The 144,179-nt window shown below is 37.8% G+C and overlaps 1 protein-coding gene, 1 long non-coding RNA gene and 1 pseudogene across 5 annotated transcripts; 1 reads left to right on the top strand and 2 right to left on the bottom strand.

Annotated features, from left to right (window-relative positions):
* Positions 1–8,706: 8,706 nt before the first annotated feature.
* Positions 8,707–8,865, bottom strand: LOC113919140 (annotated as a pseudogene).
* Positions 8,866–33,621: 24,756 nt separating this feature from the next.
* Positions 33,622–87,990, bottom strand: TSC22D2 (TSC22 domain family member 2). 4 transcript variants are annotated; one of them, XR_003518083.2, is made up of 4 exons: positions 85,481–87,990; positions 61,649–61,807; positions 42,204–42,255; positions 33,622–41,030 (listed from the first exon to the last, which is right to left on the bottom strand). XR_003518083.2 is itself a non-coding variant. In XM_027584353.2 (4 exons), the coding sequence occupies exons 1-4, from the start codon at positions 87,439–87,441 to the stop codon at positions 40,770–40,772; spliced, it is 2,346 nt and encodes a 781-aa protein (XP_027440154.1). In that variant the 5' UTR covers positions 87,442–87,990; the 3' UTR covers positions 33,622–40,769. The 4 variants fall into 4 exon arrangements, 3 of the variants coding, with proteins under 3 accessions (XP_027440154.1, XP_027440155.1, XP_027440156.1); XM_027584353.2 differs by lacking the exon at positions 61,649–61,807 and adding an exon at positions 74,054–74,125; XM_027584354.2 differs by lacking the exon at positions 61,649–61,807.
* Positions 87,991–88,735: 745 nt separating this feature from the next.
* Positions 88,736–127,626, top strand: LOC113916989. Its single transcript, XR_003518084.2, has 4 exons — positions 88,736–88,847; positions 117,704–117,867; positions 118,555–118,627; positions 127,126–127,626. It is a non-coding gene; the product is annotated as an uncharacterized LOC113916989 (long non-coding RNA).
* Positions 127,627–144,179: the final 16,553 nt, after the last annotated feature.

Raw genomic sequence — 144,179 nt, 5'->3', positions numbered from 1 at the left:
GGTCCACTTTCATTCTTCTGCATGTGGCTGTCCAGTTTCCCAACACCATTTGTTGAAGAGACTTTTTCCCATCATATATTCTTTCCTCCTTTGTTGAAGATTAATTGACCATACAATTGTGCGTTTATTTCTGGGATTTATTTATTTTTTATAATTTTATTTATTTTTTTATTTTAAAGATTTTATTTATTTATTTGACAGAGAGAGACACAATGAGAGAGGGAACACAAGCAGCGGGAGTGGGAGAGGGAGAAGCAGGCTTCCTGCTGAGCAGGGAGCCCGATGCGGGGCTCCATCCCAGGACCCTGGGATCATGACCTGAGCCAAAGGCAGACGCTTAACTGACTGAGCCACCCAGGCACCCCATTAGGTGTATTTTAGTTTGGGAATATCTTTTTTTTTTTTAAAGATTTTATTTATTTATTTGAGAGAGAGAATGAGAGATAGAGAGCATGAGAGGGAAGAGGGTCAGAGGGAGAGGCAGACTCCCTGCCGAGCAGGGAGCCTGATGCGGGACTTGATCCCCGGACTCCAGGACCATGACCTGAGCCGAAGGCAGTCGCTTAACCAACTGAGCCACCCAGGCGCCCCTTGGGAATATCTTTTTTGATAGTTGTTTTTCATTATGTAGTATCCATCCTAATAATGCTTCTTGACTTAGTGCATTATATTTTATTTTATATATTCACCTTTTTTTTGGATGTTGTTTCTGTGGTATCTTTTTCTATCCCTTTAAGTTCAATCTTTCTATGGCATTTATGTTTCGTGTCTAGTTTTAAATAGCATATGCTTGGATTTTGATTATGTTTTAACTTTTGTTATCACCACCATCGTTGTCTTATTTTGCTTACTTTCAACGTCCGCTCCTACCTTCTGTTGGATTGATTGGGACTTCAGATTTCTGGGGCTTTTTAAGGGTAAAATATACCTTAGCAGCATGACGTTTTCTTTATTATAATTTTTACCTGTGACTTTTTTATTTTTGAAATTGGAGACCATTAAGCTTTCCATTAAGCTCTAGTTCCTTCTTCCTCCTCCAGCTTAGGGAAATTTGAGAAAAACTTACTTTGTAGAAGTTAATTTGAAATTATTTTCCTTTCCAAGTCATAATTTAAGTGTACATAAAGCACACAAACCTACATCTTACAGTGTATGAGGCTTTTGGAAAAAAATAACATTTTTATTTTAGTCTTTTATACTCTATAAATATTCTATAACTACCATCAAAACAGACTCTTTTGAGTATTCCTGTTATAGGAAATACACACCAAAATACTTATGGGTAAGATTCAGGACATATGTAACATATCTGCAAATGGTTCAAGAAAATAACTACACATACATAGATTTATTAGAAAGAAAGGGAGAGAGGGAATGATAAAAGTGAATGGTATACAAGAAACAACAAATGTTGGCGAGAATGTGGAGAGAAAGGAACCCTCTTGTACTGTTCGTGGGAATGCAAAACTTGTGCAGCCACTGTGGAAAACAGTATGGAGGTTCCTCAAAAAGTTAAAAATAGAACTAACTACCTTACAATCCACAATGTGGAGAGAAAGGAACCCTCTTGTACTGTTGGTGGGAATGCAAAACTTGTGCAGCCACTGTGGAAAACAGTATGGAGGTTCCTCAAAAAGTTAAAAATAGAACTACCTACCTTACAATCCAGAACTAACTACCTTACAATGTACAATACAATTTGCACTACTACATATTTCCCTAAAGAATACAAAAATACTAATTCAAAGGGATACATGCACCCCGATGTTGTTAGCAGCATTATCTACAATAGCCAAATTATGGAAGCAGCCCGTGTCCATTGATAGATGAATGGATAAAGAAAATGTGGTATATAGATACAATGAAATATTATTCAGTCATAAAAAAGAATGAAATATCCCCATTTGCAACAACACAGATAGAGCTAGAAAGTATAATGCTAAGCAAAATAAGTCAGTCAGTGAAAGACAAATACCATAGGATGTCATTCATATGTAGAATTTAAGAAACAAAACAAATAAGCAAAGGGAAAAAGAGAGAGGCAAACCAAGAACCAGACTCTTAACTATCCAGAACAAACTGATGGTTGCCAGAGGTGAGGTGGGAGGGGGGGATGGGTGAAATAGGGGTGGAGTTTAAAGAGTACACTCAGCATGATGAGCATCGGGTAATGTATAGAATTGTTGAATCACTATATTGTACACCTGAAACTAATATAACACTGTATGTTAACTATACTGGAATTAAAATAATAATGATTTTTTTAATTTAAAAAAATTTTAAAGTGTTACTTTAAAAAGAAACAAAAGGGAATGGTATAAAATGCTAACAATAGGTAAATCAGGGTAAAGGATGTATGTATGTTTTGGGTACTATTTTTATTTTTGCAATATTTTATAGCTTTGACATTATTTCTAAATGAGGAGTTTTAAAACTTCATATTTAATAAAAGGTTAAAAAGGTAGTTCCTTTTGTGAAATTTTTCATTCATAACAAGTAAAAAAAACAAACAAAACTAATACATTAACACTTTTGATGATTGGGTGCCACCCAGTGTTCAATTTCTGCAACTACAAAACTAACAAATTGAAACCCAATTTCTTAAAACTGTTTTTGGAAATAGCTTTTGTTGATTTCTTTACGATGGCACCATAAGATTATGCAAAGAATTTGTGTGATATCAAAATTACTAGAAAAAAGAAAAAGCTCAAAGTACTAAACTATGAAGGAAAGAGCCATGGATTGTGATATCAAATGCAGATTTCTGCCTCCTTTAAATTTTAACCAAGTCTCAAGAAGACATCAAAGTAAATATTCAGAAGGACTCTGATCAGTGCACAGACTAGTCAAAACTAGAGGTTTACACATAATCCATGATAATTACATGGCATAGAATTTCTTCAAAACATCCATATACTCGAGGTGAAGTGGCCACAGCAGGGAAACTGGTAATATATGTTCTCTTCTTTTTCTAAATGACAGATGTTGTGGGGTTTTGGCCCAAGTAAATTCCATTATAATAAAAGAACAAAGTAGGTTTCACGTTCGATTGAAGTTAATTTAGTATCAATTTTTAAAGACACAGAATACTTCAAAACAAACATCGAAAATCAATCTGTTGAACAAACTTCACTCACGCTAGCAATGTTTTAGGCTTCCTCATGGATTGTGGCTATGATCCAAATTCTGACTCTCAGAAAGACCAGAATGTAAAATGTTGAGTTCAATTTGCATATGCTCAGTGTCTTCATCATCATCCCGGTTGGATCTTGACACCATCTCCAGGAACAAATGTAACATGCTTTGATTGTAGCTTGTCCTGGAAGTTCATCTCTCCAGCTTTATTAGCAATATAATGTAACATATGTAACTTTGCTGTCTAGGAATCTTGTAAACTCCCCAATAACATGTCTGAAGTTCTTTTTTTTTTAAAGATTTTATTTATTTATTTTACAGGGCGAGACACAGTGAGAGAGGGAACACAAGCAGGGGAGTGGGAGAGGGAGAAGCAGGCTCCCCACCGAGCAGGGAGCCCGATGCGGGGCTTGATCCCAGGACCCTGGGATCATGACCTGAGCCGAAGGCAGACGCTCAACAACTGAGCCACCCAGGCGCCCCAACATGTCTGAAGTTCTTATCCTAACCTTTCTTTCTCAATTTCTTCTCACTGTCAAAACGTATTGCTTCCAATTGCCCATTTCCCAACATTTAGGTCACGTGGGCCTACTGGTCCACTATCCTTAAACACTAGTTATCTTATTTCAGGTTCATTCTCATCCTTACCGCTGCACTTCTTTGTACCTTTATTCTTGGGCATGGTTGCAATGGAGGTCTGGATCTCTGTCTCTCTCCCTGGTGCATGAGGAACCCTCATGTGGGAGAGCATCTGATTAGGGGTTCCTATTTCCCTTTTGCGCCACTCCACGTTTCTCAGAATTAAACATTCCTTTTCTATTGTCTAAGCGAACCCTTTAAAAACCTAACTGGTATATTTGATGAAGTCTAAAATTCATCTTTAATTCATCTTCCTTCTTGAAGGAAGACCTTAGAATGCTTTGATTTCAATCATCTCCCTCTTCCATATTGTATGCTAATGTTGTATAGTGGATTTTTTTTCCCCCAAATTAGCCATTATTGTTTTTTTATGAGCATGTTTTTACATTGCTCCATGTTTATCAATTTCTTTGCTCACCGTTCTTTCTCGTATCTCATTCCTTCTGAGTTCCATTTCCTTCTTCCTGAAGTACATCCCTCAGTAATTCTTTCAGCAAATAATGGTGAGTGATAAATTCTCTTTTTGTTTATATGAAAATGTTTTTAATTTTTTCTTCTCTCTTGAATGAGTTGGGTATTGATTGTCCACAGTGGCAATCAGAGGACAGTATTCTGTCATCTCCTGGCCATTCTAGTATTGCTGTTGTAAAGACAGCTATCAGTTTATTGCTTTTTCTTTGTGAGTTACAGGTATTTTCTCTCAGGGATCTTAAGTCTCAAAAGACTTTCTTTGTGTGTTTGGTGTTTTTCAGTTTCACTAAGATGTTTGCGACAGTGGGTCTATTTTTATTTTTCCCGATTTCCACATCATAGTGATCCTTGAATCTGGATTCATGTCTTTTACCAAAGCTAGACATTTTTCTGCCATCTATTTCTTCACATTTCTCTCTCTTCATTCTTTCTTCCTAGAATTCCTATCCCAACTATGTTTAGACTTCTCACACTGTCTTCTATGTCTCCTCATTTTTTGGTCATAATCTCTTCTCTTTATCTCTCTGTATTTATCTTTATCTCTCTGTAGTATTTTGGATCATTTCTTCCACATCTGTCTTTTAGCTTGATAATTATCTGTTTAGTTTTGTTTAATGGTTTTTTTCACTTATCAGTTGTGTGAATTATTTTAATTTCAATAACTCTTTTTCACTTCTAAAATTTCTATTTAATTCTTTCTCAAATTTTCTCAATCTCCCTGTTTTTTAAAAATAGGGTCTTGTTTTATTTAGTTTTGGACTACTTAATAATATTTTAAATAATTTCGAAGATAATTATTTTCCTCTGCTTCAGTTTGTCTTTTTAGTTATTTCAACTTCTGGTACTTGCATTCACTGACTGTCACTTATGGTGGAATGATTTCTCATGCTTTAACAATTTTTTACATTAAACTCATCTTTAGCTGGGATTGCATTTTCTGAGTCCAGAACAGAGACAAACTTCCTTGACATCTTCCTGACTTGGCGGACACATTTCATTCTGATCCACTCTTTAACTGAGGGTGTAGACCTTTAAAGGGCTCAATTTACTTACCTCCACCTCCTTAACCCGTGTGGGACCAGGTCCCTTTTGGCTGTGAATTTATTCTCTTGAGGGGATTATTTTTATATTTTATTTAGCAATTCTTTGAATGGAAGTGTAGATTTTTCTAGTCCTCTTAATTGTAATTGGGAGGCTTGACCTTGTTACAGGGTGATTTTTTTTTTAACAAGGTTAAAATCAGAACTTTCATGCTGATATAATATGAATGTGTATTAAAGATTTATTCAACTCATTGTTAATAAAAGAGTCGGTAGGATGTTAACTAGTTCAAAGGAGAAGTCAAAGGAGCACAAATTTATACGGAATAAAGAAATGCTGAAATGAATTTACAAATGAACAGGAAAACTGGCTTTTTCCATGGGCGGGAAGTCAATCGCAAACATCCACCAACAGAATACATTTGCACATCTATAGACAAGACACACTTTGGTTATCACTCCTCCACAAATTTACAGAATTGTAACATAGCTGACAGGCAGTGAAAGGCTGGAATCAGAGTACCTGCAAAAGTGGGCTCTAAATAGGGCTAGTTTTGCCTTGAAGAATCCCAAGAATCTTTTCTGCTATTTCCAAATAGTCTTAAAACTGCCAGTCTCTCTTTGACCAAGCTTTAATCAGCCTCCTCTCAAGTCTCTCGTTGTGGGCTAAATGTTGTGTCCGCTGCAATTCATATGTTGAAATTCCACCCCCCAGGGTGATGATATTAGGAGGTGGGTCCTTTGGGAGGTGATTAGGGAAAAGAGGGTAGAGCTCTTGTGAATGGGATTAGTGCCCTTATAAAAGAGGCCCCAGAGAGTCCCCTCACCTCTTCCACCATGTGAGGCCATCTATGAACCAGAAAACGAGCTCTCATCAGACACCAAATACGTTGGCACCTTTATCTTGGACTTTCCAGACTCCAGAACCTAGTCTGTGATACTGATGAAGGATAACTGGAAGACAAGTAGGCAGGGACAAGGGGCCCCCACCCTAAGAGGAAACCACCGCTAAAAGGATTTTACATGGTGCTGGAAGGAGTCCTCCACCCTTTCCCCTGCAGTAGATAGATGACAAGAACCTGATGGGATGACAGGCGCAGGGAGGGTTAATCAGATTAAAAACAACCTGTCAACAAGCCCATAAAACTCCCTAGATTTAGAAACTCCGGGGGCAAGCCTCTCGAGTCCCCTCCCTCACTTTGCTGTCGCTCAATAAACCTTGCTTTGCTGTTTATCACTTTGCTGGTCTACCTCTTCATTCTTCTAAGTTGACTGACCAAGAACCTCAGGCACCAACAGAGAAAACATCCTGTAACAATATTTTTGTTGTAGCAGCTCAGACTAAGGCATCTCTTTTCAACTAGGACCTGACTTTTGCGCTTCTTTGGGCTTCTATGTTTGCCTTTTCATTGTTCAATTTTAGCAAGAATCCTGCTGAGTTAGTTTGGCCAGAGTCCCCTGTTCTTTTTTTTTTTTTTTTTAAGATTTTATTTATTTATTTGAGAGAGAGAATGAGATAGAGAGCATGAGAGGGGGGAGGGTCAGAGGGAGAAGCAGACTCCCCGCTGAGCAGGGAGCCTGATGCGGGATTCGATCCCGGGACTCCAGGATCATGACCTGAGCCGAAGGCAGTCGCTTAACCAACTGAGCCACCCAGGCGCCCAGAGAGTCCCCTGTTCTTGATGTGGGGTTGGGTTCCTCAGCTTCCATCATCCCCTAGGTAATGTCTGATTCCCCTGCCAGTCAAGTCATTTTAGCCAGAGTCCCCCTGACCGCTGATGTTTCCTCTTAGTAATTTTCCATTCACTGACTCCCCCCTCCCCCCGCCCCATCCTTGGCTATAAATTCCCACTTTTCCTTATTGTATTTGGAATTGAGCCTGATCTCTCTCCCCCACTGCAAAACCCCATTTCAGTGGTCCCTACATCTATAGATATGGTCCTGAATGAAGTGTGCCTTATTGTTCTTTAACGAGTGTCATGAATACATTTTGTAAACACAACCTTGGATTTTAAAGTAATTTTGCAGAGAAGACCCTGCCTTCACAATGATTTCTTTATCTTCATAATAAAAAACCCAGCATTTTCTCTTCAATCTCTTGCTCAGTTGATGGAGCCTAACTTGGGGGTGGGAGTCAGGAAGAAAGAAAGAAAAGAAATTAATATTTCCTCCATGTTCTCTCCTGAAGTTTCAGAGCAGATATAAGGGGCCATAAATAAACACTGGATTGTAGTCACCCTTGGGACCTTAATGTATCGAGTTCTTTATTTATAGAAGAGTGGGTGATAGGTAGCAGGGGGGCAGTTGTTGATTTATAGAATATGCACAGGGTACAAATACTTTAGGATTACAAGCCATTCTCCATCTACCTACTACTCTAAACCATTCCTTGTGGAGCATATTTTGAAAACCACAACAAGAGTTTGAGAGATGAAATCACATTCAGGATTTTCCTTTGGATTCCAGGGCTGGCTTCTGGTTTCTGGTTTCTGTTTCTAGGAAAGAAGATTAAGCAGATTTGGCTCATGGATGATTATCAGAGGGCTGAGAGCACTTTGGGGGCAACCCTTCCTGCCCAGCGCTGGGAACGCTAAAAGAGTTGGAGGGATTAAAAGTCTTTGTGGGCTGGGATAAAAGTTGGGAAAGATGACCTCTTCCTCCAGCAATGGCAGGCAACTGGTACTGCTTTGCTCTGACTTTATGCCTTTGTCCGTGAGGCAAGAGCCATGTCCTGCACAGAGAGGCGCTTGGCAGAGGCAGTTGGGGTTTCAGGTAGAAGAGATTAAGGGGATGGGGGGAAAGGCGGAAGCAGCCTGTTTTCTTAAATGTGGGGAGCGATGGAAAACTTACAAGGAAGGGAAGACCGTTACGTTTGCTTTGAACACTTGTGTGAAGTAGAATTCCGAGGAACGGAATTAAGAGGTTGAAGGATCTGTGTAGAATTTCATCAGTTTCACGCAGACCATATAAATGTAACAACATTTATATGGTAACATGGAAATCGTAAGTGCGAAGAGCAGGTTGTAAAATAACACGTGGACTGATATATCCATACTAAAATGGGAAAGAAATATGGATACTATTTATTCATTTGAGAGAGAGAGAAAGTGCGCATGACTGATGGGGAAGGGGCAGAGGGAGAAGCAGGTTCCCCGAGGAACAGCGAACCTGATGCGGGGCTCCATCCCAGGACCCTGGGATCGTGACCTGAGCCGAAAGCAGACGCTTAACCGACTGAGCCACCCATGTACCCCCTTGTTTGTTTGTTTTTTTAACCAGAATAGGGTCATTTGTGTATTTTAAAAAATTGTTTATATTTTGATCAATGTGACCATAATAATAACTGGATAATATTTTTAAAAAGCAAAGGTAAAGCATGAGAAAAAAATATGCATTTGCTTATTGTTATTGTAATTAGGACTTAGAGTGCAATCTTTCACATTTTGCCCTTATAATGAATAATAAATATCAGGTTATTCAAGGGAGAGTGAGCAATACCTATGGCAAGATAACTTACGGAATTTTAAACTGATAAGAACAGATACTACACTTGATCTTAGCCAAAAGGCCGAGAAACGATTACTTACGGAATTTTAAAGTTGTGTTTGTTCTCTCTAAATTTTGGGTCTTTAGGGCTTTGAGGCTTCAGGGACCTCTTCAGGATAATGCAGAAGCAACCAGAAGTCGAACGTTCTTCTGTTCTTTTGTAAAAGCCTAGAGAAGCAATAGAGCCAGGGGTTAAGGAGGGTGGGAGAGGCCAGAGGCACAGCTCTCTGGGTTCCCTGGGGCTGGAAGGGACCCTCTGGAGGAGATTGCCCAACGCCTTGCAAGGGGTGGAGGCTGAGACTGCCCCCCCACCCCACCCAGGCCCACTGAGAGTGACAGTCTGAGAGTCTGTGTCCAGTGTTTTCGAGCTGAAACCAGATGTTTGAAATGTTGGATCATCTATAAAGGCCTTGCCTACACAAAGAGGTAACTGGGTACAGCAGTGGTTTTAACTGACATTTCCCTGATGGCTAATAATATTGAGCATCATTTCATGTGCTGGTTTGTCATTACTGTATCTTCCTTGGAGAAGTGTCTATTCAGAGCCTTTGCCTATTTAAAAAAATTAGTGGTTTGCCTTTTTATCACAGAGCTGTAATAGTTTCTTGTATGTTCTGCATAGAAGTCTCTTATCAGGTGATTTGGTGATTTGCCAAAATTCTGTCCCACTCTGTGGTTTTTCTTTTCACTTTCTTGATAATATCCTTTGAAGCACAAAAGTTTTTCATTTTAATGGTGTCCACCTTGTTTATTTTTTCCCTTTGCTACTTATGCTTTTGGGGTCATGTCTAAGAAACCAGCCAGAAAGATTTATGCCTATGTTTCATTTGAGGCGTTTTACAGTTTCAGCTCTTACATTTAGATCTTTGATCCATTTTTGAGTTAAGTTTTGTTGATGTTGTGTGGTAGTGGGTGAGACTTCACTCTTTTGTATGTGGGTACCAACATGCCCTGGCATCATTTACTGAAGATTATCCTTTTCCTACTTAGACTTTTTGGCACCCTTGTCCAACGCCAATTGACTATGACCGTGAGGGTTTATTTCTGGACTCCAACTCTGTTCCATTGATCCAACATGTCTCATTTATGCCAGGACCCCGCTGTCTTGATTACTGTCGCTTCATTGTAAGGTTTGAAATCTAGAAGTTTGACTTGTCCAACTTTGTTCTTTTTTAAGATTGCTTTGGCTATTGTTGGTCCCTTGCAATTCCATATGAATTTTTAAATATTTGAAAAGAAGTCACTTAATATTTTGAATTTTTTGCATTGAATCTGTAGATCAATTTGGAGAACACTGCCATTTTAACAATATTAAGTCTTCTGATCCATGAAAACATGACGTCTTTAGGTAGGTTTAATGAGGTTTTCTTTCATTTCTTTCTATAGTGTTTTGCAGCTTTCAGAGTATAAGTCTTGCATTTTTGTTAAATTTATTCATAAGCATTTTATTCTTTTTGATGCTATTGTAAATAAAATTGTTCATTTTCTGTTGGCTCATTGCAGCTGTATGGAAATATAATTACTTTTTGTATATTGATTTTTGTATCTTGTACCTTATTGAACTCATTTATTAATTCTTACAGTTTAGTAGAGTCCCTAGGATTTTCCACATACAAGATGATGTCATCTGCAAATAGAGATAATTCTACTGCTTTCCAACCTGTATCCCTTTTATTTCATTTTCTTGCTTAACTGCTCTGGCTAGAGTGGTCCAGTCAATAAAGCATTGAATGGAAGTGTTGAGAGTGGACATCCTTGTCCTCTTCTTGGTCTTAGGAGAAAAGCATTCAGTTTTTCACCTTAAGAATACAGTTGTGAATTTTCTGTAGATGTCCTTAATCAGGTAGAGGAAGTTGCCTTCCATTCCTAGAGCGAGTGTTTCTATCATGAAGAGCTGTTGAAATTATGAACATTCTTGCACATTACTTGTGCTGAACCTGGGTACACATTAAGCGCTCACTTCTGTGGTGTACACACCAAGAAGTGGAAATGCTGAGTCATAGGGTATGCATAAGCTTAGCTTTCATAGACACTGTCAAACAGTTTTTGAAAGTGCTTCTATTAATAAACACTCCCACCAACATTATATGAGGATTCCAACTGCTCTGTGGGATGGTGCTTCATTAAACCACTGGCTGAGAGAACCACTTCTTCACTTTTGCCATCAAAACCCGTTGCTTACTGGTCTCCCTGCATGCCCATCCGTGGGCAATGGCGGTGGGCAATGGTAACCAGTGACAAATGCAGGAATTGCCGATTCACCACTCCCATGTCGGCTTTGGTGGGAATTCAATTCATAGGATGGAAGAAAAGGATTTAATATCTGCCAACACAAGGTGTGAAAAATGTTATCATAATTTTCTGGTTTTTACTAGTACTAATGTTAAGACAAGTTTTCATAGTTTTGTCATTTGTATTGTGTGATTTTTCTGTTCAGTTCCTTTTACTTTTTAATTTTTTTCAAACAAAAATTTGGTTTTTAAATTCGTTTTAAGCCCTCTTTTTTCATAAAGACATTGTCCCATTATCTGTTTTTAAATAATATTTTTCCAGAATCACCTTCTATCTTGGTAGCTTTTCATTTTTACGAGAATAGATGTGTCAGTCATTTCCTTATGACTTTTGACATTGGTGCCATGTTAAAAAAGGCCTTTCTCATCCACAGTTACACAAATATTACAATAGTTTCCCCAGTGTTCTTTACTTGTGTTTTTAAACATTTGTTCTATAATGTAACTGAAATTTATTTTCATGCATGGTGTGAAGTAGAGATTTAGTTTTATGTTTCTTTAATATGGTGTCGAAACTTTGACAATGGAAAGAATCCACAACAGTCCATGACTTTTCATCACCTTTGACAGGGGCCAGATGACTCTCTGCTCACTTATTAATTATAAGAGAGCATTGCTGCAGATCAGGAAGGAGGTCTTTTTTCCTGAGCAGAGTGATCATTTGGAATCAGGGATGTACCTAAAACCTAAGTCAAAATGGGGAAATTACACTCACCTTTACTCTGGCCTCATCTCAGGCCTGGCTCCACTCCTGTGTGTCACACACATACACACTGCAGTTGTGTTCCGTCACCCTGATTTCAACTCTTCTTCCCTGGTCTCAGGCGGATTGGTAACTGCAGTGGCTCCTGCTGACCTCAGCTTAAGTCCCTGAGGATGCGAATCATCTTAGTTAACAGAAGAATTAAGGAGTTAAAATTTGAGACTTGATGAGAACTTTTTCCCTTTTGACCTGGCAGAGGATTGCACGAACACTGCAGAAAATCTCTGTTCCAGAGAATTCCACCACCTCCCTCCAGAACCCTTCACTGGTTAATTCTGGAGACAGAAGTTTCTTGCAAACACTCACCCCAAAGCTGTCCATGAAATTCAAGCTCACCCCTTCTAGTTCCTGTCTCAGATCAAACAGGCAGCGGCTGCTCACCACCCCCCCAGGGTATTCGGGCACACACGTCCAGACATTAGCTGTACTCAGGGTCAGAGGCACAGTCATCCCCTCTCGGCAGGGCAGCAGTGGCTTCCCCAGACTGACAAGGAGTTTTGTTCTTTTTAAACTTATCTCTTTTTCCGTTGCAAGAGCGTTGGTTAGTTCAGCATTTGTGAAAGCAGATGCTGAGGCAGACCACCTAGGTTATATTTTGTGGGGCCTCCAGTCAGGTTAACCATTCTTTCTCGGCTTCAGTTTTTTTCTCATTATTTCATTAAAAGCCACTGTCAAATAGGACTCTCTTGGGATCCAGGTATAAAGAAAAAGTACAGGGTTCTTATGTGGCACTTTGGCCTTTGGGATTATTTCTATTTTTTCCTTCTGTTTTTATTTTTAATTGTGGTAAAATACACATAGTTTACCATTTTAGCCATTTTACAAGGGAAGCCTGATTTTCTTTTTATTGTAGTAAAGAACACATGACATAAATTCACCATCTGAGCCACTTCTGAGTGTACGGTTTAGTAGTGTTGAGGACATTCTCATTGCTGTGAAACAGATCTCCAGAATTTTTTCATCTTGCAAAACGGAAACTCTATATTAAGCAATAACTCCCCATCTTCCCCTCCTCTCAGACCTTGGCAACCACCATTCTACTTTGTTTCTATGAATTAGACAATTTTAGATTCCTCACATAAGTGGAATCATACAGTATTTGTCTTTTTGTGACTGGCTTATTTTATTTAGCATATGTCCTCCAGGTCCATCCCTGCTGTAAGCATGTGTCAGAATCTCCTTCCTTTTTAAGGCTGAATAATATTCCATTGTATGTCTATACCACATTCTGTTTACCCATTTATCCACTGATTGGCACTTGAGGCACTTCCACCTTTTGACTTTTGGGATTTATTTTTGCCATAAAGAATATTTTTGTGTTTGGGGACAAGATATATTTGAAGAAAAAGTGAGCAGAAAAGGGATAATAGGCCACTACAGTTATTTATGTATTTATTCTAAGCAGCTCCACAGTCTTAGAAGGTCTTTCCGTACGAGTACACTGGGTTAGACTTTGTGGCCCTCTGATCATTTGTGTTACCAACCTTGTATAGTCCCCAGTTCTTCTGTGCTTACTGTTTAACTAAACATGAGTCACCTGGCTAATTTGGGACAGTTCAGCGGAGAACTGAATAAAGCGTTACCCAGCAGCATCAGATATGGACACTTATTAGAGGTACTATTTTTTTCTAGTTGAGATTTTATGTAATACCACATGGTTGCAAAGTGTTGTGGGGTCAATTTGGCCAGGCAAGCATCTTAAAAATCCTCTGAGGATGTACATTTTAATCAGTTCAATGCCCTGCCAAGGACAGTGAAATTGCTAGATCTAACAAGAGATGAAGAGATAGGGTTATTCCTGGCCTGGCAGCACAGCGGGGGAGGGACGGAAGAGAGAATAGGTTGGAGAGGGACTTCTTGATGCCCGTTTATGAAATTCACATGCTACAAAGCAACATTTTCTCCAAGGCTGCAAAAAAATGAAAAAGCCGCATTTGGACATGTGACTTCGCGTCTCTAATCAATCCCTCCGCTAAAGTTCAGTAAACAATACTTTGCTACTTTAAAGCGCTTCCAGCGACCACCATTCATCATCGCCAAGGGGAGCAAATAAAAATCACAGGCATCAACAGAATGGCAGCCAATGCCCAAGCAACCATGGTCAAATAACCAAGGAAACGAAGTACAAATTTCCAGGAAGGAATTCACCCCCAGGGCCCAGAAGGTAACAAGCATAGCGGCCTTAGTACTTAGCCACAGACCTCGCTCATCAAGATCTTGATCCTCCGTAACCTAGATGTTAAAGGCACCTGTCCCCAAAGAATAAACAAAATTCGCCGTTGGGCTCAGTGTCTCACTGGGAGCTAGGGAAGTGTGGTATTACGCAATTTAGCTGCTTTGACATCTCGGGCCATTTTGTCCTCCCTCTGGCTCCCTTTGCCTTCTTACCTGGGCACTCACTGCAGCAGCGGCCCTCTCATCACACGTTATTATTACAATCCTACTGTCCAGTCTCTCCTTAGCTGTGCTTTAAGTAATTCGGGGACTTTGGCCTTCCTGTTGACTTGGCTTCTCTTCTTCATGCAGCCTGATCTTGACCACACTCTGCTTTTCAATCCCTTGCTCGTTCTAACTGAAGTGCCGTGTTTGTATCCAGCTTTCAGAGTAGTACATTGGCTCGGTGTCTCCGCTGGCTCTTTCCATCATGCTGAATAGCGTAAGAGCAGGAAGCTGAAGAGTTAAGGAACCTGACCTTCAGATCACCACTCCCAAAGGGCTAGTCCCCTAGGGCAGCCGTTCTCAAACTGTAGTCTGCATCAAACCACCGAAGGGCTTGTTGAAGCAAAGGAATGCCAGGCCCCACTCCCAGAGCTTCTGATTGAGTAGGTCTGGGTTGGACTCAGAATTTGCATGTCTAACAAATTCCCGGGGGATGCTGATGCTGCTAGTCTAGGGACCATACACTGAGAACTAATGCTCAAGGCTAAAAGTATTCATATCAGAAAGAACCACATCTCATAGTTATTGGCCACTTATTATATACAAGACACCATTCTAAGTGCTTCGCTCATTTGTCTTTACAACAGCTTTCTATTTTTTCTGTTTTCCGGTGACGGAACTGAATCACAGAGAGCTTAACTAGCTTTCCCAAAGTCACACAGTGAGTGCTAGTCCTGGGCTATGAACCTTGGTAGTCAGTTTAAATTAACCTCCGTGATATCAAGTAAAGTATCTGAGGGCTTGAAATGAATATATTTGTATACATTTTGTATTTACTTATGTATGAACCTGTAAACACTCAGAAATGATTAAGAAAAGCAATCATTGTTAATATTAAGTCCTCCAATTCTGTTCATTTTACTTACCACCCCCCCATTGTGAACCAGAATGAAGAATGAAAGAGGAATATTGTAAAATTTCCTAATTGTAAATTTTAAATGATTCCCCTCTCAAAATGAAGAGTGTTTGTGCATATTTCTTCTCCCTTTCTTTCAAATCCCCCATCAATCTTTAGGCCTGGAAGCATTTCTTGCATGGACTTCGATCATTTGTGAAGATGTGCCTTATTACTCTGCTTCTTCCCGGAGAAGGGCCCTTTGTCTCCTTCTCTCTCTCTGTCTCTGTTCCACTGATGCTCTAATCTGGGCTTTTCCAGGAGGTGAAACTGAAAAACATTATTGATTTGAGAGTTTGCTGCTTGAGTGACTGTAAATTGTGACAAATGAGAACCTCTTGGGTCTCCTCACCAGTGACCATGATAATTTAGAGCAAAAGTAAGGTCTCGAACCAATACCACTGTATCCCCTCAAATTGAAGATGCCACTGATTGTAGGAAGGACCCTTATTTTGTGAATCACTAAACAGAAAAGAATGCTGCCAATTAAACTGAGGCACAGCTGCAGTCCTTCTGCAATAATTGGGCACACAAACCTCTCATTACTCTGACAGTTCTTTCATCTAGCCTGAGGGACTTGGCAAGATCTCCAAATTCATTCAGGTGCGTATGTTGGCATGTGATATGCCAGTGCTTCTCAAACTTGACCCGGCACATGAATCACCTGGGAGTCTTGTTAAAAAGAGATTCTGATTCAGTAGTTCTGGGACGGAGCTGAAATGTTGTATTTCTAATAAGCTCCCAGATGCCGCTGGTTGTACACCAATTTTTGGGTAACAAGGTGACAAGCTTGACACAGACTTCCTTAACAGAATGTCACTCCTCTTCATCTGCTCATGGATATCTTCCTCTCTTAGGCCTCCTAAAGCACTTGCTTGTTGCTTTGCAAGAAAATATAGAGCCACAGTAACTCCTCCAACAACAGATATTTGCTTTACAAATATCAGACTTAAGTCCCACACCTTCACCACGGGGCCTTCCTTTGTATACAGTGACTTTTTGTTTCAGTGTAGGATCGTAGTGTAAACATGTTCAAGACCTTTTAAAAGGCAATAAAGCTTAACAGGTTCAAGAGGACAATGCACCCTACTGAACAGAAGTGAAGAAAACATGGACAGCCACGGCCAAGTTCATTAATGCCCAGGCAATGACAATTATGGGAAAACAGTGAACACAGGATGCCATCAATTTGTATGACTCATTCTGATTTCTCTGTATAAAAAAATAGGAAAAAAGAAGTATATATGAAAGTATAATGATAGTATACTAAAAGAACAAGAACAATAGGAGGGCAAGGAAAGATATTGGGAATGAACTATATAGCATAGCTTGCACTTATCTATTTGTTCATGATATATTTGTTAAGTATTTATTACAGGTAAGGCACTGCTTTGAGAAATTGCAGTGAACAGGCGGATCCACAGTTCCTGTCCTCCTGTAGCTTACAATTCAGCAGGGAGGATGACGTTAGAAAAAATACGGTCAATCCTCAGAAATCTAATCAGTCCTCAGAAAAAGTCAGTCCTTGTGGATTCTGTATTTGCAAATTTGCCTATGTATGGCCTGCTAGGGCCGGAACAAAGTACGACAGACGGGGGGTTTAAATAGAAATTTATTTTCTCAGAGTTCTGGAGGCTACAAGTCCAAAATCGAAGTGCTGGAAAATTCCATTTCTGGCAAAGCCTCTCTTCCTTGCTTGCCGATGACCAATTTCTCATTATGTCTTCACATGACCTTTTCGCTATGCACCTGCAAATATAGAGAGAGGGTGTCTCTTCCTCTTCTAATAAGGACACCAGTCCTATTGAGTTAAGACCCAACCCTTATGATCTCATTTAATCTGAATTACCTCCTTAAAGGCCCTATCTGTAAATATAGTCACATTGGGAATTTGGGCTTCAACAGATCAATTTTGGGAAGTCTCAATTTAGTCCATAACAGCCTACTTCCTAAAATCTATTTGTAGCCCCCAAATCAATACTTGCCATGCTTTCGTGGTCATTGACAGACATATGCAGAGCATCACAAAATTCGCGTTGCGTGACACATATGTTCCCAGTTGCAGTCGAACAAGGTGACTGCTGCCTTCTTGGTTCAGTTCTCACACTCTAAACAATGTCTTCTTCATGGTCTATAGGACTTTCAATGCTGTGTGTTCTTCAGTTACAAATTTTGAATCTCCATTAAAAACTCTCAATGCATCCAGGGACACTTTTAGATGAACATAGGTGGTTTGGGAGAATATCAGACTCTGGTAGAAAGTCATCCCAGAAGTTGGAAAATTAAGAAGCCTTCTCCATTCTTGGTTCCTATAAAGAAGCAAATTAAAGAAAGAAAGGTATAGAACAGTCTTTCTTAATTTTCATAATTACTTTTTTTCCAGTTTGAAAACATTTTCTTATTAGAGAATTTGATCTCAATACTTAAAAGAGGAATTGAAACGACTTTTTTCCAGTTCCATTAATGACTTGTGTTCTGATTTCCAACCACCAGGTGGAGACCAAACAAAACTAATTAAAGTATCCCCAGTGTCTTCTGGTTTATCCGGGAATGAGAGCGATTCCGTAATCTAAATTAGGGGCACGAAGAATTTTCTCCTCTTGTGAGTGAGCCACTGATCTCTTAGGGAATAAAACCTCACAGATCAAAGACCACATGCAAATTCAAAACAAAGTTTTTCGAGGAGAACCATCAGGTGTTCAATCAATGACTTTCAAAATTAAAATTGGGAAATATGTAGAGTTTAAATCAGTTTAACAAAAGTAAACATATTTACATTTCTGTGCTACATTATGGCCAGTTGGAGGACGGGTCAGATGAAGTAGAAAAAAAAAACAGCAGAAGAAAAAGAGAAAGAAGACACAGACAGGCCACACAGAATGCAACACAGAGAGGTTGAAGGCTGAGTTGAAACACGAATGGGAACCCGACCGTGTCCGACTGTCTGTCTTGGGGCCATCATCCTTTGGATCCTTCTCCTTGCCCCGGTGCACGGAGGTTCTCCAGGTCAGCAGTCCCACAGAGCTCTTTCAAAGGCTGATGCACCTTTAAGCATCCCCTTTCTGAACTGGGAATCGGGTCTGCTTTTATTTGCAGACTTGAAGGTTTAACTTTAAAGTGAAGATTTCCTCCCCCCCAACACTGAACTTGTAAGATCTTCCCACCTCATGTAAAGAAATCACTTCAGTTTTTAACTTCCTCTTTGTAACTTTAGAAGTCTCTTTAGGGGCGAGGTATTTACTATCCATAAGCAGCCAGGGAGATTTTGGTCTTTTTTTTTTTTTTTAAAGTTATGGGTGTCTCATTCCATCATATTTGAAAGTTATAATTCATTCTAGTGGCCACATAATTATTTTGAACCTTATTGCCAATCACATCAATGGTCTGCACATGTGTGTCAGAGCCATAGTGGGTCACATGCATGCTACCTAATTAGAGCCTTGTGAAGATGTTCTATGACAGGAACAAAGATAAAATTTCTCTTCTGGGAACATAGGGTAACAGCAGATCCTGCGTCCTGCTTTTTGAGGGATCCAAAAGTTTCAGTCGCTACAGCTCACCACAGTGAGGGGGAAATGGCCCAGTGTCTGTAGCTTACTTCTCCTTGTTTACCAGGAACTGGACACAATAAAATTAGGAGCCAGAGCCCAGCTATGGGCAGAACTTCTTCGTGAGGGTCTCATTGTTCAGATGAAATGTAGCAAACTGTCTGGTACAGTTGTCATTGTAACACGAGAAAGTAGTGGGGATATTGGACCCAGTCTCATTGTTTTAGAAAAGCCCATCTCCTAGGTACTGTGAATCACCACCATTTATCATATTTGATGCTTCTGTGAAGTTACATCATATGGAAGTTGGTAGCCTTTTCAAAAAAAATGTGATGGTATTCATATTTCTTCCTATACCCCTTGGAGATTTTATTTTTTTTAAAGATTTATTTATTTATTTATTTATTTGAAAGAGAGAGAGAGCGCGCACGAGGGGGGGGAGGGTCAGAGGGAGAAGCAGACTCCCCGCCGAGCAGGGAGCCCGATCCAGGGACTCCAGGATAATGACCTGAGCCGAAGGCAGTCGCTCAACCAATTGAGCCACCCAGGTGCCCCCCCTTGGAGATTTTAAAAAAACGAAGCAAAAAAAAAAAAAAAGCCAACACTGTCTTGTTATCTAACCAGCCTCTACTTACTTTTTAAGCGCTTTAAACAAAAACAAATCTTTAAAAAAGATTTTATTTATTTATTTGTCAGAGAAAGAGAGAGCACAAGAAGGGGGAGCAGCGGAAGGAGAAGCAGGCTTCCCGCAGAGCAGGGAGCCTGAGGCGGGGCTCGATCCCAGGACCCTGGGATCATGACCTGAGCCGAAGGAAACGCTTAACTGACCTAGCCACCCAGTGTCCCTAAACAAAAGCAAAATTGCCTCACTGGAAGCCAGCTGTGTGGCCTTGGAAGTTTCTGGGCGTCTGAGTCTCCAAGGTGGAGCAGTGTGCAAAGATGATATACTCAGGAGCCCGAAGAAGTGTTAGAACCTTTATTTACATTTTTTCCTATCTGAAATGTAAAGAAATATATTAAGCTCTACTAATAGTTTATATACAGATCACAAGAGTACAAGTATATAATTTATAAATGTACAAATTTGGGAAGTGCATGCTCAAAAATGTTTTACTTTTAATGCACATGATCAAAAAAAGTGTGATTACTGATCTAGACATTTCAAAGATGGGGTTAGATTTAGTTTGTTTGTTTGTTTGTTTTTCAAATTGCTGATTGCAACCTATTGCTGGGATGTGCAATTATTTAGTGGATTTTTAAAGAGTGAAATAAAATAGAAAATACCAGAGTGTATTGCTCATAGCAGGAATAGCAAGAATTGAGTATTGTTCTGTGAAACTTTTCAGATGAACCCGTGTGAGCATGGGATCCAATGTAAAATGTTTCTTCTGTTGTGGCTTGTGGTTAAAAAAGGTAGGAAGCAACTGGACCTGAGTGGTTCTTAAAGCGTCATCCCCAGGACCAGCAGCAGCATCATATGGGAACTTATTAGAAAGGCAAATTCTTCAATCCCACCTCAGATTGTATCAGAAAGTGGGAATGGAACCCAGCAATTGTGGTTTAACGAATGCTCCGGGTGATTCTGAGGTTCTAAGGTTCAGAGTCACCGGCCTGGAGCATCTCTAGGACACATCTGGTTACAAAAGTTTAAGACTCAGATATTCATTTAACTAAGGCAACGTTTTTCTCATGCTAAGCCGGTCTGGGATGGGGCCTTGGAATCTTATTTTTAACAAATGTCTCTGGGGATGCTTGTGATCAGATGAGTTTGGGTGACACTTTACCAAGAAATGTGGAGAAGAGAGAGTCTGCAGAACCTATTATCCAGAGCAGAAGCAGCGTTTTAGAGAAGTCAAGTCTAAAGTGGGAAATAAGCCATTCAAACCAGAATCCTAATAGCTAAGAATTATCTAAACATTTCCAAACTGAATGAAATGACTTTTTTTTTCATGTTGAGTGAGCAGAAACGGAGATTCTCTTCTGAAAAACTTGCTCTGGAGTTCTGTGAAATTTTGGCTTCAGCACCCAGTGGATGCTAACGAATGCTCATGCAATGAGCCTTGCTTTCCTACGATATGTATCCTCGGGGAGGTGGGCAGCTCCTGGACTCAAGAGTTTGGGGTAGATGTCGCAGGAGATGGTCTCAAATTCCTACATGGCTTAATCAGGCAAAATTTCAAATACATTGGTGGGGTAGAGACCCCACTTTTAAAAGTAACTATCACGATCGACTTAGTTTTGCCACTGCTAAAACTACATTCACTGTTGATTGTAATTATAAATAAAGTCTTTATAAGTTAGAAAAATAATGTCTGTACATTATAAATATATTTTATACAAATGTGTATAAAAAAATCTGAAAATTCTCTGACACCCTTTCTCATTCTCAGCCCCCAACCCCCAAGTAACAATTTGGAGGCTATTTTCTGACTTTTTAGTATACATACATATAGTCTTTAAAAAACAAAATTAATATTGATGTCATTCTATAGTTTTTCAGGGGACAATTGATCATGAATATTTTCCCATGTCTTCCCATATCTAGCCAAATGTTTTCAACACCAGCATATTTTAAATGTTGAATTTAACATATACCAAACTTATTTGGCCTCAGAACCCTTTTAAACTTAGAATGTATTTTGACTGAATACCCACAAGACCTCAAGGCAGATAACATGTGCTTGAATTAAAGGAGGCAGCTAAACAATGTTTCCTGAACACATTAATACTGCAAGAAATGATATAAATTTAGTTTATTGCATTAAAAAAGTTTATAACAGGAAGAATAATAAGAGTGGAAAAAAGTGAAATCATTTCATTTTACAAAGAACAAAGCATATTGAGATTAAATCAAATGTTTTCATTTTATATGTTGTTATAAAATGTGACATAAAAACAAACTTAAAAATAGCATTTTGGGGTTAATTTTTTTTAAGATTTTATTTATTTATTTGATAGAGAGAGACACAGCAAGAGAGGGAACACAAGCAGGGGGAGTGGGAGAGGGAGAAGCAGACTCCCCGCGGAGCAGGGAGCCCGCCCCATGCGATGCAGGGCCAGATCCCAGGATCCTGGTGACCTGAGCGGAAGGCATATGCTTAACGACTGAGCCACCCAGGCGCCCCTTGGGGTTACTTTAAAACGTAGCTTAATAGCTGCAATACTGTTTTGGGGTAAAAATCTTATGTGTGGTAAAATATCACATATGTTGTGTCCAACACAATATTTTTAAAAATCCCATTTTTAAATAGAAGAACATTGTAACCAAGGAAAGAAGTGCATAAACAGTACAAACATTTTACAGTCTCTGTGTATTCTTGATTTAGATGCTCTAAAAATCTTTCATTATCTCATGTTCGATAGCTCTCTGCTGAGTTTTCTAGAAACTGATGGTTTAAAAACTTCATTTTTATGTTGACCTACTCAAATATTTTGCTCTTTTAACTTGCGCAAAGCTTTTGAACCACAAGACTGTTTTGTCATTGGAAACTTTCTTCTTTCAGCCTTCAGTCCATGAGGAACTATTCTGTATGTTATAAGTGCTTAATAATAAACATCAAATAATAACCTCAAATGAGCATGGCAACTGTGAGATAAGACACAGGGGATGGAGCAGAGCAGTTGTCATCCGGGAGAGAATGTGTAAAGAGATGGTTGGATGGGTGTGAGAGCTTCACAGGCATGCACTTACCACTGTAGGCTGAAAGAAGAAAGTTTCTAATGAAAAACTCTGAGGTTCGGAGAGGTAAAGAGACTTGGGCAAGGTCCCTAAAATTCAAATTTGTATTTGTGTGATGTCGAAGCCTGTGCTTTACCCACCATGGCGGGATGCCTTCTGCTTCAGCCATTTACCCACCATTAACATTTTCATTGTGTGTACTACAGTTTTATTTCTTGGTTAAGATGTATTTTTGAATTGACTCACTTTTTTGGTGTGTTTTACATAAGCATATTTTAAAAGGAGATCGTATATTAGTAATCTTCAAAGTGGTGTATGAAGACTTTACAAATGGAACCAAGCAAAGACGGTTTTAAGGCAATTAATTTTCAGATCCTCAACGTCCATAGTTGGAAGGATTTTTTTTTTTAAAGATTTATTTATTTATTTGAGGGAGGAGTGGCAGGGGGAGAAAATCTTCAAGCAGACTCCCCGCTGAGCGTGGAGCCAGGGCCTCGATCTCATGACCCTGAGATCATGACCCATGAGATCATGACCGGAGCTGAAACCAAGAGTCAGACACTTAACCAAATGAGCCACCAGGCTCCCCTTCTATAGGTATTCTTTACTAATACAAGTCTACCTGGGGACACGTCCCCCCCTTCTCTTCTCTCCCAGTCCTATTCTTACTGTGAGGCCTTGCTCTGGGGGATAAAAGTCTCTGGGGTCTAAACAGCTTAGGTATTGTTTGGGTAACAAGTCCTTTTGTAAGGTAGGAATTTCTCAATTTTTATTTCAGCAAAATTGAAGAAAGACCTAATTGAAATTTCAACATGTTGAACACTAAAAATAATATCTGAGGAGAAATCACTATGTGGATTTTGAGATAGAGCTCAAATGAATTCAAGGATTGATGTTGCCATAACAAAACTCCCATTCCCATCTACTTATGTCAACAAGGTTTTTCAGAGCTGACATCTAAAAAAATGAAAAATAAAAATGAAATTAATTCTATTTTTAAAAATTTTTTATAAAGACTTTATCCATTTATTTGAGAGAGAGACAAAGAAGAGTGAGAGAAAGTGAAAGAGAGAGAGAATACAAGCAGGGTGAAGGGCAGAGGGAGAAGCAGACTCCCCGCTGAGCAGGGAGCCCGATGTAGGACTCAATCCCAGGACCCCGGGATCATGACCTGAGCTGAAGGCAGACAATTAACTGACTGAGCCACCCAGGTGCCCCCAGAATGAAATTAATTCTAAATCTGTCTCATTCAACAAGTAAATAATATTCATCCATGGATACATTAATTAACTTAAAATTATCAGCAAGTTCTCTTATTAAGATATGTGTTTCCAGTAGAGCTTTTTAAGTTTAAAATTTATCACGATTTTTAATATTTTCTGGGGGTTTTTTTGATTAATTGTATACTGACATAATGATATACTAATAACTTAATTGAAAAAATTTTAACATGTAGAACCTTATTGGTCATGCATAATAAAAATTGTTTTAGTCTGTTCAGGCTGCTATAACAAAAATACCTTAGACTAGATGGCTTACAAACAACAGAAATTTATTTCTCACAGTTCTAGAGGCTAGGAAGTCCAAGATCAAGGTGCAGGCAGATTCAGAGCCTGGTGAAGACCCACTTCCTGGTTCATAGATAGCCATTTTCTCATTGTGTCCTTACATGGTGGAAGGGATGAGAGATCTCTCTGAAATCTTTCTTATGAGACTATGAATCCCATTCATGAGGGTTCCAGTTTATGGCCTAATCACTTCCCAAACACTGAATACCATCACCCTGTAGTTAGGATTACAACATATGAATTTGAGGAGGGGAGGGTCCACAAACATTCAGTCTATAGCAGAAATGTATTTTGATTCTTATAAGCATATTTTCATTGCAGTAAGTAGGGTTATAAAGACTTTCAGGCTTAAGAATATATGATATGGAGTCAGGGTCTCTTAACCACAATACATTATGGGGCAGTTAATTCTCTGTTGGTTGTTTTGGGGCTTGCTTTCCTGTGTTCTTAAGAATAATTAGCAGCATTCCTGGCTTCTACCAGCTAGACACCAGTAGCATATCCCACAACTCCCCAAGTTATGACAACCAAAAATGTGTCTAGATGTTGCCAAAAGTTCTTTGTGGCACAGAATCACCAGCAGTTAGAAACCACTGCATTAGGTTATAATTTTGTGGGGGGAGTGAAATGTAAAATAGAAATTAGAGAGGAAAGGAATCATGTGCAATTTCTGCCTCTTAAAGGAGAGCTTGTTCCTCTTTAGTTAATAATGGATATCTAGTCACTATGAGATTTAGATTCTCCTGCTCTGTATCACCATATAAATGGAAAACCAATTTTCCTTGCTGTTACGGGTTAAATTGTGACCCCCCCCAAAAAAGATATATTGAAGTTCTAACCCCTGTTTCCTCAGAATATGACATTATTTAGAAATAGGGTCATTACAGGGATAATCAAGTTAAAATGGAGTTATTAGGGTGGGTCTTAATCTAGTCTGATGGGATCGTTACAGAAAGGGAAAATTTAGACACAGACACAGACATTCAAAAAGGAAGACAATGTGAAGATGGCCATGTGGTGTGGGAAGCAGAGACTGGGCTGATGGTAAACCAGGGAATGTCAAGGATTGCTGGTCACCACAGGAAGCTATAAGAGGCAAGGAAGAATTCTACACGGAGTCCCAGATGGAGCATGGCCCTGCCAACACCTTGATTTTGGATTGCTAGCCTCCAAAACTGTAAGGCAGTAATTTTTTCTGATCACCCAGTTTGTGGTTCCTTGTTATGGCAGCCCTTATAAACTAATATAGTTGCCATAAGAATAAAACCATAAAAACAAATACAATAAAAACAAGACTGCTCTTAAATGTTATTACATTCCAGCTAGATGCTTAGGAGTCTACTAAAGACAGGCCTGGACCTCACTATCTCTTTATGAAAAAGGAAGAATAGCCAGTGTTATTACCATATTCATAGCAGGATTATTTGCAATAGACAAAAGGTGGGAGTAACCAGAGCGTCCGGATGATGGATGTATCCATTGTATCTACTGATGGATGAATGGATAAGCAAAAATGTGATAGCATGTGTCAGAACTTCTTCATACTTAAGAAGAAGTTCTGACACATGCTATCACACGAATGAACTTTGAGGGCATTATGCTAAGTGAAATAAGCCAGCCACAAAAGGACAAATACTGTATGATTCCACTTGCCTGAGGTACTTAGGGTAGTCAGATTCGTGGAGACAGAAACTGGAGTGGTGGTTGCCAGGGGTAGGAGGAGGGAAGAATGGGGACTTACTGTTCAATGGGTACAGAATTTCAGTTTTTCAAGATGAAAGGAGTTCTCTGGATGGATGGTGGTAAAGGTAGCAAGCAATGTGAATGTAATTTATGCCGCAGAACCGTACACTTAAAAATGGTTTAACATGGTTGGGGGTGGGGGGGCGCCTGGGTTGCCTTTGGATTTCCTCCAAAGGCTCAGTTGATTAAGCATCAGACTCTTGATCTCAGCTCAGTTCTCTCTCTCTCTCTTTTTTTTTAAAGATTTTATTTATTTATTTGACAGAGAGACACAGCGAGAGAGGGAACACAAGCAGGGGGAGTGGGAGAGGGAGAAGCAGGCTTCCTGCCAAGCAGAGAGCCCAATGTGGGGCTTGATCCCAGGACGCTGGGATCATGACCTGAGCCGAAGGCAGACAGACACTTAACTGACTGAGCCACCCAGGCGCCCCCTCAGCTCAGTTCTTGATCTCAGGGTCATGAGTTCAAGCCATGTGTTGGGCTCCATGCTGAGTGTGGAGCCTACTTAAAAAAAAAAAAAAAAAAAAAAAAGGTTAACATGGCAAATTTTATATTGTGTATTTTACCACAATTAAAAAAGAGAGAGAGAAAAAAGAATAGCCAGTGTTAAAAGAGATGTATGTTGAAGGCCTAGTAACACAAAATTGAGGTGACCTAATCATGCAGATTAGAAGTTAATTGAAATTTGGATAACGTTCTATGTGAGTCAATATTATCTTTTTGCTGGATAAATGTCTACACAGTACCTAGTTTCCCACAGGGTAGGAAACGCTACCCTACTTCATGTGGTAACTATCCCTGAAAAGGTAGTTTAAGCCACAGAGAGCCAAGGGCCTGGGCCTGTACCTAGGCCCTTTGACTCTTAGTATAGTACATTTCCTTTTTTTTTTCTTTTTTAAAATTTGAGTATAGTTGACATGCATGTTACATTAGTTTCAAGTGTACAACATAGTGATTCAACACGTCTCTACGTTACGCTGTGCTCACCACAAGTGTAGCTCCCATCTGTCCCCACATAGCACTATTACAGACCATCGGCTATATTCCCTACGCTGGACCTTTCATCCCATGAGTTTTTATCCAGTACACTTTCCCTGTAACACAAAAGAACTTCTATTTGGAAATAATCACACCTGGACCTCAGGTATCGGACCAGAGAACAAACTGTGAGCCCAGTAGCCCTCTGTGAGGTTGGTGGTTGGCAGTGAAGCATCCTGGAGGGAAGGTTAGAGAAAGGAACTCTTGGATGTTCAGCGTCCAGGGAGAAGTCAGGGAGCTTTGAAGCAAAACCAGAGTGCGGAGGAGAGAGACAGCAACCAGAAAAAGTAAATACAATTTCTATGGTTTCATTGTGATATAACTGAGGACAACAGTGAAGATCCATGCTGGAAAATTGCAGCAGGCCTCTTGGAAAAATGAAGTTATTTGATAGCTATCTATATTATTCCTGTTTTGTTGGATCATTCTGGGGTGCCTTGCAGCTTGGGTAGTTATTAAATGATAGCTGGACACAGATGCTTAGAGGCATTTAAACTAGAATTAGAAGCAAGGAAGACTGGGAATGATTTTGTTAAGTGTGAACAGGAGTAGCAGAGTATGTTCAGACCAAATATTATTTGAAACACTAATTTTATGCCTGAATTTAGAAGACACATTTTAAATGTGGGTTTGAAATTAGTTTGGGAATTGTCTTTAAGCAGAGATTGCATAAATTATTTGAAATCTGGGCCTCATTAAAAATGCATTAAGTAACAATCAGATACTGCGTGTCTGCTAATGTGATAAAGCAGGAGGCACAGGACACCATCTAGGAAGCTTCTTGCCAATAATGTGGAGCTTGAATCTAAGCTAGCCTCTAGAGGTAACTTCAGTTTACAGGAGACATAGGAGAGAGGAGAGAAGAAAAGATTAAATAATAACATTTGAGCTAAGATCTGCTTTAAAATACTTCAGCAAGGAAACAAAAGTAAAAGGAATGTGCATTCATTTCCTGGGGCTACCATAACAAATTACCACAAAATGGGTGGCTTCAAACAACAGAAATTTATTCTCTTTCAGTTTTGGAGGCCGAGAGTCCAAACAAGATATTGGTAGGGCTGAATTTCCTCCACAGACTCTAGGGGAAAATTCATTCCTTGTCTCCTCCAGCTTCCACTGACTCCAGGTATTCCTTGACTTGTGGCTGTATCTCTCCAAGCTCTGCCTCCCTGGTTATATTGCCTCCTCCTCTTCTATGTTGAGATTTCCTCTGTCTCTTTCTTACAAGGATACATGTGATTGCATTTAGAGTCCACCTGGGTAATTCAGGATATGACCCTCCTCTCAATATCCTTAACTTTTTAGAAGGTGACATAGTGTCAACAGGGAAGAATTCCTCAGAAGCCAAGAAACATAGAGTAGCACAGGCGCATACTTATGTAGTTGTAAAACAAAAACAAAAAGTCCCCAAAGACAACATTCTGGTTTTACCTTTTGTGAGGCCTAGTTCTCCACTTTTTTACAGTAAAATGACTTCATAGCCACAACTCAGCCATCCTCTTTTCCTAATCACATGGTGTGAAGGCAAAGGACTCAAGAAATGTTGGCTAATGACATTCTTATTCTGAAGAAATTCTCGTGCAATCGGACAAAGATATATGGATAAACAATTTTGGTTATAGGAAAAAAATCAAGTACCAATTGTCCATTAATAGGGAAATGTTATGGTATGGTTTATTATACAATACTATGCAACCGTTTAAATGACTAAAGATGATCTCTGTCATGTTATAAAAGGATGTCCATTGATTATTGTAGATTTGTAGAAAGCAAGTTGAAGAAGAATATGTTTAGTATGATCCCACTTACGTAAAAAAACCACACACACACATGATGTGTGATGTGTGTGTATCTGAATTATATGCAGCTCAACTGCAGAGTTAGCAGAGATTAACTCTGCAGAGCAGGGTTGAGAATGAATAGGTAGGGGAGGTTTTGCCTCAAAAAAAAATAAACTTCTTTCTTAGAATTTTTCAATGATCATGTGGTCTTAAGGGAGTACACATTTCTTTTATTTAATTTTCAAACTATTATTTTTATTGTAAATTATTATTATTATTATTATTTTAAAGTAGGCTCCATGCCCACCGTGGAGCCCAAGGCGGGACTTGAACTCACAATTCTGAGATCAAGACCTGAGCTGAGATCAAGAGTCAGTCGTTTAACCAACTGAGCCACCCAGGTGCCCCGGGAATACACATTTCTAACAAATAAACAAATAGCACCTCTCCCCTGCACTGAGGCTGCAGAAATCAGAGACATCAGTGAGCTGATTGCAGTGTTATTGGTATCCTATGGATGGTGACTTAGCTTTCTTCATTCCAAGGAGGATATATTGTCATATATTGTTCTCATTTTGTTCATTCCGTATGGCCATCTTTTGAATCACAGAGCTGCCTCAATGAAATAAAATAGATGAATCAATGAATAGGAATAATTTGTGTACAGCTTCAACATAATTTGTTCCAGAAAAGGAATTATTTTTTTTTTTTTCTCGTGATCTCTAACCCATTTGAGTACAACAGGGAGAAAAACATGGGCTATGGCATCCCACCATCTGGAATCTCGTTCTGCCACTAACCAGATCTGAGATCTTTGGAAGGTTACAAGCTCTCAGGATTCTCTACACCTGTTTCCTTATCTGTGAAATGAGCAAAATACTTGCTTTTCCAAACCTTACAACAGGATAGCTGTGAGGAAGAGATTAAAGGGGAGAAAAGATTTTGGAGGTAACCTGAATTATCATAGGTGCTATTTCCAGGACTTAAAAATTGCCCAGTTTTTTCCTAGACCTTTTGGTCAAAAAGTGATGCTTAGAAGAGAAAGAGAGCATGGCCTCAATCAGATGGCCAGAAAGTGATAAAAAGGAAAGCGAGAGCAAATGTTTATTGCATGCATATGTTGGGCCAGTTCCCAGCTAAGTGATGTACATATTTAATCTTGTTTTAATCCTCACAACAAACCTATGATCTGGTTATCTCAACCTGCATTTACAGATCAGAAAACTCAAAAATAAAGAATATGTCACATAAATGTGAACCCTCATTCATTCATCCACCCAGCCCTCTATCCATTTGATAATAGTACTAGGTGCCAGGAATACAACTGAATAAAAAAGGAGGAGTAGTCTCTGCTCTCACCGAACTACCTTTGAGGGAGACCTGGTTTAAAGGTTCCCAGCTATCAAAGGGCAAAAGGGGGATTCTCATTTAGTTTTACATCGCTCGGCTGTGGCTCTAGGCATTGGCAACCTTCTGTGCCATGTTCTTAGTTCATTTTAAGTCCCACGTGTTGGTCCCAGAACCCTGATGCCCTTTCTTCTCCTCCGACAGTCTCGATGTTGTGCCAACATTTTTTAATATTCAGGCGCAGAAGCTTGTGTTAACCAGTTGTGTTTTTTTTTTTTTTTTTTTTTCTCCCCAAGTGTGATTATCTGAGCAGAGGAAACTTCCAGGAAAGCTGCATGCCCGGATGAGTCAGCTGTCATCATGGCCATTACCTAATGCGGAAAGGGGATGGGCTCGGGAAGCTGACGTCAGTGAAAGAGCGGAGACTCACAAGTTTGGAACTCGAGGTCCTGGAAGCAAGGGGCTGGCTCCGTTTCGGCAGCCAGTGCTAAGTCTTCCCTTGTTCATTCTTTCTGGAGCACGGGACCGGGTAGCCTTCAAGAGTCCCACTTATTTTTATTTTCCTTTTTTAAAGATTTATTAATTTATTTGAGAGAGAGAAAGCGAGAGAGTGGGAGGGGGCGAAGGGGCAGATCGAGAGACTAGCCAATCCGACTCCCTCTGAGCTGGAAGCCAGATGCTAGGCCGGAGCGGGGGCGGGGGGCGGGGGTGTGGGGGCATGGGATCAGGACCTGAGCCAAATCCAAGCGTAGGATGCTTAACTGACTGAGCCACCCAGGCGCCCCAAGAGTCCCATTTAAAAAGAGGCTGATATTCCTGAGAAGGAGCTTCTTTTTGATCTTAGTGAGTGCTTCACAAGGACAGTCAACTGGGGGCAGGATAGGATGGAGGAGGAAAGGGGAGAAGCAAGGGAGAGAACGAGGGCCTTCGAAAGGTGGATGAGAGGAGTGGTTTCTAGGAGGGCCCTACAGACCTAGGTTCTTGCATCAACCACTGAGGTTCTTAAGCTGATGTCCCAACACTGAAACCGCTTCTTGTGTCCAGGGCAGCACCATAAAAATGATAAACGGATTCTCATGGAGAGTCAAGATAAGGTTAACAAAGGCAATAGGACAAAGGATACTAGTGTTGCTGATCTTTATTGCATTTTTTAGAAGTAATGCTGCATAAGCTAAATATCCCTCATCCCATGCTGTGTTTCTTAGGAAACCTCCTGACTTGGAAGGGTAGTGTCTCTAGTATCCATGTGGTAGAAAGCAAATACACAAAAGTCCGCTGCTCATTTGTGTACCTCTTCGTTCTCTGGATGCTCAAGGCACCCTGCCCTGATTTTCCTGTCTGCTGATGATGCCTCCAAGCCAGCCTCCACTCTGCCCAGATGTGGACTTCCTACCGTCATTCTCTCAAGGTACACCCAGACTCAGCCGTAAACAGATGAGTCTTTTTTTTTTTTTTTTAAGATTTTATTTATTTATTTGACACAGAGAGAGACACAGCGAGAGAGGGAACACAAGCAGGGGGAGTGGGAGAGGGAGCAGCAAGCTTCCTGCGGAGCAGGGAGCCGGATGCGGGGCTCAATCCCAGGACCCTGGGATCATGACCTGAGCGGAAGGCAGACGCTTAACTGACTGAGCCACCCAGGTGCCCCCAGACCAGTCTTTAGGTTGCCATTTCCCATCTTCCAACTTGTTGGGAGTTTTCTTTTCCTGGCTTCTCCCTACCAACACCTGAAATACAGCATCCTAAATCAACTCCCTTCATCCTCTCTTCCCTCTTCTCAGAGTAAATATCAGAGTAAGTCTTCCTTAGTCACTCCTTATTTATTTTTATTCCTTTGTAGGTATACAACTCATTATTTTGAAAACTGAGAAATAAAAGGAAAGAATTAAGTCCCTGTCTTCCTTATATGAACCGTACCTCAGGGTAACTGAATAGCTGATTAGGGCGAGTTTCTCTTTAGAGAAGTATGAGTAAGAAGGAATGACGGAATTAACAGGCTACTGGTCTAGACAGTGATTATTAATTGCTGCCCAAATCACAAAATAGGGACAAACAGACATTATAGGATGGAAGTATACACCATCACTTATTAATTAATCTGGATAAAATATGAACCTGAATCTGATTAAGCTTGTAGATCTAATTAGCTAATCTAACTCTAGGGGACAGATGATTCTACCAGAATGCAATCAGGAAAAATCAGACTTTGGAAAAACTACAGGACAAACAACACTAATTTTTAAAGAATTTCAAGGGAAACAGAGGGGAGTAGGGAATCTATAGATTAAAAGAGACTTCAGAGGCATGCCAACCAGTTGCACTGTAGGGACCTTATTTTTATCTGAATTCCAACACATTCACTATAAAAAAATTTAAGACAAGCAGGGAAATGTAGACATAAACTAGATTTTTAATAATATTAAGGAATTATTGTTAATTTTGAAGTGGGATAATAGTAATATGGGTTTTTTTAAAAAAATAATTCTTATCTTTTAGAATGATGTGCTGAAATTTAATAGGAATGGAGGAAATATTATGAGATCTTGAATTTCTTTCAAAATAATCCAGAGGATAGTGAGGAAAATTGGTGCAAGTGTAAATAATATAAGATTGCTCATGAGTGGGGCACCTGGGTGGCTCAGTCTTTAAGCGGCTGCCTTGGGCTCAGGTCATGATCCCAGGGTCCTGGGATCGAGCCCCGCATTGGGCTCCCTGCTCAGCGGGAAGCCTGCTTCTCCCTCTCCCACTCCCCCTGCTTGTGTTCCCTCTCTCACTGTGTCTCTCTCTGTCAAAAAATAAATAAAATCTTAAAAAAAAAGATTGCTCATGAGTGGATAATTGTTTAAGCTGGGTGGTAGGTATATAGGAGTTCATTATACTGTTTACTTTTGTATATGACTATAAATTTCCACAGCAAAATGATAAAAAATTTAGAAGACAAACCACTGGAAGAACAGACATGGAATGTATAACTTCCCAAAGATCAGAGGGGTAAAATATGAATAAGAAAACAATCAACTGAGTAAAAGCCAGGAAAAGGGAGAAAAGGAGGGGGGAACTAGATAGCATTCTAAGGAGAAAACACAAAATAAGATGGCAAAAATACAGCCAAATATGCTTGTAATGATACATGAAAATGGATTAATCTATTAAAGACAAATTGGAAATTCAACTCTCTCTCTCATATATATATATGTATACTTTTTAACAAGAGAAACCCCTAAAAAAATGAAAAGAAGGGAAATGAACAGGTAGAAAACTATCTGCTAGACTAAACAAATAATAATAAACCGAAATTAGGTAAAACTGTTCAATAAGATAAGGACTGAAACTTCCTGGATGGAATTAGCAACGCAGTGATCATTGGTGACCCTGTGAAAACGGTTTTGGAGGACCGTTCCAGACTGCGTGCAACAAGCAGTGAGTGCAAGAGGAAGAAGTAGAAAGGCGGAATAGGTAGCAGAAAAAGCAAGTGGAGGGAGCACACTCCCAGTTAGGCGGAGAGGGTGACTTATTTATCACATATTTACATATTAAGCCTGTATAAACAGTGATGCGATGAAATCCCAGGAGAGGGGGAAGGAGAAGTGAAAGAGAGGGAAAGGGGAGGGGAGGAGGCTGAAAACAATGAGACCCAGAGCACCAGGGGGGACGTTAGCAGAAGACAAGAAGAAAACACCTTCTATTTTATTTTATTTCTAATTTATTAATTTGTCATTACACAAACAATACATGAATGCATACTCAAAAACATCGAATATTACAGTTAAAGCTAATGCACTCCACCAAACTACTGTTAACAGTTTGGTTAGTATTCTTCCAGACCTTCTCTGTACATTTTTATAATATACAAATAGGTACTTAAGAAGTACACTATACAGTATTTATTTGTGTGTGTGTATATGTATATATGCGTCTTAAAATCAATGGTATCATATGTATTGCATGTATTAGCCTTTATTTTCCTCCAAACTTTCAAAAAACTTATTGTATCTTCGAGATCTTTCCATGTCAGTATGTGTATGAATCTTATTCTTTTTCATTGATGCCCAGTGTTGTATATTGTTCCATCCTCTTGATGGGTATTTTGTTTTTTCCAATTTTACTTTATTACAAAGGTACAATTGTACAAGGCCATCCTGTGAACACAAGTATGAAAAGTGTGTTTCATTAAAAACTGGAAATGTTGGGTGACAGGGCATGTGAATTTTAAATTTTAACGGATATCATTCGACTGCCTTTAAAGGTAGCTGTGCCAATTTATACATTTACTAGCAACGTAGGATTCCTGTTTTTCCACACCCTTGCAGGCTTGTGATTTACATATATTTTAAGTATTTGCCAATTGGATTTGAGATAGTTTATTTTTTAATGTGCATTTCCTTTATTTTGCTGAGGTTGGGCATCACTTCATAAACTTGTAAAACTTCTTGCTTATCTGCATTTTTAGAGGGAGGTTTCTAAGGGATATGTAACCAAAAAGCGTAAGACTTACTGCTTGTCTAGCTGGAATTAATTTCTGTGAGCTAGAGATCTAAATTATTTTTCCCAAATGGTTATGTCATCCCAATACTATTTATTATTAGTCCATTCTTCCCTTACTGATTTGAAATGTTACTTTTATCCTTTACTGAATAATAATTGTTTCTGGATTCTCAGCTCTATCAGATTTATTTTTGGCATCAGGCACCTGAGTTATTCTTAACTTGGTTCATTGAATGGTAGCTGATTTTGTCAGCCAAGATAATGAGTGTGTTGCTTATGAGACAATAGATAATATAACTCATGACACACAAATTCTATTCTAGTTAAGTTTGATTTAAATCAGTTCCATTATCTACAAACTTAAAGTATTAAAAAAATGTGTAAACTTCTCTCTTTTAGGGGACACCTCACAGGCTCAATGTAGAGATAGGAAGCTTTTCACCAAGTCCCCTCTTTCTAAAAGTATTGTTTGATGTAAAAGCTTTTTGGTGATTTAAAGTTGTTTCCTGGCAATGTCAAAGGGTTTCATGTGGCCTGGCAATATTACTGTCGATTTACATGAACCTTCCATTCAACAGATTATATGAGGTCCACAAACTATGACATATACTTTGAATAAACAATGGCACTTTAGTTTTCTTTTACATTGGATGATAGCTCCTGGAGCGCACAAATCGTGTTCCACTTATCTTTCTATCCCCAAACATCTAGTACAGGGTGCAGCACCTGAATTGAAATAGAATTGAAGTGCATTTCAACAGCGTTTCTATAAAATAAAAAATAAAACCCAAACTTCTCAAAAACAAAACCTTGAGGGGATTTACAAAGTTACACATATTTATTTTTTTCTGTCCATCAGGCACCTGATCAAATTATATATTATATATTTTAGTAGAAACACTAGAATAAGACACTGACCTGATATTATGTCATGCCAAGTGTGGGAAAAATATTCACTTGCTGTCCATGACGTCCTCAGGTATGATCTACCTATAGATGCGCTGCTTGCCTGTGAAATGATGATAAGAACTGTGATCTGGAAAACAGTTGGATTGCAGTGGGCAAGAATACTTTACGGTTATTATAGAGAAAGATGAAAGGGTAAAAACTTTTTTTGGGGGGGAAATAGAAGCGTGGCATTTGCCTTGTTTTAAAATTCAGTTATTTTTATGATCTAAGTTAGCACACCTTTTCCTTCCCTCTTTTAAAGGGATAACTTTGGCTTCTGTGGTCAGTGTTAGTCCATAAATTTAGATGCTCTGTTTTATAGCTCAGTCCATGACATCAGATCATGGGAAAATTCTCAAAATTGCCTAATCTTTCAGTTTCCCTGGTTAGAAGAAGAAAAAATAAAGCTAACTCATTAAGTATGTTTAACAAATTTTATGACCAAGTAGACTGTGTCAGTGCAAAATACCAACTTCATACTTTCCTATTACCAATCCTGAAAGACTGTCTCACTTTTATGATGATTATTTTAAAAAAAGAGGTCTATGACCTTAACTTGCTTTGTATAGTGCCTCACTTAGCAATTTTCACCTGTGAACATAGCACGTTATACCAATTGTAGCCCACTAAGGAAATCATTAAATAGCACTTGGACAGTAATATTCTCCACTGACAAAGGAATACATACATTCAAAGGACAGATCTTGCTATAGAAATTCTGCGACTTGGCATAGAAATACATGTAACAGGGACGCATCCTAGAATGCTGAAAAGGGGAAAATAGGGAGCAAATATCCGTCACTAAACAATAAATCATTAGTATTGCTAGAAAATAGAAACATGAGTAGTACTAGGTTTGAGGCAGGAGGAGGTGGGAGAAAAGGTTGTTTTGCTTAGGCAGCGGACTTACGGGGAAGAAAGAAGCCTTCCTGAATTGAACTGTGTCAAAAGAATGAAGAAAAGTTGAAGCGAGCAAAACCTATTTTGACTTGGGTTTCAGTATCTGCAATGGGGCCAGAACCCGTATTGTTCTTTTTGGGGAGGGATAGCCCTGAAAGACAGGCTTTGGACTCACGCTTCTGGGCCACTCTAATCCTAGTCACCATAAAAGGACTAAATTTGGTTTACCTATAGGGCCGAATTTATAGAGGCATAAATGTGATAGCCAGGGCTCCTCCATTCCCCTTACCCTTTTGCTAAATCCGTGAAATTCCTCTACACAGACTTCCATTTCAAAGAGGTATATGGCTATTGGAAGGAAAAGTTTTGACTAAAACATTGTTAAGACTTGGGGTTCTCAGATCTTTCTTTGGAAGCAGAAAAAATAGGCACCTGACGTTGGGAATATAGAAAGATCCAAGACAAACTTCCTAATGAGCATCACAAATCTGCCTATTTATCATTTTGTAATTTTGCTTATTTCTGCATTATTGTCTCTCCTAAATTACTTCTCCACTTCCAGTTTCAGCTCACCAATCTACTGCCCATCATTGATAACTAGAATGATTAATTTTTCTAAAATGCTTATCTGATCACAATCCCACTGCCTAAAATCATTCGATAAATTATTTTTGCTCTCGAGGCCAACCTACTAAGGTGGATGAGTCAGCCTGCATGTCTGTCTCCTGGGAAACAACTCTGTGACTATCCAAAAGAGCTTTGCTTATGCCCTCCTCTAAGCTTTTGAGCACTTTTTTCTTATCAGGTGTCACCTCTTTAGGGAACCTTCCTTGACAAAACCATCCTTGACTGTTTTTATTATTGCATTGTACATGTTGGTTTGTGTATGACCTCAACTGTGAAATCTTTAGAGCTGGGCTTTGTCCTCGTAACAAAATTATCAAAGAGAACTGAGTCATGTCACAAAGTGCCTGCCACTGAGCCTCTTTAAAAAAAACAAAAAACTCGTGACTTAAAAATGTATTCCCTCCAAATCAACTGATACTTTATTTCTGGTTCTACAGAGATAAATTCCCATGAAGAACAGGTATTTTTGTTACTCTAATTCTAAGGACTTCCCCTCGCTCTTTTTAAAAGGTCTAGGAGTGACTAGAGTTTGGAACTTGGAGAAACATCACTATCTCTGACCTGTGACAATTCTTTGTGAATAAAAGCAGTTATGATTACCCATCTCTGGGGACTTGATGGTAAAGCATTCTGTCTTAATACTTCTACTTAACTCAGAATGTAACAGAATTGGAAATCTCCAGTTATTTTCAACATACAGCTGAAGTAACTATACTTAATATCTCATAATCCTTTTTTGGGAGGGGCATAGCAAGCTGTAAAATCACATCATTCACTACCAAAAATAAATTTTCTTTGGGGAAAGTTAGGTTTGTATTGCAGACACATTGCCATTATCAGAAACAAATTTTTCACTTGTGAAATTTTCACTTGTGATTTTCTGGTTGGCTAAAATAAACCCACAGAAAACTTATGTGGCACCTTGGTCTGTGGACATTACACTGAGAAAATTATAGATGGCATTCCGATGGCATTCCTGTAAGACTGTGCCCCCAAATTGGCATCTCAATAAATATTCCAATTATGTGGAGAAAGAGACCTTAAATCTCCTGAGGTCAAACTTAAATTTACTTACGTTCCTAAACAAACTAATCACTTGGGGGAATGTCTGATATTGTTCCCAAAACAGTGAATCTGATTATGAAAAATAAGCTTTCTCACCTTTAAGTCTGTCCCTCACTTTGGGGTGGGGGCATGCCTCATGAGAGTAGGTTTGGATGTAAAGGCTTCCTTTCACAGCTGTTTACAGGAGTAGATATTGGGGAGGGGAATCCACAGGGAAGGGGGGGCGGATATGGGAGAGCAAAGGACAAGCACTATTGTAATTTTGTATTTTTTGAACACTGCACCATGAGTTACCTTCTTGTATTAAACTGAAAAGTTTATTAATATTTAAGGCTCTTGATACATATTGCCAAACTACTTTCTAGAAGTACATAAGAAAGCTTGCCTTTTCTACATTAGGTCCTATTTAAAAGACAAATGACAATTTGTTAAATATTAATTTGCATTTCTTAGGTTACTAGAGGCTGAAACTTGAGAAACTGCCATTTCTTCTGTGAACTACCCTTATTTTCTGTCCTGGTGGTTTTTTTAAAATGTAGTAGTAATAATTGCTTTTAATTGCCATTTAAAATTAATGTATCAATCATTTCCTTTGTGATTACTTTGTATTTATAAAGTGTTTTTCTATCCCAAGAACCAAAATTTGTATTTTCACAAAAAAATCTCAACCTTTCCTAATATTAGTTTTTCTTTGCCTGTATTAAATATCACACTGTTTGCATTTGAGGGGCATACCCGGTGAGCCTTCTGGTTAACATTCCAACATGGAAGTTTCATTTTCTAACTCATCTGTGGGTGACTCTACTTAAAATCTCACTCCGCATCTATAGGACTGCTTCTTCAAGGATATGTCATTAGTTCCTTAGTTACTTCTAATGTTATTCGTTAACATTAAAATTGTTTATATTCAATATACCAGCACAACTGGAATATAAAATATTTGGTGATGCCACATACACTCCAATTTTATGCATTTAGTTTGTAGCTAAATCTAATGAAGTTTTAATTTTAAATAGATAAACACTTATTTATCCTCTTTTAACAACATGGAGAGCAAACTATTGGTTCTCATTAACTCCTGATCAGCTAGCTGGCTACAGACACAAAGCATGTTAATTTTCTACAGGCACCTTTCTGAATTCAAGTAAAGTTTTGGTAGACAAGGGTTTTACTTAAATGTCACGGACATAATATGAATCTTGAGTACAAATATTGCTCACCATTCTTGCATTCTTTAAATTATTTTACTTTGAAAATTTAAGAACTATCATTAAGTCATTAATAACACAGGTTTTCATTTAAGGAATATCCTGAACTGTGAAAATACAAATCTAATCAAATTAAATTTTGAACACATATAGAGCCAAATATTTCAACAAAACTGCAGTTTAATTTCAGAAAATGTGTTAAAATATATATTTATACATCAATTTCTGACATACACTTAATGTGTTAGTATACACAAAATGATGCTTTCTCTTGAAACTGTATTTATGAAATGTACATTTTAATTTAAATACTCAGTATACACTGCACTTAATCTGCATGTTGCATTTATTAAATACATTAAAATCTGCAATGTAACAAAACGTTTTCTGCATACGAAATTCAAAACACCATTTTAAATGAACAAAAGATGGCTCACTTCATTTTTTTTTTTTTTACAACTAGTGTATACAGTACACTAGCTCAGCTCCACCATACTACCTGTTCGTTCTTTTTTATTTGACATTGTTCACAGACTAGTACATATTACAATAAGAGTGCTGGATAAAAACATGAGGTACGAAAGTGGTTCAAAGATTATAGGTCATGCAGATCATGCTAGACAGCAAAGAAAATTGTGACCGAGAAAACACTAAATAAAAATACATAAAGAATGTGCATTATAAAAAAAACTCCATTACACAGCTTTGCTTCTTTGGTTACAAAGTAGGTTGAACAATTTCACAGCTTTTTATTCCCACCCGAAAAAAGAAAAGTCATACGAAATGTCAAAAAGCAGAGGAATCGTGGCAATTTCTCTATTAGAAAGTAGAAACAAATGAACAAAGTTTTCTTCATCAAAATAGCCCAATTATTTATTATATCACAATAACTGGTGACTACCTGTACAGTTGCACTATGTTCTTCATACTTACACTATACAAAATTTACATTCAAGCTGGGTCTGTACTACTGAAAATAAATACCGAAGGTAAATTGCCATTAGTGTTAGAAATATGCCAGGATTCTTTTGTTCAATTATTGCCTAAACGTTTTATCTATTAAATGCAATCCTGTCTTTCAAATCCTTTACTGATACTTATAATAATTCAAAAAAATTAAAAAAGTTCTGTGACATTGTTCATGTACATTATGAAAATAGCAGCCCTGTAATAAATAAAACACAAATAAATGAAAACTTACGTAGGCAAATGTTACTGATATTGAAAGAAAAGTGGCTCTTTAGATGAACTGTTATTTATAATGTGATAGGAAGGCTCAGGGTAAATCCATGGATAATAGGAAAAACGGGAGAGCCACCAAAGCTCTTAAAAGACCCCACTCATGCGCACCAGGTAAAACGCAGACTTTGCTTGCTTTAATAAACCCCATCTATTATTCTCCTTGTGTACTGATGACATGAAACTGGACATCAACAATGCTGCATGACATCTCAAAGGGAGGAAAAGCTCCTGCAGAATGATTGTCTAATACTGAAAAGGCCAAACACACAACCGAAGCATGGCTACTTGCTTTCGTATAAAGTGGAAAGAATACCAGTGGCACACAAGGATAGATTGCTTTCAGTTTTTTTTCTTAATGAGGCAAGAAAGCTTTATGCTGAGGAGACATTCGGCTGCTGTGGAGGTTGCGTTGGCTGCGGAGGCTGTGCTATCACTGCTTGCTGTTGAGAAGTGCTACCAGGATTGGCCTGTTGGGCTGGGAGTTGGGATAACTGATCATTGTTTGAAAGAGATTTTAACAGTGCATTTTCTCGTTCAAGTAAAGAGTTTCTTTCAACTAATTCTTTTATTTGTTCCTTTAGAACTTCCACTTCTTCTCTTACTGCATACATCAAATGGCTTTTCACCAGATCCTGTGAAAAACAAAATGAGCAATGTCAAAAAGAGTGAAGAGAAAGGTGTTGCTATTTGGTTCTGGCCTACCTGGTGCCTTATTAAATACGAGGCATTTTTATCTTAGTTTTCCTGCTCTTGCTTTTACTGTTTCTACTGTATCTTGACTGGCCCTAAGGGAGGTAAGGGTGGGAAAAAACCCAGTTTCCAACTAGGCAGCAAGCCCAAGGATCTTTTTTTTTTTTGATTTTATTTATTTGACACAGAGAGAGAACAAGCAGGGGGAGCAGCAGGCTCCCCGCTGAGCAGGGAGCCAGACAAGGGACTCAATCCCAGGACCCTGGGATCATGACCCGAGCCGAAAGCAGACGCTTAACCGACTAAGCCACCCAGGGGCCCACCCAGGGGCCCACCCAGGGGCCCACCCAGGATTTCTTTTCAAAGTTTGGAGTGATTTCCAAAAATACTAGGTTCCTTATATTGTCAATTTCAAGCTCAGAATTAAAAAAAAAAATTTAAACTCACATGCTTAGAGGTTAGACCAAGAGAACAAAGGATATTAAAATGGTATTAAACTAGTTATAGCATTTCTTGAAGAGATAAAGTGACCTACAATTTCCAACTCTAAAACCTTAAAGAAAAATAGTTTGTGACTAATGGTCCTTACTTACAGTCTATAGTTTTAATAAGCCTTAATCAAAATATTTTATATAATATGAACAGAGTACCTTTAAGGGAACAAAAAATTGATAGTAACAGCAGAAATCAGAAAAAGATTCAACAAGTTCTATTTATTAGAGCTGACTAAAACGGCATTTATAAAAACGAAGGCTTCCAGCTAAAGTTTTCATTTTAATACTCTTTGCCTATAAACTATTTTTGATGCTGAAATACTTGAAGGCACATAATGCATTCTGATTATGTATGCCCCTCCAAATGGCCCTGATTTATCAATGGCAATGCATGAAATGTGAGATGTCCAAATGGGGGGAAATATTAACTCCGCTGGTATTTCCAGACTAAAAATTCTCTTATGTTCTAGCATCTTCAACTAAATCTGATTATCAAAAAACATACGTTGGTTATCTTGTTTTAAAGAAATTAGGTGTTTGTTTTTTTTAGAATTGATAAAAACCAAATGCTTCCTACAACCAACAACCTATGAAATGAGAGAACTATAAACTTTTACTTACCATTGCTTGTTCTATTTTGTTGTCAATGGCTACACCACCTCCCCCAGAAGCACTGGAAAAAATTAGAATATTTCATTAAATTATTCTAAAAATGTAACCTTCTAACTTTTAAAATAAAAACATTTGTTTTACCAAAACCAAAAACAGTAACTTAAAATAGCTTATTAAGTCTATTCTCATAATTTCAGTATACTCAAAGCTCTTATTTTGAAAATCAGGGATCTCAGTAAATAGAAGACTTCCAAAAATCCTTTGTAGTTCCCACATTTCTAATTTCCCTATGACATACATATGCTACTTTAAAAGCAACTCCCAATTCTATTCAGGAGCTCTTAACTCCGTGAACTTTTAAAAAGATACCTTTTGAATGAGCAGTACACTCTCTCCATCTTTTAAACTTCCTCATTTACCAATTACATACTCTAATTGACGTTCATGTGGAAATTCCAGTGGTCACTTATTGCATTAAAATTCAGATGATGACTTTCCTCTATAGGTTTTACTTCTGGTTTAAAAATTTCTAGAACCAGCTTCTAAAGGGCCTTTGGGCAAATGATACTTGCAAGGTTGGTTAATACCCATCTCAACATTCTGGCAAATCTTCATACTTTCATTGTCGGTTACTAGCTGGCAAAAATCACCTACAAAGGTATGTTGTTTAGACCCGTTTTTCCTGGGAATATTTGGAAGTAGTCTAGCTAGTAAGGATATCCCAAGTTCAACTATCACTTTAGCATTTGTATGATAATAACAGAAGGTTCAATAATTGTCCTCTTAAATAGTAAGAATAGTGAATATCTATATCCTTTTCTTAGCATTTTTGTAAATTTTGAAGAACAGTTATTAGATTTTCTTGTAAAGACAAACCTGATAATTTTAATCTACTTTATCAATACAAAGAGGTCTTTAACTGATATCAAACTTTGCAAAATACTCTTCATAAAGTATATTCTAAGAAAATTTAGATGCTAATATTATTTGAAGGCTATTCTATTTTAGCTGATGTGGGCCCTCAGACTGGTATATATTGAGGCACAGGAATATCCTGTCTTAGGTGGTGGTGCCTTTTACACTGTAATCTAAGTAGATCTGGTTATAATCCTGGTTCTGCTACTCACTACCTGTGTGACCATCAGCACATCAAGTATTTAATTTTCCTAGACCGGTTTCCTCCTGTGTAAAATGAAGGGGTTGGGTCAATGCCTCAGTGGACTTCCTACTTCTAAATCCTTGCATCAATACACAGAAGACACAAACTTGTTCATCTGAGCATTAGTCACATTAAATACAGCATACACCTTTACTTCTTGCTGCTATTTCTAAGATGAAAACAGATTTTATATACCTAATAACTAGAAAGGATATATAGATCATTAATAAATACTTATATATGTTAGGCTTTAAATGCTTGTAGAGCTGTGTAAAACAAAGTATGGCTATATGTAACTATAAACTATAGAACAACTATATAAACCGTAAGGCTTTGGTGTAAAGTTCAGTTCGGACACCACGTGGGTATGTTCACCAAATACCGGCTGCAATTTGCAAAAAAAGACAGTGCCAGGCATTTAGATTAGTTTGTCTGACCATCCTAGATTATACTCTCAATATTTTTTATTTCTATACCAATAAGGAAAAAGTGAATTAGTTTGTCATTTCTTGATGTAAATACATTCAATTCTTTTAACACGTTTTAAACAGAACACCTTAAATGCTAACTTTAACACCAGTTTTATATATTAACAAGCAACCAAAACAAAAAATAAACCCCTGGCCCTTAACAAGGGTTTATTACTTTTTTTTATGATTAAAATAATACTGGTAAGTTTCCAAACCATTCCCCTTAGGCTAAGGAACAATAAATTAGCATCCTATTCTTTGTTGATATAATAAACTCTAATCCTGACTCAGACCTCTTTTACAGCAACGAAGGAATAGGTTTGCAAAGTATAAATGGATCATACTGAAGATCTGTGTCCCTTAAAAAGTATTAATAACCCAATTTTGTTAAGCATTTTACTTAAACAATTAAATCAGATACAATTACTATCACTACAGCGATTTCTGGCTATTTTGAAGGCTGTTTTTAAACAACTCTGTATAAACCTACGGCAGTGGTTCTCAAACTTTAGCATGCACCAGTCATCTAGAGGTCTAAAAACAGATGGCTGGGTTTCGCCTCAGTTTCTGATTTAGAAGGTCTGGGGTGGGGCCCAGGAATTTGCATTTCTAACACGTTTCCTGGTGATGCTGCTTCTGCCACCTGACAGACCATACTTTGAGAACCAAAGTTGTAAGAGAAAGAATAAAAAAAACTTAATCCTATTTTAAAAACTTCTTAACCCAGAATACAAAACTTTTTACCTTTCATGACTTTGACCCCTAGCTTCTATGGTCTCCTTTCTTCTCACACTCCATCCGGCCTATTGTGTTATTACATTATTGTGTGTCTTACATTGACTATTTAGTCTGTGAAACCTAGATTCTCTCAGGTTTCCATGGCTTTGCAGAACTGCTCCCTCAGCTGCAAATGCTCATGGTTCCAATTCATCTGGCTATCTTTTACTTGTTCCTTAAGATGCTCCAATGCCACGTCTTCTGTAATGCCTTCTGATTTCCTAAGGTAGAACCAGTTATTCCATCTCTCCTATGGTTCACAAACTTTTTATACTGCATAACCAGGAAAGCAGAATAGCAAATTCCAGCTCCTCCATATACTCACTGTGTGAATTCTGGAAAACTATTTAGCCTTTCTAGACCTCAGGCTTCTCATCTAAAATACGGGTTATATACCCCAATTCATAAAACTCCTGTGAGGATTAAAGGAGTTTAAATACTACTACATCTGTAACTCTTATCAGACTGAGTTCCTTGAGAGAGGTTCCTCATCTCCACCCACTCTGAAGAAGTGAACACAGTGCTTGGCACATAAGAGCTCAAAAGCAAATTGAAAGAGTCTGAAAGACTCAATATGACAGCAATTAGATTTGAAACAATTACTGGTTTATATTAGAAAGCCATTAAAATATTTTGAGTTTGAATAAATTCATAGTTCTCAAAGTATGGTCACTGGACCAGCAGTAGCAGCATCACCTGGGAACTTGTTAGAAATGGAAATATTTGGGTCCACCCCAGACCTATTGAATTACATACTCTTGAGGTGGGACCCTGGAAATCTATTTTAGTAACTCTTCCAGGTGACTGATAGAAACTGAAGATTGAGAAACCGATTTATAATAAGGATATCAATATGGTAGTCTTAAATAAGCAAATAAGAGGGTATTCTATTTCAGGATCCTTGAACATGGTTTAAGAATATTATTTCAAAGAGGGTAAGAAGTTGTTTTCTATTGTGTTCAAAGTCAACATAGTGGTTTGGGCTTCACACTCTTAAAAATGAGAACGATCAACTGAAGCAGAATGAAAAATTTTCCTTTATTTGCTTCCTTGACCTAATGTTAAAGTTTTATGCCTTGCTTTCTTTTTTATTATTGCATTCACCACCCTATAACTTGATGGTTAACTTAAGTTCCTAAGACTTTGTAACTATTCTGGTAAACTATAACTTCTATATAAAGGCAAGGGATAATTTGTAAAAAGAAACATTCTGTTTGATATAAGTCACTCTTTTAGAATAAAAACATACCATGATAAGTATTTACTAGAATTAAAAATTGTGGTTATGGAGGAAATGGACAGAAATATAGAACTGTAGGGGAAAAAAGACAACAAGCATATAGCTATAGTATTACCTTTTATATGAATTTTTTTTTATTAGAATTACAGCCTCCCAAAGAACGAAATGAGCTTGAATTTAGTGGGGTTTCTTTAATTTTAAAGATTTTATTTATTTATTTGACAGAGAGAGCAAGAGAGCACAAGCAGGAGGAGGAGCAGGAGAGGAAGAAGCAGGCTCTGCGCAGAGCAGGGAGCCCAATGCGGGGGGCTCGATCCCAGGATCCTGAGATCATGACCTGAGCCAAAGTCAGACGCTTAACCATCTGAGCCACCCAGGCGCCCCTAGTGTTTTTTATTATTTTATTATTATTTTTTTAAGTAATCTCTACACCCATTATAGGGCTCGAACTCACAACCCTGAAATCAAGAGTCACACACCCACTGACTGAGCCAGCCAGGCATCCCTGAATTTAGTGTCTAAATAAAGTCAGATTGCATAACTCTTTTGCCTTTTACAATAACATTCACAGGAAAAATAAAACTCAATTTATCAAGGTACAGCAAGATAGCTTGGCTTTCAATGCTGTTCATTTTAAAATTCATCCCAGGTGGCTCCCCATACCATAGTTTTTCTTCCCAGACCTTCTTCCTCTTATCTCAATAGATCACTTGGCAACCTGAGAAGAGGCCAGATATGAACCTCTGGCTTCACAAATTCCCTACATTTTCATCTTTCTTAGGCTGTTTCATTCATGCTCTCAGCTCAAGGACTTTGTACAAAACATCTCCAGTCTCACCTCTCTAAAAATTAAAATCCATGAAGGTGAGGTTAGGCTAACTTGATCTCACTTAAAAAAAAAAAAAAAAAAAACTATGAGAAATCAACGTTTTTATCTTCATTAATGTGGACAGAGATATCATGGCTACTTGTTTAAAATAAAAATAGAGCAAATTTCTTCTCTTACATTTTGACTACTGTGTCTTCTGTTCTCCCCTCAACACAAATGCTAATTAACAAAGCAACAAGATAGAGGAAAAGAACACTTAAATGATTGCCCACTTTTGCAGGTACACATTACTTTAGCGAGTCCTTACTGCAAGCTTGAGAAACAATCTCATCTTACAGTTGAGGAAACTGAAGCCAAGTAACTGACTCAAAGCACAATCAGTGCTAGAGACAGAACTGAAACCTAGATTTAATGTCAAAACACATGCTTTTTCTACCTTAACAGTAAGACTGTGTGAAAGCAATAAGCAACTATCTCTAACAACCTAAGAGAAATGCAGACTTATGTATACTATGAAGAGTGCTTTAACTATGTACCAAGTGTCATTTGTGAAACCATAAGCATGGATCCAAAATTAAATTATGTGCATAATATGTCATTTATCTTATCCAGCACATTACTAGAAGAGGTTGAGCTCTGAGAACAAGGGAGGTAACTTCTTAGAAAAGGCTCTGTGCTCTTTAGACAGCCAGTATAGTTTACCTATTTGCTAAGAACTAAAATGTTCTTTTGGTCTGTTAGAAAGCTGAAGATAGGAGGGCACGTTCTGCATGGAGCACTGGGTGTTATGAACAAACAATGAATCATGGAACACTGCACCAAAAACTAATGATGTAATATATGGTGATTAACATAACAATAAAAAAATTAAAAAAAAAAGAAAGCTGAAGATATTTTAAAATTACATGTACCTATATGCAGAATATTTTAAAAATTACCTTCTTTTGCTAAAAGACCCTTCTAACTTTCTGTGTTGAGTCACAATCACAATTAAAAATCCACTACAGGAATTCCCCAAATTATAAAATCAAATCTTTTATAATAAGAACTTTGAGCTGGCAAATCTGATATACTTATGTTCAAGCCGCCTTACCCAAACAAGGTAAAAATGATTCTTCATAAACTCACAAGTGGAAGCTACAATCTTTCCAAAAAAAGAAGCTACAATCTTTCTTAGAAGCCAGTCTTTAGGAATCACATACTGTTTCTAGTAAATAATGTACAACCTTCATTCCCCCCTCCCCTGCCAATAAACTCGAAAATAACATAATTATTACTAAAGTGGATTAATTCTAACCTAGGTAACATTTGGCCTTTTTTATTTACTTACTCACTTTAAAGACAGTGGCGGGGGGGGGGGGGGGCGGGCAGAGATAGGGGAAGAGAGAATCTCAAGCGGACTCCATGCCCAGTGCAGAGCCTGACATGGGGCTTGATCCCACAACCCTGAAATCATGACCTGAGCCGAAATCAAGAGCTGGATGCTCAACCAACTGAGCCACCCAGGCGCCCCTACATTTGGCCTTTTTTCTAAGAAACACGTATTTTGTTTTTTAGAAAGAAACTATTAAGTTGCTAATAGCAAAAAAATAAATCTAATGAATGTACAGCTCAGCAAGCCTATAAAAAAAAGTTAAACAGAAAAAAATGCATCACTCTTCTGTAAGAGGAATTTAAAAAATAGTTACAGCTTAACATTCAAGAGCAAATAACAGCTCTCCTTCTAAAAAAGAGCCAAAATAGATACAATTCAGGTAAACTTATTCTATGGCCAAATGCAAATTTCTGTGTTTAGCAATAAAACTATCAAAGTTAACAGTAAATTAAGCTAAGAACTAAAAATTTTATGTATTCTAATTACTGACCATAAGTTCTCTATGTAAAAACAAAAAATCTGTTTAATTTCATGATTAAATTCATAAAAAGCCCCATGAAGATTTTTATTAATAACACAAAATAAGTGATTTTTGTGAATAAAAGCTATTATTCATGATAAACAAGCAGGTAAAATAGCTACTCACAAAACTAAATGTTATTATTTTCTCAAGTAACCAGTCTTACAATGGTGCAAAAAAAAAGAAAAGCTTTTAACCAAGGAACAATTAAAAACCCAGTTAAATATTTACATAAAGATTGATAGTTGTTTTTAGCATCTACAGAAACCAATTATATCATTAGCATATTTTATACTCATCTAATTAATTTAAGGTAAAAATTCTGGCCAGAAATGAATATTTAAAGAGTAAAAAAGGATACATGCTGTGGATTATACCAATGTCAACTTCCTGGCTTTCGACCTTTCCTAAAGCCATGTAAGATGTTACCACTGCAGGAACGGGGCAGGGGGCAGGACACACACACTGGGTGAAGGGGTACATGAGGCCTCCCTACACTTTTTTCTTTACAACTTCTTATGAATCAATAATTATTTCAAAATAAAAGTTAAAGAAGATACATACATGTGGTAAAAAATAAATTCAAAGAGTATACATAAAAGGGTATATAATAATACAAAGTCCTTCTCCTCAGACCCCTTTTGTCCAGAGTCAACCATATCATCTGTATTAATGGCCTTTTAAAAAGTCCACTTAGGAAGAATGTCTGTAATACTTTGGAGAAGCTTAACTAGATGCCTCAAAATATAGAAAAATAAAAAACTCCTTCAATAATTTCACTAAAATACAAAGTACTTCTAGAAATCTATTAAGACTAGAACTCCAATTCGAAAAATGGGTAGATTTCACATGGATAATCCACAAGCCATGAAAAAAACCCAGGCTCTCATTCATAATAAAAATACGGATTAAAACTATAATGTCATACCATTTCCCTAAACTGTCAAACATACTAAAATTTAATACACTGTTAGTGAGGCTGTGGGAAATGGGCCTTCTCATATAGTGAGGATTTAAGTTGTACACTGGTATAACCGTTACACAGAGCAATTTGGTTATATCACAGTTGTACACATACATACATTCTCACTCACTCTTATTTATTTACTATTTGAGTCAGCAATCCTACATGTGGGAATTTATCCTATATTTCTACATACATGGGATAGAATATATTTACAATGCTACTCATTATAGCACTGTTTAAAACAGCAAGATTTCTAATAATCAACATGGAACTGATTAAATAAATCATGGTATAGCCATTTATTCAATTGAATACTACCCATCTATAAAAGACGACCCTACAAAAATGCTTTTCTGTGTACTGAGATGGGAACAATGTACCCTGGAGATCTTTTAAAAGTAAAGGTGCAGATGTATGTACATGACCACTGTGTGAGGGTGATATACAGTATTTGCTTGCATGTGCATAAAGAAACTGGAAGAATACACACAAACTAAGAAAGTGGTTATCTGTCTGGGAAGGCAGGCAGATGGGGGACAGAGATAGAATACTTTCATTGCACTTCGGAGAATACTGAAAAACAAAACAAAACAAAAAACAAAAAAACCAACCACATTCCAAAATGAAAATGACTCACGAAAGAGTTATTAACCCTGTACAGTGTGAACTTAAGACATGAACAAATGGCAGACAGGAAACAGAAAAGAAAAAAAGGAGGGAAGAGGAGCCAACAACTCCATCTTCCTTAGGAACTACTTCATTCTAGAAGATCAGTACTTTGTTTAACATTCAAAACAACAATATGATATTTGTGATTTGTAAAATTTATTTCTTTGGCTTAGGGTGAATAATAATCACTTAAAAAGTATTATGTAAGTAATGTTTATAACTCTTAATATAGCTATTTGTTTCAAAATGATTCTGGTAAGAAAAAAATAAAAGTCTGCGATAAACATCTTTGATATACTAATATTAACTTTAACTTCTTTTTCTAGATCTCTTTACATTTAGATCTCTTTACATTTCCAAGTGAGGGTATCTTGAGGGAGTTATTTTAGTATTAGGCAGTAAAATTCTGATCGTTTTTTCCTCATAGAGTCACTCTAAGGAAACAATTTAAAAAGTAGCCAAACTAAAATTCTTTCTATCAAAACACTCAAGATGGAAGATGTAAAAATTCAGTCTTGAAAAACTGGAGAATAATACAAAAGTGAAATATGCACAGCAATTTTACCATTACAATCCAAATATTTCAAATAAACTAAAAAAGTTTAATATTCTTATTTCAAGTTAAATACTTAAATGTAAAAAAAATCATATCTACTTAAAGGCAGATGAGCTTATGCACTAGCTAGTTATTTTTTATTAGACTAACATTAGGCAAGGTTTGACAGGATGAAAGTTATTTTCTTCCTTTGACACAGGACTGAAATAAGAAAGGGTGTGAGAAAGGGGTAGGAGGAGAGTGGCATTTTCCTGAATGTTGGAGTGCTTACATTTAGAGCAGGCTCTCTTGAAAGAGACTGCATTGTACTACTTACCCAGCAGCAATAGGTAATTTGATGATAGGATAATTCATTACTCATTGAAATGAAGGATGTATCTCAAGGGGCTTAAGCCCAAATTAAAAATTTGACACTACAGTCCTTATTACTTCAATTTACTTCCTGGAGACTGGGAAAACAGTATATGATTGACAATTATCTAGACTGAGATATACATTAGCACCTAAGAGTAAAAAAGGGGAAACAGATTAGAAAGGATGTCAAATGTTGCCAACCGATGTCTAGCTCAGAATACCTTACAAAAATAATGTTAACTCTACTGAAAGGGAATAAAGTGGATGTAATCCTATATATTCATTCTAGATATTCTAAAACCAGACTAAAAACTTTTAGTCTGCTGGAATAGAAGCTGATGGTTAACCAACTTATGAAAACATTAGAATTAACAAATTAAGTATACCTTAATCTAGCAAAAGGTTTATGTTTTTCGACCATCTTTCATAGAAAGATGGAAAATTTAAAAAGAAAAAGAGAAAAACTCAATAAGAATTCTTAATATGAATGAAGACATTAAAAACACAGAATGGTTAAATTATCTCAGCTGTGTTAAGAAAAGCATAAAGATTAACAAAGGCCTTCCAAGGAATGGACTATGTTTAACAGTCATTTTGTAGTAAAGATCAATTCTCCTTTAAAAGGTTAATAACAGCATTCCTTCCTTTTGACTGTGAAGAAATAACAGCACTTTCATCACCTAAGGAAATTTTCATGGTGTAAGTGTATGAAAATGAACAAAACTGGAGAAAGAACATGATAGAAAAGAATGTCAAGGGAAATCAAAACAAAAACTTAACACTCTTAAGATAAGCATTTCATTTCAGAGACCCACAACAAGCGTTGAATTAACTTCACCCAGCGGTGGGCCTATTATAAAAACAACCTTTTTATATAGCTAAATACACCTAACATCTCTCTTTTTTAATCCACCTAACATTTCTAAAAGTAATTCAGAATTCTTTAGCAATGACATAAAAATGGGTCAAAGGAAAAAAAAATCAGAACTAGCTAATTTATTTCTAATGCCAACATTTATATTATTCCCTCCCATTCCAAACGCCTGCTCAACTTTTAAACTGGATATCCTAAACTCCTTGAGACTGTGTAGTTTATTTTCTCTTTGCTCATACTGTTTCTCATTCTCTAAATATTTCTGTGGAAATTCTACCACTCTTTCATAGGTTTCAGCTCAAATATTTTCTGTAAAGTCTAGTTTTCCAACCCTTCCAGAAGTAGTATAGTAAGTCATACCCCACACTACCCTTATAGCTCTAACCACGTATCTGTGTTTTAATAGCTGCATCTATCTCCTACCAGACAAAACTCTATGTGCTATACAAAATCTATCAAGAGGCCAGCAGCCACCTACTAAAGGATGCTGTAGAAGCCTGGATTCACAAATTGTATAGTTGGAATTTGAGTCCTAAATATATCACTTAATACATTTGCCTCTGGGGCCTCTTTCTCCAGCTATAACATAAGCTAGCCATACTAGATCACCTCCAAAGCCATTTCCCACGCCTAATTGACTTTTCCCAAAGCAGTCCTTGGTATCTTATGGACATGGGCAATGCTAGCATTTTAACTAAACTTAAAACAAATTAACTGGAGAAATAGCTCTTAATCTCATTCCTCATTTTCAAACTAAACTTGCCATATCTTCTTGTTGCCTTAATATCTAATTCATACATCTAGGTAATACAAATTTGCCCCTGATTTCCTACATAGCCAAATCTCAGTAACATTTATCTTTCTATGGCACTAATAAAAAATGATAGTTTCTCATCTGTCTCCTCTGCACAATGCCCAACACTCAATGAACACTGGCTGGAAGAGTATGAAATTAGATGATGTCCACCAGTGGGAAGATCACTAGATATGGAAACAGCAAATACATGTTGCAGCTTGGCCTCAGATTTGCTGTGTCCTGAGGCAAGTTACTCTCACTGCGCTTTTTCCCTTCATCATTTAGTTTCAAAGGCTTTTATGGAACTTAGTGTAACCCTTGAATGCGGGCTTTTTTTGGGCATGTATGTGTGGTGGGGATGGGGATTGGTGAGACGGAAAGATAACATTCAATACGGGTCTTAAAAAAAGCAAAAAGAATTACCTAAGCAAGCAAGGAGTGGGGAGATTATCAGGACACTGCAAAATGCTTGGTCACAGGCATTAAAGCAAGGAAAAATGAAATTGTTTTTACAACTGAAGCAGAGAATCTATGAAAGATCGGGGGGGGGTGATAAAGGAAAAGGGACTCACCTATAACAAAGAAAATACCAAAGATGGCTGGAGTTTTTTTTAGCTTGGAGTAATTAGGAGTGGGGAGATGGTTTATGTGTCACAGGAAAGCCGCTAGATTTTAGGGGGTAGGGAATGAGTGGAAGAGGAACCTAAGAATAAAGGTGAGAAAATGAGAAATTTAAGTTTCACTTGGGACTGCTGAATTCTGAGACATCTGGGATACAGATTCTAGTGGAGAAATATAGAAAGAAGGTTGCTGGAAATAGGTATTTAGAACTCTAGAGTAAACTCTGGCCTAGAAGTCTAGATTTGAGAGCGGCTGGAATGTGGTAGGTAAAGCAAAACTGAGAGATGAGCTTGCTTAAGTAGGAAGAAGACAAATGGAGAACACTAACTACTGAAGAGTTAACAAAAGATGGGGGCTCAGAAGAAACTACCCTTCTTGGGAAATCTAATTATTTCTTTCATGGAATGGCCTCACATTTGCCTCTTCTATCTCCAGCATTATGTGTACTATTTTTCTCAACTTAAGTTTTCTTGAAAAAATCCTTTCAATCCCATTTCCACAATGAGGCCTAACCAAATGAGAGAGAATGACACAATCCCCTTGAATACCAAATGCCAAATACCAGTGCAGAGCACAGAGACAATTTTATTCATCTAAAGCTTATCTTTTCACTTACGCCCAATTCCTAAAGGTACAGAGATGTTATTCATAATAGCTTTATTAAAAAAAGCATATGTAGTTGTATGGACAAAGTAAAACTGTATCAGGCTAGCCCTTAGGATTATCTGACCAAGACCCAGCTTCTGTTTCTAGGTGATTAACCAGTCTTTGTTACCTTATGTCTCCTCCAATCTGTCCCCAAAATCCAGGGGTAGTAAGGAAGTAAATATAAAGGAAGGTACAAGGAACTGTTTCAAAAGAGGGATAAACCCAAAAGAATAAAAGTATCACAAGGTTTTTGGAGAGACAGTTGCTTCATTCTGGCTTAGACTAAAGGAACAGTCAAAATGAAGAGAATATCATTATCAGGGAAAAACTCTGTTCTATTTTACTTTTAGTAAGTCAGTACATGTTTTGCAATTGGGGTTCTTAAAAAATTTGGATTGGCCTGGGTTTGAGCAAAAAATTGCTCATCTTCAACAAATATAAAGTATTGTTATATTTTGGCATATAAAATATATGCCCAGAAGAGTTAAAAGTTGTCTAGGTTATCAAGTTTATTACCACTTGCTTAAATCTCTTTTGCTCTCTACTTCATTCTGGGGCAAGACATCTTACCTCTTAGCAGTTGCTTAAGCAAAAGACTAAATTCTCAAAGAATAATAAAGTGGTTTCCCAGGCTTCAGGGGCGCCTGGGTGACTTAGTCGGTTAAGTGTCTGACTCTTGATTTTGGCTCAGGTCATGATCTCAGGGTCCTGAGATTGAGCCTGGAGCCCATGCTGAGCGTGGAACCTGCTTTTCTCTCTCTCCCTCCTCCTCTTCCCTCTAGCTCGAGCTATCTGGAAAATAAATAAATAAATACATAAAAAGAGCACAGGCTTCAGAATTAAACAAGCTTGTTTTAAATCCCAACTCCACTACTTACTAGTGGGATGATCATAGCAAGCTAACATACTAAAACAGGTTTCCTTGTCTGTAAAATGGGACCACAGTTGTATCTACCCTAAAGGACTGCTGTGACGATTATGAGATTTTTTACAATTGTAAACACTAAAAATAATACTTAGTTCCTTTTATTGTTTGGATCAATTTGGACTGACACTGTGTGAGGCTTGCTATCCCAGTGCATCTTAGATTGCAAATGAGCAGTGAGGTACAAATAAAAATCAATTATGATTAGTATTAAGAAACAGTCTTTGTATTTACACCTTAAAGAATGAAATAATCCTAGTTATGCCTTAAATTTACTTGATTCCTTTGTACTCAATTAGTCAAATGTTAAGGCAGTCACAAAATATATGCTCATAAAAATTGTTTGACTTGAGATTTAAACTTACATCAATATTTATTAAGCACAGTATTCCTGTGGATTGAACATTAATGACTGTTTAGAATAAAAAGTCTTAATTTACTGAGGGAAATATTTCCAAAGGCCACATATGTTACTGAATTTATTTCAACATAAAAATTTCAAAAAGTGTTTAACATCTCCCATGCCTTCCTTTAGTGTTATATGAAATTTCAACAATTAAATATTACTAAAAACAAGAGTGGGACAAGTACTGCTTTGCTTCTACACTACATATTATTCTAGTTGAGAATCACTGCTTTAGAATTACTTAATTCAAAAAGAGATTCTGGTATAGATAATGAAGAAAAGTATAAAGTAGCACTACTATAAAATCTAAAGGGTTATAAAAGATTTTTTCACTCAAGCAGAACTATACTCAAATAGGTATATTTTCACTTGTAAAGTTTTTAACAGCTAACAGCTTTTTCTCATTTCATTGTAGATCCAAGTCCTTGAATTCTTCTAGGTAATAACAATACTGAAACATAGATATGGTAAATAACAGAACTTTACAACCATTTGTAGAGCTCAATTTGTATCAAATTATCTATGATGAATTCCAGACTTACAACATGATCTGAAATTTGTTAATCACCTTAGATTCTGGAGCTAAGACTGTCATCTGAAATGGAATGCTTCACGTGAACTACACTCTTTGCTCTCTCCCTTTCTTGATTCTTCCATAAATAATTGTTTTTGTTGTGTCTATTTAATGTTCTTCACCCTTGAGTTAAACCACAAAGGGAGGAACTGTGTCCATCCAGAAGGTCTACTAATTATAACACTTTGCATAGAATTGATATTAAGCATTTAATTGAAAAAAAGATACAATAAAATATTATTTAATATGTTATCTAATTAATTTTTGTAAGTTAGCATAAGCTTATGTTATGTTATGTCGGGCTAATCATGCCAGGAGAAAAAAATAAGAAATTAACCAGCTATTTAAATATTAGAAACTAATGAAAAGAGTATCCCTGGAAAATGGGCAGGCCTCCTGAGAAATTTTTTTTCTCCTTGACAAAGATAGCTTAAACAAAAAGCCAATAAATCTTTTCTTGTGATACTCCTTGCATCTGGTTTTTACTCACTGAAGAAGAAAGTGTAGTAGTTTCTATATAACTGGCAACTGAAGTAATTAAGTAGAAAAACGGTTTAAGTTTGAGGAATAGAATAGCTAGAGTTCCATGGACTTTCAGGCTACTTCTGACAAAATTATGCCAGTGAAACTTAGCAGTTTCATATACAGATCATGGGAATGACGGAACTCATAGAAGATCCTGTAGAAAATGAAATGGACTTTAAAAACTCTTTATCTTTTGGATAGAAACCTTGACAAAGATCTTTTTACATTAGAATCTTGGATTTAGGGAAAATAATTTTGTGAACCTAGTGAAAGGCTTAATTGTATAATCATACATCATAAATATCTATCTGTGGGTTCTCTCAATTGTCCGATATCATTCTCTGTAGACAATTAGAATCGAATCTAAAGAGAAGTGAAAAAAACCAAAAGCTATCCTGAAGGTGGAAAGAAGAGGCCAAAGGCTTCATAATTTAGTCAGGTAAGATAAAGAAGACAATTCATATGGCCATGCCTTTAAGCATGTCTCATAGACAAGTGAAGTTCTAAGTGAACTAGATCTAGGAATCTGAAGAAATTCAGATGCATAGTACTTTACTCTTTTTACACATTGCTGGATCAGAGCAGTATACAGGAGTCCTGTGAAATCCTTGCATCATCACTAGAATCAATAATTATGAAGTGGAAAAACATCCTTGTGATCTCTAAGATACTAAGCAATATCTCCTTATCCATTTTTGAAAAAGAACTTTAGAATTACATTTATATTAACACCAATGACTTTTGGCCACAAACTGGAACCCATATTCTTGATTATGGCAGCTATGAAAACACTGAACTAGAGAATGTTCTTATAGTTGAATGGTGACAGAATATGCAATGCAGCTTTTATTTTTACATGAACCTAATCTCTTTACTAAATGCTTTCAGTGATGGTAATCATCTGATTTTCTGCTCCATATTTTAGATTCTGTGTACATCAAGAATTTATACAAGGTTCAACATGAAATGTAAAAAGAAAGAAGACGAGGATGCTAAGATAAACATCACTGGAGGTGTTCAAAGGCTAGACAGCAACTGAGAAGGTATGTTATAGATGTGAGACAAAATGAGACAAATGGTTGGAATAAAGGACCACTAAATTCCCTTCCAACTCAGATGTATAATTCTAGACTCAGAGATAAACTCACAGGTGGTATCAAATAAAAAAGGCTTTGGCTCTGGAGTCATACCCAGGTTTGAATCCCAACTCTATCACTTTTATAATATAACTTCACACAAGTTATTTATCCTCTCCAAAGAATAATAATAGGACCAGACAAGAGTATTCAGTGAGATAATGCATTAGTGTCTGGCACATATTAAACATTTATTAACTATATAATCTGTATTAGGAAGGTATAGTGGTCAAAATCTAAATATCATGAAAAACACAGGGAACATTAACTTAGGAGCAACGTGATGTGGTTTCTACATTTGATTCTTGCCTCTAATTGTATATGTTAATTTCTAACATTCTTTCCAGTTACTAAATCTTATGATGCCACATTCTAGGGGGATTTTAATGTATTTAAACATTTATCAGATGCTGATTATGTGGACACATCATCGAATAAACCATACACTAGAATTTATGAATATACAGTTGAGTATAGGAAATAGACAAGTTAGAGGTGTGATAAATGCTAAGACAAGGAAAGATTTTAGAGGGTGTTTTGGGGAAATATAATCAAGATCAAGGGTCAGGAAAGAATGTTTAGTAAAGGAAGTGCCACAGGTGGGTGGAGAATCTAAAAGGACAGAAGTCTACACACAAATGTTCTAAGTAAAAGGAACAGCACCTACAGTTAGCCATGTTAGAAAACTCAAATAATGAAGACCAGTTAGAAGGTTTTTGCATTTCCATGTAAGAAAGGACTGTGCCCTGAATGGGGATGAAAGAGATGGATAGGCTTAAGAAAAAAACTCACGGAAGTAGACATGGCAGTCCTTTGCAATTAACCTGCTATGGGATATCACACAAGTTTGAGTGTTAAGGAGAGATGACTAGGTAACAAGTTTGAGCACCTAGAGCATACAGATGACACTCAGAACCATCTACATATTCTTAGCATGATGAAGAATGTGAGAAGATGCTGTCTCAACAGCATCCTGAGGGCACCAGTAATACTTAAAAGAACAAACAGAAAGGAAAGGCCTGCCAGGGGACTGAGAAGAAATGAGAGGTAGAAGGAAAAACTGGAAAGGATGGTATCTTGGATATCAAAATTATCAGTCCAAAATTTAAAACCTATGACATGTCAGTATCAGCTTCGTACAAATCAGAAAAATATTTGGAACACTAGAAACTATTTAAAAGCTACTTAACTGTGATTGCAATTGTTAATATCCATGCATAGGTACTCAAAGTCTGGAAGGGAATATACAAACACTGAGATCGTCACTGTGTCAAAAACTTGGATTAGGTGTACTTGTTTATTCTATTTCCCAAACATTCCAAAGTTTTAATTTTGAAAAGGCAAATATGTTACTATTAAAGAAGCTGGGATACAAATGTCTTAACTAAAAAAAGATTTTTAAGATAGTATTTTCATGTTCTGATGACCTATCAAGTTGTTGTACACTTTAAACCATGGTCTTAAAGAAATTAAGTTTATGCTTGATAGGCAGACTATTTCAACTAAACTGAAGAGTAAGCAAATTCTTACAGTTTTACTTGTTTTTGTTTTAAGCAGTACTATTATTGTGGATTTAAGTCCTATTTAGACACAGGAACTTTATTATAAACACTTAAAAATAAGAAAAGGTTTTACACAAAGTAGGTACTCAATTAAAAAAATCCATGTATCTAAAATATAAATTTTGTGACATACATGTTTTAAAAGTAAACATAGAAAAGGTATCTTTATAGAATTATTCACAATTAAGGGCAAATGGGAAACTGATACAGCACTTAGCAGGAGGTTTTACATGTGATTCATTCCCCTACCCCAAGAAACATCTGCAGCTCAAAGCAGATTTTTAAACTGTTTCCCCCGAATGTCTGCTATTTATAAATCCTAAATATTAAAGAGTGAGTTCCTTAATGGTTACACTTGGCACAATACTATTCTAGTAAGTACTATAACTTTTCTAACACCTACATATTTGCTTATAATCACAAACATTACATTTGTATAGAAGGTGATTTCCTAATGCAATAAATACTTAATTCTAAATTATAAGCAATTTACCAAATTTATTTTTTTGACAGATGCTTTAAAAGATTTTATAATAAAGGATGGCCCATTGCTACTTAAGTTCAAGGGAATCAAATTTATGTATTCACATCTTCACTCAATATAAAATTCTCCCTTATCCTTTAAGTTCCTCCGGGGTACTCTAGGCATACCAGCATACAATTGAGAGCCATGGTTCCAGTTAGAAAGCTAGATCTGAATCCTAGCTCCACCACTAAATGGCTATGTGACCTGAGCAAGTTATCTAATCTCTCTAAGCTTTCAATTTCCTTCTCTGTAAACTGAGGGTACTGATACTATCTATGTAATACAGCCGTTGTGAAAATTAAATAACATACCCCAAATACGTAGCATAGTGTGTGGCACACTAGGTAGCCACTGGGTAGCAAAAATAAAACTACTCTGTGGAGAAATCCAATCAACATTTGAGCACAGAGATTGACAGTATGAAATTCCTAAGCTAAAAGTGGGTAAGCTCTGATTTGTTCCATCAGGCTAACGATCACTTATAATAAATTAGCCTTGGATAAAATTCAGTAAGTTACATAATCAGTGTACTCATTAAAAATTTCTTTCCTACGTCATGTAGTTGGGTATATAACAAGGCTTGTCTCTTAGATACATTCATTAGCAATGTTATTCAACTCCTTTTGAAAATCTGACAAATGCTCTGAACCTTTTACCAAAAACTGAACATACATTAAATTCCATCCAGTATTTCACAGGGTTCATGATCCCCGGATGCCCACCCATCCATTGACTACTAAAGATGGATATCCTACACTAAAGAAATTAGAAATTATTTTCCTCATTACCCAAGTTATGTGGAATTATTGTGGTAAATGAAAAAATTAAAAGTAAGAAGTTTACAGGATCCAAGACAATTGTTTGTTAGTTTGTTGTATTTCCTTCCAAACTACTAATGATTGCAATTACTGTTTTACGAAACTTAAGTTTATAGAATATGATCAAAGTCATGGAATACCATATGAGAAACAATTTTAGAGTATCATTCAAAAGACAGGATGTATGTGTGTAAGGGAGAGACTGACTACCCCAGAGGGTTAAGGATAAAGTTAGAAATAGATATGGTGCCTATTTGATAATTTCAAATAATTTTTGATACACTTATAGGACAGGTACACCATACTTTAATGAAAATATTAATTGTACAACTGTATGACCTTGGACATATAACTTAACCCAAGTTCCTTTTTCTTCATCTGCAAAACATGATGATTTTCAGATTGAAGATTAAGATCTCATCCCAGTCTAAACTGTATTATTCTAAGAGTCCCCTACAAAATACAGCTGTGTAAAACAAAGCAAAATAAGCAGCTATATAAAACAAGTTTTAAAATTTTTGTTTTCCACGCAGAATACAATGCTAAAAGGAAATCTTTTATTTTCAGGGCATACCAAAAAAGTTACTATTGACTTCTAGTATGTGATTTTCATTTGATACTGGTTCTCAAGATAAGAACTGAGAAAATTTTCCTGGCTTTATTTTTACAGACATCTAGAAGAAAAATAAAATCCCAAAAGCAAATAAGGTAATTTAAACTATATTTTATGAAGAAAATGGATGTAAAGTTTTTTTTTTTTAAATAAAAGATTAATATATTAGTTCTCAAATATCGCCTGTGATAGTAACTAGAAAGTATTTGGGGCCCTTAACTACACTGTAAGCATCTATATCAGATGCCATAGCAATATTTAAATAATGTTTACATAATACAGGATGTCACTTTATTTTTTAAACTGATTATTAAACACCACTGCAAAGATACGGGCTTCAGCCTCATGAAATTTTGAAAGGATTACATATTCCCAAGTATTTAAAATTCCAAGTTTGAACTTATATTTAATACTATACTCTTAGTTATACAATGTGCTCATTCTGTTCATAAATATTCATCTCAATACAATAACATCAGGTATAATACATAAAATCTAATCCATTAAGTCTTACCAATTTATGACCTGATGAGACACTCTTGTGGACAACATTCAGTCCTTAGAAGCTAGAATAACCCTCCAACCATGTGAGGGCATCACAACTTTTAAACTTTCGGCTTTCGATCATTATTATGTCACATTCCTCCTCCGATGCTGAATTCTAAAAAAAATTCTAGCAAAGAGTTTAAGTAAATAAGTGTTTTAATCAAATAGCCTTTAAAAATCTTTTATAGCAAAGTTTTATGTTTTACCATGATTACACAACTGATATTTTGTACTTAAGTATTTTTTTAATGTAAAATAATTTCATATTTAATCTGGATACTTCAAACTGTAAATTTCAACATGGACTTCCAGGCCATCAGGAATACTTGTTAGTAGAGTCAAGGAGAAATGAAACCAATTAAAGGTTTAAGATCATGATCCAGAAATTATGATTTAACACCATAACTTGCTACAGACAGTTTTGTAGTCCTATAGAATGGCACTTAAGTCTATTATCTGGTTCACATCCGTATGAATTTCTAGACTTCTAACACAGGTGGATGGATCAGTAATAATCCATACCGATCATTTAAATGCTCAAGACAGCATTCAATTTTTATGCCTAAATCCTAGTCTGTCTCTACCACCCCCCAATTTTAAATTAGACAACATGATGGAAAAAATAAAATTTTATTATGCATTTTATATAACAGACATAACAGTGTATCCTGTTCAGAAGTGGTCCTACAGCTCATCTGTGTACGGGCAAAGAACAAACTTAGGGGTAGGAATATATTAAAGAATAATCTTACATTTATTAAATTTTTACAAGAAAGCTTTCAGTTGGGCATCTATTTTAACTGTTGAAGGGTAATATTAGTTAACATTTTCTGTGCAGTATGAATACTCATTTCTGTTTTTAATTGTCAGTTATCCACAGAAAAGGCAACCCACATATTTATGTGCGTATTTTTGCCTAAATTAACCCCCTAAATAAAACGGCATAATGGGGCAAGGGAAGAGGGTGGGGGAAGGAAGCCATCACTGAGGAAGATCAATATATGCAAAGCTACAGAAAACTCAAAGACAGCATTGTAAGGAAACTCTGCAGCCATCTCCGGAAATATCTGACCCAAATATAGGGACTGGAGTTATGCTGTTACAGATTTCAAATTTTAATGTAATTTTTCTATTACACATGGTCTTTAAAAGTCTCCCACACAATCTGAACATCAGGATTTTTTCCAATTTACAAATATAATCTTTCCAAATGTAATCTCACAACACATTTGACTTTAATAAAATCATACAACTTTACTATCTTTTGTCAAAGCACCGCCTTATAATGTAATCACCTGGTGAAGGCAAAAACCCATATTGAAGAGAATAAATAGTTTAAAGTTGTGGTCATTTCATCAACATATTACCAAAACATTTTTAGCAAGTTCTTATGCAATTCTTGTCTCATATCAACCAAAATACTACCATAATTTAAAAAAATTACTTGGATTATTTACTCTTTCATGGGACAAGTCCCTTGAGAAGATAAAATACCCAGCCAAAAGTAGCAAAGTATATGCTTCCTGAAATACATGTATCTGAAATACTGGTAATTTGGCTTGTCTGTGAAGGCTTTGATGGACTGGCCATTTGAAGGGCAGACTACCTGACCCTCTCTTGAAGGGCCTGTCAACAATAAGCACTGTTACGACAAATGCCTGGAAAGCCTCTGGAATATAGAATTAAAACCAGTCATATAAAGCAAATTTAGTTATTTTTCTATGAAGTTTATAGAGAAAAATTTTAAAGGGTGTGTGCATTATACAACTACATGGTAAATTAAGGACTTAAAGAGCTGTATTACATTTAAAAATACAAAACTTCCATTATCAGATTTTTCTCCATCATGCATTTTCCAAAATTAGTTGCTACCAAGTACAAGGGTTACCTTTGAAGGGTTTCAATGACTAAATTCCAACATGTAGGAAATCCTTATTAAAAATTTGAAATAAAATTGGGTAACTGAAGTGTCTGTAGATGAACAGTTAGGATTAATAAGATATTCTTAAAAATTTAATTTAAAATTAGAATTATCCTCAAAATGAATATTTAGAAACTTATTCTAATATCAATCATAAATCTCCAATCTCTGGCAAGACTGCTATCAAAAACAAATCCTGAACATTTCCCATATTTATCATTTCATTCTTTTTTAATTTGTGAGGAGGAAAAATCCCACTTAACTGAGAGTGAGCTACTAAGTCGTACGGTATAGTCTAGCAAAAACTAGGCTTAAGTTTACCATTATTTAGCTAATTTTATGGCAAATTTATACTGATAGAACAAAGAGAGCACAGGGGCAAGAAGGTGGATGATCTGCAATTTCCAAGTCATCTGAAAACTGACATGGGAAATCAAACAAACCTACAAGAGTTCCTAAAGGAACTTGCTATTTGAATAAAATGTACTTAGCTTTGTTTGATACAAAATTTCACTTTCAAGTGTAAACCACCTTCTTCAAAAAGTTCAGTACACTATTTTGAGAAATCCTAGACATGATAAATCAACACTTGCTTCTCTACACATCAGAAATGCTTATTTTTTAAATGGAGAAAAAGGGGAAATGGGGCCACCCTGTATGCTCCCAATAAATTAGGTATAGTCTTTCCATAGATTACATATTGGGGAAATGAGGCTAGGAATGTATCAAAGATAAGCTTATGAAAAAAAATTAGTCCAAACATATCTAATAGAATAAGAACACTGCAAAGACAGTGTGTTTTAAGAAATTCACATATAAAAAGACATACACAATTATAGGAAACCTCATATATCTGTGGATGAGCCAAGATACAATTTAAGATGATTAGCTATGTTAAAAATTAAGTATGAGAAATATAAGAAAAGGTGTTTAGCATGCTATGCATCATATCAAATGTAACTATTAGTGGAAGAAATCCAAAATATATGGCATTTTTAAAAATATTTCATTGATACAGCTTTGGAAAATACCCCTAACAAGTTAGGTTATTGGTATTTTAATAGGTCATGTTCATTCACAAATGATTTATAATCCCCATTCTTTCAAAAGGAGTAGAAACAGCATATAGAGGATTAAAAGAAATAGAAATGGGGGTTGAGACAGAAGATAAAAATGGAAAAAACAGAGTAGGTGGAAGCCAGTTATATATTATTCAACTACATATGTGATAAGGAATGACAGGCTTTGTTAATAGAAAGCTGGATATCTGACTCTGAGCTTTTACTAATAACAGCTAACATTAGGAAATATTACCTACTCTTAAAATTTAAGATAGCATCACATATTATGCTTTTAAGAGCTATTATCACCTTTCTTGAAATAAAGTATGTATGACCATTCCAGGCATACATTTAGCTACATTTTCTGAACTAAGTTAGCAATATCTAAAATAGAAACAGACGCTGCAAATAAACTTCCTGAGGATCAATAGTTAACAGTCACTGTGAACAGGAGTGGTGATTAGTCACACAATACAACTCTTTTTTCTCCTTATTACCCTTCAAATAGTGTGTAGACCTAGGGAAAGAATATCTTCTTTATCTTGACATACCACCAGGTAGTAAGATATGTAGTAAGATTTTTGGCTTCCAAGACATAAGTTACATATACCACTACTTCTGGGCCAAATACCACAATTAAAAACTGGAAAAAATAATACAATGAGCACCTTCTGAACCTTTTAGTATTTACAGCCAAGATCTTTAAACTTTGAAAACAACCAGGAAACAAAATGGCACAAAAACGCTATTTCTTAAAGATATGTATCAATGAATATATATTCTAAATTACTACCACCTGTTTAACTTTATTTCTGTCAAATAGGAAAAATATTTTAGAAGTAGTCAACTGAAACCCAAACACAGAAGCTAATTTTGGGTAAGCTAATGCATTTGAATACTTTATATCATGATCACAAAAATCTTATATCTTGATTTGATGATTTAGAGTATTAGTACAAGTGCGCACATGTACACACAAATAGAGAGAATGCCAAACAGAATATAGTCAGTCATTTCTCTCATCTAACTATGTACCAACCCAAATTAATTAAACAAAAATATAAAATAATACCACTTAATATTTTTCTTCCCATAAGGTTGCCAAACTATCTGCAGGTTTAAATACACTGAAAGAAGTGTGAGTTTAAATTTTTTAATTGTTGAAGACTGGAAGGAAAATAAAACAAAAGAGATGTTACGTTTGTTCTGGTTCAACAACTTCAGGCTATATATTTAAATATCCTTCCCATCTGAACAAGTTCAGTAAGAGTTTTCTTTTTAAAAAGCTTTTCTACAGAGTTCTAGATTCTGCAGAAAAAAATAAATTGGATTTAGCAAATTAGTTTACACACTAATTCACACATACAACTTTCTGTTCTAGTCAAAGGTTTGGTTCACTTAAAACTATTCTGGTGAAAACTAAAAATAAATTAACAACAACAAGAAGAAGACCGTACCAATTATTTTCACCTATTTCAACTGTTTCTTTCAAATTTCACCCTGAAAATAATTACCACGACTTTTCAGAGTAGGGCTGTGATGACTTATGTTAAGAAAAGTGACTAACCAAAGAAAGTGGTAAACACATGAGCAGAAGCATATAATAATGGATCAGCTCTGAAGTCTGGTTATGTGATGAAAATAATGTCAGCATGTCAGGTGTTCCATTTCAGCTAGCCATAGCAAAGCTAAGAGAGGAGAAGAAATGCTCAGAATCCACTGAAACACCACATCAAACAATGAGATGCAGATCCACGGTTAAAACTCTGGCAGTAGACAATCAACCTTAAACAACTATCAGAATAAAACTAGGAAGATACAATAGAATATAAAGGATAGCAATTACATAATTTGTAAACCCAAAAGGTGACTAAAAAGGTCTTCAAATTACACTTTTTCCAATTCCAGATAATTAGAATCCCAACTTAATACATATATATATAAAAATCACAATACAGACAAAAATTGGTACATGAATACACTTCAATTTCTGTTCTAAGAGACACACCCACATTAATATCCACCTGGTCTCCCTCTCTTGCCATCACCCCCCCCCAAAACTCTGAGAAATAAAAGACATCCTCTTATAACATTTTTCCAGTCCCAGTAGTGTTTCAGCTGAATTTTAGGCTTCTGGCCTATCTCCCCTCCCCACTTATAATACAGCCTTTAAGTCTACTCTAATTTAAACTTTCAACAGTCCTACAGAAGACTAATACAAGAAAAGTATTTATTTATATAAGACAGAAGGAAAAAAGACAGGTGTTTGATAATTAAATGTAATCTGTGATCTTGTATTGGCTCTTGGATCAGGTAAAAAATGGTCATGAAAGACATTATTGGGACAACTGCAAAATCTGAATATAAACTGTCTATTACATAGTAGATAACTATCAAACCTGAATTTGCTAATTAAAACTGTTGTTACATAACAGAATCTGCTTAGGCAACATATGCTCAAAGTTTTTTGGGTCAAATGGACAGGATATCTGCAACTTACTCTTAAATGGTTCCTAAATAATGTTAGGATAATAAAGCAAGTATGACAAAATGTTAATGTTCAATCTCAGTAAGATTATTGGAGCTTTTTATTATTCTTGTAATTTTTCTGTAAATTTGAAATTATTTCAAAGTAGAGATTCAAACATTTTCCCTTCTTTTTGGTTAGTAAATAATATTCTCAGAATCTTCTAGTCTCTAAGATCACTTATCCTCTTCAGAGCTTCTCCTGTTCTCTAAAAGTAGGCAGTGTTTCCCAAGGGCCTGGCTTGACCCTCTTACCCTACTCTGCTCACTCTTGGAAACCTCAGCCTTTCCTAAAGCTCAAACTCTAAAATAATAATAATGAAACAAATAAATAAATGGTCTTCAATCTCTTCTAGACTTAGCTTCTCTAACAAGCTGCGTGTCTGCAGCTCCAGTTGTACCTTGACTATTTCTACCTTGACTTTCCACCAGCTCATCCAAAAGTAGCTAAAACCAGAATCTCATTATTGTTTTCACTTTCCCAAACCAATTCTTTCACTAGTACTTCCTAATGGTACCACCATTCCCTCAGTCAATTAGGTTTGAGACTTTGGAGTCAAATTTGACTGCTTCCCTATCATACCCCTTGAGTTAAAACATCGTGTAATTCCTGCCTTCTGATAACTATTCTTTCCTCATCTCCATTGCCTCATTCAGGCCTTCATTACCTATTATCTTTGGTCTCTGTCCAATCCAGTATCTCTTTTCTGTTGTCATCAAATGATTTGTGCACCAAATTTAACCGTCCTTATCACAGATGCTCTGTACTTTCATAGTGGCTCACTGTATTCCTCAAACTGGAATTCTCCCTTTCCCTCAGTCTTTAACTCTGACCAAATTCTACCCACCTTTCAGGTTCCAACTCAAAAAGTCACTTCCTAAAGAAGCTTTGACCAATACCTCCAGCTGTACTTGAGAGACATAAAATGTTTGAATTTTAAATGACAGTTATCACTTTCAGTCATGTGATGATGATCTTACTTTTTTCCATATCAAGATCCAGTTCACTGGTTTCCCTATTGTGACCACCACTTAACTGCTCTGATATGGCATTCTTTCCTAAGAGTTTGCTAGTCTTCCATTCCTTAAGCAAATATGCAGCTCTTTGAAGTTTTCTTTTAAGTAGGCTCCATGCCCAGCGTTAACTCACAACCCTGAGATCAAGAACTGAGCTGAGACTGAGTCAGACACTTAACCTACTAAGCCACCCAAGCACCCCTTTCAGGTTTTCTGATAATCATGGCCAACAATGACAAAACAGAAGGAACTCAATTCCAGTGCTTTCCTTACCTCTTCTTTCCCATTTAGAACCAGAGGGAATAAAACTCTACAGAATAGGGATTTTAAAAGCAATTGGCTTTACACCTCATTCAAGGTCAACATTCTTGACATAGCCAGGAAGAGAGTTATTAATTGTATTAATATTAATTTGTAGTGATGGCAAGACTATTTTGCAGGGATGCATCTACTTGCAGAAAGTAAGCTCAAACCTCTCTTCAAACACCCCCCTGGCTATCTAGGTAGAGTATAAAGAAAGTAGTTTCTAGTTACCTTTGTATTTAGAGTAACTATTCTATAGAAATGGAGTACGATAGATCTGTAACCATTTTTTCCTGTTTTTTTTCCTAGTTATAAAAAGATTGCCTAAAATTACATTAGTTTTTGTGATAGGCCTGTCACTTGCTAATTGATATTAGAAAACGCAGGCAACGAATACATCTAGGTATTTTTTACTCTACCTTTTTAACCGAGAAATTTCAACTTTCCTGAATTAACATACAAATTCCGTCAATTTCTCAATTTCTTCACATGCTTCAGACTGTTACATTTATAAATGCTATCATCCAATAGCAGCTAAAACTTCCTGTTTTAATGTCTGAACATTTTATAAGCATGTCCTTAAGGTTTTTATATTAAATCCGAGATCCAGTCCTAAAAGGTGACAGGTCACTAAAACCTTATCCTCTAATTTCATGTCTTTGATTATCCTCTACTGGGTATCCGTAACTGAAGTCGGTCAAAATGTGATCACATAATAAATTATATAAGTACTAAGTACAAATTATTAGAGAATATATTTGGGGTGCTTATAGTTCAGGTTCATATCCTCAAGGTACTTCTAATAAGTAGAGAACATCTCCTAATAAGGATAGAGAATATTTGACTAGTAATAGTCTCCAACAAGTAACTCACTATGGTGATTCTACAAAATTATGTACTGTTGACCCTTTAACAACATGGGTTTGAACTGCATGAGTACAGATAAAGATTTTATCTAAGTTTATTGATGTACAGTTGACAAGTTAATTTAGTTTCATGTGTACAACAAAGTCAACATAGTGATTAACATACATGGATTTTTTACAGTACTATAAATGTATTTTCTATGATTTTCATAATTTTATTTTCTCTAGCTTAATTTGTAAGAAAACAATATATAATACATTTAACATATAAAATATGTGTTAACTGATTATCAGTAAAGCTTCCAGTCAACAGTAGGATATAGGCAGTTAAGTTTTTGGGGAGTCAAAAGTTGTACTTGGATTTTCCAACTTCGCCGGGGGGGGGGGTCAGTGCCCTCAACCCCCGCATTGTTCGAGTCAACTGTAGTTCAGATCTACAACCGTGCAGAGTCATATAGATGAATCTCAAACATTGGGTGAAAGAAGACAGACACAAAATAAGGAGCTTAAAATATTTTGTGTCTTGATCTGGGTCCTGGTTACACAGGTGTGTTCAGTTTAAGCTGTACATTTACGAATGGTGTACCTTTCTGATACAAATTATACTTTAAAAAATGTCTTATCACTGAGCATTCAAAAACTAGATTAGCCAAGTTCTGCAACCTGAATTTTACCATCTGGGTTAGCAAGTACTGGTGGGTGTTAACGATGTACCCAAGCTTCTTGGAGGATGAATAAAATAAAACAAATTATCTCATATAAGCAGCTTATTTCTGATTTACTTCTAACTTCAAAAATGAAATCTCATACGAACAATAATAGGAAATACTGAATACCTGTTTTCTAACACAAAATACTTGATTTAAACAAGAACTTTTTAAAATCCAGTAATTCTTAAACTAAATATAAATAGATGTAAGTGAATAATCACTATAAAAGACAAAACAAGGGGCACCTGGGTGGCTCAGTCATTAAGCATCTGCCTTCGGCTCAGGTCATGATCCCAGCATCCTGGGATCAAGCCCCACATTGGGCTCCCTGCTCAGCGGGAAGCCTGCTTCTCCCTCTCCCACTCCCCCTGCTTGTGTTCCCTCTGTGTCAAAAAATAAATAAAACCTTAAAAAAAAAAAAAAGACAAAACAATTTAAGTGAAATCAGGTATCTAGTAAAAAGACCATCAACTTGGACATTCATTTTAATAACCCATGTGCACTACTACTTTCCTTATTCATTTCTCTTTAAATATTGGTGCTATCATAAGGAAGGACAAGCCAACTCATGGGGACAGTGTACCTAGCAACTGTTACTTTCATTTGTTAACTCCATTTATGCATTTTCTTCATTAAGGCAGAAATATACTGCATGTATAGTTCATCAATGAAGTTTAAATCCTGACAAGCTACCTGATTTCTTCCTTTAGTCTACCTGAGCAAAAGTTTCTTCCTCCCTAGTGCTCCTTTACCTTACTGACCTGATATATACTAGAAGGTAAATTTGTTTGCTATAAATTCTTACCCTCAGCTTTTTTGCAGACAAAGGACTCCCAACAAGAGCCTGTTCCCCAATGATCAGTAAAATAAGTTTCTAAACTAATTTTGTCAATGTAACAAAGCAAGGCCAAAAATTAAGTTCAGAACTGTTCTTTAAAAAAGTAGAAAGTCAAAATTTAAAGTTACTATTCTGAAATGCCAACAGACTAGAATATCACTAAGTATCACTATCACTATAGTAAGATAATCTCCAGAAAGCTAATTACCGACACTACATTATTCATTTTAATAAACAGTGAATGCAAATATTCTGCACTTCCTAAGAAAGGGCTGTATTATTTTTGAGCTGTATCAATTCTCCTTATATTTGGCAATGGTTTCAGCTTGATTCCCTTAGTACTCTGCAAATGACAAATGGGGAAGAGAGAGAACAATGATAGCACCTACAGGAAAAGGGAAAGGAAAGTTTGACAGTAGCTTAAACTTTAATGCAATAACTGAATAAAGCATTGGCTATTAATGGAAAGAGAGAATTTCTAAATACAGGCAGAGGCAAAGAGGTGAAAAGCTTCTCAATTCGCTAATTCTAACTTAAATAGAGAAGGAAACAAAGGGGCCATTAGGAACTCCGAGTCAATGTAGGAAAGGTGTATTAATTACTTGTATTTTGATTAAAAGATACTCTGCTAAAAGAACCCTGGGAAAAAAAAAAAGATTCCAGTCTTTCAAGTAAGGCAAAATCAAGGATCTTCAGCTATTTAGGGCAAGTTTAATGAAAACTGGACAGGGCTTAAAAGCTGTCTCTACTGAAAATGAATTCCAAGATTTCATAAACAAGAGCCTGAACTATGGTATCTGTCAATACTGAAAAGCAATTTTATACCTCAAACTAAGTAGATAATGTAAGGGATTTACATCTTAAACTCCTGAATAGTTCTGTTTAATAGAATCATCCCTGCAAAATACTTATTTGCCAAATTAGTAAAATTGTTTTAAAAATCCATAATTCATAACAATAAAAAAATGAACAAGGCAATTTGGTGAAATCTAACATAAACATGGTCAGGAGAAGTTATATTTAGTATCTTTTAAAGCTTAACACACATAAATCTTCAACCCCGTTTGCAATGAAAAAGAATGTATACTCCCATAATACTTTATTTGCTAATACACCTACTAAAAAGTCTGTAGATATTTGCCAACTGAGGTCATACAGTTAGAACTAATAAACCTAGCCTACTGCTCTTATCAATTGAAACAATTTTTTTTTAAGTTTTATTTTATTTAACTGATCTCTACACCCAACATGGGGCTTAAACTCATGACCCTGAGATCAAGAGCCACATGCTCCACCAACTGAGCTAGCCAGGCACCCCTCAATTAAAAATTTAATAAGCTAATTGCAAAGTTAAAAGGAAGCCACTAGCACTGGGTTGGACCTGTCACTTTGGTACCAAAGGGCCAACTTACAGTGAAGAATGGCTGACCTAGAATATAAATTCTGATTATAGATTGGCATTCACATACTATTAACACGCTATTAACTTCTTTGACTCTGGACGACAGGCTTCAAGGAGAAGAGCAAATACTTTCAACCCATGAGAAACTAGATACAGCAACTTGCCTCATTTCTGATACCTTAAATATTTCTGTATCTAAAAAGGAAAACAGATAAGAAATATTTAGCTGTAATAACAAACGATGAATAGGCAACTTCTATGGTTGTTTTATAATGAAACAAAAGAAAACTTAATAAATATTAAGTCAAAATTATAAGAAATAAAGCTCACACCTTTCTACATTGTTCTGATGAAAATAACAGCTCTCGTTTATATTGATATGGTAGTTTACAATATTTAGCTATTTGAAATAAACTACTATACAACTAAAACTATTCTTGTTACATTTCTAAATAGAGTGGTATTTTTCCTTTTTCTAATGGAAAGTATAAAGTACAACTGAAAGTACTCACCCTGGCTACATCGGATAAGCCATATGAATGACTGAGCATTCATGCTTGTTTCATGTCACAATTTACATTTATGTCTTAATTTACATTGATACAGCTATACAATTTCAAAATTGAAATTATAATCACTGTACTATAAATTTTAGAACTTCTTGCTCTACAAGAAACTATTTTAAAACATTTTAAGTTAAGGAACATATCACTGAAATGATACTTTGTTAGAAAATCTCTTTAGAGTGACACACAAACAAATCAAGCCTAAGAATTAAAAGACTGTTACCATTTGTAGGCAATGTAAACCATGTCTTAACATGACACGTACATGCACTTAGCAATACTCTTTTCTAATGAAAGAGATGGGAGTTAAGTCCATGAGTAGTATCCAAACTATGCCAGAGGACACAAATGCGTTGCCAGGCAGAGTTAAAAGAATCTAACAAAGCTTTGTGTGAATTTTTAAACAGCATTTCAGCTTGTTCTAGTATTAAACACAGAATGATGGAGCGCTAATAAATATTCACCAAAATAACTGAACAGAGCATATACTACTTAAAATGTGTGTTAAGCAGAAAGATAAACCAAATTATCTTTTGCTGTAAATGAACTCTTAAGGCTTCGTTCTGTATTTTAAAAAGTTAAAAACCAAATTTATGTAACACTTCTATGAGACAAACTGTTTCAGGAGTTTACAAAACAGTAATGCAGGCAGGTCTAGGGAATCTAACAAACAAGCTTGATGTTAAAATTTCTCAACTATAGAAAACAATGACTACTACTTTGATACCTTGGTCTCGTCCCTTTTCCAATTTCTTAGTATTAAGTAACATTTCGCTTTGAGTTACTAAGGCGTTCACAGAGGAATCGTATAAAATAGAACAAAAGTAAACTATTGTTTATTTTACAGAATATATTTTTACATTAAAATACACAAGGATAAGTGGATATTTCATAATAAAATTCAAGAGAATATGTAAGTCCTTCAAAAAAGTAAATATACTTAAAAGTGAAGTAAAAAATAAAGTATGTTTATATTCTATTTAAAATATAGATTGCTCTTTTGGTTTATTTTGCTGCTTTGTCCCATGCTAGATACCACGTGATTTCCGCCCCCCTAAAATGACATATAAAAGTTTAGGTTTAATGATGAGGAACCAGTACAGTGCAAAGCAATTCATGCATACACTTTTGCATGTATGCATTCCATATGTAAGTATTCATACCTATCCCAGAGGTTCTTTGATTCCTGAAACGTGTTCAAATGGAACGCTTGGTAGAAAGCAGTTGAAGGATTCCTGTGAGATCCAAGAATCAAATGGAAATGAGGTTGAGAAAGTACAGTAAAATCACTACTCTTCAAAAAAAGATGGAAGATTTTAGATTTCTAATATAGTGTGTAATGGCTTTAGTAAAAACACTACATAAGCTTGCTTAAAAACATTTTGAAAGAAATTAAAAAACTGGATGAAATCCAGTAGACTTGACAACAATTCAGGATCACAGTTCTAAAAGAAAGGGATAATACAGATAAAATAGCATCCAATTATCTGTGTGCGCATAAGTGTAGACATATATGTGACCAGTTCATAGCCTAATCAACGCTACTCTGTATCAGATGCCTTTATAAGTCTCTAAACATTTAGCAGTTTAGAAAAGCTGTTCCCAGGTACAGTATTCATGTAAAATAAATTAAGCTACACCTTCATAATATAAAAATTCTTACCAGGATCTATTTGATAGAGTTTGATGATGAACAATTGAGTCCTTTTCTGGGTTGGACTTGACATAGTTTCTACTTTCATAATCCATTTATTTATGTGTGGTTTCTCTGGATTAGGGCAAAATATGGCGCAGCAATTATATGGCAGCTTTCTAATTTCTTGCATTAGTATAGTGCCCCTTTAAGGGGTAAGAGCTCCCACACCTTAATCACCATCTATTTCTACCATTCCCTGGACGCACATTCCATAGGGCTATAACCATAGAATCTTAACTGATGGGCTTATCCTGGCGAGCTCCCAGCATGCACTATTCACCTCACATCTGTGGAGCGGTTTCTTAGGGGACTACTTAAACTTTTGACAACTCTGCTAATAGCTCCCCCTCTACCTCAGAATATTCCCGTAGTTTCCCCAGCCCCAACCTGTACATTAGGGAGCTAACAAAAACTTGTCATATCACCTCTAAAATCCTTGACCCACGCTGTAGCAGAGTAACAGCAAGCTAAGAACCTAAGTACATATTACATACCAGGCACTATTCTGAGTGTTTTACATTTATTAACGCAATTCTACAACAACCCTAAGAAGTAGGTGTTATTATTCCTATCTCACCAATAAGGAAATGCGTCAGAGAGAAATAATTTGCCTGATGTCACAGAGCTAGTAGGTAACAATCTGGTCCTAGAGTTTATGCTACTAAACTACTATGCTAAACATATAGTGGAGTTCAATTTTAACCTCTCTAGGTCTCTTTATCAGTTAAATGGTGATATTATGATCTAGCCTTGCAGAGTGGTTAAGGAACTGAGACTATATATAAAGCTCTTTATATATATAGTCTATGCTCAATAAATAATAGCTATTATTTTATCACCAAAATGAAGTTCAAATACAACACGGCAATTCTGAGACCCTCACAAGCACCTTAAGAGAGTCCCTACAATATTACTAGTACAATAAGAAATCTATTCCTAAATTCTACTGAATAGCAATCAAGGATCAATGATCAAAAAGCAAAACAAACTCAACAGAATTCCATGATTTCAAAATTCAGATTAAGACTCAGTGTCTTAATACCTACTAAATTTTTTAAAAATACATTTTTTAAAAGGCACTTTTTATTTTAACCACTAGGGTACCTCTTAGATGATCCAAAATTAGGAAAGGCAGGCAGACACTAGATGCCAGAGTGTCACCAAAGCAACTATTTGATTAATTGGCATCTTCAGTATATGTACTTCTCTTTGCTCTACCTACTTTAACTCCTATGCTTTTAACCCTTTCTCTTTTTTTCTCTAGACTAGGTCCAAGGTAATCAAATATATTGATTAGACCTGCTAATATCAAGGATTAAGAGGCTGCTAACTACTGTTTATTTAACAGCTTGTATCCTCTCAAGATACATTTGGCAGGCCCTTTTTTTCACTGTACTTGGAAATCAGTCTATCAATTTAAATGAAAGTCAACTGAACCAACTGAAGACAATCGATTGTTTTTTTTTTTTTAAACCAGGCTTACCCAGGACCATATGGGGACAAGTTCGCTATTCACACAGGTTTGGAGACCTTGGATTTAAAACAGAGTGACTCAAAGAGGAAAGTAGTAAATATGAGAAAACAACAAAGAGTAAACCTGGAGGTTATTCTGCAAGTCTGGAATTTAAAATTCATTAAAGAGTATTTACAATATGTTTATAAGGATGACATTCTTTAAAAAAAAGTTCAGATCCCCTGACTTTGGAAAAATACATACATACATATTTAATTTGAATCAAATTCATATGCCAAATAAATTGGGTTTTAAATGAAATCATATGACTTAAGTTATGAGATTCTAGCATTTTTACAGCACAGACTCTAAAAATGAAATGTTTCTCATAAGTCAAATGTAGAAGTGAAAAAAGAACATATCTGCAGTTAGTTGTGTATCTTGGGGCAAAAACGGAACCTATGAAATAAAATACTATAAATGGACCTAAAGTCTTCAGAACATGTCAGAACAAATACACTTAGGTTGCAAAAGCTGGCAGTGAATCACTTTCTACATACACTCAAAATGAAGAAGCCATATGGAGTAATACAATCTATGTACTCTGGAAAAATTTAAATAGTCTAGATTCCAAGGATAAACATTTAGACAGGCTTATAAAATATGACATTTTTGGTTTCTCGAATACTTCAGCAGGGATGTCTTCCATAAACTTGAGGGATTTTTAGCAAAAAGCAACAATTAGCCTCAAAACATTGATTAACAGGTATAGATTAAAGAAGTCTGTAAAACCTAGCTGATCAAGAACTTCAAAAGAGCCATTTGTAAATACTGAAGGGCTTGATCATCAAAGACTTCTGTTTTGGAATGGCATAAAACTGAGGAAATTAATAGCCGAAGGAAAACACTGTTAATGGAGATCATTTCAAGGTTATATAGTCTATGTAATTTGAAGGCACCAAGTCGCAACTGACATCATTAAAAATTTATGAGAAAGAAATACTGAATTTTATGCAACTTTGGTCACAAATTCTTTTCTGCCCAAGAAATAAAATTTGAAACAACCAGTTTTCTAATAACGTATTTGATGTCAATGTTAACTACTAATCTAAACATAAAGCCAACAAAGCACTGCTTAGGGAGACTGAGGTATGGTTTATTCTGAATTTTATGAAAATGCTGTTTTCCCATTTGTGGACATTTTTCTTTTTATTAAGGAGGGCAAATGTTGTGGACATTTTTCAAAACCAATGAACAAAACATATCCTCCTTTTCCTCTTGACTCTATATACTAAATAACCCATCCTATTAATTTCTAAGTACATGAAAGTAGTACATCACAGAGTGACTCAAATGTGACATACACTGACCTGCTTTGCTAAGATACTATCTTTGTAGGGTAACTGTAACAGAGAGGAAAAACATACATATACTACACCTCAAAACTAAGCAATGAAAATTGTTGAAGCTTAAAGGATGAGGTACATAAGCCCTGAACTCAGCAGATACTTTCTTCCCTTATCAAAACTCAACTTTAGCGATCTCTAAATAGAAACCAGGGAAACACAATGAGCAGAGGAACAAGGGCCATCTCCAACATTATTATCTAAGGATTTAAAATGATTAAAAATATCCTTTAGGTAAAGGGTTACAACACAACAGATCAGCAGCTACAGTAGCTTTTCCTTCCTCATATCTTATAGTCAGCAAATTAATAAAACAAAACTAACTCTGGAAATATCCAAGAGCACTGGCTTTGGAGTCAGAAGGCCCAAGTCTGAATATGTTATGTTACTTAATAACTATGTGATTCAAATCCTCAAAGCCTGTTTCCTAAATCCATAAAAAGGGGAGGAACACTTCCTTACAGTTGCCGAAAAGCTCAAATGAGATTATGCATACATAAAGCCTGACAAAATTAAGCTTGGTTTGTTGTTTAATATAGGATTACAGTTGCCAAATCATGCTATATAAAAATCAACTTTTAGTAGAGTATTTTAACATATACCAAATATTTCATCATTAAGGTAATATTGAGGCAAACAGAATATTTAACTTAGAGCTAGGTATACCAAGCTATTTAGTACATTCCATTGGATAAGAATTCTGACTTCTGGGACTCAGAGCTCCCCCAGGATTTCCTTATTACACAACTTTATCACAAGATTTTAATTAAAAATACAATAATCACTGAAAAGGGTACTGAAATGGTTCCAAGATACATACTACTTTAACAATAAAAGCTTCAAGAAACACCTTTAACAGCAACCATAAACTTCTGATAAAAAAAAAAAAATCTCAATTTCTCACCATGACATTTAAACCCTTCACTCTGGTTCCTTTCAAATTAATCACATCATTTCCCAAACCTGACATCTCATTCTTCCACACTGTTACACAAACTGCCATTCTCCTCTACTCAGAAAATCACCCCTTTCTCTTAACGGTGACCTAACCTAAGTTACCCTTTTAAGATTCAGACCAAAAATTAGCTTCAGAAGAATGCACAAGTAATAAAGGGTCAATGCTGAGGACAGAAATTGGGTGGCTGGAGGATAGAGGTGCAGAGAGGCTTTCGGCTTATATATTTAGAACTGTATAAATTTATTACCTATGCAGATAATAAATTAATTTTAAAAAGAAATCAGTCCATTTCCTCCCCATACCAAATCTGACCTCATGTCCTAAGCTGTTCCAATTAGTACCTTATATTTTACTCCATCACAGTCTATAATGTATATGAAAGCATACATTTGATAATTATTTTCATATAATCTGAGATCTTGGGAGGGTAGGATAGTCTTTTTTCTGTATTCCAGAACTTACTATTCAGAGAACATAAAGAAAGTTGAATGACTGACATACTGTCACTTTAAATGTTTTCTTGGGTATTCAACCTACTTGATGAGTATCTGCAAGCTTCGTTTTTTGTTTTGTTTTGTTTTTTGTCACATGATAGTCTGGTGGCAGGAAGGTTTAAGTTGGCAGCTCTCTTATGAAACATGTCTAAATGTATCGAGTCATACACAGGGAACCTTAAAAATCTGATCAAGTCTCAAATTCTAACTTTACCAATGAAGAAAACTGAGATAAGTTAAAATACTTAACTAAAGAAACTAAGTGGTAGAAAGCCAGGATCAGAACCCAACTGCTACATGTTTTACAACGTCATGACTTTTCTGGCCTAAAACAATGTCTCTCTTTCTCTTATTACATCCATACACCACGTAATTACACTTTCAGATCAGAACTGAAGACTCTTGGTATGATTTATAGCATGATAAGGTGTGATCTGGGAGAACAGTTTGTGGACAATGAAATACTAACATTTCTGTAATGTACGCTTGCCATACATAGTATATTATATATGGACTGTTTACAAATTATTTGCATACCTCATTTAATCCTCTCAAACTTTCCAACACAGGTATTATCCCCATTTTTCATATGGGGAAACAAGGGGCTTATAAGACTAAATAACCACCTGAAGGTCAAATGCCTCAAGTATGCAACACAGTTGGGATTTCAGCCCAGGCATATCCAACTCCGCTGTCTATAATGGTCATTCATATGATATGCTAATACATAATTAAGCACACTACTGATTTTATTTGACCAAGAGCCTCCCTCTCCTTTTTTGTTTTTGTTTTGTTTTCAAAGGCTAGGTAGACCAAATACAAAGCAAGGATGGGTTTCAGATTAACTTACAGAACTATTTAGTAAAACTTAATTCTAATTCTCCTTTAGAAACTAGTTGGTTTTAAACTTTGCTTTGGGTATTTTTCATTCACAGATTAAACAATTTTCTTGTTTAATAATGAAGAGGGATTGCCTAACACGTTAAAAATAACATTTAAAATACACCAGCATTATTTACAATAATTGACACATTAATTACAGTTTCTCTTCTATACATTAATATTCTTCATCAAATTTTAGTGAAAGCTTATGAGGAAAGGAGGCTTTAAGTAATTTAACATTCAGACTTCACTTATTTGTCTTGCTTATTCCAATTAGCAAGGCACTTACTAATAGTCCATATTCTAGGTAAACACTATTAAAATTATTACTCAGTGATTTGCAGAATTTTCACGTAACCATCACATATAAATGTATAACTTAATGAGAGTTCATTCTTTTTAACAAATGTTAGTTCAGTACAAACAAATAAAACTAAATACTAAGATCTAATTTGGGGCTTTAAATGTGAGAGGTAAGCAATCCAGAGAAGGATGGATGAAATTTAATTCACCTGATTTAAAAGCAGAAATTATGAATACACTTTTTAGTGATAAAAGCAGATTAATATATCCTTAATATCACCAGCCAAATTAGAAATGTATACATTAAAATATATTATGAAAGTCATGTAATGATGTACAGGAATAATAGGAATTGGTTACTGTTCTTAAATCTTTATGAAGGGGTTTTTGCCCTAAGCCATGCCAGATTAAGAATGGCACAAACACTGAGTAATTTGGTATGTTCAAGAATTGCTGTGGAAAGACCCAAATTATACCAATGATTCAGGTATGTACATTCTTTGTGGATACAGTAATTTTATTATATCATATAAAAGAGCAGCCTCAAATCACAAGTCCACTTGGTTTAGTATAAAGAACTAAGTTAAGAGATTTATTCCAATTCAGGAATTTTGCTACACATACCCCTTAAATACTGTTAACTATTAAGGTTTTTTAAATTAGAAATCTGTTCTTCCCATTAATAAGAAATTACTTAGGGAACATCATCATTCAGGCTACATTTAACCAGACAAATCTGTTTTTATAAACCCTCTCTTCCTCATACTTAAAGAATATTTAAAGAGCAATGCAATTAAGAAATAAACAGTACCTGTTCAAAAAGGAAATACATATTGGTCTAAAACAATTATTTAAAAAAGGAATTAGATGTCTTTTCTTCACTAGTAACAAGTATTCCTATTCCTTCTGAAACCATATTTCATATCATTTCACTGTATGTTTTTCTGTCTTGGTTATCTGCCATCACCCTCTACCTCCCCCCGCCCCAACTTCTGCTATTTTAGGTAAGAAAGCCAACATCTTTTTATACTCCCCTAACAACCATTCCTCAATAAAGACACTAATTTTGGTTTCTTTACCATCTGATTGTTGAGGGTGCTCTGTTACTAGAATACTAAAGCGCATGACTACTTCCAATCTCTTCTGGTGCACAGAAAGACTAAACTCTATTCCAAATTAGCAAGTACCAGATCCATAAATCCACAATCACATTTTACTATTTCCAAATTAGTGCTATCAGAATTCTCAAAGAAGAGATTAACATTACACTTATTCTCAGGAAGTAGAAAACATATACACCACAGTATCAGTACTATAAAAAAATGACTTCTCATAAAAGCAATTTAGTTCAAGATACCCTACTTCCCCTACAAGGAAAAGACAGTGTTATTAACATAGAATGTGTCTTACCCACACACATATAAGTCCTTATGTTTACTAAAGGTTACCAATGTTCAGCCTATAGAATTTAGTTCATACAAAATTTTGAACAATATATATGGCACTGTTAAAAAAAAAAAAAAGCGCCATACTCCCTACTGATACACTTTTGGACCATCCATCTTTTGGAAACCTACGATAATTTCCTTTACTTAGAGCCATGTTTATGACTAAAGTATATTTTAGTCATCAGCCTGGCACTCTGATGAATCCATCAATTATCAGTTTTTATACTAAATAATAATGTCATTCATACACAGGATTTCACACTTTGATTATAAAATCCTTGGTAAGAGTACGTAGGATAATACGGAGTGTGTGATCTAAACGTCAACTGTAAAGCTGGAAGGGCAAAATTACCTCCACAATTCAGTATGCATAAAGAAACATAAGCTCCCAAGAAATACAGATTCAACTAAGGCGCTTTCATCTGTAAAGACTAAATGCAGTGAGACTTTTAGAGCTCTAATAAGTATCTATAGATTTTATAATAAAGGTAAGAGTGACAGTTCTATCTCTTAATATACATTTACATAATCTTCTCACTAAACCATCAGGTTAAAAAAACCTGCACAAGTATGTGTGTGTATATTTGAGATATATATATATTTGTACAAACAAAATTTGTGTATTTATAGCACATACCAGGATACACCACTTAACATTCATAATTTATAATACTTAACCAGTAGTCGTTAGCAAACTACACAAATAAAACCATTAACAAGATACAAAGATATTTGCCACTAAGGGATCCTTACAATCAGGTTTTCAACAATCTTTTGGTTGTAGCTGACAGTTCACAATTGCAGCCATTCATAAGAGTTCCTGGAATGTGGCCTACAGAGTTCACATTGGTCAGCTATCTGTGGAAAACGATCTGTACTGTGTTCCCTTTCCAAAAGGGCCAGTAATATTTTGCACCTCTCCCCATTTACCGAAAAGGAGTCTGTTAAGTGTGTCATAATTTAAACAAATTTTGTAACTTTCAGTGTAAAAGTGGCTTTTTATGAACTATATTTTCAACCATTATTATATCTCCAGTTTACACAAAATCGGTTTGAAGAATCAACGACTATAAGCCTTTCCAATGAGAAAGGCTAGAATATATAAACTTTATGGCAATTAATAATAGAGTCAACAGTGTTAACTGAACTTTAAAACATTTTCTTGCTTTCTATATATAACCATCAGCCCTTTTAAAGGTATATTATTAAAATGTATTAATATGTCTTCTTTTAAAATAAGTAAATCTCAAAACGAAGCTTTGTAAAAGGTAATGGAGCCAAAACCACAAGATAGAGTTTTTAATATATCAAACTAAAGAACCTCATTTTTGTTAATCTTCCATTTTCCTTCCTTTTCTCAAAGAACTAGACTATGTTTACTAACATACTAACTTTAAAAAAAGCAAACTGTTTACAAATTTTTAGGATCTGAAATTTTCAACCTATTCATAAAATTAAAGTCATAATTACTCAAAACCTCTCACTCCAGTGTTTTATTTTGCGTTTGAATGACTGCAACTAAAATTGTATGCAGATTTTAATTTAAGAAGGCAACCCCAAATCACCATATAAAAGGTATGATTTTTTGTTGATACAGTTTCCTCAAAAATAGTCATCTTAGTAATTTAAACATATGCCTAGAAAAACTGTGTTATTTAATTTCAAGCATACAATTTAAAATGCCCTCTTTCACAAAGGCTTTCCATTAAAAACAAAAACAAAACAAAAAACTATTTCTACTTAATGGATTTATTCCTTCACCAGGTGTGTTGGTCCAGTGACAAAATAGTCAAATGTGTAAGATTACATCTTGAAAACTAGCATGTTAAATTAAAAACCAATGAAAGACTAAAACAAAAATTAGAAATGCACATTGGTAAGCAATGCAGATTTTGGAAGACTGGGTAGGGGAAGGAAGGACCATATTTAATGTAGGACTGCACACACATCAAAAGCCCTGCACTGGATTAACTATTGCCAATCGATAAGAACAGATGCAGTAGTATCTGTAGCTCATTCATGTTCCGAAATAAATTCTTAAAATTATTAAGTTTTCAATAAAGAGGATAAATAATTTTATCTTTGAGGTCATACCCTAAAGAATACATCCGAGAGTTTCCATTTGTCAACAGATCTCTCTGCTCCATGCCACATCATTGTATTTAAGTTCTGCGGAATGTAACTGCCTGTTTTGTAAACAGAGAGTTGTGAGGAGGAGAGAAAAATACATTCTTCATTCATAGATGTGCATGTGTTTTACAAGGAGGCGTGTGTGGTTTGGGAAACCACTCATCATTTCTTGAAATGTGGAGGCAATATACAACAGGAACAGAGAGGCAAGCAAATGGTTATTTAGCAACCCATCAGAAAAAACTGGCTTCTGGCAGCTAGAAAAGGGAAGATACCTGTTGCCTCTTACAAAAGATGAATAAACAATCAATCTGCATTTCAGGTGTGCCCCTATGTGTGAAAAGTGAAATATGGGAGATGTAAAGAGGTATTTTTCTGAATGGCTTGTGGAATCAGTTTCTTTACTTGGTAGTCCCATCCATATAAAATTTCTCAATGACTAGCTAGCTGAGCTCACTTAGGGACACGTGGTATTCTCTAAGAGTTCTCAAATGGAAGAAAGACTCCCAACAAGCAAGTCACCTACAAAAAAAGATGAACTTTGAATTACAAAAAGCAGAGGAGATGATCTCAGTGAGCATTTTTCAAACCAACAGAAGTATATAACAAAAATACAAGGCTAATTACAAATGAAAAGTTAAGAAAAGAATGTGAAGGAACTCAGAAGAAACAGAAAAAAAGCTTCAACAGATCTCATGGTTCTACATACCGATTATTCTAGAAATCCATAAAATTATCTTTTAACACATCTAAAATTAACCTTGCTCAAAACAAAAAGCCCACCAAATAAATGCCTAACTGTAAAGTACCTGAAACTTTCTCTGTAATTTTTAAATGTAATTTTAAAGCTTTGTAACAAGTTGGTTTTTAAAAATTTGCAGTATGTCAAATTTTTGTGACATTTCTTGAAAACCACTTAAAAATCCTCACTGAACCATAACCAGACATCAACTGTTGTAGAATTGGTAATGGCAATATACCAATTTTCACTTAAAACCATTAAAAAAGCATCCCTTAAATAGAGGGAGGCAATTGTCGACAACTGTTAACATTTTTACTATAAAATTACTCTAATTTCAAGAACTGTAGCTTTTACTACTGTCAGAGTCTTACTTCATACCTCCCTTTCCATAGTTAAAAAACTACTGATAGAAGATAACATCTTTCCAATACACTTTTTACTTAAAAAAAAAAAAAAAAAAAAAAAGATCTTTACGAAGTCACTGGGAAGCCTCCTGACCTTCCATGTTTTTATTTAAAAGGCTGGAGGACAATATGATCTTCAAAGCCAGACTTGACATTTCACCATTCTCTCTCCAGCCTTTGCAGATACACTGGAGGAGATTCCTTACATGGATCTTTCCCTACTAGAGGACCTCTGGTTTTCCAGAATGGGAAACTTCTAAATTTTATGTCTTAGTCTCCAAACTCACACTGACAAAACTCTCTGCCGTAAGGGTTCAAGTGTGATTGTTACCTAAGAAAAGGACAATCCTGTGGGGTATAATCTACTAGTTACCACCTGTAAATCAAGAGAATTAAGCTTAAATCCACCGTTTTTAAATGAACAAACGTTGTGTCCTTATCCAATTCAGTGCTTTTAAATGATTGTGACAAGACCAATTCTCTCATTACACCTTTATATTAGCAATCTAAACTAATGCATTTTCAAGAGCTGACAAATCAATCTTACTAAACACAAACTAAACTTACTAAACACAAACTAAGTTTAAAAACGATAAGGGCCTCAAAGTGAAAAAAGAACTCTTAAGTTGCATTCTAAGCACTCCTATCAAATATTTTAAGTAAGATTTCCATACCTGTCTTCATCACCATCAACAGGAATAGCTATGCTGAATACAGAGGTGGCGAGACTGTTCATAGGTGTTAACTGAAGGGGGTTTGCCAGGGCATCTGCAACAGGAGGCTTCACAACAGGCTTATTTTCAGCAATGAGAGAAAGTGGTGGTTGAGGTAGGGGTTCTGATTTTCTTCTAGTATCGTCAACATGCCCGACTAAAGGTTGGGTCTGAGTCTGAAACTGGCTTAGGTCAGACTGTGGTAGACTTGTTGGTGCACTGGGTGTGCCTTGCGCTAAGGGCAGCCCAACATGCTGGATTATGCTGCTGCTCCTGCTGACTGGCGTATGGCTGCTCAGCTGCTGCGACTGGACCAGAGGCGCGGGTACATTTGGCATAGTAACAGAGGTGGTAGACACACTAGGCACGCTTGGAGCGGGCACGGCTGCAGGCACGTTTGGAACTCCGGGCAGTACTGCGTGGGGGCCGCCAGGCACGGCTGACGACACACCACTGCCACCCATCTGCGGTGGAGGCACGGACTGGAGCTGCCCGGTCCCAGGGGGGACCAGGCCCGGCGGCACGGCGCATCCCACAGCAGCCAAGGGCACTCCGGCCGGCTGACCAGGCGCGGCCTGCCCGCCTGGCGCGGGTCCCGGCCCCGGGGCCACAGCTTCACTGGGCAAGGAAGACACGCCCATTATCTGCGCACCCACCGAGGCATTCGGGCCGGTGCCCACTGGAAGGCTGGCAGCGGTGGCGAGGCTCGCTCCGGCGGACGAGGGCTGCGCGGGGCTTGGCGGCTGCAGGCTGGCCACGTGCTGCTGTAGGTACTCACCCTGACCCGCGGGCTGGACTGGCAGCAAATGCCCAGGCGGTAGCTGAGGGTACGCGAACTGCTGGGGCGGCTGCGTCGTAGGAGCGCCGACGGCGGGGCCCGGCTGCTGCGGCAGGGGCACGCCGGGCTGCGTCAGGGTTACATTCGTCAGTGGCAGCCCCTGTCCATTGGGCCCCTGCGGGAGGACGCCGGGGCCGGTTCCCTGGGGCTGGCTTGGCTGCGGGGCTGCCATCATTTGCTGAGGCCCGGCCGCGGCTCCCGGGAACGGCGGCACTGGAGCCGCGCTTTGAACCACAGCCCCACCTACGGGCGGCGGTGGCTGTGGCTGCCCAACGCCAAAACTCTGCGGCTGGGCCGGGGCGGGCTGGCTCATTTTCTCCGACGGGGGTAGCTGTGACACAGCAGTCAAGGAACTGTCAGTTCCCGAGTCGGGCCCGTGCGCCCCCTGCATGGAGGCCACCACCACCACCACCGACCCTCCGGTGGCGCCCAGGCCACTGTCCCGCTCCGCAGTCTGGTCAAAAGTATTGCTGTGCCTAATGCAATCCCCGGACCTGGTCAGGACGCTGCTATCTGAATCCCGCTCATAGTATTCCATACACGTCCATCGGCCGCGGCGGTAGGGCTCCCCGCTCCCGTGGTCCAGCTTGATCACACGAAAACGGGAACTACAAGTCGTGGGGGGCTGTGGTGGGGCTGCGGTCCCTGGCCCGGCAGACGAGCCCGTGACCGGGGGGGCGCCGGGTGCCCCCGAAGAGGGGGCCGAGGTGGTGGCCGCCGCCGGGGTACTGGCCAGCGCCCCAGCCACGCTCCGGGCCGAAAGGGCTCCTCCTCCGTTGGCGGGAGCAGCCGCCGCGGCCGCCAGCTGCCCGTCCAGGAGGAGGTTTGGGGAGACGGTCCCCGGAGTCTCTGCATCCCCAACATTGTTGAGCGTCTCTTCGGAGGAGCTGCGCTCGCAGACCTCCTCAGGGCCATAATCCGTGGCCCGAGAAACGTCGAATATCTCGGAGGAGACGTCCTCTGTACGTGACTCGTCCGGGTCGTCCAGGCTCTCAGTGTCCTCGGTGATGCTAGTGGCCACCTGGGCCGTGGTGACACTAGTGATCTGGAAGCAGCTCTTCTTCTTGGCCGGCATCTTGGACATGGTGAGGAAGGCTGGAGGGCAGAGAGGCACGCCGGCTCCTCTGCGATCTTGCCGGAAACCAGGAAAGGCAGAGCAGGGGCTCCCAAAGACAAAGTCCGAGTCCGCGCTGGGGTCTGAGGCCCGCCGCTGTTAAGAGTCACTGGCTGATCCGGACGCTGGCCGCTCTGTGAGACATCCTCCTCCCCGTTTCCTTCTGAGTCGATCTCTACGGCTCTGCCCCCGTCGCACTCGCGCGGCGGCTCCTCCTTCCTTTTCGCCTCCCGCAGCCGCCGCGCCTCAATTCAATCCCCTCAGCGGCGGCGCGGGCGCGAGCGCGATCCCAGGGGCGGGCCGCCTGCTTCCTCCTCCCGTCTCCGGGGCCGCCGTGGTCAGTCCAGCTCGGCGCTCGGCGCGGTCAGCAGGCCTTGGCTGGGGGTGGGAGTGGGAGGGCGAAGGGGAGGAGGAGGCGGCGGCGGTGGCGGCGTGAGGGGCGGTGCTGCCCCGCTCGGGCTTCTCAGGCCAGTGCCGGCGTCAGCTCTGGTCTCTCGGACGCTGAGGGAAGAAGGGGAAGGAGTGGCGAGTCTGGCGCCGGGGATTCCTGATTGAGCCAGGAGCCGCGGGCTGGGGCTGGCTGAAGGTCCCGCGGGCGGACGGCGGAGCTTCGGCGCGGGCGGGCGGCCCCCTCCCCGGCTTTAGCCGGAGCTCAGCCCCAGGGACATGTCGACTGTCTCTGGCGGAAACCCGCTCCGGGGGAGGGGAAAGCCGGCTCGGTCCTCCCCTTACAGGGGGAGCCACCCCGCGGGCGGCGGCGGCGGTCTCGGCCTCCCCTCGCGGCTCCTGAGAAGAGTGAGGGGCGGCGGCGGCGGCGGTGGTGGTGGCGGCAGCCGCCTGGCTGGCCAGCGAGCGGAGGCGCTCCAGCTGTGTGAGGTAGCGGTGGTAGCTTTTTCGGCTCCTCCTCGGTGCGCCCGGTTCGCAGACCCTGGAGAAACTGAAATTCAAACTGCTGAAGCGGCGGCTGCAGCTCCCTCCCCTCGGCCAAGATGGGGCTGAAATGGCCGCGCCAGGGATGCTGGGAGGAGCAGCGGCCCCGCTGCCGCCGCCGCTGTCGACTAAAATGCCGCCGCTGCCGCAGCCACCGCCAGCGCCGCAGCCGCCGCCGTTCCGTGACGCACCGGCGTCATGACGTCACCGCCCCGCCCCCTCCGGTTTCCTGCAGTTTCGCGTGGAGGCTTGACTGGGGGAGGCGGTGGGCGGGACTAAAGGTTAAAAGAGGGGGGCGGTTTTTTTTATTTAAAATTTTTTAAATTAAAATTTACGCTGTAGGTCTTTAAGAGTTGAAGAGCTGAAGACTCTTAAATTCCAAGCCTAGAGGAGCTTACAACCGCGCCAACCGGTTTTGTTCCGAGACGCTGGAAGACTGGATGGAGGTCATGTGCTGTGTCTAATGTTTAGCAAAATCTTAGAGAAACAAGGGCGATAGAAATGGGCTTTAGGGAGACTTAGGATAAAGAGGGAGACCAGTGGAGGAAACGAATCACTTAAAAAGTCTTCTGAAAATAAATGTTGACCACTGTAGTCAGAGGAGTGAAATATTGAGAGAAATGGGGATGATTAACCAAGAATAGCAAGCCAGATTAAGTCAGAAAACTGATCTTTCAGCCAGAAATTCTGTCTCCAACAATGGCATCAGGAGATGGTTACTTGCCCAGGGTGAGGTCAGTTTAAAAAAAGATTAGAGGTTACCAACATATCCCCAATTTTCCTGAATTTGCTGTGATTTCAGCATCGAAGAGTTCATTTAACCTCTTGAGACTGTTTTTACTTTCAGCACGAAATCAGCTTATGGGCTCCATAAATGTAGACCCTACTGCGTTAAATAGTTATAGTTCTTTCTTTTGTTTATTCTAAAACTCCTAGTTGGAGCCAGAGTGTTACGTGGTTTGAATTGGGCCATGAACAACCAGAACAAGTCAGAAAGCACCCTTTCCTCTCCCAGTACAGAAAGCAGCTATAAAGTACTGGAGATTTTATCATCTTTTCGCTACTTTCTGGCAAAAGAAAGTGGTAAGGCCATTCTCTTAAACAGTTAAAAAAAAAATGGGGAAGGTGGCTCTTGAACTTTGACACACTAATACATCATGTAAGTAAAATTCAAGAAATCTTGAGGGGAAATCAAGATTTCATATCACAGCTTTAGCAGTCATATCATTATGACTTACATAAATCAGTTAATCATTATACTCAATTCTCTAATCTTTGAAGCGTAGAAATACTTTTTATGACAAAGGATGTTTTGATAATGACAGTTTACAGAAAATTTTTAGGTCCTTAGTTGTAAATAACATACAGACACATGTCTTTTAACCTTAGTAGAAACCATGTCCTCCAAACCCAAGTAAACGAGGTCAGGATGTGAAATAAGACCACATAATAACATCCCTGTTTCTTAAGAAGATGGGAGAGAGTAGAGGAACAAAGTGTAACGTTATGCTGCTATTGTGGCAGAGATAGCTAAAGGGATGTTTCATTTCTAAATCTGTAATTTTGGTAATTGTCAGAGATACTTTCCCTTAATAAGTTAGATCAACTGGTTAAATCCAATATAAACTTACGAAAGCTTAATTTAACTTTGATTTACCATATTGTTAAAAATGGTGATCAATTTTGGAAAAATAAGTATAAGATGCCTGCTTGCCTCATTACATTATCTTATTACATAAACTTCTTGATTACTTGTTATGATGATCTTAAATCACAAAGAAAAAATCTAAAGTAATCTGTAAGATGATTTCTCCTTAAAGAACACATTAAGGATTAATTATGAAATGAAAGTAATGATAAAGATAATTTAGAAGAGATCAGTAAGTGGGCTATATTTTTGGTAAGAATGGGGTTAAAGATGTTAAAAGACATCTTAGCCTAAAATAAGATGTATAAAGTTAAAATGTTTTATTTATATTTTTAAGGATTTCTGTGTGAATAAAATAGTTCTCTTGAAGGTAAGTTTTCCAAAAGTCTTAAAGGCCCTAGCTTCTCTTATACATTTGCTCCTTAGAAATGTAAAGAATTTATTGCATAAAATTGCTATGAAGAAATGATAAAAATTCTGGTTGTTACAAATAGGTTTGGAACCATTTTACAGAGGAAAAAAATCAGAACTGTCATCAGACTACATAACTGTGTAATTCATGGTTGGCCCACAAAGGATTAAAAGACGCCATATAACTAATTAAAATGATAGGAAACAAGATGTACCAGTCAGTATATATGCTCTGGGTGTGTGTGGAAAGTTGACAATAAGTAACATGGTAGCCTAACTCACTGGAACTGGAGAGATCTCTGGAGTCCCAAACCTCAAGACCAAGGGTCTTAATGCAAGTATCCTGGCTCCATGCTTACACCCAAAAACCGCATGTGGAAACTGTGGGAATCCTTGATTACTGCGCCAGAGCACCCAACTTGATTGTCCTACATCTGGTACTTCCCTCAAAGACTTACTTTAAAGCCGTGTATGGGAGGTATGTTTAGGAAGAACAATGCAGGGGGAAAGAAAAAACAATTGCAGCAACTTAGAAACTAAGGACGGTTTCCACTGATGACCAAGAAAACCAAAACCAAACCAAACCAAACCCACAACTACTATAGCAAGATTTCATCTTTTCAGAGTATCATACTCCAAATTCTACTAGGTTATTATCTAACCATATCAGTACCAGATGGTAAATTGTTTCATAGTCACAAGATCCTGGAATGTGAACTGTAGATACTCAAGAAAACCTTTTTTATTTTCTCAGCAAGTACATAATACATTTAAGATAGTAATAGTACATTATCTAAATACTCTGGGGTAGAGAAAAGAAAACCATATTTTCAGGAGAACTTAAGCAACTACCTACCTAAGAGAAGTCGTCCTTTAGCATTAATACTATCAGTTAGTGACATTTATTGAGCCCTCCCTGTGTGCATTAAGAATTGAACAGCCTGTATCCTAGCCAACAACTTTTTCTGGGATTTAGAAATAGCTTATGTTTACTTTCTATATTTTTATCACCGAATTGTTAGAAAAATACAAAATGGAGGACTAGTTTTCAGATTCCAAAAAGCATTTGCTAGAAATAAATATCAGCTGTCTAAACAAGTAGCACTTGATTTATTACTATGATTTTCCTGGGATTCCATTTCTGGAACCATATCTTACTAATAACCTCTTGCAGTTGAGGCCATTGTGTAATATTATCTGAAAAGTAAAAAACAAAAACAAAACAAAACAACAACAAAAAACTGTAATGAAAGAAGACTAAGCCTAGTGAAATTCCATAAATACTTTTTTGAAAGAAAACATCTGATTGAGATGCATAATCTTTTCATCACTTGAGAGCGAATGAAGTGTGTAAAATTTTCACATTTAAGAAAAGTTCTATTAGATAGTCTTCTAAAGTTTGATACACTATGAAACAACAGTGTCTTTTTTAATAGTGAAGATTCCTTTGAGTCCTAAAGATCTTTGAAGTTCAGGCAAAATATAGCAATCTGATGGAAGAAAATGGTGCATTTTGAACTAGTAATAAATATAATGTCCTATTAAAGCCTGTTTTCTTCTATTATGGCACTTAATTTAGAATCTAAAACATTATGTGGTTCTGAAATCTAGCTTAATACTGCAATGTAGGGCAACTTCAATAGAAAATCTATTAGTAATTATATTACATATATATATAATTAGTAATTATATATCATACCAGATGGTAAATTGTTTCATAGTCACATATATATATGACACATATATATACATATACATATGTATGTATGTATATATATAATTAGTAATTATATTACATATATATGTGTGTATGTATATATACACATACACATTATTTGTGACCAGTTGGGATAAAGTTAAATAAATCTACATTGCCTAATTGGAGAAAACTTGAGATCAAGAGTAAGCTTCAGGGATGCCTGGGTGGCTCAGTGGGTTAAGCATCTGCCTTCGGCTCGGGTCATGATCCCAGGGTCCTTGGATCGGGTCCCGCATCGGGCTCCTTGCTGAGCAGGGAGCCTGTTTCTCCCTCTGCCTGCCTCTGCCTCTCTCTCTCTGATAAATAAATAAAAATCTTAAAAAAAAAAAAAGAGTAAGCTTCAGTTTTGTTGTAAACTTGTTTTGTGACTGTTGACAAGTCTATTAATCCCTCAATTTCCCATCACTGAAAAGAAGCAACATTGTGGTGACAAGATGTTAAACTACCAATCCCACTGAGAGAGTAGAAAGAAAAAGATAACACATATGGCAGTGTTTTGGTGTCTTTGGAAGAAAAGATGGCAACTAATGTGATACTATTGGTAGTACTATTTTCAATGTCATTTGTTAATTAAAAAGAAAGATACTTGGGGCGCCTGGCTGGCTTAGTGGGTAGAACATGCTACTCTTGATCTCAAGGTTGTAAATTTGAGCCCCACGATGGATGTAGAGATTACTTTAAAAAAATAAAATAAAATAGGGGTGCCTGGTGACTCACTTGGTTAAGTGACTCTTGGTTTTGGCTCAGTTCATGATCTCATGGGTCGTGAGATGGAGCTCCTGGAGTTCTGCTCTGCCCTCAGCGGGGATCTGCTTGAGGATTCTCTTCCTCTGCCCCTCCCCCAACTCGCAGGCACCCTTTTTCTCTCTGTCTCTCTTGCTCTCTCAAATAAATAAATTAATTAAATTAAAATCTTTTAAAAAGTACTAGGTATACATGATCTTATGAAGAAGCCATATTCTGTCATAGATGAGCTATTTAAAGACATTTAATGGGATATCCTTTGGTAAGGTGAATAATCACCATCTATTCTGCCTTTCTTGTATATGTGAATTTGGTGTAAGCACAGTGTAATTATGTATTGCTTCAAGTGGTAGTATACCTGTAATTTTAAGTTGTAACTTTAACACTGACAAAAGAGCATTGAAAGACATTGCCAATTTCTAGACTTCTAGGTTATAGTTTGTTCTGTATGTTACTATTATCAGCTTACGAAGTTCAAAAAAAATGTATTTGAGTGTAGAAACTTGTATAAACTGGATTTAGACATGAAGGATGGTCTTAAGTGTTGACTGATAATCTGATGGTCATTCTGACCTGGCTGATTGGACTAATTTTAATTTATAGGAACCAATGGTGGAAAGGCACAAATATAATCTTGACTACTTTGTATTAGCAGTTATATTTTAATTCTAAAATAACTAGCACTTTAGTTATTGGAAACAAAGCACTTTTAGCATATAACTTTAGAATACTTGAAATCCTACTTTGCAGCATTCATACTCATTAAAAGCTCAATCCATGATCCATGTTTGCTCAAGAATTTGGGTGTTACTTAAAATGGTCATGTAATGAGCTGCTTCTCTGCAAATTAATTTTCACTCCTCTCCCCCATCTGTAACCTGGGATCTTTGGAGAAGAAGGAGGCTAGTAAGAAATAAGGAAATAGGGGGAAAATTGAAAATCAAGGTGAAATGCTAACCATATGGCCTTTGCAGTTTTGGCCATCAAATATCTGATGAATAATCATAACAGTATTACCATGATACCCATTTTGTGACATTTACCTCTTTTTTAACTAAATTGACTAGATACAAATATATTTTCATCTTCAAATATTTAGAATATTTTTCCATCTTCACCCCATTTCTTCCAGATTTTGATACTAATCTTTTTTTTTTGCTTATTGCATGTGTTTGTTCAATAGCTGATTTAAATCTAGATTTTTAGTTTATAAATATTTCATTCCTACTTGCTTTACAGGTTCTCCATCAATACAGTGGTTCTACCCTTTAGGGAAAAAAGATCAACCCTTTCACAAAAATGCGTATTTTAAAGAAAGATAAATTATGTGATAATGATTCATTCACATGTTCCACGTATTCTCCACTGAATTTCTTTAAGCTTAACTACGGTGTTTAAAATAATTTTGCTTATTAATATTTCATTTGCAGTATTTCATTTTGATAAAAGAAAAAAATTCTCCTAGTAAAATCAAGCTTATGTTTTGAACAAACGGCTCCAAATATCTCCTTGTTCATTCATCTAACATATATTTAGAAGACTGCTATTTGCTGGCCTCTTTGCTAGACTTGGGGAACAGTTATGAACTAGACAAGAAAAGTAAAGTGTTTGTTCAACTGGGTCTTATATTTTAGTACAGGAACAGATGCTAAAGAAATAAATGAAAAATGTGGTAACTTCAAAGATTCATGTATTAAGAAGTAACAAAACCACAATGGAAGGTGAGGGCAAGGGCACCTTAGGTGTCTGGCAGGTGGGCTCGTTTTCAATAGCCAGCATTTAAGAGAGGCAGGTACAGGACACTGGCCCTGTGGTGGAAACCAGTGTGTTGTGGGGAGGGCACTGCGGGCATCTGAGAAGTAGGCAGGCACCAGATCTTAGGGACCTTGTTGACCAAGTGAAGGAACTTGTAGTTTATTTTAAATGTAATGGGAAGCCACAGGAGGGTTACAAGCAGATGATTAACATGATCTGATTTGCATTTAAAAAGAAACCTGTTTTCTTAACCTCACATAGTTTAGAATATGTTGTATATTATGTTCAGAAAGATCTATTAAAAATAGTCAAAGTTTCTTTTTATATGGCCATAATTATTTGTGTCATACCAAAATGGTAGAAATATTTAACAATCTCTATGACATGTTTTATAGAGAGATTTAACAACTTTGTAGCACAACTCATTAAATACCTATAAGAGGAAGTCTTTTTCTCAATAAAACCTTAACTAAAAGTCAGTGATTTTGATTACTCAAGAACTTGAAATGCCCCACTTAAAAAAAAAAAAAGAAAGAAAGAAAACCCAACTCTGAACAACAGCAAAAAAGAAAACATTTTGTTTAAAGGTAGTTACTAGATAAGTGTGATAGAACCACCTGACAAGGAGAACTTCTAACAAGTAGAGCTAATTTTAGGGAGGCTCAGGGCTGAGCCTCATTTTTTCAATGAGATAAAAATATACATAGATAAATCTAGGAATGATGTGAAACATTCAGTTAGTCATACAAGAGCTACAAAGAAGGGATCTTTATGGAAATTGTAGGCGGCAAGGCCATGCATTTCCGTATTGGTGGATTGCCTTTTCTTTCTTTCTTTTCAGGTACAATTGAACAGTGGATGATTCTTACTGTTTCATGGGCTATTTCTTTATTAGTAAGAGAATGCTAGAGTAGCATTTTTTAATGAGGTTACACTCTGGTGCATTAGTGATGACAACTGGCCTGGCCACTTTCCTTACTCCTTCCTTTATCTTCTCTCAATTCCAGTATGTGTATGAATGTTAAATTTATTCTCACCATGGTGAATTCCAAAGCAGGCCAACATGTGTGAGAGCTTCAGCAGAGATAGATGGATAGGCCATTATTTTCTCTGAAGCACACAAAGTTATTTTCCTGGTGAAACGTGGGAGAAGAAACACCTAGATGTTTTGTGCTACCGGCCCCAGTGTAAATATGAATGGGCTGGTATAAATTCCAAACAAAAAGGAAAAGAAAGCTTGCTTATCTTATCTAATACTTTTGAAATATATTGTTTATTATTTGATGGAATTTGATGTTTGTATAATTATAAAGCATCAAGACTAAAAAGAGAAAAGGGTAGGATGCCAAGGTTGTTCAAATTCTTTAAAAGGGGTACACGTGTTCCCGTGTTGCATTTTTGTTAAATATCATTCCAAAACTCTTAAATTATGTTATAGTCATGAAGCTTACAACTATTGATCATATTACTTTATGATAGTACCTTGTTATGGGTAGGAAAATGTTACTTTATACAAACTTTAGAGCCCACCCAATTAATGAACTTTACTGGTAGTTGACTTCCATTTTCAAAAGATCAAACCATTTTAAAGAGGGACATTTGTTATCATTTGATGACTTTTTAAAAAATGATAAATATGGTAAAATATTGAGTTAAAAAACATTAAACAAAATTGTATCTCATCTTTGAAAGAAAATTACATGTATGCATAGGAAAAGAATTTGGGGGAAAGTACATCAAAATTTAAATAGTGGCTATCTCTGGCTGATGAGGTTATTGGCCTTTTTTGCTTGATTTTTAAAAAGATTTTCCAAATTTTCTACAACAATCACATACAATCTTTATCTGAATGTAGTACTTTTATACTAAAAAAATATACCCCCATGCACCACCTAAACTAAATGTAACTTTATAAAAGTGTAGTGACAGATGAGACAACAATTTTAGTCACGTGATAAATAGCACTTCACAATTGCTATCTAAAAATAAACTGCCCCTCAGGAATAGTATATATTTGAATCCCATCAAAAGATAATATTAGGAACCATTAGAACAGGTCTTGACCTCTCCGGGTCTCATATTCTTTATCTGTAAAATAAGGAGGTTGACTGAAAGGATGACTATTTTTGGTTCTAATATTTTATGAATCTAGACTCCCCAAGGACAAGTTTGGAGTCTTGGTGTTGCATGCAACAGCCAACAAAATGTTTTTGCTTCAGTGTTGGTAACACTCAAATATGCTAATTATTGCCTGATTCCCCAAGGTCACTGTCTACCTCAGGACCTTTGCATTTCCTGTACCTTCTGCTTATTCCCTGAGAGATTTGCATGTTTATTTCCCTCACCTCCTTCAAGTCTTTGCTCAGATGTTACCTTCTCAGTGAGGCCTACCCTGACTACACTATTTAAAACTGTAAGCCTCTCCCATTCCCATCCTCTTTCCTCTTTTATTTTTCACTGTAGCACTTATTACCTTTTAATACATTGTCATTTCCTTATTTTGTTTGTTGTCTATCTTCCCACACTAAAATGGCTTGCTCCTAGGAGGGCAAGGGCTTTCATCTGTCTTGTTCATTCTTTTTTTTTTTTTAAGATTTATTTATTTTGGTAGGGGGAGGGGCAGAGGGAGAGAATCTTAAGCAGACTTCCCACCTAAAGTGGAGCCTGAGGTGGGGCTCAATCCCAGGACCCTGAGATCATGACCCCAGTGGAAACCAAGAGTCAGGTGCCTAACCGACTGAGCCAACCAAGCACCTCTCTTGTTCGTTCTTGCGTTCTTAAGATCTGTAATAGAGCCTGGCACATATTCGATTCTTAATAAATATTGTATAAATGAATTTTCCATTTTTACAACATCCTACATTTTCATTCAACATTATGAAAGTAAAGCAATAAATATATTGAAAATCATGGAAGATTGGCACAGTGGGAAATTCCCTGCAAAAAAATAGGTACTTCTATAATCATCTATCTTTAAGAGGAAATAAAAAAGAACTCATTTTAATTATTAGACAAATTTTTTAATCTTTATTGAATCAATTTTGTTATTTGCAGAAAGTTGAGAAAATATGCAAACTATACATCAGATCATATGCAGAAGTCCTTGAGAATACAGCATCTTTAGGATTTCATAGAAAGCACAGATTGAAATTTTGATCATGCATACATATTCCTTTGACACTAGCCATTCTTAATCATATTAATTTAAGGCACATTGAAATGTTTTCAATATTTGGTATAATAGTCTAAATAACATTTCCTTTTTCTAGGAAGATTTAATAAATAGATCTACTCTATGGGTAAAAAGTTCTTCCCATATAGTTATTTTATTTTTATTTTTTTAAAAGATTTTATTTATTTATTTGTGAGAGAGAGAGCGAGCACACAAGCAGGGGGAGCTGCAGGAAGAGGGAGAAGCAGGCTCCTCCTGAGCAAGGAGCCTCATGCAGGACTCAATCCCAGGACCCTGGGATCATGACCTGAGCCAAAGGCAGCCACTTAACTGACTGAGCCACCCAGGCATCCCTCATAGTTTTTTAAATGTAGGTCTATAGATAGGTCACGATAGTAAAAAACTATTGGAAAGAAGGCTCTATTTTTAATTTAGAGCGTCTAAATGCTATGTGTTAATGAATACCTAGGCTAAAAAAAATGTCTTTTATAGACTCCTTAGGCTTTGTTTTCTTCATCTGTTTAGTTTGGCTGCTCTCATTTACATACTTGTTCTCATTAGGGTTTGAATTTCAGAGCTGGCCTCACTCTGCAATGGGAACAAATGTCTTGCCATGTGATACTAACTTTCCATTACATCCTGAATTATTTGCAGTCCCAGAGGCAAAGAATTTATGGTTGGTACATGAGAGATGGAACCATCACATAAAAGAAGCCAAATTTGAAAACATATTTTTTTCTTGGTACCAATATAGTTTCAAGATAATGAGAACTTAGAATAATCAGCTAATGACCAAAAATGAATCATTGTTAAAATACTGTTTTGGGGGCATAAAAAAGCTAATGTTTCTAGTTGGTTGATAATTTTCATAGCAACCATGGTATTTGGCACGTCCCAAACACCTTTCATTAGAAGCCTTCAGACCCCTTTGAAGCAGCTCATTATACTCTGAAACAGTTCTGAGAATAAGGAAAACTAATACACAAGTTTTGCTGGTATTCTGTAGCTGTGTAGAGGGCATCGTGTAGCAAGTACTTAGAATGCATTACGAGATTTCTCAATAATTCTCCAGCCAAGTAGGAAATTGAGTAGATGCAGCAAGAGAGATTTGAAGTATTGAAAGTCAATCCAAGTTAGAGTTTGGTCAGAATTCCAAACTTAATTGTTTTATTCTTTACAAAATAAATAAATGAATCTTGGAGGCTATTTCAATAGCAGGGTTACTATTAATATCCATAAAATAACATGGCATCATATTTTCAAGGAGTTCTGTATACTTCCCAGCTTCTTCTTACTCTTCACTACGCTCTATGAGATTTTTTTGGTGGCAGGTTTTATTTTAGTTTTGGCCAGAAAGTCAAGAAAAAAGAGCATTGATAATAGTAGTCAATAAATGTAAGAACTCACCACAGATCTATTCATATTTCTGATCATACCTTGAATTTGCATCGTACTTTATGGTTGTCAAACTTTTACCATGTGTCATATCATTTGATCGTTATAACCCTATGTCTGTGTGACCTTGGGCAAGTCATTCAGCCATGGCTGTGGTTCCCATTAGGTCAGCTGAGTTTAACAGATGCCTTCTACTAAGCCTAAGGAATGCTTCAGAATTAATAACAAAATAGTTCAACACATTATGAACCCTTTAAAAGAAAGGTATTATTATAAATATGTTATATCCATCTAACTTGGGAAACTGAAATTTAGAGAGACCAAGTGAGTTGGTCCTAAGTATTTAACCATATTAGTCCCAAGAAACACATGGATTAAAATGTTTATAGCTTAGAATAAAAATGGCATGAGATTTTATCACAGAGAGCAAAATATTGTCTCAAGTAGAGAATAGTACTTTCTAAAAAGTACAAAGAAATATTCATTCTGAACCATGAACTCACTAATTTTACTTAAATGCTTTAAGCTGAATATAATTTCATCAGTTGTTGATCAGCATTCAGGCTACATAAGCTAGCTGATGATAAAACACAATTTTTTGAAAAGATACCCAATTTGGCAGTTATTAATCCCATAGTTATTATGAATTATATGAACTGAAAGGAGAAATAGGTAATATTTTTGGTAAAAATGTTTTCCAAATACATACATGTGTGTATATATATATATATATATATATAAAATCAAAATAGTATTTCATAAGCAATAGTTAAGGTGGTCAGCTGCTATAGCTTTGTCATATAGCTTACATATTAGAATAAAACCTCCTTAGGAACATTGGCTATTCTATGAGATGTCTCAATATGCATAAAATGATATTCTCTAGCTTCTAAAGTATTGTTTGTTAAAAATATATTATCACCCAAATCTGCATGCTTGAAAGATTATTTGTATTCATTAAACATTGCTAACATTAGGAAAGGATCATTTTTAATTATTTTATTTTGAAATTTTTTATAATGGAAAATTCCAAATATATAGAAAAGTAGAACTATATAACAAATGACAATACATGCATATCCAACAGGGTTCCTAGAAAATGGAGAAAAAAGTGAGCAGCAGAGAGAGAATGGAAAAGAATTAGTTCTTAGTGTGTGCCAGGCAGTGTGGTAGCTATTTAAATGTGTCTTCATTTAATCTCTATAGCAACTCTATGGGATAAACATTAGCATCTCCATTTAAGAGATGAAGAAAGTAAGCCTCAGAGAGATTGAGGACTTCCTCAAGAGTTTAGAATCAGAACTGTATATGAACTGGGTCTGCATGCTCTTCAGGTCCATGTTCTCTCAATTTATGAGCCAGCAGATTAGATGTTTCCAAACTTGTGAGGACAAACTACTTTCTGGGTTTTTGTCTTGTTTTGTGATCTCATGATGGTGGAAGGAGAGGCCAAGAGAAAGGTTGAACCTGTTGTGGATGAATTTGAGGAGAAGAGCTGCCAGTGAGGTTCTTGAGTGGGAAGGAAGTGGGCGGGAGGTGGTTGCTTGTGATGTGAGAGAAGCGATGGACCAGTGCAGTTAATTAGACTGGTGGGTTGGGAACACTGCTATGGTTGGGGAAGGCTCTCTGGGGGACTTTCTATTTACTTATATTAAGGAGTAGAGTCTTTATAATATGAGATAAAGAATTTTATTTTTCTATTCTTAAAAAAAACAAAACAAAACAACTGGAGGTGTTGGTCTGCCATTCTATTGAAATGAAGATGCATCTTTAGCTGGAATGTATGTGTAACTGTCTTGGAATTAGACTCTCCAAGGTCAGACTATCTCCACACAGCAGACAAGCAAATTCCCGGGATACCAGGCAATGTTTTCAGCAGACTGCTGCTGCTTCCTGTCCCAGAGAAGAGGAGACGTTGGTTCTCATCCCAGCTCTGGAACTGGCAAATCATCTCACCTCTCTGGGCCTCTGTTTTCCCTCCCCTGAAAAATAAGGAAGCTGAAGTGGACAATTCCTAGACCCCCTTCCAGCCCTTCTGCTCTGTGGTTTCATGAGAACAGAAATCACAGCTATTCCTTAGGCCCTCTTGGGGGGAATAAAACCAAAACATGGTAAAACCTTCTGTCTGCTATATAAATTTTAGCATCCAAAGATTTAAAGTCCATTTATCCTAGAGATTTGCCAGGAAGCAGGTCAGTTGATATTTTCATACACATATGAATGTATTTTAGCATTGTTAGAGGATTTTTCTGTAGGCTGAAACTTTGCTGGGAGTTAATTCCATTTTTTTTTTTTTGACATCTCATTTTGAAATTCAAAGTAATTGACTTGTTTTGGGTGCCCTATTTAGGTGCTTTCTAAATCTCAAATAATTTTGTCAAACACTCCAAAAATTATACTCTGTCCTCAGAAATTGTTTTAAGGACAATTGCTTATTATATGAAATGGGATGGATAGATGAAAACCTAAATGTTATAATATTTCAGTTATTCCAACATCCACACCTTAGCAATGAGTGCATGCTAAGTGGAGCCATCTTACTATAATATGACTTTGTGCTTTTCTACTGCATGAGGTTCATTTGTTCATGAATGGGTAGATGATCTTGGCGAGAAAATGAAAAGACTTTTACATATGTGAAAATACAGACTCATCTTCTTTCAGAGTTGTTGCTTGCTCGGCACACATATGTTGACTTCCTGCTTACTAGACAAGCACTGACTACTTGTTGAGGTTACACAGATGAGTAAGATATGCTCCCTGCCCCTGGAAAATCAAGGCTAGGAAAGGTGCTTGTAGTTTGCACAGAAAAAAAGAGCTTATAAAGTTTTTCTACTATATTACCCCGTTGGAACTCATGAGGGGCTATTATTATTTTCTTTATTTTACTCACAGGGAAACTGAGTCTCATAAAGGTTAAGTTACTGTAATGGTCAACTTGTTATTACTTGCTCATTATCTGTTGTCCTCTTTCACAAGGCCTGGGACCGTGTCTATCCTTTTCACTCTGTCGCCCCAGTGCCCAGCACAGTACCTGGAACCTAATAGGTGCTCAATACATTAGTAAATATTAGATTATTAGTACATCCAGCAAATATGAGATCACAGAATGGCATTAGTAGCATTAGTCTTCTCCCTCTGCAAGCAAGCATTCCTTCACTCTGCCTTGCTGACTCTTTAATTATATCTGGTTAGTATTAACAGAATGGATGCTTGAGGTCTGGAAAAAGAATTATGTACTACCTAATTTTATAAATGAGGAAAGAGATTGCCTTTGAAAAGCAGAAGCTAAACACCCTTGCAAAGCACCACGATAAATCCCCCAGAACTCGGACTTTGAAACTCAACCATCAAAGTACTCTTTCCTTCATAAAGAAACAATTATGTCATATGGATCAAGATTTCCAATTGTTTAATGGCTTGAAATAATTTTGAATTAGCCATTAAAAGAGATGGCAGCAAGTTTGAGAGTCTAGAAGAACTTGTGTGCTGTATTAGTAATTTGGCTGATATTTATGAAGCTCAGCTTATGGTGGATACTAAGATACAGGGCTATTAGCACTTTAGAATATAAGAATGGAATTCAAAATGACCTTGGCAAAACTGAGGGTTGTTAATCCTAAATAGGAACACATGTAGGCAGGAAAGACAAATGTACAGTAACTGTAATATGCGACTGTGGCAGAAAGGAATTTAGAGTTCCAAGTTCGGTAATCACAAAGTAATTCCTGTATTGCATTCTTTAGTCTGTTACTAGAATACTCTGGCCAGTTGTGGGTCTACCTGTTTAAGAGATTTGTAACAAATCGTATGAGATTCAGAGGATATAGAAAATAGTTGAAGGTTGGGGATTTGGGAATGGGAAAACATAGAAAATAAGTCGAATTTCAGTCATGTAAGGCCTCAAAAATTTTTACCTCTCATACACCCATGCTCAGAAACTACTTTAGGACGTGCTGCACCAAAATGAGGGAATGAAACAAGACAGAGGAAGGCAATGAAGACAGGATACAGGCCAATGAGGCCCCAGGAGACAGGGAAGCGGAAGCCTGGGTGGCAAGTGTGTCCCTGGTGTCCAGGGCCATCCATCTGGTCAATGCACATTACAAGGCTCAAGGAGAGACTTCTTTAAGAAGATGAAATTAAAAAGAATCTTGATGTGTTTGAACATTTTAAGAAAAAGGTTAAATAATTGTTGGAGAGTTTGGAGTTAGATTAGTGATAATACATAGAATACTTGACCAAACAGAAAGTAACCTCAGGGAGACAAAAGTCTGAGCCAAAAAGAATAGGAGAAATATAGTTTATATGGCAGAGCTTAGCTATAAATAACATTTATATACTTACTATAATATGAACACTAAGTATTAATTGAACCAAAATTGTGATCTAATGATATTGAGCACATGAAGAGGTGAGAAGGGGATCTGGGCCTGATGGGGAGGGAGCAGGAGCCGAAAGGATGCTGTGTCCTTATCGTCCACAGCGAGGAGTCCTGTCAATCCAATTAACAATAAAAACTAATATAGTATACTTAGAATTGTGGGAGTTAGCACCAAAAACATCAATCAACCAATTAATCAAACAAAGCACATAGCTACAAATGTTGGAAATGGTTGCTTTTGGAGTGGGGAGAAAGGTGCTAGGGGAGGTATGAAGGAGTGCTATTTTTCACAATAGACCATTTAATTGCATTCTTTTTTTTTTAAGATTTATTTTATCTATTTGAGAGAGAGAAGGAAAACACGAGCCGGGGAAGGGGCAAAAGGGGGAGGGAGTGGGAGAGAGTCCTCAAGCAGAGTCCCCACTGAGCAAGGAGCCCGAGGTAGAGCTAGATCTCAAGACCCAGGGCCACGAGATCATGACCTGAGCCAAAATCAAAGAGCTGGACGCTCAACTGACTGAGCCACCCAGCCATCCCTAATATGCGTTCTTTAAACTGTGTGCAAATTATTTAACTACCTAAAAATGTATTTAAGAGGTGACCTAAATAATATCCAAACATGGAGAAATTTGTCTTTTCAAGATAACTGCTTGTTGTATTTGTGAAGTCAAGATTTTGCTTAATGCTGTGTTCTGGTAAGGGCTGTTCTATAGGAGTTTCTAAACAGATGAGGCATTTCCTTTCCTGGAGCTGTGTGGCACTAACAGGCCACACTCACCAGCCTGGTATGGCTTGGCTTATATGCAGTCATGGATTAAGGCCCCAGTACATTGCCCTGGCTCATCTCCTGGGTTCTTTATAATTCTGTGGGCCTCTGGCAAAGGTGTGGTGTAAAGGACAGAGCACTGGCTTTGTAGACACACAGACCTGAGGTCAAACTCCAGCTCAATCATATGCTATTCATGTGAGCTCGGAAAAGTTACCTAACCTCTCTGAACCACGATTTCATCATCTGTAAAATGGGGCGGTGCAATACCTACCTCATAGTGGAGCTGAGGATTAAATGCAATTATAAAGCCTTTGGAAGATTCTTGAAAAATACCCATTCCCTCTCTTCTGACATAGTAATCTCACAGGTTCAGAGAAGTAATGATTTGAATCATATCGTGACAGTGTCTGTTTAACTCGAATACAATCAGGTGGAAAATTTAAAGTATGTATTTAAATATATGCTTGTTTTTACCTTTTACATGAGACAAAACAACCGGTTCTTCCATCCCAGATGGATATGTTTTAAAAATAATCGATTTGTTCAAATTAGATAGCTATTTTGATGTCTTGTAGACATAATTTGAGTGTTTATGTGTTACATGTGGTCTAGTAGCATGAAAAGACTCCAGAAATGCTCAAGGCCCGTAGGTGATGGAAGAGTCAAAACATGCCCCATCCAACCAGTCTCCCAAATTGCTACATAACCCCTTGAGACCCTGTGAATCATAGTTTATAAACAACTATTCATGGATCCAGGTATTCCCTCTAGGGTATTATTTATGTGAGACTGCTAAAGAGCAATTTTTTTTTTTTTTGGCCTTGCTAAATATTAACTCTAGTGCCTGGCTCACAAAGACAAAGGGATGTGAGAGTGGAGAAGAATCCACTTAAGAAGAGCTTAAGAGACCCCTAGCAGAGAAAAGATGGCAAAAAAGAAAAAAAGTGTCAGACTTTGAGGAAAACTCTTCCTAAGGAACAAGAACCATGTGGTCCTAGGGTCCTCCATAATTCAGATGCCAAGAATAAATGATTCTGGTTGGTGAAGAGCAACCTGCCCCTCACTCAACTTTGTAATTCTGCCCCAAATGGATTTCCAGATGAAAGATTAAAAAAAAAAACAACTCCCTATGTTGCTGCCTCTCAAATCTGCACAGATATTGACAGTTCAGTGCCTATTTTCCACATCAAATTTCTGTCATTTGATAAAAATATTTTCATCTTATATATATATATTTTTAAATGCAACCAGTAACCATTCTTATTTTTCCAGAATTGGCTCAGGTTAAAATAGATTTCTCCCCTTTGATCTAGGTGAAAGAGCATTGAGTTCCTCCTTTGTGTTATTCCATTTTCTCTACCTCAAACAGGAACAAAAATCCTTTCCATCATTCATCAATTGAATTAGTCAGTTCCTTGAATTGAGCACCTGGTAACTGGCTGGGAGGCACTCATTTTCTATTTAGGGATGATGGTGGAGGGAAAAGAACCTAGATTTGGAAATAGACAGTGATGATAAGATGACAATAACAATATGTACAAAGGTTAAGATAGCATAAAAGCTAGTAAGGCCAACTATGGGGTTTTCCGGAAAGGCTTCCACAGATGAGGTGAAGTTTTGGCTTGGTCTCGAAGGCCTTGTGAGAACTTGCCAGTCAGGCGAAGGGAAATTGAGGACGTTTGTGAAGGATAGCAAAGGAATGGTGAATGGTCAAGGAATAGAGTTTAGAACCAAACTGTATTTTGGGGAATGGCATGAGGCTCCATGTGGCTAGGGTAAATATGGGAACGTGGTAGGAGGTGAGAAACAGGAAGTAGGTAACAAAAGTGACAGGCTCCAAGATGCATTGTCAAGAGAACACTTGGAGAACACAGGGAGGATGGGCTGGAGTAGGCGAAACACTGGTTAGGAGTCATTCTGGTGAGGGATATGGAGGTCCTGAGCTATGGCAATAAGTACATCAAGCAGGAGATAATAAGTCATCAAAAGTCACTGAAAAATGTAAAGTACTATGTAAAATCATAAAAAGATACTAATTCCTGGTATTATTATCTGTCCTAACCTGGAGTGTGTTGTGACAGTCCATCCCCAGTGCAACTATCCCCTGTGGCCAGTCTAATGTACAATGTCATCTATAGTAGGTATGTGCTACCATCACTGTCCCCTCGTGACTTCCCAGAATTCATTATGAAGGCTATTTGTGGAACAAGCTCATTTTAGTCTCTTTAAAACATAAAATAAACGTAGATTGCCCATTTCATTTTCTTACCCTGCAGAAGACAATTAACTTTGCTTCTAGCACAAAAGATAGTGTCAGTATAACTTTTGTGGAATTGGTAGAATAGTGAAATCTAAGGATGTGACCAAGGATGCCTGCGATTTTATAGGCTTTTTCATTCAGATGAATGAACTGATGGCTTTGCCACAGCATTTTTAGCATTCCGGGCTTGTGGTAAAATGGAATCCAGTTCAAGTTTCTTTCAACCTTCATTTTAAGGAGCTGCGTGGCACTTGTGATTAGATATGTAAACATTTGTCAATATACATGTTTGGATTGGACAATGATTTAACATTCTGACCAAATACCTATGCTAAATCCATCAATAAGACAGCTGAGGAAAGAATTTCTGGAAGAATTTTTACTGTTCTTCAGTGTTCCTCAGCCAGGAAGTCACAGGAAATAATGTATTGTGGTGCATATTTCCCTGCAGGATTTGGTGTGTCGTTCATTGTGCAGCATTGTGCTTTCCAGATGCCTGTACTTTTTTTTCACGTTTTTGTACTTGCTTTTCCCTTCAGGATAATCTGATGAAGTCAGTTCCTCAGAGAGAGAAAATGTCTTTTTTATTTTTTTAAGGTCAGGCACTTTCCACTCCCCCCCCCCCACAATTGAGAGATAAACTTGATTAAACAAAAGATTGAAGTAGCCAGAATTAATTATTTTGACATACGAAGTAACCATGATTGCAATATGAAATAGTCATTAGATAATTTGAATAATCTAATCTGATAAGTGTTTCTGATGAAATGAAAATAAGGTCTGTCAAAATTGGAGCAGTTTAAGAGGCAGTAAATTAGAACCTGGAATATGAAAATGAAAACCACCCTCTTCTGAGAGAACCTCACTATTATTTTATTACATATGGTTTTTACTTTCAAGTTTGTGCTTTTCTTCTCACTTCCCTTCGCTCTGTCTTTATTGGAGAGTGAAACATTTTCCCTACTCTTATATGGGAAAGTAGTATAATGCTTTTAAGTCAGAACTGATATTCTCAAATTAAGCAACTGTTTGTTTGTTTGTTTTTTTTAACACCTATACCACTGGTTTTTCAACCCTGTCTGCATATTAGAATCACTTGGGAAATTAAAAAAAAAAAAAAACCAACTCACAGACTCCAACCCCAGAATTACTGATTCAGTTGGTATGGGGTGGGGCCTGGGTGTTCACATTTCTCAAAACCTCCTAGGCTGACTCTAAAGTACAGCAGAGTTGAGACCAATGACCTCCACTGTTCTTTGTCCGAGTGTCCCCAGTCTCATTTTCAACCTGCTAAACTTGACTCCCTATCCCCACTTAAAGACTGCTCTTGGGATAACTGTGGCAATTAAGAGCAGTAGTTTCCAAGGGAGGGGACCACGATGATTTATTAGGGTGCAGGGGAAAAATGACAACTTCTATCTCTATTTTTAAATCTCATCCTCTAATGATAGCTGTTTTTAAAATACTTTATGCTGCATATACTGTATTAGCACAATAGACTTTTTTTTCTTTCAGGTGGGGATGCACTATCAAAAAAGTTCACAACCTTTGAGGTAGGCCGAACAGAAAACGTCCTTTTCCCCATCACTTAGGTCCCATAATTCTTTGCTGTCATCAAGAGTAGCTCAGATGTTTTTGTGGTCAAGTGATTGATGTAATGATTTGTTTGTTTATTTATTTATGATTTTTTTCCAGTAATCTCTATACCCAACATGGGGTTCGAACCCACAACCCCGAGATTAAGAGTTGCGTGCTCCACTGACTGAGCCAGCCAGGCCACCCCCACTGCAATCTTTTAGAGCTGTGTATGGAGTCTGACAAGGTGTTCTCCACTTCACAACTGGCCCCTTCTCTTAGTAAAGTTTTCCCTAGCCCTTAGCTGTTCTAAAATGCACAAGCCCTTTTGGGTACAGCAATAGAAGGCGAGGCTTTAGCATAGAAATGACTCCAAAATAGCCCCTGATATTAAGAAATTGTTTTTAAGGTATAATAATGATATTGTGATTATTTAAAAAGAATAAAAGAAGAGATACATGCTGTATTTATGGATGAAATGAAACAGTATCTGGAATGTGCCTTAAACTAATATGAGAGTATTTTTAACCACAAAAATAAAAAAACAAACTAATATGAGAATGAGGGAAATAGATGGAGTTTGGCACAGTTAGCTGCGACTTGACAATTACTGATTCGACGTAATTGGGTATATGAAGGCCCTTATTATATTCTGCTTACTTTTTTGTATGTTTAACTTTCTGTGATAAAAAGTTTTAAAAACCTGTTTGGATCATTTATGGTTCATTTATTTAAAGAGAAAATCCTCAGCCCAATAATAAGAGCATCCCAAACCACCACTATTGGGCCTGCACAATTTCAGATGGGGGTCTCTCTGATTGGGTTCTACAGTGAATCCCACTCCTTCTGGGCTGTCTTCCTCCTCCCTCTATCCTTACGCTCTTTCCTCCCACCACCCCCAGCCATGCCTCTCTCTCAACCTGCTATCCCTTTCGACAGTGAGTAGCTCCTCTTCTGTCTTTTCTCCTTCATTTGTCTTCATGGTTTTCTATCAAATCATTTTAGTTTCTGCTTCACCCCAAAACCCCCTGAGACATCAAATAGTCAAACCTAGTCGGTGCTCTCGGTCCATTTCAGCTAGTTTTGCCAAGCAGGCTGAGCCAAGCACAATCCTCCTTCGCTATGCTTCTGTTCTTGGGGGACTGGTGTTCCAGCAGGGCGAGAAAAGCAGCTTCCCCTGCTTCTTTGGGGGGCTGATTCTTGATCTCGTAGCTCTGGCCTGGGGTCTTATCCTGTGTGTTCTGCGTCCTTGGGCCTCATATCACAATCCTGCCTGTGGGGATTTCAGATATTTGCTGATTGGGAGGAGGTGACCTTTCTGCTCCCTTCTGCTGGGCCCAGTGGAAACCACCCCCCCTTCCGTGTCCTCATGAAACAGAAAGTCTTGATGCAGGTTTCAGAGTTTCTGTCGGGGGAATTTCTAGGATGCCTATTTATCTTCCTGAGTTTTGGTACTCTTTTTAAATATGAATTGCTCTGAAAGTCCCTAAAGCATTTATCTTCATAATTGTAATTCATCCCTGATATTTGGAGAATTTCAGGGTTTTCAAATAACTTGGATGTATGCAATCTCACTTGAACAATCATTTCTTGTTCTTTTGTAATGCACACAGCACCACCTGCTTTGCACATTCCATGATGATAGGTGAGGAGGACCACTTTCAGCCACTTGGATGCAAGCTCCATTCCCCTTTCCGGATCTTGCTTCCCCGCCCCCCCCCAACTTCCTGGTCCCCCACCCCTCGCCTGGCTATTAGATATTGCGTCACCACCTCCCTTTCCCCTACTGCTCTGTGACCTACCACGTGAAAAGTGGTGCTCAGTGTGAACAAGCTGGCATCACAGTGTTGGCAGCCGCATTCAACTTGACCTATAGCTGGGCCTGTGTTGGGAAACTGAGGGGGAGGGGCGGGAGCCGGGAGAGGGGAGAAGAAACGGAGACTTGTTCACTTTCTCTTCTCTCTCTGCACTTCCAATTTTAGAGTGGGGCCTCCACTTCAGCTTGCAGTTCAAGGACGCTAGGAGAGTTAAGCTTAGGACCTTCCAGCCTCACTTGCAGCCCCAGGACTGAGACCAAATAAGGGAAGGGGGGAGAAAGAGAAGACGACAATGCAAGGCGGTCCTCGCATTGGCGGTCCTCGGGAGAAGCGGGGGAAGGTGGGAGAGAGGTGGGAGAAGACGCGGCCAAGAGGGAGAGGAGGAGAAAATATTTACGGATTCATTTGTTTCTTGTGATAGAAGAAAGCTGGATTATCGTGTGCCCTGTTTAACTAAAATGCATTTCACTGGACTTCTGAAGAAGTATTTAAAATGTCTAAATGGTAGGTGAGTTATTGACATGCTAGGATTTGGGGGGCAAAATGAGGCAATTTTTCAGCTACTTCGTAAAGCAAGAAGTTCAGGACATTGAAGGGACATTCATTTGTTGACGCATTTTCCAAGTTTCCTTCACAGCTCCTCAACAATATTCCATATAATATGTATTTCACACCAGGTTGACGTTTTGACTCAATTTTCCAGGCCATTGGAGGTAATTGCTTAAAACTCTTTCTTTTGCCTCCACAGACAAAGCCTATGTGTTGATAAGATTGGTTTATTCTTTTTGTATAAATCCTGGCAGGAGCATATAGATAACGTTTATCCTTTTTATGTAATTTGGCCACAGAAGGAAATACAGGAAATCCAGAAAAAGTACAAAAAAAAAAAAAAAAAAAGAAAGAAAGAAACATAAAGGGTCGAAAGCTCAGAGAGAATTGTTCTTACTATTTGGTGTGTATCCAGTCAGCCTACTGTACATACATCCATTTCTCTCCCAACAGGGACCATGGTGTTCATTCTAGTCTGCATCCTTCTCTTTATTTCACACTGCACTATGGACATATGCCTATGTATGTGACAGAATTTTTTAAGCATGGATTTGATTGCAGTATAACACAAAATGAAAATACCCAAACTGTGAGTAGCTTGATGAATGTTGACACAGTGAATGCACCCATGTAACCAACACATGAACGCATGTAACTGTTTCTGGGGTGCACAGCAGAACTCACCACCTCCCCAAAAGCCTCCCTCATGCCCCCTTCTAGTCACTGTGCTCCATTTCAGGTGGAGTCATTATCCTGACTTCTGAAGCGTAGAGGCTTCCCCACCCCTGGTTTTGAAGTTTATGTAAATGTTGTATTTATAAAATAGATGGTCTGTTATAAAATATTTATTAAAACGATTGTATGTGTTTTTCATTTTTGTTTTTGTCTAGCTTCTCTCATCCTTATGTGCAGAGCAGCATTATTCATTATACCTCAGGAGGGGCCAACAACACAAATGCCATGCAAAATAGAATGGTTAAATACGTTGTGGTAGAATACTATGCAAAACAATCTTCTGGTGGACATGCACATCCCTTTCTGTCCTAGAAAATGGATTGTTGGGTTGTATGGTAGGCATATGTTTAGCATTACTAGATGATTGCCAAACAGTTCCAAAATGGCAATACCAATTTTAGGCTGTCACCAGTAACGTACGTTTAAGGGTTCCACCTGTTTCTCATTCTTGCCAACGCTTGATATTCTCAGCTTTAAAAGGCCAGGCCATTGAAGGTAATCGGTTGAAGCTCCTCTTTTACCTATATCGATAAGGCCTATATATATGTTTATCCTTTTTGTATAAACCCTACAGAAGCATATAGATAATACTTGTCTTTTTTATTATCCTGATGATACGTTCACTTAAAGAAATCCAGGACAATTTTGGTCATTTGGATGGGTGGGTAGTGGTATCTCATTGTGGTTTTAATTTTCATTTCACTTATTGACCAGTCATTTGGAGACCCTGTCTCGTGAAATGCTTGTTCAGCTCTTCTGCTTATTTTTCTCTTGAGTTGTGTGCTTTTTGTATTGACCTGTAGGAGTTCTTTACATCTTTGAATGAGTCCTTTGTCAGATTTGTAGTACAAATATCTTCTCCCACTCTATGGCTTGCCTCTTAATGTCTTAATGATGACTTTTCATGGGATGGAAGTTCTTAGTTTTAATATAGTCCACCTTATCAATATTTTTTTATGGTTAGTGCTTTCTGTGTCCTGCTTCAGAAATCTTGGCCTATTTTGAGGTCGTGAAGACATTCTCTTATGTTTTTTCTAAAAGTTATATATCTTACCTTCCACATTTAGGTTTATGATATATCTAAAGTTGATTTTTACATAGTTTGTGGCAGATGATCAAGATTTTTTCACATATGTGTCTGATTGACCCGGTATCATTTATTTAAAATACTTCTCCCCACACAACCTGACTTTTACACAAGTCTATGATAGTCCACCATATGGATATAGATGTACCATTTAACTAGTTGAGAAAGCATTTTAATGGAGTATTTTCTTGTATATGTTCTTCCTTAACATTAGGCTCGAGTGACTTCCCAAAAAGGAAAAATTACTGCAATGAGTGCTGAAGCACTTTTTTCTATAAAGAATAAATACTGAGATGCTAAAAACAGCCACATGTATTAAAATATGATAAAAATTCTTAGTTATAATTTTGAATTGACTGTTACAAGACAAACAAAAGGTAGACTTGAAAAAGTGAATTTTGACTGAAGGCTTGTATAAAGTGATAATTCAGAGAGGTTTAGGTTTATTCTAGCTAACAATGATATTGTTCTTATTGTATTAGCTATACATTAATCAGCTGAATAATTAAGCTACTGTTTCATATTTTGACAACCAGTTTGGAAGTGTAACAAATTATTTGTTATTTATCAGGGGAAACTTGGTTTGAGAATACATTATATTATGAACATTTTGGTTATTACACTATTAGCATTCATTTCCTCAGTAACTTCTTTTGAGGTCTCCACTTTATTTGACATGACTCATAACTGTAAAGTTTTTAGAAAAATGGAAACTTGTGAAGAGTTATTTGACAAAGATGGCTATAATTAAAACTTAGGAAGTGGGTTTTATATATGCTGATGATATATATGTGAAATTTATGATTGAAATTTAACATTTCCATATGGTCAGAACAACCATTTTGCATAGTTTATTAGAATAAACTCAATCAGGAAACATAATGCCAATTTTCCAATGGACATTAAATATATTATAATATAAAATGGTATTGGAGGAACTTGTTATTAATCTTACTTTTAGTTACTGAGAGAGTGTCAGTGGTATTAATTAGTCTTTGGCATGGGTTTTTTCCCCCTCTGTTAACTATATTATTAAGTCTTATGTATTTGATTTTTAAAAATTAATCTTAAAGTGTGCTTAATAGTTCAGCCATTTAAAATGGTTGCAGTCAAAATAAGTTTGATTTGTAATAAGTAAACTTAATTTTTTTGCACTAGCTTGAGCAAAAACTATTAATTTTAATTTAGAAAATCCGACTAATCTGCAGTGCATAAAAATGCATTTGAATTGGATTTTAACCTTTAGTAATAGACTTCTTGTTTTTCATAGAACTTACCCTAGTTTATATTCACATATACTTATCATTACATGCATTAACGATTTTTAATTCTGTTGAAATTATTGTTATTATTATTTTTAAAGATTTTATTTATTTATTTGACAGAGAGAGACACAGCAAGAGAGGGAACACAAGCAGGGAGAGTGGGAGAGGGAGAAGCAGGCTCTCCGTTGAGCAGGGAGCCCAATGCGGGGCTCGATTCCAGGACCCTGGGATCATGACCTGAGCCAAAGGCAGATGCTTAATGACTGGGCCACCCAGTTCTGTTGAAATTATTTTAAGGTGAATAAATTGGTGAAATTAGATTTATTGACTCTTGCACTCTTTACTTTTATACCTGCAAACCGAACTATTGTATCTTTTCAAAAATCCCACCTCCATATTTATTAAATGCTTCTACTGAACAAAATGGAATTGGAAGCTAGAAATTACAACAGCAAGGCTTGTGGGTTATGGAGAGTGATATAGACGAGAGCTTCCTGAAGTACTCATTCTCGGGACTTAGGCATTGCTGTGTTCAAACAAAGCAAAACAAAATAAAACACATACAATGGTCAAATTAATTTGGGAAATCAAAATTAACCAGGTTCTCAAAATGCTGAATTATTCAAAGCCTTTAATATGCTACAGTATATTATGAGTGCCCAAGTGGTTGGGGGGTAAGGGATGGGAGAGCAGTGTGAGAGGAGCAGTATTTCCCAGACTTGAGGGTGACTCTGGGGTCTAGGGTGGCATTTCTGGGACATTCTTCAGGAAATGTTGGTTTATAGAAACCTCCTTCACTCACCAGTTCATCCCAGCTCCTGACTGCTCCCTCCGACCCCCAAAGTTCCCAAGTCGAAAGTGGACCTGATTATTTTGGCGCTTTGCTCTGCCTTACATTCCTGAACTGAAAAGTGAGTATGATCCCGGTTCCTATACAGCAGGTGCTTGAATCTCCTTTACAGCCTTGGACTAGATCCCAACCAATCCCTTCCTTCTTTCAAAAGCATTCTGAGCTCTTACTTTTCCCTCAGCCTGGAACAATCTTGCCCTTGATATTCCCGGGCATGACTGGCCTCTCATCAGTTTGTTACTCAAATGCCGTGATTAGGCCACTTTGTTGTCCTTCCCCTCCCTTAGCACTTTTTAGCATATTATGCCATTTTATTATCTTCACAGCTCTTGTCCCTATCTAAAAATATTTATTTTTGCACTTAACTTTGTTAATTGTCTGACTTACCCCCACCAGACCATGAGCTCTGAGACATCAGGGACTTTATCTCTCTTGTTCTTTGTATTCCCAATTCCTACAAGTGTGCCTGACACATAATGGGCCCTTGGAAGGGTCTGGGCTCTGTGATCAAGGAATGCACATTCCTTGTGCGGGAGAGAGATACAAACACAGAATCCCATATGTTACCGGCTGTGCTTGAAGTTTATGTAGGCTGCTATGGGACCTCCAAGGAGGAACGCTGCCCATGGGCAAAGGGTGTCATAGAAGACTCCTCATAGGCAACCTCTGAATTGAATCTTGAAGGCCAAGTAGGACATATAATATTTGTGGCCAAGGATACAGCCCATGCAAACGGCTGAGGGTGAGTTAGATGACTCGGATCTGTACAAGTGGTTCAGGCAGGGTGGTTGGCAGAGCAGTGGACCTGAGGATGGCAAGGCTGGTGGCAAGAGATGGGGACAGGGCCAAAAGGCTGTGCTAAGGAGCTAGGACTTTATTCTGAATCTGATGGGGAGTAGGAAAATTGGAAGGATTATAATCATGTCGAAATTAATATTTCATTTCTGGCAGCTGCAGGGATGATAGATAGGAGAACATGAGACTATAGGTGGGAAAGCCAATTTGAAGCCTTTGAAACAGAATTTATGTTTGAGAGAACTGCGGCATACTTTGCCCTTTCTTTCCTTTGTTCACAGTTGTTGCTTTGGTGGAAAACATTTTTTCTTCCATCTCCACATGCTCTGGTGCTACCTGTTGTTTGAGGCCCAGCTTGAATGAATGAATATGGTTACTGTGGGCCAAAGAGAACCAAATATATAACCCTGGATCTGTTTCTGAGGGTATGTGGCAGAAGATTATCCTGACCATTCATGAATTCATTTCGGGCATTTGGGACTATATTGAACATTTCGATGTCTTGTTGTTTCCTACATGCTAGACACTATGTAGAATGCTATATTTACAAGGATTATCTACTTAATCCTCGCAACCACCTGTACACTGGATATTATGATTAGCTTTACATTATGGATTAATCAACTGAAGCACAGTTTTGTAAAAAAAATTGCTCAAAGTCACACCATAATTAGTAAAGATTAAAGATAGAATCTTGGTGGATTGGCACTAGAACCATAATAACAGCATTATCTTATAAAGAGCATTAGACTAAAAGTTAACAGGGCTGGATTCTAGTTAATAATTAATAATGACCATATATCCAGCTTCATAATCCACTAAGATAGGTGTCATCATCCCCATTTTCATAATAAGAATACCATGGATTAGAGGGTTTTAATTAATTGTACAAGGCCACATAACTTTGGATTTGAATCCACGTATATATGATAACAAAGTTAATGATTTCAATCACTTGGAAATGCTCTTCCTGGTAGCTCTGGTCCTGATTCATTTGAATGGTCTATGACATTAGATTCTGAGCTCCCGGCACTATCATCTGTAAAATGGCAGGATTGGACTCGATGGCATCAAGGATCTTTTGCTCTATGATCTATGATCTAAAAGTATCCCGGAGCCCCCACTGATTTCTTCCCCTATTACTCATCTTCACTGCTTTGGGTTGGATTTACTCTTTTGAACAATGAGAGAAGTATGGAGAAAAGGATGACCTGGATAGGTAGCTTGCAAGGTGAGCATGGGGTCAAGGGCAGAGGGCTGGCTCCCAGCCAACTGGAAATTAAAAAAGGAATTGAGGTGGCAACAAACCCGAAGCCAAGCTCCACACAGCCAAAGTATTGGAGGAGAACACTGGCGAGATGATGAGGGAGTTTCAAGGTCACTCAGAGGCCCTGTGAGAATCCTGAGGGAATAAAGGGTATGCTAGCAATGAGTGCTTGTGGCAGGTGTGGTGTGTGGCTAGGGCTGAGAATGGAATTCAGTGAAGAAAAACCAGGACTTAGCGGATAGTTTGTTGAGACAACATTGTGTTGAGAATAAAGGAAGAGAAAAGCAGGTCAGTTGGGTGACACCTGATCAAGGCAGCTTGTCCAAAACGGAAAGATCACATGCCATCTGGGGACATTTCCTAGGAAATGTGTTCGTAGAAAACCCAAGCTTTAGTAGATAAATCGTTAGGAAAGCTTTCAGGGGAAGAGATGCGGGTCATGTTTACAGGGCTAATTAGCTCATATAGAGTTGGGGCTTTGAGGTACACAACAATTTCCCTTCTTAGAGTTTTTATGTCACAGAAACAAAAGCAAAAGAGGTGAGAAAGGGTGAGGTTATAAGAGAGTGAAGAAAAAAAGGCATAATGGCCACATGATAAAGAAAGTAGGAAAATAGAAACATTTGTTGTGCAATCAGTGTGTAACAACTGCAATAGATCATTAGGAAGGAAGGCCCTGTTCCCAAGTCTCTCAGGCCCCCCTACCATTGCTTAACTCTCTGTGTCTGAAATACGGAGGCAAAGTTATAACGAGAACAAATTGTCAGAGACCCAGAAACATTCTTGTACTGGAATGCTTTTTTGCAATATACATGTGATGAGAGTCAGTTCTTTCTAGAAGGATAAACCTAGTCGCATTTTCCCAACTGGGGCCTGATAATTAGAGATATCCATTTCATTATCCTTCTGTCTCATTTTCTCCATGTCGAATAAGGTTCGTTTAAGTAAAGCGTGATTCACATAGGTTAGAGAGACCGATTGCAAAGCCATTGATGTAAGAAATAAAGATTGGAGATATTGTGACGTGTAGAAGAAGTGATAGAAACATATCATTTTCATTTCTAGGGTCCCAAACGATATGACGTGAAGTTCTGAAAATGTGACCTGTGACAGTGACATAAGCAACTGCCTTGTATGTCACAACCAGGAGGAGTCTGTGACGATGAAGACAGGAAGAAAGAGATTGTGTTAGGGTGAATGATGATATGATGTAAGATAGTTCTCCAGAGGTGAGTGAGTCAGTAAGAAGGTAGAGACTTGAGACTCCACAGGTGTTAAAGTGTTTGGGAAACTATGGAGTCTTCCTTAAGCAAAGTAACACACATAACATGGTGCCTGATACTCAGTAGGTCTTCCTGTTTCTCCCTTTTGCTACTCCTAACTGGTGAACATGGGAAGAGAGAACGTGGGCTTATTTTTCCAACACTTTCACTGGACTAAAACCAGGTTTAGGTGAAGATACTACAGGGAAGTGAACTGGTGTCCATAGAAACAGGACATATCCTTTCAGGAATGGAGCAAGTAAATTAGCATGTACTATTTCTTGAACACCTATTTTGTTCCAGGAGTTTTATTATGCATCGGTGACTTCATTCTATGCTCACGACAATCCAGTCTTGATCTTGAAAATGAGGAACCAGAGAATCAAAAGTGTAAAAATATGCCCAAAGTCACATAGCTGCTAATGAGGCAAAAGTTGAGGATTGTCTCTAACCCCAATTGCATGCTTTCTGAAACTAGCTGACCTTTGCAATCATCATCAAGGTCATTAAAGGGCAACTGGGATACAAGAGGTAGATGGTGCAGGAAGATGACCTGGCTGATGTCCTTTAGGGATGATGTAGAGACAGCTCTTGTTCTCACCCCTACGTGCAGTTAAATAGAACAATAGTAATATTCTCTTTCTTCTTGCAAAGATAATACAAGTTATTCAAACCAATGGACAAGTAAAAGAAGAAAAAAAAGTCACCCAAATTCTGCTACCCAGAGGTAAGCAGGGTTAACATTTTTATTATATCTCTCTAATTTTTTTCTGTGCTTATATATTTAAAAATACTATGTTTATCCAAATACATGTACTAAAAAATGATCAAAATGTACATATTTGATTTACAAACTAATTTTCACTCATTCAAACAGATGGCATGTGAAAGAAGTTTTTCTACCTTAAAATTATTATTATTATTTTTAAAGATTTTATTTATTTATTTGACAGAGAGAGACACAGCGAGAGAGGGAACACAAGCAGGGGGAGTGGGAGAGGGAGAAGCAGGCCTCCCACCGAGCAGGGAGCCCGATGCGGGGCTCGATGCGGGGCTCAATCCCAGGACCCTGGAATCATGACCTGAGCCAAAGGCAGACACTTAACGAGTGAGCCACCCAGGCGGCCCCTACCTTAAAATTATTAAGACTGGGTATTAGAACAACATTTTGACAAACAAATCCATTTGCATTAATGGAAGTGTTACAATATTTATTAAAGTTATTGAGAGTGCCAGAGAAGTAAAACTGAGTGTTAATGCTATTGATGTCTACTAAAATAACATTTATTATGTGATGCATAATAACTTGATCTCGCACAAATTTGATGTCTATTTAATTAATAATTAATTAATATTAATATCAAAGTACTGAAAAGGCTAGGTACAAAGTCTAACTGTATTTCCTTTGAAACCGGAATTTTTATATCCCCCCAGTCAGTAACAAAATCACCAGAGTAACTTCTTTTCTGACATTATGAGACCTCAAATTATGTTATCACATTAGTTTGGCTGAAAGAAAAAATATTTGGAGAACACCAAGTGACTAGTCATCTTCTCCTCTAGGGTATTCTAAGTTCTATCCTTGGATCAAATAAGGTGTTTAGGCTATCACATATTTTTACATCTTGAAACCCTTTACTGACATTAATGAGGATCCCTAGAAGAAACACTTATGTGAAATACGCTCCCACATTTGCTATAGAAATGCTATTGAGGACAGTGTCTATCATACCACTTGATTGCCCCTACTATTAAACTCCTTCAGAGAATTTGTTTTAGATTTCCGTGCCAGGAAATCATGTCTTACTGGTAGTCTGATATATAATTCTTCCTTCATCATAGTAACAGCAATTTGAATAATTGTGACTCCGAAACTTTCCATCACCAACCAGGAAGCTTAGAGCCAAATTTGATGCCAAATCATATAAATTATGTTAACGAGTTACCATGTTGGCATTTTCCTTTTTCATAGTATTGTTTTCTATCTCCGCTTTATTACCCTCATTATTATATTTGTATGTAAATGGCAATTCTTCCTTATTTTCTCTCTTAACTTAGAAAGCTAAAGCAGATATCTTTATGTTAAAGGAATGTAATATTATAAATACTGTGTTTTACCACCTTACCCATTTATTTTGTTCATTTTATTTTGCCATGTGTGTGTAATCTCAGAGGATTTTTCTCTTGATCCTGGGAATTTAGAAAGTTCATCAGGATGTAGCTAGGTGTGACTCTCTTTGCAATAACCCTACCTTGCTATTAGTGAACTCTTGCCCTGAAGACTAAAATCTCTCTTCAGCTTAGAGAAATTTTCCTTTTTTATTTCTTTGATGATTGTTTCCCCTTCATCTGATCTATCCTCTCACGAAGCTAACTTTGTCTTGCAATTAAAACACTTGTAAGATGGCCAACTCATCCTGGTTTGCCTGGGACTTTGCCAGGTTTAGTTCAAACCAGGACGGTCGGTTACCTTACACTTAGCTAAGTTATTGTGTCCCCAAAGATAGTGGTTTTTATAGTGACAGGGGAGCTTTTAATTTTTAAATTTGAATCCACTGTGGACTGATCTTTTGAAAATACTATACAAATAAATACGACAAAAGTGAAATTAAAAAATACAAGTCCAATTAAAAAAGTTATTTTTAGATTCAAAAGACCTACACTCACTCTGTCAAAATATTCCAAAGGTTTTAAATGCTTTCTCTCTGTTTCTGTAGGTAGCTTGTAAGATCTGGTGTCACCTTGTGGACCACACTTTGAGTAGCCCTGCTCTAGGATTTCTCTAATCTGCTCTGATAATCCCTTCCATCTCCTCCACTCCACATTCTGTTCTCTCCAGCCTGTGCTAAATGCCTCTTTTGTGTTAAAATACTCCATTACGGTTAAGCTGTGGGCTTCTTAAGGGAGACAGTTGAAATCCTATTTTTCTATGCCCAGCACCCACCACACTGCCCGACAGGAAGTTTGTTCGGCTGCTGTATTCATTCTTTTTTGAGATTGTAAGAAAGTTACAAAGTTCTAGTTATGATTTTGGGGGGAGGATGAGATTGTGGGGGCTTTCCTTGTACTTTTCAGTATTTCCTAAATTTTCTCTAACACGCATGTATTACTTTTGAAACGGGAAAATTAAAGCATTATTTTAACAACTGATATTATGGAATAAGTGATATCCACCTCATGGTTTGCAGTCAGTAAAAAGTCCCCTTTCATAGTGTAGCTGAACTGTAGGACAGAGGCCAACTTGTGGAAGAAAGAAAAACAATGCTAAATAATCCCTGTCTTCACTGAGAAACAGGATCCTATTCTCATGCTATTTGGATTTGGAGAATCATCAAGAGAATGGAATGACTAATTGGAGGCTACAGTCCAGAAAATATTGTACAAATTTTCCCTTAAAAATAGAAGATAGAAAGTGTTTCCTTTTCACACTGTGTCCCTTTTCAAGTGGCCTGTAATGTTATGAAGTTCAATAACCACTTCATTGGCATGATTCAGACGCTGGAATAACTGGATGTGATCATTTAAACTGTGAGTGATGGGGCCCTGACTTCCCTAAGTAGACAATAGTGCTATTGGAACTGGCAGTTAATCAGTTTAAAAGTGACTTATCGGTAACGTACAATATGACTAATTTAGCAGCTAAGCAGTTTCATTGTGATCTTGGTGTCAGTGGAATTCCTGTCACCTATCCAACAGTTAAGTCATATTGCATAATTGTTGGGTGACATCACTGGGCTGCAAGATTATTGGCTGAAGAAATGAAAAAAAAAAAAAAAGAAAAAAGGTTTCCTGGAGTGTCAGCCTTTCCGGCATCTGAACGGACGACTTGCACTGTGACTGCAGTGCAGCCGGCGAGCGAAGTAAAAATGCGAATTGAAGTGGCTGGCTTTTGGTGTGTCATTGAAAACCCCAGGCTGTAGCACCCGGGAAGATTCTCCAACATGCCTAATTATGAGGTCTCTTCCCTTTATGTGGGACTTCACAGTGCCAGTCATTAAGGTAGGGGGTGAGGGCGCCGAGACAATGGCACTGTCTTGTAATGAGGGCATTTAATTTTTCTGAGAACTTTACAGTCTCCTCTGTGGAGAGAACAGTTTTAAAAATGCAGCTCACCATCTGCTATACACATAGACACTGAAAAGACGGTCAGCTGGGACCCGGTTGAAAACCTTTTATGGTTAAAAGCCTGGTTTATTTCCAAGGGAACTGGTAGTTCAGGTTAATCACCACAGAATACATAAACTTAAAGTTTATTTAATTTTACAAAATATCAAGCTTTAAAATGACCCACAGAAATGCATAAAAACTGGAGCTATGGCTGATGGGAATTTATACCACTAATGGCTAACATTTATTGTTTACCGTGCATCAGCTTTGTGCATACGAATTTATTTCATCTTATGAAGTAGCTGCTATTATTATCCCCAGTTTACAGATGAGGGAATGGAGACCCTGGGATCATACAACTGGTAAAGAGTAGAACAAGGGTCTGAACCAAGGTAGTTCAGCACTAGAACACATAGTCTTTCTTTTTTTTCCTTTCTTTTCTTCCTTACTTCTTTCCTTCCTTCCTTCCTCCCTCCCTCCCTTCCATTCTTTCACAGAGAGAGAGAGAGAAAGAGAACAAGCAGGGGGAGGGGCAGAGGCAGAGGGAGAAGCAGGCTTCCCACTGAGCAGGGAGCCTGATGCGGGACTCGAACCCAAGACTCTGGGATCACGACCTGAGCTGAAGGCAGAAGCTTAACTGACTGAGCCACCCAGGCACCCCTAGAACACACAGTCTTAACCTTTGCCCTCCACTGCATCTTTTTAAATCAAAACAACAACAACTACTATTTCCACCTGCTGAATCCCTTTCATGTGACAGTCACTGTCCTATAACCATCGTATCCTCTCATCAACTCTGTGAGATACAGGCTGCCCTGTTATTACCTGACTGATAGATTAGGAAAGTGAATCACAGAAAATAACTTACACAGACAGTAGGTAATGAAAAAAAGACTCAAACCCAGACAGTCCAGATCCAGACTCCATGCTTTTTAACCACCCTGCAAAGCTGCTTTTCATAGTTACTATTTATTGAGTATCTATTAATGTGTAATCCTTACGACAATCCTGTGATACTTGTGATCTACAATAATACCTGCACTGTAGGAATTATTAACCCCAATTTATAGATGAGAAAACTGAGGCTGTAAACCATTGGGTAACCTGCCAGCTTCTAAGTAGTGAGCAGAGCCAGAATTCTTTCAAGTCCATCAGACTCTGCCATCCCACACCACCATCTGCAATTCTGATGCAGGGAGGTGAACATATGTCAGGTAAAGGGCTGGGATCTCAGGAGTCACTGAGTGTGAGGAGTAATATCTTGGTCTGGGCATCCCCAAAGGATGGGGCCTGCTTAAAGAGATGTCAGAAAGGTCCTGAGAGTCAGCAGTGCTCTGATGAAGAGGCATCCTGCCTTGAAAGCACTCTCTCCACTTGTGAATTCTGGGTGATCTCCTGAATGTGGTCAGCCTCCCCTCTCTCCCTTAAATTCCATTTCTCTTTTCCTTCTCCTCGATATTTCCACAACTGCACTTCCCTGCCCTCCTTTGGTCAGTACAGAACCTCGCACATGCTCAGTTCTCTTGCCTTGTAAGGGTTCCTTCCCCACCCCCAAGCCTCTTTTCCTTTTGTAGCACGTATTCAGTTCTTTGGAATGTGGCCACCCATAAGAATGATACACATTTTCAAAAGGCTTTAGAAATGAATGTGATTAGCGAACTTAATATTGTTAAAGGGGAAATGCATCAACAGGGCACATGTGTAACCTATTACTTTTACGGTATCGGTGTCCTGCCTTCAAGGGTGTAATAATTTAAAAAAGCTGAAATCACAACAAAAAGCAAGCACAAACCAAAAAACAAACAGAAGATTGAAAAATAGCTTGAATATTACAAAAGTATTTACCTTCGAGTTTTCAAGAGTAAAGAGTTATTTTTAAATGTTATTCTAGTAAAGGAAATCAAATGTATCTATTTGTTCATTTAAGAATATTTAGTGTGTAAAAATGAACGAATATTTATTTTGGGGAAGTAGAGATTAAAATATGTATGACACACCCTAATATACCTAAGTCCTTCAAGAACAAACAAATGCTGCAAGAGGGAAAAAAATTGTTAAATAGGGTCGGTCCAATAAGGAAGTGAACTCTCTGGAGGGAATGATCAGGGGAACTTCTTGAAGGAGCAGATACTTGTCTAGAACTAGAAGAACTGGTAGAATTAGGACAGGTTGATCTTAAACATTAAGGAAAGGACGGTCCATCCAGGGGACTAGTGTGAGACAGAAAGACAAGATGAAGGTATAAGGCTGTGAATCCTTCTCAAAAGTACACAGCTATTAAGTAATATGAGAATCTTCAATAAAAATCTGCAGGGATGGCCAGTTATTTGTTCTGCTTTTATACCAAAGATTAATACGTAATGGGAAAGTGTGTCTCATCCCAAAATTAGGAAAGGGAAAATCTTAACATTTTGTTGTGCTATGAGCTGGCCATCCCCTGCACACATGAATCTCCCTTTAGGGAAGATAGTAGAAGACTCAGCATTCTCAACAGCATCCAGCATCCAGCTCATCTAAACCTCTCAGTGGACAGGGAGTCTACTGCTGGGTCATCTGATCTTCTTAGTGACCTCAGGTCATTCACCCTGATCTGAGATCATATTCCTGAAAAACGATAAGGTCCTTCAATTCGGAGAGTGAGTGAATAATGAATGCATTGGGAACCTCTCTCAAGTGATTTTTGTGGTCTTAGTGTCTGGGGTTGACTTTATTATAGCTGAGACTGCCTTAAGGTAAATAAGTTTGTTTTGGTTCTTTAATCACTAAGTGCTTTGGGATATGGTCCAGAGGTGGTTCATTCATTCATTCATTCATTCATCCATCCATTTAGACATTGAATAAGTGCCTACTGTGTTTGTCAGCCTCTGAGATGGCGCCCAGGGATTCCTGCCTCCTGGTATGCATGCTCTATATAGTGCCCTTACACATTTACCAGGGTAACTATGTGTGACCGTCAACAAAAGTGATGGTATGTCACTTCTGAGGTAGATTACTGAAAAAAAAATTGTGACTTCTGCCTGACTTTTTCTCTTGGATCACTTGCTCTGGAGGAAGCCAGCTGCCATGTCATGAGGACAGTTTAGTGACCTATGAAGAGGCCCATGTGGTGAAACTGAGGCCCTCTGCCAATAGCTGGACCAGAACTGAGGCCTTTTGTCAAGAGTTATGTGAGTAAGCCATCCTGGAAGCAGATTCAACAGCTCTCGTCAAGCCTTTGGATGACTGTAGCCCTACCTGACACCTTGATCTAAGCCTTAGGAGACCCTGAGACAGAACCTATTCTTCCAAGCTGCTTCTTGGACTTCTGAGCCTCAGAAATTGTACTAGATGATACATGTTTATTGCTTTAAGTTGCTTTAATTTTAAGTCACTTTGATTTTTTTTTCACATTGCAATAAACAACTAATATATCTACCATTTATTTGTTACTGTGACTGGTGCTGGCAATGAATAGAGCTTGATCCGACCCTCTAGAAGCTAACAGTACCCAGAAAAGCAACAACTGATATATAAGCACCTACATACAACGGAGTACAACAGACACTATAAGGGAGATCCGTTACAAAATGCCATAGGAGGCAGGAGATAACAATTAACTCCATTTGGAGAGAAAAGGGTCCCCAAAAAGACAGAAAAATAGACATTTGGAAATTAATTTCCAAGAAAAATCAGGACTTTTCAAGTGAAGAAGAGGGAATAGCAAATGCAAAGATCCAGAAATGAGAAACCATTGCATGTCTTAGGGAATGTGTTCTATATAGTTACAGCCAAGGATTGACATAAGGATTCCTTGCTAGGGAAGATGGATTTCTTCTAAGATATGAGAAGCCCTTGATTGACAGGGTTTAAGCAGAAGATTGACATGATCAGATATATGTTTTAGACAGACAACTATTGTGAGTTTCACCAGAAAGGCCTAATAGGACTAGAAGCGGGAAGAAATAGAGGTCATATAGAAAACTCTTGCGGTTCTTCTCAGCAGCTACTCCTGTTAGAGACTAGTGAGCTTCTGATGTGACTGTATCACTCATATTTTTTTATTAATCCTTTAATTAAGATATATATTTTTATAAGGGCACCTGGGTGGTTCAGTTGGTTAAGCATCTGCCTTTGGCTCAGGTCATGGTCCCAGAGTCCTGGGATGGAGCCCTACATCGAGCTGTCTGCTCAGCGGGGAGCCTGCTTCTCCCTCTGCCTCTGTCCCTCCCCCTGCTTGTACTCTCTCTCTCTGTGTGTCAAATAAATAAATAAATAAAATCTTTAAAAAAAAGTGTTCCCAATACTCATTTTAAAAAAGATATATATTTTTATAATAATTTTTATTTTTTGTTTACATTTGAAATTTGGATTACCAAAAGTTTACAAAACTAGTACAAGGAATTCCTATATACTGTTCACCCAGCTTCCCCAAATGTTAACATCTTACATAACTACAGTATAATTATTAAAATCAGGACATTAACATAGCACTTTAAACTAGTCTACTAAACTTATTCAAATTTCACCAGTTGTCTGATTAATATGCTTTTTTCTAGTCCAAGATCACATTTTGTTCTTTTTGTCTCCTTAATCTCCTTGAATCTTGAACAATTTCTCAACCCGTCTTTGTCTTTCATGACCTTGATACTACTGAAGAGTACTACCCAGTTATTTTGTAGAATGTTCATCAACTTGGGTTTAGTTTATCTGATATTTCCCCATGATTAAATTTAAGTTATGCATTTTTGGCAAGAATGCTACAGAAATGATCTTATGTGTCCTCAGTGCATCATATTGGAAGTAACATGATATGTCTCATTATTGTGATGTTAATTTTGATAACTTGGTCAAGGTCGTGTTTACTAAGTTATTACGATTCCCTTTGTAATTAGTAAGTATCTTATAAGAAGATACTTTAAGACTATGCACACTTTCTGTTTTTTTTTTTTAATCAAACTTTTGCCCAGGAATTTTAATATCCATTAATGCCTGAAATAATGATTACTTTGGTGCTTGCCAGACGGTGACAGTCAAGAGATTTTGAATGGTGTTGTGTGGTCATTTTAAAGCATGTACACAAGTTCTTTGACACTCCGTTGTTCAAGACAGGAAGCCTAATTCTCCTCTCCTTTATTTTAGGCTACCTTCAGTGCCTCTCTTCTAATGCACAGAATGTCAGAGGTGACTTCAAAGACCAGGTCAGAAAGGGCATTGTGATTTCCTCTCTGCCCCTCTATTAGATCCCTCACTTTGGGAGAAGTCGGCTGCCATGCATGAAGACACTGGAGCAGCCCTATGGAGGCTAGCATTAACTTGCAGGGTGTGAGTGAGCTACCTTAGAAGTGAATCCTCTGGCCCTGGTAAACACCTTGACTGCAACCTTATAAGAACCCCTGAGCCAGAACCACTCAACCAAGGCACTCCTGGATTCCTGACCTACACTAATGAGTGTGAAAGATAATAAATATTAATGGTTTTAAGCCACTAGTTTTTGGTATAATTTGCTCCACAGCAATAGATAATGAATTCATGCTGGTAAGTAGAAACGAAATCATGAGAAAAATGTTAAGGAAGAGCAAATGGTAGGAAAGAAAGTGTACCCAAAAGAGGGGAAGTAGGAATGCATGTTAAAATAATAATGAGATCCTACTTCTCACCCGATAAGCTAAAATTAAGAAGTCTGATAGTACCAGGTATAAAGTATTCTCAGGGGTGCCTGGGTGGCTCAGTTGTTAAGTGTCTGCCTTCGGCTCAGGTCATGATCCCAGGGTCCTGGGATCGAGCCCCGCATCGGGCTCCTTACTCAGCAGGGAGCTTGCTTCTCTTTCTCCCGCTCCCCCTGCTTGTGTTCCTGCTCTTGCTGTCTCTCTCTCTCTGTCAAATAAATAAATAAAGTCTTTAAAAAAAATAAAAAATAAACCTGTAAAAAAAAAGGAATTCTCAAACACTGCTGGTCAGATTGTAAATTGTTGGTCATTTCAGAAAGCAGTTTGACATTATCTAATAAAGGTGAAGATACACATACCACCAGATAAGTTATCAGAATCCTACTCCTAGACACACATGCAACAGAAATAGGTACACATGGACGTCAAGAGACACGTACATGAAATGTTCATGGCAGTATTACTCGTAATATCCTGAAACTGGAAACAAACCAAGTATCCATCAACGGTAGAATGTGTAAGCGAACTGTGGAACATTCATTCACTTGAGTGCTGTATATAAATAAAAATTAACCAACTGCAGCTACAAGCAATAATGTGGATGAATCTTTTTTTTTTGGAAGATTTATTTATTTATTTGACAGAGAGGCAGTGAGAGAGGGAACAGAAGCAGAGGGAGTGGGAGAGGGAGAAGCAGGCCCCCCGCCGAGCAGGGAGCCCGATGTGGGACTCTATCCCAGGACCCTGGGATCATGACCTGAGCCAAAGGCAGACGCTTAATGACTGAGCCACCCAGGCACACCAGTGTGGATGAATCTTAAGAATAACGTTGAGTGGAAGAGATCCAGCCAAAGAAATATATATTGTATGATTCCATTTGTGGAAAGTTCAAGAGCAGACAAAATTAAACAATTTTTTTTGAGATGCATACTTAGGTGATAAATCCATTAAGAAAAGCAAGAAAAAGGGCACCTGGATGATGTAGTCGTTTGAACGTTGGACTCTTGGGTTCGGCTCAGGTCGTGATCTCAGGGTCGTGAGGTGGAGCCCCATGTCAAGCTCTGTGTCTGCTTGGGACTCTCTCTCCTTCTTCCTCTGGAACCCCCCCACCTCTCTCAAATAAATAAATAACTCTTAAAAAAAAAAAAAGAAAAGCAAGAAAAGTGAATGTCATAAAAGTCAGAATAATGGTTCCTTTAGGGAGGAATGTAGGAATTGTGGCTGGACAGAGGCCACGGGTAGGGTCTTTTGGAAGTGTTTACAATATATCATTTCTTTTTGTTTTTCCTTTAGAAATCATTGCTATTGTGGTTTAACTCAAATTCAATAAAATTATTATAATATTGTATATATGTATAGTATATACATACTCAATGTATAATGTAAACCATGTATTAGTCACATAAATGTTGACTTTATAATAATTCATTAAACTATTCATTTGTATTCTATGCACTGTATGTGTTTTGTTTTACACTTTAAAAAGTTGCCAGTAGAGTTTGCATACAGGTGAGGATCTTGGGAATCAAACTGGATCAAAGGTGAACATGAACTGGCAATTAGGGTTCTGTTAAAAAGAAATTAACACACGCTGGGAAATAAGAATAAAGGAAGCACACAGTAGACAAGAAGCGATCCTCCCAGCTCATATGTGGAAACATCACTGAGTGGACCAGGGGCATATCCTGACTGCCAAGGCAGGTCTTAAACCTGGGCAGTTTGCCTTATGAGAATTTTACCCTGAGATCAGAAAGCATATGGGCCCAAGAGAAGGTAGGCTTGATGCTATCAAAATTATGAAGAAGATGAAGCCTTCAACATCTTTCCCCATCTGTGTCTCTGCTTGTGTTTCACTTCTCCACACCTTCTTCGGATCCTCAGCAGTCTGTGTATTTATCTCCCTTCCTTCCTGTCATAACCCATATCAGAAGTCAAGGCAGTTCTAAAGGCCAGCTTTGTTGACTCTTGGTCTAGTCAGTGGTATCACACTGGTGGAAGGTATTTGAAACTTAATCTAAATCTCTGATTATGAATGAAAGGTTTTGTGGCCTTTGGTGAAATTTCTGTCACCAGTGACTGGTTGTATGAGGTATTTTTTGGGTGAAGTAGGCCTTCCTGCCCGAGACGTGGCACCCTGTAAGAACTGGTATGGTACACCCTGGGGAGACGGTGTCAGGTAACTTTAAAAAAAAATCACCCTAGGTGATTCAGATATGACAACCTGTATCCTGTATGACAATATGCCTTCTTTCCACACCCCATCCCTCACTGAGAACCACCCATTTACAGGAAGGCCATTCACTGAGCAGATATAATATCTATCCATCCATCCATTCATTCATTAAACAACTATTTCTTTCTTTCTTTTTTTTTTTTTTTTTTTAAGACTGAGCCACCCAGGTGCCACTAAACAACTATTTCTTGAGTTCTAACTATGCGTCTGGCCCTGGGCTGGCACTGGTGATTCAGGGTTGAACAAAAACAGTCATGGGCCCTGCCTTCTTAGAATGGTTTGGTGTACAAATTAATGAAACCAAGCAGATAAGTGTAAAATCACCAGTCAGGTAAGTGTTATAAATCTGGCTTTACTCATCAAGAAGAGAGCTAAATGAACAGTAGCTTAATAATCAGGATTTTTCAAATATAAGATGAGGAAATTATATGGAGAAAAATGACTACTTATTTTATGTTAAGGAAAGACATAAAAAAGACATCAAAAAAGAGGTTTGCTCTGTAACAACTAAAACTGATGAAGATCATTATTATTTTTTAAAAAGATTATTTATTTATTTATTTGACAGAGAGAGAGAGCACAAGGTGGGGGAGCAGCAGGCAGAGGCAAAGGGAGAAGCAGGCTCCCTGAGGAGCAGGGAGCTTGATGCGGGGCTCGATCCCAGGACCCGGGATCATGACCTGAGCCGAAGGCAGTTGCTTAACCAACCGAGCCACCCAGGTGCCCCGAGATCATTATTCTTGATATTTAAAAATCCTGTTTATCTGCTCCAGTTGTTCTCTCAAACTATTTTGAAAAATACTAGGTTATAAAATAAATGTAAAATTAATGTCCCAAGAAAACCACAGGAGGTTTGCTGTAGCATAAAGAATTTAACATAATAGTTATCACTATCAGAAAGTTTGTCCTGTGCCATGTGTGTTGTTATATATATGTATAAATATATACAAATGTCTAAATATATTATAAAGATATAAATACACATTTATTATATATTGGTGATTATGTATATGTATGTACATATATATCAGTGATTATGTATATGATAAGTGATTATATATCAGTATTGAATATATATATTAATAGAACCTCACAGTACCCTATAGAAAAAAGAAATTAAGACTCAGAGAGATTAAATAACCCAAGATTACACAGCTAATATATATATTTTAATAACACTTTTTTGATACATGATTCACACAGCATAAAATTCACCCTTTTAAAATGCACATTCCAGTGGTTTCCAGTATGATTCAGAGAGTTGTAAATTGCTGCTAACTTCTGGATCATTTTCATCACCCTGAAAAGAAACCCTCTGAACCTAAATTTTCCCTCATTCCTCCTCCTCCTCCCAGCCCTAGCAATCACTGACTACTTTCTTTCTATATGACCTTGCCTATTCTGGATGTTTCATATAAATGTAATCACAAAATGGAGCCTTTTGTGTCTGGCTTCTTAGGGTGACTTTTTTTTTTCTTTTTAAATATTTTATTTTTCAGTAATCTCTACATCCAACATGGGGCTCAAACCCACAACCCGGAGATCCAGAGTCATGCACTCTTCTGACTGAGTGCCCCTAGGGTGATTTTTAAATAGCTATTCATGTTGTAGCATACATCAGTACTTCATCTCTTCTTATTGCCAAATAATATTCCGTTACATGGGTATACCACATTTTACTCATCCATTTATCAGTTGATGGACATTTGGGTTGTTCCCACCTTTTGGCTAGCATGAATAATGGTGCTATGAACATTTGTGTACAAGTTTTGTGTGGACACATGTTTTCATTTCTCTTGGGTATAATTTAGACATGGAATTTCTGGGTCACATGGCAACCGTATTTTAACCTTTTGAGGAACTGCCAGCCTACCAATTTCCATTCCCACTGGTAGTGTATAAGGGTCCTAACTTCTCTGCATCCTCACTAGTACCCATGGTTTATTATCTGTCTTTCTGACGATAGCCATTCTAGTTGGGTGTGAAATGGCGTTTCACTGTGATTTCGTTTGCATTTCCCTGAGGGCTAATGATGTCTTTTTCTGTGTTTATTGGCAGAATACTATGTATGATATGATAAATTTTTTTAAATGCCAGTTATCAACACTTATTAAAAGCATAAGAAGACTATGTACCAAACTGTTAGCAGTGGGTATTGCTGTAGAATAGAATCATGGGACATGGTGGCTCCTTAAATTTTACCTTCTGCATTATTAATTTTTATAGCAACAGGCATACATTCCTTTTATAATTAGAAAAACAAAGCACAGTTAATTAAATAAAACAACATGCAGAGACTGACCATCTCTAATCCTGGAGGGTCAGAACATTCCCCCCAGACACTGTGTTGCCTTCTTCTTCGGTCCAAAAGTGCGGGAAAGCATGGAGGGAGGGTGGCTAAATGATTTCTGAGCCATGTTTTGGAATACCTTTCCTCAGGGTGACAATGTTATAAACCGTGGTGAATTTCCAAGGCTAGCCCATTCTGCTATAGATTAAGAATAGGCTTCTGAGGCTATCTGGTAAACTCAGCTATGAAATTTAGTATTGATCCCAAGGATATATGTGTTCTATTGTCAAAATGCTCAGCTTTTGGAATGCGTCCTTACAATCGGTAGAGAACTGCCTAGACAAGTAAATATAATGAATAAATACAAGAAGTTTGAGTGTGAATGTGCCATGTTATGGCAATGTGTTCAATATTTTTAATTCTCTTTCACCATGGAATGTTTCTTTGATTTCTCACTTGCTATCTGTGTAGCTTATGAAGGCAATTATATTTTTATTTTAGTATTGTGAGAAACGAAGTTGATAACGGAATGCATAAACTTTCAGAATGTATAAGACTTTCTTGTTTTCAAACAGATCAGTTTTTCAGAATATAGTGAAAATAAGCAGTTCTTTTGGGAATGGACTTTTTTTCTCCCCCAGACAGTTACCCTGGAGTGAGTACTTATGGTCTAGATAGAATCCCCTGAAAACAGAAGTGTTGTCATATTCTTGTTTGTATGTAACACTTATTTATTACAAACGGCCCGAAATGCTAATTTAAAACTAACTCTCAAAAATGAGTTCAGAGAAGCTTAGTTCAGAATTAATTTATAGCTTGAACACTGAGGGAATATTTGGGTCAATTTATTATTCACTGAGATTGTTGAAAATTTATATGATGATTATTCTGATTCCATCTCTAGGCAGAAGGTTACTCTCAGTGGAAAAAACCCAACAACTTCCAAGGTTATTGAAATGCCACGCATATAAGCATCCAAGCTCCATTGGCAATTTGCATATGTATGTGGGGTATGGTGTGTGTTCCCACCCCCACACACAATCCTTAAAATTACCTGGAATATTAACAAATAATATCCTTCCGTTCCATGTTAGTAATATCGTCAGAAAGATGGTTATTTGTGAGACTCTGTAGGCATTTCGCTAATGACTAGTTTTATATCCTGACTCCACCGTTCTGGGCCCACCGTGGTTTGCCCACATTCAGACAGTGAGCTAGTGACAGGCTCTGTGGAGAACAGAGCACTTCTCTGTCTACAGAATTCCAGGCACCAGGATGAACACATATGCACTGTATACTTTGAGTATTTTTATATGACTCAGTATAAATGTATACATTCATAGCTTCGTGAGCACATGTCTGTAAATATGGGGGTCTCAATAGCTTCATGCATTTTCCTCACTAGCCAGTGAGTTTTCTGTTATATTTTATAAATCCTCTATTATTCCTGGATAGGAAGTACTAAATTTCTGAGGTTTTAACAAATATCATGTTTCACTTAAACCGTGTAGAACTTATCCCAGTATAAGTACTTTTAAAAATGTTTTTGATTTAAATTTTATTTAAAAATAACATAAGTAATTCATGTTCATAGTGGAAACATATAAAATACAGGAAAGTAAAAAAAAAGTCACACCTGATCCCACCACCTGGAGATAATAACAATCATAATAAATTTGATGTATAATTTTGTATATTTTTTCCACATACCTTTATGCATGTATATAATTTTTCATAAAAACAGATTATCATACAGATGTCTCAAAACTTCCAAACCCTGCTTTTAAAATTTAATATACCATGCATACTTTTCCATTTCCAACATAATATTTCATGGCTGTGAGGCCATGGGATTCTAGTTCTATGGTACTGGGAAATTCCTTGCCCCCCACAAAGAACTCAGCCCCCTCCAGGGCCTTGCCTCCTAAGAGAGTGGTCTGCATCATTATGGAATCAAAGGGTAGCTATCTCAGGTGGCTGGATGTCCATGTGAATGTGAGTGAGTGAGTGAGTGTGTGTGTGTGTGTGTGTGTGTGTGTGGCACTTCACAGTGTAGAATCGGGGTGATCTGGGGTAGAAAGAGGAGTAGACTATAGGCCATGGGCCAGGGACCAAGGGCCAGGGTCTGAGAATTCTAAATTTAGTCCCCGTTTCCAGATGATTATGAAGCTGTCTTTTTCAAGGTAAAAAGATACAATATATTTAATTGAATAGTTTGTTAGACTGCCTTTGTCATTTCAAAATATTGTGTGTATGGTACGTTTGTGATTCTCCATTTGTATTCTAGGTGGGCCCCTAAAATGTTAGGAGTAGGCCGAACATATATATTCTATGACTTCTACTTTCTAGAATATATATTTTGTTTTGTTTAATTTAATTTACATTTTCCTTGGGGATGAAAGGGAGTAGTATGTAAATGAGTATGCTCATTTATTGACTAGTTAAGATTCAGCTTAATATTTCTATTGAAGCTTTACCATAGCTCGGCACTCCACTGGGTATAGGCACAAGAAGTAAAAATACACAACCAGGCTATTGTGGAGCTCACAATATCCTAGGGATCTCAGACATGTGAAATGATTACTACATGGGGTGATAAGTACATCAGTCAGGTGTGGACATGGGTACAGAAGCCACAGAGAGAAAGGAGGGAAAATCTGTAGGTCAGGATCCTGGGATCAGTTAGTTAACCTGGTCAACTATACCGACACAGAAATCTTGAAAGGGCTGTAGAAACCATCCCATCCAAGATGAATTGTTGTAAACTTTCTAAGGGGCTTAAAGTTTTCAAAGTTTTTGATAAATTTGGTAAGTTGGTCACTTGACAAAGTAACCACTCAAGAATTCACTTTCAGCAAATGACTTTTAGCTAATTGGCTGGCTTCCTTGAGGGGAAGCGTCATTCAAGCTGGGATATAATGAATTCACAGAAGTTTGAATGGGAAAGAATGCAGTGCCTTACTGAAGAAAAATATTCTGTGAAGAGGGAACAGCACATGTGTCATCTTGGAGGCATGGAATGGAATGACATGTCCTGAGAACAGTATTTAGAAGTGCTAGAGTAAAAAGAGTGAGGTGCGGAAGCAAAAGGATTCAAAACTAGAGAGAAAGGCAGAGCCGTAGTCTGGGGGGTTTTGTGGCCCTGGATCCCAGGGAGTTTTATCCTATAGGAAATGGAAGCTGAAGTTGAAGAATTTGAAGCCAGGAAATGAGAACATCAGATTGCATTTTAGACAGATCGTTATGGCAACAGTACGGAGGAAGAATTGGAAGTGAGTAGTCCGGAAGGAGGGAGTCCACTGCCGAGAAGGCAGAATACTCCAGGGTTGCGATGAGGGCCGGTTCTGGATTCAGACTGCTGGGAGTCAGCACCTGTTTCTACCACTTAGCACCTGTGTCTTTGGGCAAGTTCCTTAGCCTCTCTGTTGACCTGGTTTCCTCATCTGTAAAAGGCAAATTATAATAGCTGTGAAGATGAAAGGAAACAATACCTATAAAGTGCTCAGGGCAGACACTGCCATATAGAAAGCTCTCAATACCTGCTTACTACAAGTACTACTTGTAGTAGTAGTAAAAAATAATAATTATTATCTTTCAGTAGTTCAAAAGAAAGATAACGATGGTCTGAACTGGGGTACAGGCAGTGGAAAATGTGAGGAAGGGAAGGGGATGAGAAAGACAAGGAGTGGGTTTGACAGGACTTTTAGTTGATTAGATTCAGGGGTGGGGTAGGAGATCTCTTGATCTCTAGCTTGAATGACCGAGTGGAAGGTGTTGGTACCAAAAACGTTTGGGAAAGCAGGAGCACGGACAAGCTGGGCGGTGGAAGATAATGAATTCTGTTTCAGAGATGTTGAGTTTTAGATACTTGTGGGTCATAAAGGTGGAGATGTCCCAAAGGCAGAGAGATATGCAGGCTGGAGTTCAGGAAGGTGAGGTAAAGGCCACATGAGCCGAGTGCCAGGGTAACAGACTTATTGACTGGAAATAGCTGCCCTGACATACAAATATTTTTTCCTGTATTTAGCCCTTGATGCATGACGTCTGTTAGTATCCAGAAGGGAGGGCACCTTAACTGAGTTGCTACCTCAGGTGCAACTTCCAGCATAAAATCTTTGCTGATCAACCCAATCAGATAGGGTCTCTTTACTCTGAGACCCTTTGTTAAGGACTGAATGTTTACGTCCCCCCCAAATTCCCATATTGAGGTCCTAACCCCCAGTGTGATGCTATTTAGAGATAGGGCCTTACTGGGGTAATTAAGATTAGATGAGATCCTGAGGGTGGGGCGCTGGTCTGATGGAATCAGTGCCCTTGTAAGAAGAGACACCAGAGAGCTTGCTCTTGTATTCCACATACACCAAGGAAAGGCCATGTGAGCACACGGCAAAAAGGCAGCTGTCGACAAGCCAAGAAGAGAGCTCTCACTACAAACCAATCCTGCTGGATCTTGATCTGGGACTTCTAGTTTCCAGAACTGAGGAAAGAAATTTTGTTGTTTAAGCTACACTATCTATTTTTTTATGGCAGCCTGCTCTACCTAAAACACCCTTGTATGAGGCTTCACTGTATTTCTCCTATAGGTTGGCCCTCCTTTCACTCTAGTAATGCACATTTCCTCCTACTGCTTCCAGATAGAGGCATTGGGAGGGTGGATCCTTCATCATACTTACAGTACGTTTCCCTGCAAAGCCCTGTTTTGCCCATAGTAAATGTTTAATAAACATCTGATGACCTGAGGTCAGCTTGGAAAGACTGAAGATCATGCAACACTTTGTGTGAAGAGGGTCACGGAGAATGTGCTTATTGTGCGGTACAAGGCAGAATCCTGGGGTACAAGACTGCAGTTTAGGTGGAAACAGGATGGTCTCAATATGAAACTGGGAGATTACCAAGAAAAGACAGTTTCTCAAAGATCAGTGGGAAGAGCAAAATGGCCAATGTGTTCCACATGAGGCATATTTTTCATGAGCATTTTGTACCATGCAGACCATTATGTAAGATTACACGGTGGCTTATCTATTTCAAATTGATTTGAAAAATCATTATAGTCTTTGAGTTAGGATTTTGCTAAAGCAAATGAATTTAAGGGTTAAAATCAACAATGGTTCAGGACCCTAACAGTTTGATGCCATTCTGTTTCAAGAACAGTCAACCAACCAACCAAACAATCCAACAATGACAGTTTTCCTCCAAAGAGATGAAACAAAACAGATTTTGTTCATTGCATTTCAAACTCTCGTCAACTTTACTGGGAATCATTTAAAGTTGACTGAGTGTTCTTAAGTAAAGTCTCAGGGGTGATGCTGTGAGTCTGTGTATTCTCTGTGGGATGCCAAGTGTGTGCTGGCAATCATGGTAAGAAATACAGGGAACTTGCCCCAAATGTGTCAAGACACTCCTCTGTGAGGATGGGGGAGGGGAGAAGATTTATTTTTTTCTCTGGAGCGTCTTCCTTTACCATCTTGCTAATCTCTTGAGTGCTATGGAAGCAGGGACTTTCTAGCAGCATCCTCTCTGAAGCGCAACACTACAGAGGATAAGAGTGGAGTACATTTGTGCTGACCTATCCACCTAAGAGAAACCAGAAGCACATGGATCACTGGACGACACTTAGAGCCTGGAGCTGTGGAAACTCCTAGACTTGAACTCTGATATGGGTGCCCCTAGCCACAAGTGGCTAAGGAGCCCAGCCTGGACACTTGGCTAGTCCAAATTGGGATATTCTGTGAGGGTTGAACACACCCCCGATTTCAATGCCTTAGTTTAAAAAAAAGAACATAAGATAACTCATTAATACTTGCTTATGTCGGGGCGCCTGGGTGGCTCAGTTGGTAAAGCGACTGCCTTCGGCTCGGGTCATGATCCTGGAGTCCCGGGATCGAGTCCCACATCGGGCTCCCTGCTCGGCAGGGAGTCTGCTTCTCCCTCTGACCCTCTTCCCTCTCATGCTCTCTATCTCTCGTTCTCTCTCTCTCAAATAAATAAATAAAATCTTTAAAAAAAATACTTGCTTATGTTTATTATAGGTTGAAATAATATTTGTGGTATATTGAGCTAAATCAAATATATTATTAAAATCATTTTTACCCATTTCTTTTTATTTTCTAATTTGGCAACCAGAAAACATAAAATTACATATGTGGGTGATGTTATATTTCTGTTGGACAAAGTCTAAGGCTTACACCATCAAGGGGCAGATATACATTCTGGCCTTGACAGGATATAGAGCTTACAAGAATTTGTCTCTTCTCACATGACTCATGCCCAGCTGTGCATAAAAGCAGTTTTATTGTTTGTGTAATAGCCCTATACACATTCAGAGAGTCTTTCATCTGAGGATCTCAAACGTTAATTAATTCTCACTGAATAGCTGAGGAAGACTGGTGTTCTTAGTTCTATTTTACAGATGAGAAAACTGAGGCATGGGGAAATTTAAACAATTTGCCAAGGGCTACCCAGGGTAGAATGGCAGAGCTCAAACTAGAAACTGTGAATCATTATAATTAATCATGCATCTAGCCGGCAAACATTACTTTGTCTTCCTGACTAGGCGAACTCCTTCAAGGTAGGGACCATAATTTTAAAATGCTATTTCCAACTAGTAAAATACTGAATGCTCAGTGAACATTATACAACCGAAGGAGTCACTGCTTCCAGTTGAACACATTTGGATATTAACAGTTAGGTAATGTACAAGAGGTAAATAAATGGTCTTTTTCTTTCTGGGGAAGGAATCGTTATTACGCCTTACTTTGGAAGCGGATAAACAAATCCTACCTTTGATTAGTTCACTTGTTTTTAAAACTAGATTTCTAGGGCTTATTTTGATATTTTGAAGAGAAGATATTCCAAACAAAAAGCATGTTGGTCTAGATTTGGATTCCAATCTGGCAGAGGAAGGTAGCGCCTTTCGAGCTGCGTGGTACCTCTACCAACATTCTTCCATCACCTTCTCCCTGTGGAGAAGGATATGTTTCCTTTTACAAGCTCAGGCATCACAGCTCTGATGAGCGAGATCTCTCGAAAGCGTACACCTTTATCCAACTTATTTTGGAGAGAAGGCCATCAGAAACAGACATCAGGCTTCCCAAGCAAAAGCTACATGAAGCAAATAGTTTCTTTCCCCCAATCTTCATGTTCATTTTTCCTTATACTGAGTAGGGAGAAAAAGAAAAATCTACTACCAACTTGTGATTACATTCCCTTTGATTGAGACTGATTTTACTCTAAAATATTGGGCCACTAAAGTACATGAGTTAAAAAAAAAAAAATAAAAGTACATGAGTTTAGGAGAAGATTCAGAGGAGCACCTGGCTGGCTCAGTCGGTAGAGCACACAACTCTTGATCTTGGTGTCGACAGTTCAAGTCCCATGTTGGATGTAGTGCTTACATAAAAAATAAAAATAAAAAAATAAGTAAAACGTGTATAGAAGTAGATTTAGGGAGTTCTAGAAACCATGCATCCATCCGTCCATTCATTTGACAATGCATCTCCTCTTTTATGTATTCTAAAAATATTTATTGTGACTGCATGAGTGAAAGGTTACTATATGCCTAATTCTGCTTCTTATAAAAACTATATGAATAAAATGTGATATTTTTCAAGAATGGTTGAAGGATGTTCATTTTTGCCAATGCATACATACTGCACAAAGGAGTATGCTCCCATGATGCCCTCTCTACCTTCATTGCCAACATCATTAAACCTAGCTCAGTTCTCAGTGTGTCATCTTACCCTTGTGACAGGAAGGATGACTGGAGTGCTGAAAGGTTTTTAATTATACTCGCACTCAAATAATGATAGCCTACTTGTGGGCACACGTCTTAGAGGAGAATCATAGTCTGTGCTTTGTGCATCAGATTCCTTCATTTCCTTTGCCTTTTGCTTGAACCAGAAAAATGGCTTAGAGAAATTCATGCACACTTCCCTACCATCTCCACCCATGGTGGTGAGGCTGAGTCAGTGGGGGAAGAGTTTCAATATCTTTGGCATCTTTGACACTCCAGGCTCAGAATGGTGGTGGTGGGGGGGGGGTGGAGAGCGGGAGGAGAAGGGGAGTGGAAAACACTGCAGACTCCACCCTAGACAATCCTTCTGCACTCAGCATTTCTCATTCCTTCAAAGCTGATAATTCCACTTTTGGAGGGCGAGGGTGGTGGGAGAGGAAGGGTGAGGTAGAGGACTTGGTACGTGCATGTTGGGTCCTTTACAAAATTTTCCCCAAATGGTCTTTGCATAGATAGCTTTGGTCACCACTTCCTGCCATTCAGTTTGCCCCGATGTAGTCATACAGTATCTGATTGGGCAAAACATCCCACCACCAGAATCGTGCGACACTGGTTCTAGCACATCTCTTTGGGCAGAGAAATCAAGGAGACTTTTTAGCAATGGCCATTGATGAATTCATGCCAATGAGAAAGCACAGAGGGCTGAGGCTTCTGGACCTGGAGCAAAGAGGGAGTCATTTCATGGACTGATGCCTCGCAACCCTCTAGTCTAGGAAAAGGTCTGTAAAAACAGACTGTCTTCACTCTTCTACCAACTGGGCTAAATCTATAGCAGCGACCCTACCAGGGAGTATGATCTGAATGACAGTTGAAGAGACAATGGGGAGAACTGTTTCCAGCTCAGCTCTTTATGTGATAAAGCTTTACGCAAAGGATACATCTTCAAGTGATGATAAATTGAGGTAGTGAGAATATAATCATGCTTGAGTGGGGTTAATGAAACAATGCTATTTTGCAGCAGGGGAGGCGAGGAAGGTGGGGGGAAATAATAGACTAATGAAATTTAAGGGTGTTCTAATATCAGAAAACAAATGTTTTCCCCTTGTGATGGGCCCTCTAAGGACAATTCTTGGAATGTGGCCCACAGAAGTTCTGTAGGACGGCAGCCCCCTCTCCTTCCCAGCAGCAGCAAGACATCGCCGGGGCAAGAGCGTGGCGCCTTCTGCCCAGGCTCTAATTCATGCCTACAGAATAACAATCTGCTCTCGGTGCACCAGGCACAATGAAGGCCCTCTAAGCTGCCACTCAAGCAGGGCCTGCTAACACTCCCAGCCCTTGTTTCTGGCTCTTGGCATTGTTGGGGCAGGGAGTGTGAGGAGAGAGGCACACTTCCATGCTGGGAAAGGCAGGGCCCCTGGCGGCCCCAGCCAGTCAGCGGATGGCCTAGACAACAGCAGTGGCCAGACAAGCTAGCAAGGGCCTTACACCTCTGAGCAAACTCGCTGAACATTCAGGACTTTGGGGATTGTGGTTTCAGAAAGTCTGACCTCTGCGCCCTCATCCCCCAGCTCCAAAAAACAAAACAAAACAAATCATTAAAAATTCTTTTGGCATGGCAGGCTGCTACAAAGTTTGATTGTAGCACCAATGTCTTTTTTTTCTTTTTAAGATTTTATTTATTTGTCAGAGAGGGAGAGAGAGAGAGCAAGCATAAGCAGGGGGAGTGGCAGGCAGAGGGAGAAGCAGGCTCTCCCGTGAGCAAAGAGCCCGATGCAGGACTCAATCCCAGGACCCCGGGATCATGACCTGAGCTGAAGGCAGATGCTTAACCGGCTGAGCCACCCAGGAGTCCCAACACCAATGTCTTTCTAACACCCTTTAGATGACAGCACTGACAAATTTCCAACAGCACCGGGGTGGCCCTCAAACTATATAATCTTGACCTGGGTTGGATAAAAGGTGATGCTAGCAAAGATGACTGAAAAGGGATTATGATAAGCAGACAGATGACATGGTGAATTGGGGAAGTAGCAAGCTTATTGCTAATCTTTATACTGTAGGCAAAAGAAGTGACATGCCAAAAAACACCACACCCAGAATATATTCATTATAGGAGGGAGCAAAACATGCGTAAACTCAGAGTGTAGCTGCACATTGGAGGTAATCCTCAAAGCTTGTCTCAAAGCAAAGACTGGTGTTGATTCCTGGCCAGTTTAAAGGATGAAAGGGGCCAAGAGACTGTTTTAGGATAAAAATAATAACTACTACTTTTTGAGCCCTACGTTCCAGGGATTTTTAAATGCATTAGCTAATTTAGGCCTAATGGCAGCCTTGGGAGATAGAGACCATTGCTCCCAATTTATATACAACAGGGGACTGTGAGGCCTGTGGCCGTTGGGAAAGTTCTGCCCGACCCCAAAGCCAGTACTCTCAGATTCACTGTATTACTTTGCCTCTCTGGAGCTGAAAGGAGACACAAGGCTAGGGACACAAAAGGAATATTTGTTTTGTTTTGTTTTTTTCTTAAGAATTCCAGTTTTCCTTGAGCCTGGGTTAGAGCTTTGTCTTAAAGAAGTAATCACAGTTGCTCTTTGCAGGCAAACTACAACATCTAATACGACAAAAGCAGTGAGTTTTTCCACTTCTGCTGAATGCGCCAAAACTGAACCAATAAAGTCTAGCCTTTGTGACAGTTCTTTGTCTCTTCTGAGGCTAAAAATGTCTGGACACACTGAGTCAGTTGGAGGGTCAGCTCTCTCTTGACCTGGCACAGAACTTAACATGAGTCACTAAAAGGATTGGAAACTCAGGGAAACACTGCCGTTGAGTTGGTATAGCCAAAAATATTCGGGTGTCAACAGTGTGCTCCTGGATGTAGCCTGTTCATTCACCTGTTTGTTTATTCATTCAATAAATATCTATTCTAACCTACTCACATAAATATAAAACATGGGTAAAAAGTTTCATGAATACCAAATGACACAGTGAAAGGCAAATTTCACACCACAGTCCTCCAGATTTTCTGCTTAAGGACAACCCCTGACACCAGTTTTCTGGGAATCCTTCTAGAGGTGTTCAAGGCATAAATGTAACTATTATTGAATCTTGCTAGAGCCTAGATACTGGTTCATATAAAGTGATGGCCAAGATTTGGTCCTAGCCCCTTTGATTTTGTGGACACTTAAGCCAGTTGCCACCATAGGACTGGGGAGTGCTCTGATGTTTCTGGGAGTGGTAGTGGTCTGAGTAGATCAGGGCTGAAATGCCAATGTGTCTGATCAGCTGTCACGGTAAATTGTTGTTACCGGTCTTTGCAAATTACTATTGTTTTTAAAAGTCAGAGTTTATTCCTGTGATAATCACTTATTTCCGTGATATCAAATTAATATTCTAATTTGCTTTTGTGAGTGAGAGGGAAAGATGTGGAGGTCAAACCTGCTTGTGACCCTCGACATTCCCAGGGTATGTGCTCTTGCAAAGGTGATCTGATGCCTATGCTGGGAGGTTGAAAATTTCAGACGTCCAGTGGTCAAGGGGGCCACAATATCCTCAATTTCTGGGACGCCACTAGAAAAGTTTTCCCCAAATATTTTATGCTTCTCATTCAGTTGGGCTATCAGTCTCCCAGTTGCATGGTTTCAAAATATTCATACTTGTAATAGGAGGGAAGTCAGGAAGTGGAGAAGTCTCCCATCTGGATTGAATACAGTTCGGGACAGTAGTTTGTGCATGGTAAGGCAGATAACATTTTGCAGATTGAAGAGACAGCTGAGTCTGATGCATGTGGATGCAAGCTACTGGTAGAAGGCTTGGATCATATCCTTTCAAGACAGCCTAGATTTATGGGAACTACTCAGGCGCTTGAGGAAGGACATAGAGTGGTTATTTTGTTCACAAAGATTTTACTTCAGTTGACCTGGATTCTCACCCCATATTGAGTTTGACTTCCAGTATGAATGTAAACCAGCTCCAGACTCAGATGCAACCTCTGCTCAATGTCTGATAGGGAGTTAAAGAGAGAAAATAAAAAATGGCATAAATAAGTTTCACATGATTTCCAATCCAAGCTATGAGTTGGCTCTGTTTCACTTGATCAGCCAGGGGCAGAGAGAATTTTGCAAACTTCAGTGGCCCTTTCAGAAAGCCTGGTCTATATCTTGTTTTCGAAAGAAAACCCAGAACCTGTCAGATGTGCCCTATTTCTGTTTCTGTGGCAGCTTGCCTCGTAGCTGTTCCAGCATAGAATGTGGCCCAAGTATATTCATTCTCTTC

Source organism: Zalophus californianus, chromosome 1 (assembly GCF_009762305.2).
Source record: "Zalophus californianus isolate mZalCal1 chromosome 1, mZalCal1.pri.v2, whole genome shotgun sequence".
NCBI lineage: Eukaryota > Metazoa > Chordata > Mammalia > Carnivora > Otariidae > Zalophus > Zalophus californianus.
The sequence above is the reverse complement of the archived record's forward strand: the minus strand, read 5'-3'. Positions and strand labels throughout refer to the sequence as shown.

Bases quoted from the DNA above. Each gene is read 5' to 3' on its own strand.
- TSC22D2 (XM_027584353.2), bottom strand. From the start codon at position 87,441: ATGTCCAAGATGCCGGCCAAGAAGAAGAGCTGCTTCCAGATCACTAGT. The intron at 74,126-85,480 runs GTATGGAAATCT...TGGATCTCACAG, and splicing joins GTTGATGGTGATGAAGACAG to GAATCCTTCAACTGCTTTCT. The intron at 42,256-74,053 runs GTATGAATACTT...AATTTTTTCCAG, and splicing joins TCAAAGAACCTCTGGGATAG to TGCTTCTGGGGGAGGTGGTG.